At 42.4% G+C, this 123651-nt stretch overlaps 4 protein-coding genes across 8 annotated transcripts; 3 read left to right on the forward strand and 1 right to left on the reverse strand.

The window, feature by feature from the left end:
• Positions 1 to 30778: 30778 nt before the first annotated feature.
• ednraa (endothelin receptor type Aa) lies at positions 30779 to 41429 on the forward strand. Its single transcript, XM_041933146.1, has 8 exons — positions 30779 to 31002; positions 31916 to 32443; positions 34182 to 34309; positions 36153 to 36351; positions 37602 to 37754; positions 37909 to 38042; positions 38208 to 38316; positions 39336 to 41429. The coding sequence occupies exons 2-8, from the start codon at positions 31961 to 31963 to the stop codon at positions 39471 to 39473; spliced, it is 1344 nt and encodes a 447-aa protein (XP_041789080.1). The 5' UTR covers positions 30779 to 31002; positions 31916 to 31960; the 3' UTR covers positions 39474 to 41429.
• A 5195-nt stretch (positions 41430 to 46624) lies between these two features.
• tmem184c (transmembrane protein 184C) lies at positions 46625 to 60112 on the forward strand. Its single transcript, XM_041965396.1, has 10 exons — positions 46625 to 47219; positions 47878 to 48008; positions 48097 to 48133; positions 48261 to 48466; positions 49346 to 49420; positions 49529 to 49622; positions 49761 to 49873; positions 50057 to 50156; positions 58171 to 58342; positions 58455 to 60112. Exons 1-10 carry the CDS (start codon positions 47103 to 47105, stop codon positions 58763 to 58765), a joined length of 1356 nt encoding a protein of 451 aa, XP_041821330.1. The 5' UTR covers positions 46625 to 47102; the 3' UTR covers positions 58766 to 60112.
• Positions 60113 to 60167: 55 nt separating this feature from the next.
• Positions 60168 to 71466, reverse strand: prmt9 (protein arginine methyltransferase 9). Of its 2 annotated transcripts, XM_041965378.1 has the most exons (13): positions 71170 to 71466; positions 70546 to 70745; positions 70231 to 70379; positions 69860 to 70096; positions 69511 to 69678; positions 69221 to 69323; positions 68790 to 68899; positions 68486 to 68678; positions 66927 to 67110; positions 63961 to 64651; positions 63725 to 63878; positions 61370 to 61492; positions 60168 to 60849 (listed from the first exon to the last, which is right to left on the reverse strand). In XM_041965378.1, exons 2-13 carry the CDS (start codon positions 70741 to 70743, stop codon positions 60607 to 60609), a joined length of 2553 nt encoding a protein of 850 aa, XP_041821312.1. In that variant the 5' UTR covers positions 70744 to 70745; positions 71170 to 71466; the 3' UTR covers positions 60168 to 60606. The 2 variants fall into 2 exon arrangements, with proteins under 2 accessions (XP_041821312.1, XP_041821320.1); XM_041965386.1 differs by lacking the exons at positions 70231 to 70379; positions 70546 to 70745; positions 71170 to 71466 and having other exon boundaries at positions 69882 to 70014.
• A 1365-nt stretch (positions 71467 to 72831) lies between these two features.
• arhgap10 (Rho GTPase activating protein 10) lies at positions 72832 to 121557 on the forward strand. 4 transcript variants are annotated; one of them, XM_041933554.1, is made up of 24 exons: positions 72832 to 73407; positions 85724 to 85819; positions 86066 to 86127; positions 87608 to 87679; positions 88352 to 88453; positions 90001 to 90111; positions 90859 to 90963; positions 92177 to 92306; positions 92628 to 92734; positions 92885 to 92979; positions 93646 to 93727; positions 93923 to 93965; positions 94076 to 94144; positions 94547 to 94621; positions 97512 to 97596; positions 100913 to 100971; positions 102322 to 102427; positions 104388 to 104547; positions 106959 to 107100; positions 110073 to 110238; positions 116360 to 116461; positions 117155 to 117247; positions 117857 to 117948; positions 120049 to 121557. In XM_041933554.1, the coding sequence occupies exons 1-24, from the start codon at positions 73254 to 73256 to the stop codon at positions 120135 to 120137; spliced, it is 2397 nt and encodes a 798-aa protein (XP_041789488.1). In that variant the 5' UTR covers positions 72832 to 73253; the 3' UTR covers positions 120138 to 121557. The 4 variants fall into 4 exon arrangements, 3 of the variants coding, with proteins under 3 accessions (XP_041789488.1, XP_041789490.1, XP_041789491.1); XM_041933556.1 differs by lacking the exon at positions 117155 to 117247; XR_006006730.1 differs by lacking the exons at positions 110073 to 110238; positions 120049 to 121557 and having other exon boundaries at positions 117857 to 117879.
• The last annotated feature ends 2094 nt before the right edge of the window (positions 121558 to 123651 follow it).

The raw sequence follows: 123651 nt of genomic DNA on the forward strand, positions 1-123651 counted from the left end.
CAGAAGCTAAGAGAGAACTGTAATACACTCTGTCAATAGTTTGGACGTTTCAACTGAAACACTGGCTCTAGATCAGTCTACCAGGGTCAAATGTAAATAGATTTATAGTTCAAAGTGATCATCAAAAAAAGATCAATGTTTTTAAGGTCGTTCTTATATCTAGGACTACAGTTGTCATTAGGGCACCATTAATTATTCAGCACACCCCAAGGTATACACGGAATGTCTTGAGCAAAACTACAGCACAGAGGCAGGACAATACCATTCCCCAGCAGCCACAATGAAGGACTGCATTTCATTTGCCAGAGCTGTTCTAATTTGGACAACCATCAATCACTGTTTTGAGGACAAAACAGTTCCCCAGTTTGTCCACTGACATGCTGTCCTTTTTTTGTTTTGGTCTTCTCAGTTATAAGCAGTAATAATCCAAATAGAGGTAAACAGACTTCAGCAACTCAAACTGACCTCCAGTACTCAGGAGACAATCTCTAATCAATATTGCAACTCTGGGTGCCTTTAGAGATGCCTTGAGGGTCTAATAGGCGTTATGATTAGCATCCATGAGAAAACTGCAGCACAACGAGAAAGGACATACATTACGATGGCACTGCTCATAAAGCAGATCAGAACTCTGCATGATATAGCTACAATACCAAGAAGCATTGCAGCAATACTGACATGCATGTTCTCCAAGCATCATTTACTCCAAAACTCCATCTCCTTTCAAATCTAACGTTATTAGTTGAAACATCAGGCTTTTTTGTCTGCATCATTCTTGACCTTTCTATTATACAAGTTTTGTGCAATGGATCGTAGTGTAATTGAGCAGAGCCACCTCATTACCAAAACCATGCAAATATACCAGTAATGTTTAAATTTAATCAAAATCATACAACAATGTTTATCTATTAAAATAACACAAGCCATTTACATAATTTGGATTTTACAGAGTAACAGCTATGTACTTTATTTGGCATGACAACTACTTGTGTGTTACAGGAGAAATGTAATATCCACTTTTTAAAGTCAGTGAAAAATGTTTGAACTAACTCAAATCAAGTGAATCTTGTTTTTGCTGACTTCCAGTGGAACCGATACAGGAGTATGCATAGGGTGTGGTGACTACAATGTTAGGTGTGGTTACAGGTTAAATGGAGCACAATTCTGACTACAACAATGTAGTCAGGTGCATCAGATGTGACAGTGTCAACCAGAAGAGATTAATTTAATGGCTTGGTTAGTAATAAGTAATGATTAAATCTTTATTAATCCTGTGCAAACTTGTGTGCCCTAGAAATGGTGTACTTCCAAGTTTATTGCAACAAGTCTGTGTCTTGGGGGTTGGATTGTTTGGACAGATAATTCTACATCCGGAGTCATTTTTCTTATCACTACATCTTCTAAACATGATTTAATTAGTATGCAACTGAACTCTTTTGGGGAATCACAGAGGGGACATTCCAGAGGTAGCGAATCCCTGGTGTAAATCTCAGCAGACAAAGCAAAGCAAAATAATCTCAATTAAAAAATTAGATAAAAAGTCAGAGCTTGAAAGCTAATTAGCTCCCACAGAAATGCCTTTAGTGGATGGCTCATCCTGATTTTTTTGTTGATATAGCAACAATGTTCTCAATGCAGAAAACAAACACCTTCAACTACATAACACCTCAATTTATGTAGCAACTAAAGTCTGATGTCCATAAATTACTCCATATCATGGCACAACACACCTTGTTTCTATCCTCTCTTTCTAGCTGTCCATCATTATTTCTAAAAACAGGAGGGCAAGCTGCACTGTCCACTGATACTCAGAACCAAGGCACAGTGATGTGCAGCATGACTTCCTGTCACTCAACAGAATAAAGACTTTAGCTACTAAAGATAAACATAAGCCCAAACTGTCCAATTAATTCACTGAACAATTTATATTGCAATTCAGTTCATGTGTTTACAACTCTTTGTATCTTTGTAACAAGTCAGTGTGAATTTTTCTTTTTCTTTTCTGTCATCTGGACCAAGGGAACCAAACTACATGTCTGAAAGCAACACAAGGTAAACAGATCTGTTTTGTTTGGTAAGTAAATTTTGGGGAGACAATGTAATTACAGGTTAAGCATGTGTTGGCAAGAGAGACAGAAATGAGTAAAAATGATTGAAGCTTGTCATTCTTAGTGTATGTGAGAAGAGAGCCCAGCAATGAAACACAGCCCTTAACAAAGCTGGACAGTGTGTTTTGAGTTTCACCGAGTATGGGCAGCTCCATCAATATTTAGCTTCACCTCACCACCTCACCTCTTCTACAGATAAAAGCAAGTGGAGGCCAGAGTACAAGGAGACGCCACCTCTCCCAGTGATGCTAATTATCCCTGTTTGCTATCTGGGTAGCTCGCAGGCATTCTGATTGGATTTACTTGACAAAATAAATAAATTATTATCATAAAAGTGTAATGCCACTTCTCTGACCTTTACCCATACTCAGGCCATGTTAGGTATAGTGCAGCAAACATCGTTAGTATCTTTTGTTCGTATGTTAGATATTTTCTCACTCTTAAACCATTCTTGACACCTGCCAGGGAAAAGCTTGTGTGTGTTCTTCACTCAGATCCTGCCCGTTGCTTCTTGTTACCCTTTCTGACTTTGATAATAGTTGACAGTGGTAAGCTAAGATAAATGTATAAGACACGTTTTATATAGCAGAGCAGAGCTTGTCTGGGAGCTTGTGAGTACTTTCGCCCCACAGTGCTGTGTGTAAGATAGAGCACAATGTAGTTGGTAGTACTTAAAAAACTAAAACTAAACAAGCCAAACATTTTTTGGCCATTTTGGAGCAGCAGAAATGAGCTACAGATAAAATGCTGACATGTTATTATTGTGTTGATATGCTGCACTTGTTAGCAAACAGTGGTGTATTTACATATCCTGCAAATACAGAGCAGCATTCAGCTGGAGATGTGACCTGATGCATGTAAATCTCCTTTTAGCTCTGTTTTGGTCTCCACCAACTCCTGAGGAAAATATCTGACTCTTTAGCTGCTAAATACTTCAGTGTGTTGACCAGTTGGTCGCTAACTATGTTTATCTGCTGTTTGGTGCTGGGCTGATAGCGCAGAGTGGGCTTTTAAAGCTTTTTCCCTGAAAACAGCTGTATCTTTCGAGTATCAAACAGTCACGCCCTGTAGTTTTGACAGCTGGCTGTAAAAAGCCTGTTCTCATGGACTCAGAACACAACGGTGTTGATGGCATCGAACCAAAATGAAAATCTGTTACAGCCTTTTTGATTACAAGCCAAAAATGTTGGTAGGGATATTTCAGTTTTTGGTAGAAATGCATCCATATCATGGCCCCATAATCGAAACACATGCCTCAAACACACAACACACCATAGGCCTCTTTCACAACAGAGATTTTGACATGTCATAGTAAAACAGAAGCAGTGGTGTTACTAATAATATTAACCATGGCTGTGTTCTGTTCACGTGTCACAGTAAGACATGACAGTGTGACAGTCAGCCAACATGCACAACACCAGAAAAGCTGAAAGCCGAGGCAGCTGAATGCAACTCAAGCCACAATTAATTTCATCATTTACAGCTTTGACAAGTCAAAGTGTCTTCCGTGACAAAAGGCCTATTGCAAGCCAATGTGAAACATATTAGGACTCACAGGTTGGTGGAGTTGTAGGTAGCTCGAGCAATGGGATGATGGCAGAAAAGACGACAAATGGCAGGGGACATCCATTCCTCCCAGGGTCCAAGGAGAGCTTCTTGGTCTTCTGTCCAATTAACATAAATGTCTGCTTTAGTCAGTTAAATCAACTACACTTATGCAACACACCCCTGAAGTCCTGCACTGACATCACCATGTAGTGGAATACCTTATATTAAAAGGACAAAACCTCTCCACCACATCGCTATACTTTCAGGTTTGTCCCACATCATGAAGCCAGTCAGTCTCTTCAGCTTCTCTAGCAAACATGCTACATCATTTGACCATACTGTTGCTTGAGGTTAAGACAATGACCTAAAATACCCTGCAATTAAACATTAGCTAGTTTAGTTAGCTGTTAGTTTAAGCAGTTTTCTATCTCACTGCTTTGCCTTTTGAAATGCCTTTTTTCAGAAAATGTTGAAGTTATGTTGGTAGTATAAAGGTCACCATCATTACAGGCCTAACCATTGATGTAAAAAGCTTCAGTACTTTGTGTGCTCCCAATTTTTTGAAACAAACAAATAATGGTTCTCTTACACCACCCCGACCATTTCAACTCATTACATCCAAAGATGGAGTAATATAAAATATAGTAATGTTATCTATGTGTAAGTGGCTGCCATTACATTACACCATTACCAACTCTTCAGTATGCTAGCATGACCGCGCACTTTCCGAGGCAGCGACGTAAACTTCAGGACCTTCAGTAGCAGTTAGCTTGCTACTTCTATGTAAGTCGTCTCTCTGAAGCATTAATGAATACATTAATTAGCACACACACCACCATACCTGTGACACAGGACCCGTTGTTATGTCGCTAGCAAATTTAAAGCTACGGTATCAACTGAAACTGCTAACGCTATTAGCATTTGGCTTTCAAACCATATCGTTTTCGCACGCGCGTATTTACCCTTCAAGCATCGTCATGAGCGTCTTAACCGAAGCCATGGAAACGTTTTATCTCAGCCGACACAAACAAATCTCTGTGGTCACCTGTTCGCGCCGACGTTCAGGCTTTCCAAACCCCGCCCCTTCAACGTTCAACTTCGAAGACAGGTGATCTTCTTCTTCTTCCTCTTCTTCTTCTTCTTCTTCTTCTTCTTCTTCGGACTTTGCTTCTTCTTCTTTTCTTCTTCTTCTTCTTCTTCTTCTTCCATGTAGGTTAATCTAACTTTTAAAAATAAATTGTACAGATACAAAACGCAGTAATATATATGGACTGATGAGGTCTTCACCTCATTTACTAAATATGGCCAGGTACAATTATCACACTATTGTGCCCAATCATCATTCATTCAATTTAGTTCAATTCATGGAAACTACCATTTTAATGATATTAGTAAAAATTGATTAAATAAAAACCTGTAGCATGTTATTGTACATTTAACAGACTCACCCCACCAACAACAACAAAACGTTTTCTGTGATTTTTCACAGAGTTGAAATAATGTTTTAATTTCACTTTATTAATACTAATGCAATACACACCCATACCAGAATAATTACCTTAGCTCCAAAATTCCTACTTTTCTTGTGAGGATAATTAACTGAAAAATGTAAAACAAATGGTTACTATTGCCACGACTGGATTAAAATCTTATTAGTGTGTAAAAAATACTTGTAATACAACAGAAAATCATTACAAAATAAAGTCTAATTGTGGTTACATTCTTTTGCTAATGTTTATCTAATATTTAGCCTCCACAAAGAATTCTTCTGTTTATTTATTATCATACTATTAAACTTGTTTAAAATGTTTTTTTAATTTTTACTGTACCACTCTCAGGACAGGTGGAAATGGTCACACAGTATGTGTAGTCAGATACTACTAAAAAGGTTTGTTTAGAACAAAAGTCCAGTTGATGTGAAACAGGTGTTTTGAAATTGAGTTGAGTCAAGATTATAAACTCTTAGGATTAGCTGCACACTCGATCCACTGTAATGCTCCATGAGATGGGATGGTCAATAAATGCAACGCTTTGGCAGGAACAGGAGAAAGTTGCCTCAGTGACTGGGACTGTGCTGTTTGCCAAGACCACAGGACAGCCCCGAGAAGCCTTTTTTCGCCTCGACTGCCTGTCTGTCACTCTCTTTCTTTCTGGCTCAGAGGCTCACTTTATTGTCTCTGTCAGTTGTGAGCCGGTGGTTTGCCTCCACTCACTGTCACCCCTCTGTCAGGCCCTGACCGATAAAGCCAGCACCAGCGCCAATCTCCCTTCTTCAGCTCCGTTGGCTGTTCCTGGACTCCATTCCACCACTAATTAGCTCTTCAGAGATTTCTCTTCATGGAAGCAGGGGGTCGGTGGTGGGGTGTTGAGGGCTTGAGGGGCGGGGTGGGGTAAGGAGAGAAGAGGCAGGAGGATGTATGCGGAGGAGTAAGTCTTATTGGATATCATGGCTCCAATGACAGTGCACTGATTCTTGTACTGACAGACCTATGAAGTCCAAAGCAAAGAGATAGATAGATAGATAGATAGATAGATAGATAGATAGATAGATAGATAGATAGATAGATAGATAGATAGATAGATAGATAGATAGATAGATAGATAGATAGATAGATAGATAGATATAGCACAACCTGCAAAATGTCTTAAGGCTATGGTCAAATAGGTGGCAATAAGGTGCAGAGCTGTCTCACTAATGTCTTGTCTCTGGTGGGCCTACATGACCACTGCAGGTCTTCAGGTGATTAACATGTTGGCAGGGGTTCCTACATGAAAAGACCCCTGTTTCTTTGTCTTCTGGTGTGTAAATATTGTGCTAGCGGAATATGAAAGTAGTGCAACTATAAGGTACAAAAACATAGGGAAAAAAGATCAAGAGAGGGTCTCACATCAAGGAGGACCCTGAGGATGTCTTTGTTGTCAACTTCAGAAGGGGGAAGAGAGGAGCAGAGGAGGAAACTGGCAGAAGGGGGAAAGATGCCAGAGAGAGCTCAAAGGATTCGGTCTGGGCAAGGTGATCGGTATTCCTCGGCAGTCTGCCTTCTGGCTCAGATCAGTGGGAGTAAGCTGGCAGCCAAGCCAGAGGGCATAACAGCACAAACACACCTTCAGCACTACACTGCTAGAGGCTTGGCTTCACAATCTGGAGGGGCGGGAGTTGGAGGGAGAGACCGAGGGAAGAGCAGAAGAAAATAAATACGCTGTAATTATCTTCAAATCATCAACCCCTGACATCCATTGTAAATATGTGCATGTGCGTACGTGCACATATTCCAGCTAAAGCCATAATGCGTCGCCTGCTGTTGTGTCAAAACAGTACGTTATGAGGTGAGATTCAGCTGTGGGTAATGTGTGGTGAAGGCACTGAGGTCACCAGTCAAGCAGACTCCTCCTCAGGCCAGCGATGCCGTATCTGCTCACATCATCACCTCTCTCTTGGATGAAATCCAAAAACCCTCAGTGTGTGATGCGTTGAGAGACTGTACCCCTATTCAAGGACTTCCTACCACCATGCTGGGACACAAGCCTGACACACTCCTTGCATTAGACACCTACATGGCCCTTGCTGATGTTCTGTTACAGCTCTGACTAAAGGTCTAACCAGGTACCTGATGGGTGGGCAGAACTGGGCAGGGCACTCCAATGAAGTGCTCACACACACACACGCACAGAGTGTTGTGACAGGTACCAGATGTCCTGGCAAAGGCCAGCTGTCTCCACGGACCACCGCTTCCCACACACACACACACTCGGCCACATGCTCGCACACACACGTGCACACACATTGCATTTAGCCATAATGTGGTGCATGTCCCACAGCCCCTGTGGTCTGATATACACAAAGAGGATTGTCCACTCTGCTACACTAATAACCTGCTGCACACATTTAGCTTCACAACCAAACAAAAACAAATATCTCCCCGTACTTCGAAGGTTCTCGCCACCCGATGATTAAAAAATGAAAAACAATATCCCCCCACAAGTAGATTGAAATTTTTCACTCCTTGAAATCATAAGTAACATCCTGACGAAAACACAACAACAAAGCTTTCTCTTGGCAATTCAGCGCTGATGCAATCACGTTAACACCAGAGTCAGTTCTGATTATTCTTAAGCTGCTGCGAACACTGTCACCTCTTCACGGCCTCAGATGTCTGCAAACTGTTAAACTGACATGTTCATCCACTGTATTTGGCCACAATGTTGGAAGTTTTCTTTTTATGTTCTTCTACTCTCTGAAATGTGTCCCCAGTACATTTCACATCATGTGTTCACATGGCACAGATGACCAAAGAGCTTGTCAATAATATAGCAACATCCTTCAACGACTGCTCATGACTATAAAAAAATCAAAAAAGGTACAAAACACATGAAATAATTTTTGAACAAACTGCTGTAAAACATAAAGAAACTGTTTAATTTCTTTTAATCCTTGCCTTAAGTATACTCTGGTTTTATGTCGCTACAGCCTAAAAAGGTCAGCAAGCCAGTAAGTGCTTGTATCTTCTGCTGCATTCAAAATGAGATTTATATGACTACTTAAAGATGAGATGCTACATCTCAAGGGACTGTCCTCTCAATAAATTCAATCATCCAGAGGAGTGTTAATAGTACATCTTAAGCAACATTATGTCAGTATTCTTTAGATCCTGCTAAAGTCTGTGCAGAAGCAAAAGCACTATTTCCATTTCAAGATATTTGATTTCATATAGTGTTGTTGGATTTGCATCTAGCCAGTACATTATCCTGGCAAGCATGAAAAACATTGATTATTTTGAATAACAAATGAAAGGTTCATTATATTCGATGAGAATACAATCAATACAAAAAGAGGTCTTTCATATAAATATATAGATTAAATGTATCTGTGCAGACTTTTAACTTAGGATATGGATTCTGGCCTTAACTAACTAACTTTTTTTTTAGTAAATATTAAATTCCAAAGTTATTTCTAAATCCCCTCTTTCACTATTTATTCCAAATATAATTACGTTCTCAAAGTTAGACCTTGAGTCTCTGTTAGGACTGATGTGTCGAGAAACTAATTTAAGAGATATGAATACATTTTTGATGCGCTAAATCCAATAAACCCTTAATGATGAATAATCTTCATTATTATTCTATATCTTAGATAATGTAGTGTTGTAATTGATCAATATGATGCCATCTTGAACCTTCAGTAATGTCCGTGGAGATTTTCAAGAACATCACTCTTCAAGGCTGCGGTGAAGAAGAAGCTACGGCATCAGCCGATGTTGTCTCCAGTCAAATTGCCATTCTGCTTGTGCTTTTTCAAACTCATGAACGGATCATAAGCAAGCCCCCTGCTTTAGATGGAAAAGAGAAAAAGTCCTTGCTGTTTTAAGGTTTTAAAGTGGAATCTTAATGTGTGTTTTTCCTCTTCTGAACAACCCTTATATTTCCTGCTGCACAAGGTCAACACATTCACATGGCCAGAGATGGAATTAAATAAATAACTGCAAGAAACAATTAGCAATGCATCAATAGTCGGATCAATAGTGATGTTGGTAATTATCACTTTTGGGATACGGGAGATGGTCTTTCCTTATTGATGCTCTCTAATTCGCGGGTATAACCTCAGGGCCTGCAGAATAAATCAAAACACATCAAGGTAAACCACATTCCCAATTCCTTTATGACAGATGTGAATAAATATTGCCCCGTTACTTAAAATATTAAAACCTGAACTTAGCTTGCATGAACACGGTGGTCATCATGAACCGTCTTCTATTTCGACTGCAGCTTTGATTAGGTCTTTATGCTTCAAACAGTGAGGGCTGATTAATACTCATTAAAGGTGGAGAGAACATGTGAAATGGATTCAACAAATGCAATTTATTAACTAAAAAATCTATCTTGAAATAATCTGATATTTGAGGAACTACAAAACAAAATGTCATTTTTTATTGTAATATCTCTGTTAAAGTAGCAAATATCCACAACCTTTAATATGTGCCTTATGTTTTTTATGTGCAGTTGAATCAATATCTCTCATATCAAATAACACTTGTATATTTTACTAATTGGATACAGCAAATCGTTTGTTTGTAATTTAATCCATATTTATTTAATGTCCCCTTATTTTATTTTTTCCTGCTCAGGCGTGATGTCAAATGAAATGTGACGCTTTATTAAATTTGAGCCAATTTATTTTAGGCTGAATGAAAAAGCAGATGCCAAATTAAGTGTGACTCAGCCATCCTCTTGAGCCAATTACAGTCTATCACATTAACCCCAGAAGAAAAGTGGACACTGCGCTGCACCAGAACAAAAAGCCACACTCCCGGAGCATTTAACCAATCACTTATGCCACGTCTAACTATTACTGTGTTTCACAGAACTGAGCGTCAATTGAAATGTAGCCCTGGAAAGACTTGGAAAACTCAAGTCTCGTGAAATTCTCCATTTGGAAGCAAAGAGTTCACAAAGTTCCTGCAGGGCTTAGATAACAAAAGGAAACACCTGAAGTAACGTGCATGACTTCTGTTTAGAGATTAATGGGTTTATTAACGTAAAGTACAACACTGCCAAACATTATGTCTGTTTGTCTTTTGAAAATGTGAGTGTACTCAGCCAACATGTCACACACTGATTACACTGAGCATCATGTATAAAAGGGCTAAAAGGAACGATTTCCACTGTTGGTTAATCAGCTGATTATTTTATCAATTAATCAATTTATTATTTCATCAATAAAATATTCAAAACAACCATCATGCTTGCATCTTTAAATTCGTACTCTTGTTTGACGATTTTTTGCTTCACAAACGATATAAACAATTAATTGATTACCAAAATAGCTGCTGATTTTCAGTTTATTCCTAATTTGCTTCAAATTAGTGATAAATGTCGTCTCCATTGTGTCATCAGCTGTAGTCTTCAAAGTACACAATGTGATCGACATAGTACACGTTTACTTTAAAATAATAACAACTGACAAAATGGACTTTAAAGGTGCTGAAAATGTTGGAGTTGTTCATATATGATGGAGATGTTCCATCACATGTCCCTTCACTCCACTTTGCTTCTGCTGACATTCCTGGTTCTCCATACAGCATGCTCTCCTTTCCCTCCATCATTCCCCTGTGTTGCTATGTAAGATGCTGGTGCAATCCCTGACCGTCAGCTCTCCCAGGAGAGACCTTGCTACCATTTATTCTCAGTTAAACCGGAATAAGTTGGCTCAGGTTTTCAGCTTTAGGCCTAATTTTAGTTTTGTCCTAGCTTACCTCTGAGCTCTCACAACAACCAGACTCTCTCCAGACACACAGGAGAACGTTGTAAGCCTGTGCACCATCTGAGCCTGGGCCCCTCAGGCCCCTGCTGTATCAATAATGCAGACATGACCACAGTGATTGGAGGAGACAACTGGTGTTTAGAAGGAGCAAACCCAAAAGAGAGCTCTGTCTCTACACAAGTTAGCTCTGCTCTCTGTTTGCCGCTGATTTAGACGTACAACTGCTGGAATGATTGCTTGGCTTTGTGCAGGAGCTTTGCCGCCATGGATGTGCTACTGCTTGTATGAGCATGGGCATGCGTGTGCACGTGCACACGCACACACACACACACGGCTAAGTACATGCACACACTCAGTCACCCAGGTGAGGGAAGGCCCACACAACACCCAGCCTTGTTGATGGTTCCATTGATTTTTGAAGGCCTCACTCCTTCTTCCTCTTTTTCTTTGATTATTAATTCACAGAAGCAAAAGAGAACTGCCCGGTGCTTTTAAATCTTAACTGCTCACTGAAGTACCATCTGTGGGAAAGATGTGCCCTACAGTGGGCGCACGTATGTGTTTGACACAGGCAATTAATAACAAAGGGGCCATTTCATACCTTTCTGTTTTTATATATATATCGTTGTTACAGGGAGCACTGCATTAATGCTTCCCCAGGCGGGATATACTGTCATACAGCATCCAAAAAAACAAAATAAATCAACAAAAAACAAAATAACCAAATAAAAACCATCATTAACCAGAGGATACACATTGAGTAAAATGCTGTCTATAGGATACATTGCCAGGAAAAATGACTTCCTCAACAGTTTGAAATTTCCCAATTATCTAAGTCCAGCATGATGATGAAATCAAAGTGTAAGTGCCGGCCAAAGGCTCAGAAGTGCTGGGTGTTGGGAAATAGTCAAGATGACTAACTGGGAATTCTGATTTTCTCTGGCTGAAGCGTTTTTCAGGTTTTTTTTAAATAAAAATATCAAGAGAATAATGTGATATTGTTTTTAGATTTTTTTCAATGTATAGAAATGACTTTATTCAGAAAGACAGGGTGAAAAATAAATGCATGCAAAGATGGAAGACACTCAGGTGTTTTTCTGCTGATGTACAAACAATTCCTGTTTTTCCTTTTATGATCAAGTGTCCAGTTTGTCATTTCTAAGATTATTCACTAGAGGGAGCAAATGCAAAGCTCTTCAGTCTTCTCACACTCGCAAGACAAAAGTGGACAAAACAAACTGCAGCTTGTTTATTCATTGATTTCTTATCCATTTCATCTAAAAATAAAAGACTGTACACAGCAAATAAAGCAGAAATTACATTTCAAATTGTATATTATAGAAAGGTGGCTTACACACTTCTTATTACTGTTCTTTGGACAAATTGTTCATGCTGAGAGACCGTGACACTTTGAAAACTTTTCATTTTGGATGAAGAACATTCACAAGTGGCAGGGGGGCATAACAGGGTTTTCTCCAAAGCAAAGCCACTGAATGTTTGTGCCCGAAGATGCTGCGGTTCAATACTGCATGCTGGGATCTTTTTGATCAGTTCACTTCGCCGTGTTTGTTTGTCCGATGTTGTGATGCCGCTGATTAGTGAAGACGGATTAATGAATCATAAAAAGCCACGTTAGAAGTGTCTTCTCTGAGGGACACATCCATTCGTCTGCGGAGAAACTCCTAATACATTTTTCACTTTTCACTGCATAATTAGACATATTGATGAATATTAACAATTAAGTCTTTCAAATGTCTTATTTTATCTGACGCCAGATAAAGACCGTTGCTCTTAGTGAATTAAATCCTGAGAAGCTCCTTGCTGAAACATCTAAGATTCACCCAGAAGGCTGTGCTCTGCCTGCTCCATGCTAGTTGCTCTGTGCTCCCTATGCGCACCCCCCATGCCTGCATCCCTCAACTAGCACCCACCCTTCCACCCTTCCACTCTTCCTTTTTTCCTTTTTCCCCCTCCATGATTTTTTTCCCCCCTTTTTGCTTGTTTGATATATTTCTTTCCACCCCACCACCACCGTATTCAAAGACTTATACAATATACATGCTCCATCTGGTCAAACTCGGTGAACTTAAATATACCTGTCAAGTGCAACTTTAAAGTTTCCCTCGCAACCTCTACTAAGTCTCGCCCAATCCACCAAGGCTTTAATTAAAAAGCAGCCCCAGTTCCAGGATGTGCTTCTAAATGAGGGAGTTTGTGCTGGCAGACGAGGAGCTGGGGTCTTGCAGTGGGACCCGGCTTGTGGCTTTCATCACTTCCACTCCACAGCTCTGAAGTTCCGGAGAGGCATCTGTCTGACTTGAATTGGAAAGATGGAGAGATGCACAGTGAGAGAAATTTAGACAGAGGAGAAATTGAAGGAGCAAGACAGGGAAGGAGGGGGCGTAGGAGAATATCATGTGGGGGCTGATACCCTCCTTTTGTTCTGACTGTGCAGAAGGAAAGTGTTATGTTAAAGGTAGACTTTTTTCTGCATTAATGCAGGACTTTTGCATTCAAATTGGGATGATTGCGTGTTAGTATGAAAGCTAATTTGGTAGAATTTTATTTTATTTTTCATAAATAGTTCTAGAATTCCTATTAAAGGTTAAATTTTAATGTTTTTGATATTTAAAAAAACACTGAAGTGCAATTGATGAGGTTTATTTTTTAAAGCACAAAAAAAAACACTGAAATGATCAGGTATGTAATGTTGAATTAGATTCAAAGCATTTATGCTGCCTTTGTAGGCATTTCTGTATGTCTGCAAACATCTAACTGAAAAGTGTTGACTCCAGCTGTAAAGCAGTCTAATAAACATGCATCATCTGTGTATAAAATTGGAAATATTTTGAATTTTTCAAGCAAAGTCAAGCAAACAAAAGCAAAAAAAAAAGTCCATGGAAACAACTTGAGCCATCAGTGTTTTTCTCATCATAGCTGCAAAGATTTGGAACAACGTTTCTGGACATTCCTGAAAACCGAGCAACTGTGACATCTAGTGGTCATCTCTTCAAATTACAGTATTACTGGGAATACTATTAGTATTACAGGCTGTTCCCTTAAACAGCCTGAGAAATTTGAAAGCTTAAAATAATGAAAATTGCAAGATATGAAGCATACAATAATATAAAATATGACACTTAATACAACATTTAATTTCACAAGAAAAACAACTAAGTATTTGTTGTTTTGTGCAGGTGTGCAAGTAAAATGAGAAAATGTGCAGTCTATTCTATTTTCATCAGAACTGTGCAAAACGAAAAATGTTTACAGAAAGTTTGTATGCATGTGGTGATCAGGCCTCACGCATCTTATGTTTAGACCAGTGGTTCCTAAACTAGGGTTCAGGACATAAGGGGTCACAAAGTATATCTAAGGGGTTACAAGATGATTAAGACATGAAGCTGGAGAAGCACATATCTATCTAAATAATACCTTTAACAAGGGGTCACAGTTTGACTTCACTTCATTTAGAAGCTCAAAAGCCAAAAAGGTCAAGATCCAGCAGTTTAGCCATTTATATTTTATTATCATTCTAATTTAGGAGTAGTGCTACATGTTCAAAGCACTATCACATCTCTAATTCTCTCATTTGTTTTATTGCTGTTTACAGAAACTGTCCTTTTATATTTTAGAAATCAAAAGGGCCCAAGCATCATCCAGAGTCTGACGATTCTAGGCAGAGAGCCAAAGCCCACTGAACCCTGAGAAAGGTTAGAAATTTCTCATGCATGTCTCAAGCTGGTCTCCAAGCAGGCTTTTTGCTCAAAGTCTGTGCTTCGGTAATTTATTGCCAATATGTAACAGCAGAGCTTTTCCAGAGACTATAAGCAGCAACTATAAGTTCAAAGCACTGCAGCACAGCACAGGCTGGTCTGAAAGGATTAAAGTGTGGCCACACAGCTTTCATCAGTCACTTTAATAAACATGACGATAGACATGATTATAAATACAGTTTGGATGTTTTTGTCCTTTAACACACGGACAACTGGTAGAAGAGTACATATGTGTCGCCCCTGCAGTGTCATCAGACATCAGCTGTTGGTCTCTGATGAAGGGCATCAAAGGAAGGCTTCAAATATCAGATGGGTTAGACAGTCATATGGACACACAGAGGTAGTCAGTGCCGTTACATGGCCGGTCCCAGTGCTAACACTATGTGAATGGAGGCATTTTGTCGCTTTGTTGCAGGTTTAGGAGGGACACAAACACATGGAGCGTCCTGCTGCTACATGATATGCTTCAGATTTGACCCTGTGATTCCCTCCTCTCAAAGGGAGCTTAGTGGCAGAAGGAAATTTGTTTCAGATGGCACAGTTCACCCTGCAGGGGATTTTCCACTTTAGCTCTTTTTATGTAACGTTATGTTCGCAGGCAGTGACATAACCAGCTTCATTGGAATTAATTATGTGAAATTATTTGTTCCCAACAAAGCTAATAAATCATCAGCTTTGAGTGAAAACAAATGCTGTGTTCTGTATGTTTGATTTCCTTTAAAAAAAGTTCATCAGCCACTGTAAATAACAAAGTAAATAATTACAACCAAATAAAATATTTTAAGTGGCAGAGAAGGTCAAAGCAGAAAATCCTCCTCACAGTCACCATTTTTCCAGCAGCCACTTTCACAGGATGTTCTGTGAGATCTGCTGGATTCGGCTTTGAAAGCAGCTCTGTTTGCAGAGCAGGGCCTTGTATATTTGGGTTTACTTGCATCGAGTCGCACCAGTGTTTAGCATTCTGTCCCCATCTGATCTTTGATTCCTAATCCCCTTTTCTGTGACCAAACTCAGCCGTGCCAGCCGCCCGCCAAGGAACCATTCCAGCCTTCGAGCCTTTACCAATTAAGTGCTACCATATGGAAGGCAGAGGGTACGACTGAAGCTGCCACATGTTTGCCATTATGCGCCACAGAAGCAATCACAAAAGCATCAAGGCATTAAGGTTTTAGCCTTATTAGCGTTTTGTTAACGAGTGTGAAAAAGCTAAACTATGAGAAAACAAAACATTTAACGTTTGTGAAAGTGGCTCATCGGTACCTTTTATTAGCGATCGCTACATTTTTCGCAGCTTAGCGCTGATTTTCGGGGTAAAATTGCTGAGACCTTCACATACCTATGGATGGACGTGATTAGTGGTCTGTCGGCTGACATTGCTTGGACAAAATGCTGCCGTCTGCACTCTTCAACCTGTGTCAGTCACACTGCAGCGGTCTGTTTTCATTTTTATAAACTGAGGTTTGCTGAATGTAAATAAAACAGTCACTGGAATCACTGTTTCTCATCAGACTGGTCAGTGTGGACTCTTTCAACCACGTCTGTGCTGCTAAGTTTGTTTGCTAAGTTTTGTTTTCTTCTTATGCCCCCTACTTTTTTTTTTGTTCCTTGTTTCAATGTTTGGAGTTTTGTATGGGGGGGCTTCTTGATGAAAGGGATCATTTGAACCAAAGTGTAGTGCAGGGACTGCTTTGGAAGCCAAAGTGTCCCAGTTGCTTTTTGTTGTAAGTATCAAGTGTCTTCACTGGTCTTTGCTGCACAATACAACTTTTAATATGATGTGATGATTTATCATGGCCAACACTCGTAATTACTATAATTTGCAGCATTTATTTTTCTTTTGTTTCGACAGGGTGTAAAACCTTGGTTCTTGTGTGTACCGTTAGCGAGAGACAACCCTCGTGTGTACCTCTATTTTATTTCATTAATATAGAACATAACACACCTATTAGCCTCTCTGTGTCATAGTGAGCTACTTCCACAATTTCTTTGCAGAGTGGAGGCCGTAAAGAGAACAAACAGAGGGAGCACAAGACTCGTAAAGAGACGACATTTTAACCAGATCAAAACCAGCTCTGGCCTCATCTGCACCCCCTCTTTCTGAAAAGCATTTCTCTGTCCTGTAAATACACACCGCCGGCCCGCCACACACACCAAAACACACTCACCCACACCTTCTTTCTGTTTGTTTCCCTCTGCACTCCCTCATAGATTCACTCTTCACTTCTTCTGTTCTCATCAGTCAAATATTTCAGTGGGCTGCTTGCAAGCTAGAGGACACATGAAAGAAATAAACGACATGTGGTGCAAACTGATGCAGCGGTCCACGCGGACAATCAAGCCAAGTAAGGGAAGCCAAAACATGCCCACACATACACACACACACACACACACACACACACATGCACACACACAATGTTTTCCTAGTGTAATTAAATCATCCCATGCTCGGCCTATGGGGTCTCCCTGGAGGATTTCGAGGCCCACACCGACAGTCCCTGCAGGTCACAGGGGTTGCTGTTTTCATTGGCCATGTTTCATGAGACTGCATGTGTTCTCTCTGGGAATTGGTTCCTTTGGAAAAAAAGGCGCAACAGTGGATTCTGGACATCAGAACAATTGTTCATCTCATTCCTGCGCCCGAACACCACAAGCAACGCAGGTCTTTGATTGAAGAGGCTCCCAGTGGGTGGCCTCACATCCACAGTATGCCGGAGGTCATCTCAGGTCTTCTCATGTTTGCTCTCTTTATGTTTTATTAAGGAACAATGACAATGTTCACACGATGCAGTGAGTTTTGGATAAGAGGACGTCTTGAATTTATCTCCCTCTTAGTCCTTGTGTATGTCACAGGAGGGAAGGAGGCTGAGGTACAGAAGATATCCCTTTTTATTATAGTGTAAGACAAACTGAGGGTCCAAGTGAATGAAGGAAAATGTAAGATTTTTTTGGTCTTTGCTCCCACATCAGTATTGTTGTAGTGCAGCTTCCAGCCACCTGTGGCAGACCTGAGCACAATGCTGCTAAGTGACACTCCAGTCTACGAGCAAGGAAGAAAATATGGCCCATTTTACATTTTTCAACAGTTGTACTGGCTTCTATTGAAATCGCCTGTTTTTCATAAATAGGATCCCTGTAAGTCACCGAGAAGTTCATCTTACCTCTGATGAGGAAAATGGCTTTTTGTTTGATCTGTGAATCATGCAAGCTCTGTGAGTAGTGAGCCTCATACAGCTCTGGTGAGATACATGCTCCTCAGGTGACAACTTCAGTCACCTGACAATCAAAGGAAAGATTAAAGCATAGATGGCAGAAATATGGGCAAGGCGTGTGACACTAACTGACGGGGTGGTAAGATTCAACATTCAACATTCAGGCCGCGTACCTGATGTCAGTGGAACGTATAGCTAAGTACCTTTAGCATATGCAACGGCTGAGAAATAATGTGACCAAGAGACAACAAGTAAACTGGAAATAATGGAGGGCCAGGAATTGAGCCTTGAGGAACACCCCAAGGAAGTGTTAATGGAGAGGAAGGTGTTTGTCAATATTACAGATAAACTTTTATTGTAAAGGACCAAAACCTGTCAGGAGCTGCTGTATTTCTGAAAAGCAAACTCATTTATATGCAGTAAATAAGTGAATCAGGTGTGATCAACTGTGTCAAAAGCATAATAAGAAATCAAAGAATCACCAGAGTGAGCAGGGGGGAATATATCATTTATAATATAAATCTTAATAAGGGCCGTTTTGGTGCAAAGTATGTTTTGTAAACCAGAGTGGACTGCTATTTATTAATTAAGACTGATTAATTTACTATAATGTCTTTAAAACAAGCAGCTTACAAATATGTCTGTGCAAAGTTCAGATTCTCAGTAGATCTCTTTAGCAGGGCGTTAAAGTTTGCATGTTGCTTGTTTCTTGAGTTACAGTGGATGTAGATAATCACACAATTAGAACTTAAACCATAATCCTACACAAACTTTTTAAAAGTGCTAACATTATTCATAAAAAGTTAAGCTTCTTTAAGTAAAGATGCGAGAGTTGCCTGAACAAACTCCACTGTTATCGGTTGTGTGAAATGCTCTGAAAATGGACTCGAACAAGAGTGGAACTCCCGCTGATGTGGACCTTCCAGTCCATCCTCAGGTTAGACATATTGATGACAAACCCGTCTGAGCAGAGAGCCAGCAGGCTTGGGTCATTAGCCCGGCCGCTGTGGCTATGACACCAGATGGAAGTGGAGGTTTGGCTGTAGGCTGTACTGTGATCCAAGACTTCTAAACATGTAATCCACTCTGCTCTGAGGGTCCCTAACCGCAGGAAGCCTCTCATGCTGCTCCACTGATCTCTACCTCCTGGCCTCAGTGCGCCATAACATGCTCCACCGGTTTCACCAATAAATAAATAAATATATGACATCATGTTTTATATGGCAATAAAGGTGTGGCGCACTGACTTCCAAAGCATTGATCCAGCTTGGCCTCTCGTTGTTTATGATGTCTGTGTTGTTTGTTCAGTATGAAAGACTGGAGTCAGTGTATGGATTTTTTGATGTTGTTAGTTCAACAGGAATAGGTATAATCGAATTGTCTTCAGCGTGACTGTGTAACATGAGAGATTTATGAGGTTAACAGTATCTTTGAGGAGTATGATTTCAATTGTAAACCAGACCAATAGAGAACAATTAGCTCCAAAGGGCAGTTATTATGTGGCTGCTTTGTCCAAGTACTCTCAACATAATGACTAGTTGTCACAGAGTTGTTTCAATACATGTATGAAGCTTTAAAAAAAATCCTTCAATTAGTACTTCAAGAATTCAGTGTCGCTGGCAACGACATACTTCTCATAATGTGTAATTGATACAGAACAAAGAGAGCAATTATGAAGATAAACAAAACAAAATGTTTGCACTGATTTGCAATATTATCCAATTATTAAACATGAATGGGTCTGTTTTCACACACACACACACTCACACACTATGATTAACAAGAGTGCTTTGCCAAATCATCTCTTCTCTACAGTAATCCGGTACCCTGAGTCACAAATGAAATGATCTCTTATGATACTAATAATGAGTCAGCCAATGTGGTTTGCACACATATTTCACATATTCATATCAGATTGTGTTTATGCATGTTGACATGTTTAAGTGTCTTGTGTTCAATTGTCGAGTGGACTCCATATTTCTCGTGGCTGCAACACAAATGCTCTGTCTGGGACAAAAAAGCTGGAGTTCAAGTTCTCCAAGAATCATAAATGCTGTATTGATAAAGGTACAGTGGTGTTGTGTTTAGGATCATTGAGGGATTTGATGTAAGATTATGTGTTTGTGTCTGTGTGTGGAGATTTAAATGAAAGACAAGGAAAGCTTCAGAACTGACTGTCAGGTCTTGCACTGATTCTTGTATTTCCTCTTCTTTAATGATTCTTTTTATTATTGTTCGCTTCTGGAGTCCTTCAGGATCATGTTTTGCACATAAAATTGTGAGATATTTCCCCCTTTTTAGATTAAAGCAAAAAAAAACAAAAAAAAAAACCAACCCTGAACAATGCCTTCAATGTTGTTGTTCTGAGCTTTGGCAGATACAATATATTGCATGCATGCGCTAAGTTAACTACAGCTGGGGGATTAATAAAACGGTCCTGTCTTTGCAAAGCATGTATGAAATTAACAGACATTTTTGAAAGCCTTTAACGTTTCTGATAATCGCGCTCAGCAGTCTTCTTGCAGAACATTCAGTGTAAACAAACACAGGAAATGATAATGGTGATGATGTCAGAACATGTTTGCAATGCGTGCTTGTGTAATTCATGTGTGAAAAACAACAAAAAAAAGCAGTTCTCAAACTCGCCACAGTCAGATTATTGTGAAATTACTCTGGACCTCATTTAGCTTGTTGTTTTAAAACATTTTATTTTATTTTTTTTTGTCACAGTTTCTCCCAAAATATGCTTTGCTTTCACACATAAGAACATGGTGTAGGCTGTATACGCTCGTCCATCGTCAGTCTTTATCAACCCAGCGACCTCAGCAAACATCTCCCAGACAAACACACCCAGCAAAGAGAACATATAAAAGCCCAGAGTCTGCAGTTAATAACCCGTATCTCCAAATTTACAGCCAGTAACTTGGTAGCCCTGCCCTGGCATGCCTGGCACTGCCCATTTCCTCAGCTTTGATCATAAAACGCAGGAAACACCAGCCAGTGCCGGAGTGTTACTCTTTCTACACTGAGACTGATTGCATGATTGATAAGTGAAGAAGTGGGGGGCCAACCCTTGAAAATTCTGCTTCCAGGGCATGAAAACGGACAGAGTGTAGAAAGCCCAGTATGTTGCATGTGTTTCATTATTACCAGCTGTGACCAGTCTGTCAATGAGTACATTTTTACAATAAACAACGTCTTATAAAAGGTTCGTGATTTGCCACTAATGAGTTAATAAATCAGTTTTTAAGATCAATCATGATTGTAAGTTGTTACAGTGCATACAAAGAAGACCTCTTGGGTTGCCAGGTTGTGAGTCTTCATTGCATTTTTAGGTAGTTCTAGGCTGCATTTATCAATAGTTTTTTATAAACTATGGATGAAATGACTGTGTAATGTGAGACGGGTTGCACAAAGTGATGAACCCACAGAAAATTTCTCCCACAGAGTTCCTTTTTCTACTAGACAGTGTTTTTAGGGTTTTTTACCTCACTGTTTTGGCTTTCCAGCCTGCAGCCTTATTGTTTTGGCCCGCTCTCATCAGTGTCATTTCCAGGCGCTGCAGGCAGCTGTTTTCAGGGAAACAGCTCTGATAAACCCACTGCGCGCTACGAGCCCACCACCAAGCTGCAGACACACAGCATCAGCGAGTAGCTGGTGAACATTAGCAGCTAAAGCGCAAAGCAGAGCTGAAATCAAGTGAATACTGGGTTTACATTCACTGGCATTGAGGCCATAAAATCTATTAATATTGTTTTAAATGCACATCATCCAATCAAAAAACATTTCTTAATGACTTATTACCATTTACAGCTGCAGTTTTGAGGGTTTATTGTAACGTAGTAAACATACAACCCGTTATAAATGATGTCATAGCACTTTTACTGGACTTTATAAGTTATTGGAAACTGGAAAAACCCACCACCTCCTCCAAGTCATAAATATTGATTTGATTTAAGGTGAGTGAAACCTGACACTTTGCAGGCAATGAGGCTTTCACTCAAATCTGCGCTCACAACCTGGCAATGCAAAAGTTTGATTTATGCATTATAACCACTAATTGCAAATCTGTAAGGCATTATAAATGATTAATAGCGAAAACCATTAACTCGATCATCATAGAGACGATGCAACCATTGAAGTATTATCAATATATAAACAATTTTCTCATATTTTCCCGTCAGCATGTTAAAATGATCTTTTCAGCTTCACTTAGAAACGAGCTTTCTGTTTTAATTGTCCACACAGGTGGGCCTCTATGTGTCCTCTGACCTCAGGGCCGAATGAGGGGCCCATTATACAAGTCAAAGGTCAGTTTAGTGCTTCAGGCTAGTTGATCTGAGTGGTGCTTAGATATGCACATCCCATGAATCACAGCAATCACAGCTAATCCGTGCAAACATCCATGTATTTCAACATGCAAGACCATTAGAGGGATTATTGTTCTTTGGCGTTAGAGATTTTGTGTCAGTGTTTTTTGAAGTCTAATGAAACTGGTTTTAATAAAACTGTAACTGTCACTTTGTTTAATTCGTTGTGTGCAGCTGGTTACTACTCAATGTCATTTCTCTTAACGCAGGCCTTTTATTAATCATAAGAATAAAACACATTACAGGATGTTCTGTGCTCACACAAACCACAAACGAGACGCATCACGTACGATATCTCAGCCCGTCATCAGAGACGTAATCACGGCCAGATGGTGTCGTCTCCCCCCTCTAACCTTTGACAGGCCTTTCTCTTTGTCTCTTGCTCATAACCGCAAGGGAGAGCGATAAGGTTCGGGGAGTTGCTGCCCAGCCTGCTGGAGGAGAAAATCTCAGCAGTATGAAGGGCCACATGAGGGCAGGAAATCCCACAGGTCCGTTAATCAACAGCAAGGATAAACAAAATAAAAAGGTAATGTATCATGCATGAAGGCGCAATGAGACAGCCACAGTCTGCGACACTGCAGATGTTTGACAGCGTGATGACACGAGATGTCAATAAACATCTAGAAACGCCGATTATGATCACAGAAAGTCTGTGTATTCATTTTTCATCATGAAAATGATGCTGGATATGGTTTATTTGTGCTATAGGTCATAAAGAATGAGGATAATGTTAACAAATCCCATGAGAGGACCCAAACCAACAACATCTGAGTGCATCAGTCAGTGCTGTTTGATTTCTCTTCCGTGTCTTTGGCACTCAAACCCACTGATGAGATAAATCTTCAAAAACAGGCCATATGTTTTTGTTTTTTTTTTAAAAAGGGTCAGTTATTTAACAGCTGGGCCTTGTAGTTTTTAGCAAACGTTAATCAAACAGGAGCAAATAATACATTTTTGGGGACTATTTTAATCCCTAGTTCCACAAAGTGTTGAACCTCGCTCCATCCTCACTATGAACCACTGAGCCTTTCCAGGATGCTCCTTTCATACCCAATCATGATACTATCACCTGTTACCAATCAACCTGTTTACCTGTGGAATGATCCAAACAGGTGTTTTTGGAGCGTTCCACATCTTTCGCAGTCTTTTGACGCTCCTGTCCTAACTTGTTTGAAACGTGTTGCTTCATCAGATTCAGAGTAAGTCGATATTTTCATTTAATTATCACATTCTGTTTTATCATTCTTATACACGTGAGGATGAACAGCAGCAGCAAGGTGTACGTAGTATCATGTCACATAAATTACAGTGTGCTGTGTTTTTTTTTAACGTTTTTGGACAAAAGAGGAGCTGTATGGTGCAGAGCGGTGTTGATTACGCCGTTCTGGTCTTTTCACGGGGTTTGTTAACAATTAAAAACATGTCATATATAGCCAACCTTATATTTTTTAATCTCTAAATGTACCATATGTGTTATGTGAGTAGAAATGAAGTAAAATCTTGTAAATTGCAAAACATTTTCAATGTGCTTCTTTTGCCAACATGTAAGTCCACAAACATGCAGTACAGCTTCCAACTGAGTGTCTGAATGCTCTGACAGGTGCAAGCAATGAGTGTGTGCATGTGTTAAAAATAACCCTAATTGTTATGAATCCTGTGTAACACAAAAATAGAAGTTTAATTGCCTTTGTGTATGGCAGGATCATGGCAGTATTCCTAGCAGTTACTTTTAGCTCATCATTATATGCCACTGGCTGGTTTTAGGTGAAGTATCGCAGTGAACTCCAGCAGTGCCAGTTCTGCTTCACAAGTTGAGTAATGTGGCATTTAATGTTAATCCCATGTAGTGGTGAGGCTCTATCTTTTAAGTTAAAATGTTTGGCACCCGATCGCAACCTTTAGTTTTACACACAAATCCCAGTTCATTAGCTTTTATAAATGTGAAGAAAAAGCATTGCATTCAGTAGTTTCATAAGGCAGTCTAAGAGAGAGGAATACAAATGGGCCTAATGCCCATACATCAAAGCAGAAAAAACACTGCTAGCAATCAAGTGAAATAAGTGGAGGGATTAAGTGTTCTGCAGGGAGGAGGAGGGGGGACGCAGGAGGTTGGTCCAATCAAAATAGCAACTGGATATGATGGTCAGTTAGCAGCAGATTGGGAGGAAAGCGTGCAGATCATTGGCGGACGGGAAGCCTCCTCTCGACAGGCCGCCGTCACATGCTGCACACATGTCAACTTAGCAGCCAGTGATGAGCAAGAAAGGATTTCTTGACTCTCTCAGCCACCTGCAGCTAAAAACTGGTCCGTTTCATCCAACGTTCATGCTTAATCTCCACAATGCTTTCTTTTCTGCCAAGATTCTTTCCTAGAAAGCCGATCTTACCGAGCAGATCAATGCAGTTCTATGGCGAAATGCATTAAAATTGCTGATATCAGATCAGGTAACGAGCTGGAACTGAGGAACATCTGGAAGTTCAACAAGGAAACCCCATCAGTCTCGCTTGACTGGGGTTTGTTATCCTCAGTTTTGGCCACTCGGCCTTCACAGCTGTGTTTACAAGTAGCATGCCACGTTCAAATTGTCCACAGATGTTTTTTTTTTAAACGCAACCTACCTGAAGCAAAAGGCTGCAAAGTGTTGATCACAGCTTCAGTGGCAGTTTATATTTTGGTGAGACTCACAACATCATCACAGCATCTTTACACGCACTCGAGGTTTATACAGGAGATACACACAAATATCCATGTTTAAAAAATACCAGAGCACAAGACGCCCAGAATCTGATTTCCACCCGAAACAGTCTGACGGACGTGGAGTTATAATTATGTCCCAGACGCTTTGAGCGCGCACTCATGGGCTTTCTGATAGGGCAAAGCAAAGTGCGATGGGCTCGGACTCTTGCGGTTATCAGCGCGTTTAGGGTCTGTCTGACAAGAGCCAGATTGTAAGCAGGAATGCGTCCAGGCCGTAAGCGCCATGTCAAAGACCTCACTATCAGCTGGCCTGTCGTCTGAGAGCTCCGTGTTTAGCATGTGAACGAGAGCTGGGTCTGCACAGCACAGCAACAATCTGGAAAATTAATAGCAATTGATCATATTTCCATTAAGGACCACAGAGATGGTTTGGTTTCACTTTAAAGTTATTAATTGATACCACTGCGTAGCTGCTGTGCACCATCACACACTATCATCGCTTTAATGAACATTTTACTTCCCACAGTGTAACTCAATTGTTTCTATGGTCTGAATGCTATCATTAGCCTGGTCGCAATTAATTAAAAGAACACTTTCAGTTTACTCTTTGGGAAACATGCTGGCTCTCTTGTGTGTCAGCTGAGAGACTGGTCCTGGTTGCATGTAGCCTCGCATGGTGCAGCCAGTGAATGCAGCGGGAAACAGCTAGCTTAAACTACAGCCACAGTAGCAACAAATAGCTCTGATAATGCTAATGCAACCACAGTGACGAGTGTATGTTTCCACAAAAGTGATGCACAATACAGAACATGCAACAAGACAGCTCTGAAGACAGAGCTAGGGTAACAGTTTCCCCCAGCTTCCAGTGTTTGTGCTAAGCTAATGGGCTAAACACTGAACACACATAGGTGACACTGATATGTACCTTCTCATATACTTCATTGTAAGGCACCACACAGTTGTGAATATGCTGAGAGTCTGGCAGAATAACAGAAATGAAAAGTTGCTGGGATTATTTTTTAACAATCAATGTATTAAGGAAACATTAACATTAAGTGTTTCTGCAAAACGTTCGCTGTTTTTTCATTGAACCTGAGTTTAACACATACGAAACTCAGATGTGAAATATTGAATAGACTGTGTGTGAAAGCACAGCTGGCCTCTAATTTGAGGGCAGCAGCCTAAATGTGAACATTAATCAAGAGAATGGAAAAGATTTTGAAATGTGACACTCAGCTAACAGAAAACAGCTGGCGATGGTGGACATGGACAGCTCCGGCTATGATTGGAAATAATTGTGACTTGGGTGAGCTGCGCAACGAGCTGTAATCTACACATGTCATGAACTTTTATCGCATCTTAACATTATGTTGGACTTCAGATCCAAGAGCCTCAAGCTACATCAAATTACCAAATTATAGTATTAGGCTACCTTTACACACACACACACACACACTCCTGGACATTGTCGTCTCCTAGCAATAATGTAATTGCTGCCCCAAAGAGACTCCAGAGAGTCTAAATGGCATTGTTTTCCAACAACAGTAGTAGCAAAAATCCTATCTCTCAATTTTTAATTGATTAATTAATTTCTTATATGTGAGCAACCTCCAGGCTCAGTAATTGCCTAACTTTCTTCTTTTGTATATTTCATGCTGTACCACCATTACAGTTAAAAAGAATTAAATAAAGGTCCAGTGTGCATTATTGTAAGGGATCTATTGGCAGAAATGAAATATAATATTCATGATTATGCTCTCTTTAGGGTATAATTACCTGAAAATGAGAATTGCTGTACAAACCAAACACTGACTCCAGACAGCACCTTTCGCGTTTTTAGTGGCCAACATAGGGGAGTGTGAGACAAGGGGTATTGAGTAGAATGCAGTCTGCAACCTCACCACTAGATGGCACTAAATCATGCACACTGGCCCTTTAAAGTTGGCCGTGTTGCTAATGCTGTTTGCTTGCAGCACTCTGCACACGGCGCAGAAAGAGCCTTTCAAACTTTGGCATTTTGCAAAAACAGGCACCATGCTGCTACAAATGTTCCTTGTATTGGGCACGATGATGTTCATTCCCCCACTCGTGCACAGCCTCACCTCCTCCCTGATTGCTGATGCCGGTAAGACTGAGTCATCCCTTGGAAGTGGTGACTTTGGGAATTGAAAGGTTGGAATGCAGCAAGGATTTCACATGTTTGCATGCGAAACAGGTAAAGATGTCAACCTGTTACTCTGCCTTTTCAGGTGGGGAATCGAGTGAAATAACTCACAAAAGACGTCAAATTCACTTCACGTGTCGAACATTGTGCTGCTGATTCCAGTTTACGATCGAAAATCTCTTTTGTCACTTTAAAAAAACTCCATAAGCGCAGCCTCTCCTTCAACTCTGAGGAAGTCTAGCACAGCAATTTGTGCATCGCTAGAAATTGACCTTCTGCTGTAACTCAAGCAAAACTTTCTGTCTCTCTCTAATGAGATGGGAAAGAACAGGAAAAAGCATAACTGCCAACAATTTTGTTGTCATGCCTCATGTTTTATGGCTCATGGTCTTGGAGGAAAACACAGTTCCAAAGGTAATCAGCCGAGAGCTTCAAGTGTCCCGAATTAGCTGTTTGTGCAGACTTATCGCGGTGAAGCTGTACGAAAGATAACCTCCTGTCAGTTACCGTTAACCGTACACCTCCACGTAGCTTAAAGCCGTCGCTGAAGAAAGTTGCAGGAACTTTGCAGCAGCCAGTCTGGTCTCGAGAACACTCTCCGCGGGCTCTTTTCATCAGATATCATCATCACCGCTCTGACAAAGCGTCCCTCCTTCTAATTAAGATCTCTGTTAATATTATATTGATTAATTTCAGATGAAGTCAAGTGCTGGCACTGATCAGGCTACTCTGAACGTTCCTTCATCAGGATTCACATTTTCCCTCTCTCCCATGCTGTAACTTTTTGTTTGTGTGAACCATATGTCCCAAGTTAATAAAGCCAGGCGTTGTGCTGAACCCTCTTCACTCTGTCACTGCTTGTCACTGAAGAATTGGCCTCAAACTTATTCTCCCTCTCCCTCGCTCTCTCCCTGTATCTCTCTCTGTTCTTTCTGTTTTCGCGCAAGTGTCCCAGTTAAGAAATTGCTTACATCCCACTCAGTCTGGGGCTGGATTGAAATTTCCCATAGGGTATGTACCAATATGCAGAGAGCACACTTCGACAGATGCCATCAGAGAACAAGCATATGAATTACCAGGCAGCCTGCCATCTTTGAGTTCAGACAGAATGGCATTAATACCTGATTACGATCCAAACAACAACACAACAACAACATGAAAGCCAAAGCAACTGGGAGCAGGTAAAGGTTTCATCATTTATATATTAATGGATTTACTAACAAAGACTCTACTACCCCCTCAAAAGTTAAAATGTCATAGAGGCTGCCAACAATCAAGGGACTTTGGAAAGAAAAAAAAAATAGGGGTAAGAAATCAGATGCCGTCAGCAAATCACGTTCCAATAAATTAAATATTCGCCACTGCTGACCATAACTAATTCAGAAGCCATGATAAATTCATGACTACAATTAAAGAAAACACGATCCCTTTAATTTTAAATGGCTGTAAATATTGGCATTACCCAATTAAGTCACATTTAACTGTAGGAAAAGTACCTGCGAATGAACCAAAAACACTCAACCTGGATGTTCTGAGAGGAAGCACAAAGTTTTAATTTTAGCTTTTCATCCAGAGTTACAGAATCTGTAAAATTATTTCTATTTTGCACAACGTTTCAAAGTCTTGAACTCTTATTGAAGCATTATGGCAAGAAAGCAAAATAATTCCTTCTGGTTCATGTAATTATGATTATATGGTTCAAGCTCTATGTTGCCTACGATGAGAAGTAATTTGTTTTTGTAAAACATGGCTCAGAGGGGAAAAAGATTCAAGATTCAAGATTTTTTTCAAGATTTCTTTGAATCTTGAAAAAATAAATGAAATGTCAGAAATGTGAAAAAAAATGTCCTCACCTGTCTGACCTTGAGCAAGTCGCCTGTGTGTTAAACCCTAACCAACCTCCCATAACAACCTGTGATATGGATCAGTTTTCTGACGGTCATATTTACAATTGATGCAGTCCTGATGGCGGGGCAGCGCGAGAAAGTGCTCACACTGCATGTTCATATGTGTTGGAAAGGTTGACAAATTGCATGTTTAGTCATTTAATCCGGATGATTGACCAAAGAAAGACACCTTTTAACAAAAAGCAGAGCATGATGCTTCACATCTGACAGGAACAAACATCTCAGCAGTTAAAGAAACAAAGGACCGCAGAGATGCCTCACAAGATATCCAGCAAGCGCCCTTTGACACTGGTGGTCTCACGGAAACAGCCAATCAGAGTGCGTCTGTATATTTGTGTGTATGTTCTATGTGTGCACGTGCAGGTACGTTCCCATCTCACCCAGATTTCTCTTTCTTTCATCATATAGTGTTTCAGTTTCTGATTTTTGCAACATCTGGTGCGTTAATCTGCTCTGTACGACTTGCTAATGATATCCGTTTGCGATAATTTGACATAGATAGTCAGAATTTGTCCTCATGGAGATCTAGAAATCACTGAACGCGATCTAGAAATGGCGTTTAAGATACTTTTGTAATTTGAAATAAGCTAAAATTTCAGTTTAACTTAGCTGACATTTTGACATAAAAAAAAAAATAAAATCACCTACTGGCTGTCAGTGGACCATGTCTAGTTATTTTCTTGTTTGTTTAATGTACCCAGTGCAGGATTGGACGTTTTTAACAAATACGCCAGCAGCATATGAATTTTTTAATTGAGCGGTTTTCCCCTTTAAGCAGTTGCTGTCTCAGCTCTTTGGTGGTGGGAGAGACAGATTGTGGTGGCTTTGATAGCCCTCTTCCTGCTCTCAGCACACATCATGATAAATGGTCCATTTTGGAATCCATAATGGACACTGATGCAGAAGCACTCCTCTCCCTCCTGACACCGAACGGTCTTCTTCTCCTGTTCAGGCATGCACTCGTCCCACGGAGAGCCCTCTGCTTGGGATGTGTTGTTTGTTTGTTTGTTTTGTTTGTGTTTTTGCGTGCGAGGACACAGATTGAGTGGATTTAAATGGTTTTGACATTTTGTAATTTAGATGTTTGGTAATTGAAGGGAATGCTCATCTGGACTCAGCCTCCATATAATTCACCACACAGCAGCTACCCACATTTTATAGCTAATGTAAGCCTTTATTACAACATCCCATTTGAAGCTCACGTTTAGAAGATAAGAAGGTGGGCTGTGGTTGGGCCACCCACACAGTGGTTAGCCAGTAAAAGTAAAGGCAGGCTGACGGTTGGCTCCCACTTCCCGTCTCAGTTTCTTCCTCCCAAATTAAGGAAATGCAACATCACAACATGGACACCGACTTCCTTGAACCTTCCTCGCTCCCGTCTAATCTCTGCCGCCTCCCGTGCGAGGAAGCAGTTGCGTGTAATGTATACAAGATATAATGTGAGGCAGAGGGGGATTGAAAGAGAAGGTAGGAGGGATTTAAAGAAAGGGGCAGATTGGAAGGGCGGTGGGCTCCCAGATGCCCCTGCCCCTTAGTGTGTGTGTGTGTGTGTGTGTGCCTTGGAGATGACTGTCAGCAGGCGGTGCCTCTGAGAGAGAGAGGAGAGGGGGGTGATGTTTCCAAAGGGGGGCCCAGTCTGTTACCAAAGGGAGGTGGAGATTTACTATCCCACCCAGTCAAAGTGTCTCACTGGTGCTCTGACACACACACACACACACACACACACACACACACACACACAAACACACACTCAGACATACTGCAAACTCTCCACAGGAAACTCTGAGCCATAATGCGAAGGCACCTCAGAGCAGACGGGTGCATCGCTCAAACCAAGTGGGATACGGCGCGGCTTTGATAGTGCGTTAATTACTCATGTGATGTGATACAGATGTCTGGGGGCTTCAGCCGAAAGTTTGCCTGACGGTTTCCAAGGGGGCCAGGCAGACATTTTAGAAGAGGTAGGTGAAAACCAAACGTATTTATTATTTATGGATGGATCAGTTTGCGTGCTGTCACAGATCCCAGCAGTGTCATGCTGATGCTAAACTGTGATGCTACTTGAAGGGCTGGCTGCTAAATAGTTCTTTGTGTACTTGGTGACAGCTGGGACTTTGAGCAGGAAGAACTCAGGGCTATAAGAGTTGCCTGTGCTGTGACATGATGAAAAGGGCTTCACTATCGATCTGACAGCTTGAAACTTTATCCGCGGAGTTTTGTGGAATGAATTACTCTGATTTTGTCCAAAAGTCTGTTGTTTGTTCTGTGAAGATGCAGTAAATGTAAAGATGTCTACAGTATAAAATCACTATAGTAAACTAGGTAAGAAAAAAAAAGGATTCAGAAGGAAATCCAAGGTTTTATCTTCTGATTTTTATCTTTAATCAGCCCTGCAGCTTCTTCCACATTAAAAAAAAAAAGCTCTTTGTTTTGGAGCCACATGTTTAAGCTTTTCTAAATTAGAAACAGAGGGAGAGTGCAAAACTGAGGAAATCATCCAGTTGCAAACCCACGCAAGGCGAAGCCTCGCCGCGTAGCTGCAACATTATTGACACAAAGACATAACCGACAGCTCTTTCTTCCGGGAACGACTGAGAGCAAACGAGATGCCCAATGCGCTCTGCTGATGCCTCATCCATAACCGTCTGACTGTAACCAGTCCTGGCATCTCCCATCTGTGCCCCCCTGGCAAAACCTTTTTGAAGTCTAGAAGAAGTTGTTTAACTTCTTCACAGCCTTTGAAAGGACAGTCATGCTGCTTAACTCTCTCGGAGCTGACGTATAATACTCCACTTTGGTTACACTTTGAATGGAGTTTGCTGTCTGAAAACTAACCAGATTTTCCTCTTGTCGTTTGTTGTCTTTTCTCACCAGCGGTACACTGGGACAGTCTTTCAATCAGCGAAATCAAAGCGCCGAATGTGTTCCATAATGGGCACCCCAGCTGCGCATATGTTGGTGCTAATGGCCTGTATGGCAGCCAGAGGAATGTGCCAGATAAACAGAGCCGAAGCAGAGGAGCACTCTGTCCCAGGCCTCCTCGTCCACTCCACCCTCCAGCCTCCAGGTTTCTACAGCACCGTCGGTCCCAGTATGGGGCCTGGCCTCCACCTGGCGAGCCCAGGTCCACAAGCTGTGGGATATCCAAATGCCAGTGTTGTAAAGAGGCCAGTCCCGCCTCCGATGTGCACTGTAACTACCTCCATCAAGACCTATTTTAAGTACATCAACACCATAATTTCCACTTTAGTGTTTGTGGTCGGTCTGGTCGGCAACGCCACCCTGCTGAGGATCATATACCACCACAAGTGCATGAGGAACGGGCCAAACGCCCTCATTGCCAGTCTGGCTCTGGGGGACCTTATCTACATCATCATTGATATACCCATCAATGTATACAAGGTACATTCCTCCCTCTGTTGGCGCATGTTTAATTCAAGTTTCTCGTTACGTTCAAAGCCAAGCTCCTGAGTGACGGGTCCCTGCGTTGATATGATGAAACGCAGCAACAACGGAGGTGATACGCAGAGATAAAGTGGAATATTACAGACGGGAAGAAGGAGGGGAGGGGGTGTAAGGGAGTGTGCAAATAGACGGGAAAGTGCAATCAGTCGGACGTCGCTATCTTCCTCGTGTGGGCAGATTAGTGATGAGAGGAGCAGGGCTATGGCTGCCTTAGATAAACATGGGAATCAGGCTGTTGTCACACATGCCCGTGGCCTTGTATTGACCTGGGACGTAAGTCACTGACTCTTATCTAGAGGTTTTGTTTTTTTCCCCAAAAAGTGCCAGAGGTGATGAATCACTTTGAGTTTTGAACTCAAATAAATATGAGGGTAAAAAGCAGCAGTGTAAATATGAAGCTGAGTTTTCATGCCTCTCAGCCGGTCGTAATCGTAAAAAGTTTCAGATTATTCTATGTTTATGTTAATAAACACTGATGTAAACAAACCTTAAACAGCATCAGAGCACATTAAAAACCTACATTTAGCAGTCGTGTAATGATAATCAGTGTTTACGAAAGAGCTGCTTATCAGTCTGAGAGCGATCGCTGCTTTCAGTTTTCTGCTTTTGGTTTTCTTTTTTTTTTATTTACTTCCTGACTACATTGTGGCCTTTGAATATGAAGCATTTAATGACGATAGATTATTCTTTGGGCTCCTTTCTTGGCTTGATTCACGCCAGTAAATAGTGTCATGCTTTGTATAATAATCGAGAATGATGGCGAACTGGAGTGATCCGTCAACCTGAGCTTCCCAGTGCATTATGGGAGGCCGTTTCACAAGTGAAAAATGGGAAAGCCACCTGGTTAGAATTAACTTGGGACTTTGAGGGCACGGCGACTTTGTTGTCCGAGCGGCACATGTGCAAAAAAAACCCCCAGAAATCTCAGCGGGGGGAGCAGCTTATGCACAAACAAAGAGAGAGCCACGTCTACAATGTCGAAACCACGTCGAAGCCCCTTGTTCGCTTCCTCAGAGCTGTGACGGAGTTTCCAAAAATAATCAACTACTTATACGCTAAAAACAGTGACGCGGGCCCCTTTCCTCTCTGCAGCCCCTCTGGCAAACCTTAAACGCACAAGGAAACAATAGAGGGCCAGGAAGCACCGTGAAGTTCTTCCTTTAGCTTCAGCTTTGAGAAACTTGTTTAATGTAGGTGATACCGTCCTGAAGGAAAAGCGCCAAGACGGCTGTGATGGAAACAAAGGTCTCAACTCACACGGCCTTGACTTGTCTTCCCAGAGGAAGCAATACCATAAGAGGTTGTGGAAGTGGCTCCGAGGACGGCAGCGTGAGCTATTATTAAAGTTTGGCTGCGGGTTTTGAGAGGTTGCACATTTGCGGAAGACGTGCAAAGTTTGATCAGCTGATGAGCTCCATACTGTCCATGTCAGATTAAACAGGCTGTGACGTGAAGGTGACGCTGGCGGGGCTTTGATGTGCCTCATCCTGCAGGAAAAAATGCCCTGCGTAGATTTTAACGATGGTCAGCATGAATTCGCTCCCTAACGACAAATTATTTATTTTCTACAGCGATTTAATGACAACTTATATTCATGTGCATGTGGTGAGTAAAAAGATGTTCTTGTGATTTACTTCCTGTCTGTGACAGCTGCTGTTTGTGCTGTTTCCTGCAGCTCCTGGCGTCACGCTGGCCCTTTGACGACAGTGCAGTTGGCCTCTGTCTGTGCAAGCTGGTGCCCTTCCTGCAGAAAGCCTCTGTGGGCATCACTGTTCTGAACCTGTGCGCCCTCAGCGTGGACAGGTCAGTGCTTTCACACGCCGCGCTGCTTTCTCAAGTCAAGAGGTCTTTAATATAAATGATTAAGTTAAAACAGAAGTCCTGCTCTGTGTGAACTAAAATACACACAGTTCTTATGCAGCACTTACAGGTTTTGTGCAAACAGCATGCTTATGATGTGGTGCTGATTAAATATGAGCGTTATAGCAGGTTTCAGGGAATTAATGAATCCTCCAAAACTTCTTGCACATCTGTTCCTCATTCTCAAAAAGAAGGTTTTATTTGTGTTTTTATCATTCCATAGAAGCAGATGAGAAGTGGCAGCTCTCTGCCACAGTTACATAACCCTGTGAAACCAGCACCATGTTAGTACACATCCTGAAGCCTGAGAGGGGCGCAGGGAAACGGCCGGGAAAGCTGATACTGTTCCACAAAATTAGAGGAGGCAGTCAAATCATTGGAAAGAACATTAACGCCAGTTTTTATTTAGTTTCAAAGACATATTAATATTTGGATTCGATTCCAGCTTAATGACATGAAGATCTGGTTAGCTGAGTTAATGATCTTTTTCAGGAAAATACTCAGTCGATACCGATTCTCACTGGGACGTTATTTATCTCTCTGCTCCTCTAATCGTTGCCTCCTTTATGAGATGCTCTTTACTTCTTCAGTGGAATTAGCTGGAGTCATTTGTTTCATGTGCAACATTAAGTGTATGATAAACGCACTGTAAACTCTGTGTTTGATGTCAGTATCACAAACTCGATCTTGATGCACGTAACCTGACGAGTGCTTCTTTAGTAGTGCCTTGATAGGAATTCCCTGATGAATAAATGATGATCATGAAGTGCTGGAGCTCGGTGTCATCTCACTTTTTGCACTAGACACAACTCCAGAGATAAGAGGCCTGCCTGCCTGCCCTGAATGGGCTCCAAGGTTCAGCGAGGCAGACATATTTAATGACCTCTATTATGAGGAAAAAAAAGGCTGCAGTGCCGTACAGTCGTGTTGAAGAGCAGATGCTCTCCATTCGTTTCCAGGAAACGTGTATGTCTTTGTGTGTGTGTGTGTGTGTGTGTGTGTGCGTGCGTGTGTGTGTGTGTGTGTGCATGTATCATGAAAGTACTTGAGACTCTTTTGTACCATTTCAATGTTGGAGGAAGAGAAAAAGGTGGATACATTACCACTTAGTAAAATATAAATGCCGCCATGTTGTTCAACAGAGAAATTCAAATGTGTCATGAAAAATATATTGTTTTTGCCATAAAATCTTGATGCAGGATTTTACTAAAACATTTCGACAAGTGGTTTCCATTAATGAAACAAACAAGCAAACAAGTATTCAGTGCATGGGAAACACAAGCCAACAGACAGACCTCTCTGCCAACATGGGCCAGTCTGTTTGGAGGCTTCACAAAAATATAAATATTAGATATTTAAAATAAACAATTGATCATCTCGCCTCGTTAATTCTTAACATTTTGATATTCTTTGCTGACTGAGCGGTTTGTTGTGCTTGGTGTGCTGCCATGCATAAAGAAAATGTTGTTAGCTTTCAGGAGAGACAAAGAAAATGATGACTTCACTGATTTCTGTTTAATGGTGGCGCAGCGACTGAAAGCAACTGAACCGCTGCAGCCACACTTCAATTAATAAATAGGCTTTTTTTCCACGTCACGGTTATTGCATTACATTTTATACCTTCTAATTTAAATTGTATTATTTGTATCCCAGGAGTGCTTAATCATTATCACTGCTGCTGCAGTAGCTCACTATCCTCTAATCCCATTGAATGTAATCTAATCATTTTAATATGTCTTTTCCATCTGTTCTGTCTGGACCGTGACTCTGCGCCTGCCCCTCGCAGGTACAGAGCCGTAGCATCCTGGAGCAGAGTTCAGGGAGTGGGCATCCCTCCGCTGACCGTCATTGAGATCTTGTCTATCTGGATGCTGTCGCTCCTCCTGGCGGTACCGGAGGCCATCGGTTTCGACATGGTCAGCTTCAACTACAGGAACGAAACCTTCCGCACCTGCATGCTTTACCCCAAGAATAGCTTCATGCTGGTACGCCGTCATCCTTCTCTTATCATTAGCGGATAAGAACATTACTGTTAAGTGCTTTCGTGTCCCAGTGTTTTGGCCATGATGTGCCGTGGGGTAGATTGTGTCAAGGTACTCATATGGGAGGGTGGTTGAACTTTCCACTAAAGAGACAAAACATTCCTGGACTAATGAGATAGGAAACCCACCTGCATGAGGACAACTTAAAGTGAAAGTGCATGTTCAGTGGAATACTTCCATCCCTTTAAGAGCGTCTCCTGTTTGTTTGGAGTTAATGAGTGTTTTTAATGGCCAGCTGATGAGCTATTTCTGCTCTAGTGGAATATATTTTTAGAGCAACAGTAAAATCAATCAACAACATTTCCTGCAGCAATAAATGATTTAAAAGATAATTAGAAGACCGACCCACTGATTCCCATCTCCAAGTTCACCTTTCAAGCCAGGTGGTGAGTATTTGGTACTAAAAGGATGTTGAGTGTTGTATCACTTTAAGAAGGAACCTGGTCAACTCACTCTCTCCAAGTGATCGTGGCCTTTTTCACATCCTTAGAGCACATAATTGATTGCAGGCCAAGTGCAATTACCAAGGCTTGAAATCTGGGGCCTCAAGCTGAGCCACATGTGTGCATTTATTCCATATGCTGAGAACTGGAGTAATCTCTCTCAGATATCAGCAATACAATGCTGAGGCCTGAGCAAACAAACCAAACAACTTCATTTCAGAGCACATTTTGTCCTTGAAAAGATTTTCTCACCAAATCTTGTTTTTGTAGGAATGGAGCACGCAAGTTTTGTTTGTTTTTTCTTTTAGATTTTCACTGAAATTGTGCAACAAGGTTTGCATTTTAAGCATTTTAGTTTGAGGATTTGGAAATTGTGGTGTCTTTGAAGAGCATACTTAAAATGTCTTTTAGAACCACAGAGAGCCAGATGGCTCAGAAGTGGTTTGTTTTCAGACATTAGACAGAGCCGACATGTAGCACTCACATGGACTGCAGCGGCACTGGAGAACAGGGGTACTCTGGTGGTGGTTTTAGGTCTTGGTCAGGTTCACTTCACAAAAGCATATAGTGTTGGATATCTCAGACCATACCTGTTCATGCCAGGTGGAGCTAAATATCTCATTAACCTTTAAGGCTCACATTAAGAGCCGTTGCCAAACACTTGAACAACGAGTACTTTGCAGGTTCTGAATTAAAGTTTTTAATATTTAAGTGTAACTTCCTGTTCTACGTGTGCTTGTTTTCCTGCAGTTCTACAGGGATGCAAAGGACTGGTGGCTGTTTGGCTTCTACTTTGTCGTGCCGCTGGCCTGCACAGCCTTCTTCTACACCCTGATGACCTGCGAGATGCTCAGTCACAGGAATGGCAGCCTTCGGATTGCCCTCAGCGAGCACCTCAAGCAGGTTGGACAAGATCTCTACAATCACACTAATATTTGTACTGTGGCTTTTTCATCTGGTGCAACTTTTTAAGGGGGCATGAATCCACGTCGGCTCAGTCGACAGTGTTTATCACATGGTTTTATACGTCTGACCCTCCATCCCACTCTCTCTCCAGAGGAGGGAGGTGGCCAAAGCCGTCTTCTGCCTCGTCCTCATCTTTGCCCTCTGCTGGTTCCCGCTGCACCTCAGCCGGATCCTGAAGCGGACGGTGTACTCCCAGAATGATAGCATGCGCTGTGAGCTGCTCAAGTGAGTTATAACAGCCCTCTTGCACAATTCCAGAAAGGCTGACAGCAACGAGGCTGATTCTGCCAGATGTGTGCTGTTGAAATGCATTCAAAAGGGTGTACATGGCCTCTGTGGTGCTCAATAAAGTAATGATAATCAGCCTCTTCTTCTGTTCTCTATTTTCAGCTTCCTGTTGGTCCTGGACTATCTTAGCATCAACCTTGCAACAATCAACTCCTGCATAAACCCCATTATCCTCTACTTTGTCAGCAAGAAGTTTAAAAACTGCTTCAAGGTATAGCTCTGTCGTACAACAGATATTAATGCATGTAACACACTCGAGCTCTCACTCGTTATCTCTCTCCCACACACAGAAACACACACGCACTTCATATTTAGTCTGGCCAGTAAAGCAAACAGTGAACTCGGGCCTTTGTCCGTGACACAGAGGCTGTGACGGCGATGACATTCCATGAGCAACATGTAAAAGCAGCCCAGTGATTTATGTATTCGCTTTGTATGTCTGAGGTCACACACACTGCGAACGTCTGTCAAACGGTCTGAGCTGGAGATAAACCATGCCTCAAGTTAGCACGTTAGCAGAGGAGCGGGAGGAGGCGGGGGTGCGAGCAAGAGAAGAGCAGCATGTGTGGAAAAACGTTTTACTTGGTTAAAAGTTACTGTGTTAAAGTCCCAGTCTGACATTGTGGGAAATACACTCAGATAATACACTTAAACACAGTTAGACATGTGTGGCATGTTCACACTTTATTTACTGGGGTGGCCCAGGTGGGGGCACTGATTTATGCAGGTGTGGCATGAAGTATGTGCACACACACACACACACACACACACACACACACACACAGAGAGAGAGAGAGAGAGAGAAAGAGGTCAGAATATTATTCATTTACCGTTTATTAATATGCTCATATTTACTGACATTACAGTATCTTACTGTTTCTTACATTCTTGTGTTTCATTTGATCTTACAAAAAGTGCATTTCAATCACAACAAAACTGAGCAGCACCACACGAAACAATATAAAGCTTCCATACTGAATTCTTGAAGTCCTCAAAAAGGAATTGTATCTCTAAATGTCTAAAAGTAAGACCCACACAAAGGAAAACAACGCCCATTCAGAAATACTCATCAGTTCATGGTTTGAAGTTCCCTCGTCTCACTAGGCTCTAGCATAATAGGGTGGCCAATCAGATTTCAGGGTAGGCCAGCACCAAACAGTAGAAATGTATATGTTGAACTACTCCTTTTCATTTTTCTCCCTTTTTGTCTCTCTTCACATGATCTTGTAGTCGTGTCTGTGCTGCTGGTGTTACTCTAGCAGCCAGCTGAGCAGCATCGGGCCCATGAATGGCACCAGCATCCAGTGTAAAAGCCCCGAGCCCAACAACCTCCACACCGACCGCAGCGTCAGGAAATACAGCGACTGATCTCCGGCCGGAGGAATATTTTCACGCCCTTCCATATACCCAGCAGCTTTTAAACCGCAACCATCGCTCAGCCTGACACGTACACATCACAAAGTACTTTTACAGTAAAATGCACACACTCGAGACCACTGAAGCAACATATGAGCCTGGCGGAGATGGATCAGGAACTGGAGCTAAAAGGAGCAAACAATGGATTTGGATTTGGTGTGCAGCGCTCTGAAGTTCCTCTCAGCGGGTGAAACTTCCTAAAACAAACTTCTTGTATTCCCACACCCACGGACAGTGACGCTGAAGCGTGAGAGAAGAAGGGGGAGAGCTGGAGGAGGAGGAGGAGGAGGAGGACTTTAACAGGATGCAGCTGAACAGTGACTATGAATTACTCTCAATCAGTAGCCGAGCGTGCTATTCCTGTAAAGGGCAACACTACTGGGAAGGATGCACAAAGCTACAGGAAGGAGAAAGCAGGCTGCGTGCTGTCAGAGGGAATGATGGGAGATGAGTGTACGCCGTCCCCAGGAGTTCACAACTCACTGACGGTGGAAAACAGGAAAGCACGTTACCGACTCGAGCAACAACTCATTTCCCGTTAAACATGCGGGAGGCTGCACAGTGTATTTTACTCACACTCATTATACGTTGAGCTGCTTTCTGATATAATTAGAAAGAATGTTTTGAAGTTCATTTGCTTCATGTTTGACCGCTTGACAATAACTTTTCTGTAATTCATCGGGATGAGGGGGAAAATAGGACCATTTCTGCTTCAAATATGAAAGATTTCACAACAGAATCACATCCAGTGCCAGGTTTTAGAGCCGATACGGTGTTTTCATAGCATGTGTCAAGCAAACGATAAATATGAAGTAAAGCATTTTACAGGTCTGATATCACCACAGACCAAAGATGGACAGGAACAAGCTTTTTTTCTAAACACTGTGAATTTTACCAAATATAACCAACAATTATTGTGACTTTTATGCTTGTATAACCTATAGAATATATACGTATATATGTATACATGTACATACTTCCCACTTTTATAAAGTGCTATACTGCAGTAACAATAAGTATTTTACTCGGACTACATTACCTGTGTAATGACAGAGGCAAATGAGTTTTTAATGGTGGTTCCAACTGAAGGAATAGTTTGACATTTTGACATTTTCGCTCATGAGAAGACTGATACCACTCTCATGTCTTTATGATTAATATTTAGCCACAGCCAGAGATGATTAGCTTATCTTAAAGACTGAAAACAGCTAATTGTCTTTATCTGAAGGTGACAGAATCCACCTGTCAGCAACTCTGAAACTCACTAATTAACATGTTATATGTTGTTTGTTTAATCCATAAGAAAAACAGATTGTTAAAGTGACAATTTGTGGTTTGTGGTGGTTGCTACAGCCACCAGCTAACAGGCTATGGGAAAACTGGCCAAAATCATAAAATATAGCACATTAATTCTTGACTTTAGAGGTGCTGGCAGGCGGATTTTCTTACCTTTAGACAGAGCCGAGCTAGCTGTGTCCAGTCTTAATGCTATGCTATGCTAACTAGCTGCTGGCTGTTGCTTTATATTTAACAGACACTAGAGAGGTATTGATTCGAGCAAAACTATTCAAACTATTCTTTTTCTGTGGAAATCATATTCAGCTACCAAACGACTACACTTCCTTATGCTATTTGATACCTGAGTGTGTTTGAATGTGTGTAAGCATGTGTGTGTGTGTGTGTGTGTGCTGTGTGCACAATGACTTGCACTTCTTCAGCTGGAGTGTTTTGCACACTTGTGTACAGAAAACAGGCGACGTCTGCACAGTATCATTTTACCACTATTCACAAAGGTGAGTCATAATATTCTGTAAGAAAACGGAAATCATGTGTTTGCTGCCATTGATGTAACACGTTAACGTCACGTTAACGCCGCCGCTTCCACCAATAAATCGATTTCCTTCTTCACTGTAAGAGTCGCGGAGGTTTATTTCGCCATCATGCTAATACTGGTTTCTCTGGGAAGTCAAAGGGGCCCCTTCTGTTTTTCATCTGCGTCTGTGAGAAAGAGGCGTCTGGGAGTGATTTGAAGCACGCTGTGACCTGCTTGGCAGCTGAGGCCCTCAGGGTTGCTAATGTCAGCGGAGAGGATGTGAACAGCTCGGACGGTGGGAATTTGATACATATAACTCACTTCTCATCTGTGTTGCCAAAAGAGGGTCAAGGAAAGCAAAGTTTTACCATCATTTATCCATCGTTTAGTCATGTGTTAGCTTTAATGTGGCAGGATTATGTATACTTTGCTTACTGACAATGTCACGATGGTCATAAATTATATGAATTTGCCGAAAACGGAGCAGCATTAATGCAAGCTGCACTTGATTTAATGCAGCACAAACACATTTGAACTGTTTCTTTACCATAACAAACATTATTTTTGTGTATATCCATTATATAAAGCACTAGTTGCTTTAAGACTGAGTCTGTGGCAGCTTCTTACAATTAAGTGTCGATTTTGCTGTGACCACAAGTCTTATTAACCCGGGATTACGCTCTATGTACCCCTCAAAAAGAGACAATTACCAGAGCCATGCAATCCAATACACAAAGCTGAAAACCGCCCAAAATCAACAGAAGACTGTAGCAGCCGTGGCTTTATCAGACGCTGGCCTGTTATTTGTTTCAGCGGCTTGTGATAAGTCTCAGCCAGGTCATAAACTTTATGAAACTGGTTCATATTCCTCAAGTGAAATCATCTCACGGTCAGGTTCCAGTAAGGCTGAAGAAACAGAGAACTGCTCGGAGCTTTTGTTGCTAAGATGTGACGTTTCACCGGTCAGTGAAGCGCAGAATAAAAACAATGCAAAAAAAAAAAATGTTATTCAGATGAAACATACTGGAGCAAATTCATGCTTTTCTGGGAAGTGAGAGAGAGAAATCGGATGGCGTGAGGGACGGCGAGGGAAAGTGAAACCGAGCTCTGTGGAATTTGGTGGGAAACTTGTTTCCTGCCAGCAGTGGATTGAATAAAGCTCAAAAACAAATAATAAAAGAGCTCGAAGGTCCAAAGGGCTTCTCCATGCAAGGGTCATTCAAATGTGGTTGTTCAAACATTAAATCTGTTCAGCGCTCATCAGTGTTGATGGGATAGCTGCTCTACACGGCATCCTCTATCAGGAAGTAAAAGAAAGCTTGATTTCAACTGAAGCCTTTACTTTCAAATAGATAATTTTGAATATGCGAGAACTCGTGCTTATTTTCTTTCCTCTAGGTGTTTTTTAACATATGCTTTTCAGTCTTTGTTTCAAATGCACCGTAGATATTACAGCTACAAGCTCTTTGCAGAACTGTTTCCTGTTTCAAATTAAAGGATTACATAACAAATAAAACATATTATATTTCCTCTTTTTATCGCTAAAATGCTTACCGCCTGCTCGCAACATGAATGAGTAATTACAGAACCCATTTTAGCTGTTAATGCAGTTAATTGAAGAAATCAGTTGAGTAAATTAAAATGAAATAATTTGCTGCTACAACACAGAGATATCTTACAGTTTTTTCAGTCTAGATTTGGATTCATGGTCTTCGAGGAAGTGAAATGTGTCTCAGATTTCCATCCAACATGCAGTATCAAGCATTCCGCCCACACCAATAAAATGGCTCAGTGTAGTTCAGTGAACTGCAGCTCGTTTGAGTTTACAGTCACATGATAAGCTATCAGAGTTTCTGGAACATTTTAAATATGAGTGAGCTTGATGTTACTGAGGCTGGAATTACCAGCCAGGCAAAGTGGACAACTGACCCCGGACCCCGGCTCTCCAGGTTTGCTCTGTTCTTGCTGGTTTGTGCTAAATTTACTGAAACTTTATTTGGAAATGTGCAGCACAATATTATCTGACTTGATAAGGACCTGCTCTCTGTGAAAAATCAGATTTCAAGACCGTCAGCGTTTCAGTTTTGTGCTTATAGTGTCATTTCCCGCCACTCAGGCTGTGGCTAAAGCAATCTACAATCTTCAATTTACTTTATTATAAGCATGCTGAATAATAAAGTAAATTATTTACAACAAATAAATCGGAAGGAATGCAAACAAATAGGCGGATGGAATCTCTAATATCAATAGTTTAGGGAGTGAATTAGGGGGGTAAGCAGCATGAGTGTTCAGGCCTTCAGGTCCAGACACTGCAGGAAGAGAGCAGCAAACAACCCGAGCAGGACATCACAGTATGTTGCATGCTCCTAAATTGATCATTTGTTTAATCAAATTACCAGACAGCATTGCTAAGTCCCAGGTAGTGTTTCAGCATAGAAAGACTGCACATCATGCACAGAGAGTGGGAGACAGGGGGGCTAGAAAGGGCCCAGCAGCTCCTTTTTGCCCTGGAGCCCTTAACCCAGCAGGTTAATGCGGCCATGAGTGTCACCCAGTGTGACTCAGTGAAGTACTGTACTGCAAGGACGAGGCTGACGGCGTTCTAAATATCCATTATCGTCAAAAAATCCCACAAAAAGACCAAAACCACGTCTCTGACAGGTCACAAATATGCACTCACATTAAAAAAGGCTAAATAATTTGCATTTGGTATTAACATTAGTCAAACAGGAGTCATTAATGTATATGTTGGAGACTATTTTAATGCTCACACTAACATTTTTTATACTCTTATATAATGCATATAACCCTCTACAGTTGTTTTTATTTTCTATCTCTTCATCAATGATTGATTTTATTAGTATCTTTTTATTGTCTATCTGTTCTACTTGTTCCGTTCCTACCTCTCCTTTTCATTCTGCTCTTGTAACAAGAGAATTTGAAAGCATGGGATCAATAATGTCTTATCTAATCTTAAAGTCAAGCTACAGCTCTTGTTTTTTAAACAGCCACTGATCACCCTGTAGGATGCTGAAGAGCTTCTTCGCATCCATTCAGGAACAGATGAACTGAAGCGAACACCCTCAGTGAGCCGGAACATTTCCTGACATGGAGGCCTATGGCAGACGTATTAAGATAAATAAGTAATTGTTGAACAATTGCAGACTTGTGTATTCCTCTGACAAAGGAGGTGCACTTTGGCTGACACATTATATCTCAGGAATCAGACAGTATGTCTCCTCCTTTGTTGTGCATTGATTGTTATTATTCCTCAGACCCATCCATTGTGCCTATCCCTTCTATGTGTTTCCTGCAAGGCGCATAGTACACAAGTTACTTCACCCTATAGTTAAGGCTGTGTTTCAGTGGGACACAACGGACGCCACATCCTTTATGCTAAAATATGTCTTGGGTCTGATCAAACACAGCATATGTTTATCTACCCTGCCCTTACATGGCTGTACCCTGTGTGCCGCTTTGCATGGCAATCCCTCCAAGCTATCCGCCATGGCACTCGCTCGCACGACTTGTGGCAAAGACTATTTCTAATTCATAAAAGCCAAAAGGATCGATTCAAAATTCATGAACAATCTGTCCTGCTACAACCAGTGATTTCTGTGACTGTGGGGCAGTGGAGACATGGTGCAACAGAAAGGAAAGTTCTGCCTCCCCTCATTTCACAGGCAGACACACAGACACAAATATAGTCAAACATGTGCAGATGCACGTGTACACAAGAGCAAAAGGTAGGAAGGTTCCGATGGGTTTGTTTAAATACTTTCTTAATGCAGGATTTAGATCAAACAAAGCATAAAAACCTTAAAAACAGAACAATTACTAATGGAGTTCTGCATTCAGGGGATAAACGCTTTTCTAAAGGAAGTGAACACAGCCAGTAAATCTGACACTTGACCACATTCACAATTTCATGCAAAACATCATTGAATTTAATTAACACAACAATTAGAAAAACAAAATAAATTTACTAATGTACATTATTAAAATCTATTTTTTTATAATGATATAAATGAATGTCACAAATGAAAATCACAACAACAATATCATTTACTAATATACTGAATTGATATGGCCCTTCCTGATTTTGGATATGGTGCAAACCTTTTTGTCTTATTGGCCTTTCTTACTCAAGACATTTAAAAATGTCACAGAAGGAAAAACACAGGTTTAGATAATGAAATGATCGAAGGTTTCAGGGTCCTGGTGTGTGCACGTTGGCTCACAGTCACGCTGATTTGGCTCACTGGGACATTTGAAAAGAACTAAGCCATCATTAATGTTATAAGTAACACTTGTGCCTTTCCTACTATAACCAGTCAAGGTGTCTGCTGTAGAGAAGGTCTGTGTGGATGCAGCTTTACTGACTTCAGACTCATTCTTTAATTGATTGCATTGTACCTCCGCAAATTATACTCATTGTCATATGTGGCTGATAGCATATTACATTTATTGTATGTTTCAACTGGGCAAATGTATATTATACAGATACTGAGTAGGCCCACTGACACAAAGTACATGCTGTGCACACTTTCAGCCCATAACTGTTCATCTTAGTCTTTGAATTTGCAGGACTCCATTCGAGGAACAAAAGTAAATGTACAAGACAAGCAGTATTATAATGTGCATTTGTCTGGTATCTTGTATTTTAGTCAGAATTGCTAATAATAAATTAATGAATTAATTAATAAAAAAATGTACAAATCTCTTGTAAAAATGGAAACACGAATGGACAATAACTACTTTGGGTGGTTTTAAAGTACAGAGCAGTAGTATGCAGGCTCATTTAGGCATCAGACATAATAAATAGCTTTATATTTTATCAAAAGGAAAAATCTTTTTCTTGCATTTTTTCAGGCAGAGATTCCTTTATATGCCTGTAACTTCACTAGAAGTGGGAGTAAAACGATTTATTTGCAAATGGAATTTTTATGTAACCAGTGACCTAACAACTGCATAAATATCCCAGAAAAGGTCACATTTTCACGTGGTCTGGATGGCGTAAATGTGACCAATAGAACAGTTTAGGAAAGCACATGATGGAAAGAACCGCTGGCACAGTGAGATTCAGCACTGGTATCCTGGTAATTGTTAATTCACATTGCCATCTACTGGCGAAAGCACAGATCACCTGGTCAATGAGAATGCAGAGCAACCAAACTAGTCACAAGAACGTCAGGATGGTTAAGAAAATCCTTTTTATCGATTGGCCAATCGCCTCAACACCACCAATCAGAGTCTAGGACGTAGGCGGGACATCTTGAGGCAACAACAGGAAGTACAGCAATGACTTTTTTGGAAACTTTTACCAACGCAGACCTACTAAAAAACACTTTTAAGAGTTAGTTCATCTAAATATTCGATTGATGTATTAGTCGGGAGTTTTAAAATATTGCGTTAGACATTGAGATACTTTCAACGGTTCAGACCAGACCATCTTGCTTTGTTTGTTTACATGGTAAAACAGATGACAAGCTAATGTTAGCAACCTAGCTGGTTAAATCGAGTCATATGAGCTGGTAATTATCCAGCAGCTTTGTCCTCTTTAATGAAACTTAACGTAAGTGAAAGAGCCAGCGTACATGTACAGTACTGAAGGGTTGTCTTATGTCGCAGTGAGCCGTTGGAAGTGTAACAATGCGAAGCTAACGTTAAACGTGTCGAGCGTTGGCAGCTTTTGTTAGACGACTGGAAGTGTTAAGTCGCTGAACCTGCGGCCGGTTTTAAAGGCCTTGCAGCGTCTTCATGTCAACATGCCTTGTTCCTGTGGGAACTGGAGGAGATGGATTCGGCCGCTGGTCGTCGTGCTGTATATACTGTTGCTGTTAGTCGTCCTGCCCTTGTGCATCTGGGAACTGCAGAAGTCAGAGGTCAGTTCGGACAGCTGATTGATCTGATTGACATGCTGCTTAATTATGATTCAGAGAGCCTGTTGGTTTAACACTGTGGTGAACTGCACTCCAGTATTGTATTCACAATCCAGTGTTTAGGTACTTGTACTTTACTTAGACACGTTAAATTCATGCTATATGAATCCTCCTCAACGTTTAAGAGGGAAATATTGAACTTGAATATTGAAAAAATTGACCATGTTGATTTCAGTTATAAACAGTTTGAAATGATCTTAATGCTCTGACAAAATTTGTGTCACATGTTTTAAGAAAATAAGGCGTCCGGAAGTTCGTTGATCAACTGTAAAATACTATTCAAACATGAATGTGTCCATAATAATAGTCGTAGAAGATAAAATCTTTGTAACCATTCTCCATTAAGAGTGCTGTTACTTTTGATTCTTACTTTTGAGTAGATATTTCTCATGACCCTTCTGTACTTTTCCTTTAAATGAGGGACTTTTAAAATGAAGTATTTACAAAATTGTGTTGCTGTTTTACTTAAATAAGGGATGTAAATACTGCTTCCACCCTGACCTAATTTTGATAGTAGATAAAAATGCTGGTTTCCCACACTTAAATGCACAGATGAGCGTAATGTTAACTGTGTTGACCGGTTCTTCCCTCGTAATGACAGGTTGGCACTCATAATAAAGCATGGTTCATTGCTGGGATATTTGTCTTCATGACCATACCCATATCATTATGGGGCATCCTGCAGCACCTGGTTCACTACACTCAGCCAGAGCTCCAGAAACCTATCATCAGGTAAAGATGTCAACAAACATGTCATCCATGAACAATGATCTGAAACTGTTTTTAAGTGCTTGTGTTTTTATTGTGTGTGTGTTTTTAGGATATTATGGATGGTCCCAATCTACAGCTTGGACAGTGTGAGTTGTGTATTATACGACCAAAGCCATTGTGCTACACATACTGTAAAGCATGTAAAATAAAAATAATGCCTTTACACTTTTTGAAAATTATGCATCCTCGCTTTCCTCTCTTTTTGTCTTGCAGTGGCTTGCTTTAAAATACCCCAGTATAGCCATTTATGTGGACACATGCAGAGAGTGCTACGAGGCCTATGTCATCTACAACTTCATGACCTTCCTGCTCAACTACCTGGAAAATCAGTATCCCAGCCTGGTGATGATGCTGGAGGTGCAGGAGCAGCAGAAACACCTGCCCCCTCTTTGCTGCTGCCCGCCCTGGCCAATGGGAGAGTAAGTTTCCTTTACAACACTTTTACAATAAGGACTTGTATACATGCAATCCACGTGGGATCGGCCGTACTATGTGGCAGCCGGCACACTGTACAGCTGTACAAATGCTTAGTTTGAATCTAACACCAGTCAATTTAATGTAAAACTATCATTGCCCTCCATGCTTTGACCCAAACATGTCAGCTTAACTGACCATACACATAGTGCCTTCATATCACCATCTTCTTGAATTGCCCTCAATTCGAGATCTAACTGACTTTTCATTATGGGTTTATCTGTTCTATCTATTGTCAGTGTTCTGAATTCAAACAGTGTCTCTTTGATATTTCATTCAGTTAGGTGTTTACAGTTTTGAAGTAAAGAAACAAAAAAATAAAAGGTTAAAAGTTTGTTTCTTGAAGTTGCACTTAGTTTGAGTTTGTCTCAGTGTTTTTAATTTAAATAGCAAACAGATCAGTGACAGTCAGCAGCTTCAAATTAGCCTCAGTCAGGCAACATTCATAATTGGTTTACACGATCATTTCTTGTTTACGTGACTTGTTGTCCTTCAGAACTGAAGCAGAACAAATCGACATGTGCCTGAAGCTCAGCAGCATCAGCCTCATTGATTAACTTTGCCCTGTTTAGATTTTTAACCCTTGAGAGGATCGTTGCGTTGCGCATGTGGATACCACAGACCACGATCGAATGTGGTTGAGGAAAATTCGGACGCTCATTTTTGTTTGAGTCATTGCACTTGAATCGAGGATCTGCTCACCATGTTTCTTATGAATTGAAATATGGTTGTATTTTAAATTCAACAGATGTTGCTGTTATCAGCAAACTAGATATTTTAGAGGCAATTAAATTCTAATTCAAATCTTGAAATTTCCTCTGCAGGGTTTTACTACTGAGATGCAAATTGGGAGTGTTGCAGTACACAGTTGTAAGACCCGTCACAACAGTGATTGCCTTGTGAGTAGACTCTGCTCCTCAAGCACTTAATTTTATTCATGTCAATCAAAGCTTTCTGGTAACTGTTTGTGTTGCTGTCCGTCGTGGCTGTTTGCTTCTTCTTCCCAGGATCTGTCAGCTGTGTAAAGTGTACGATGAAGGCAATTTTAGCTCAACAAACGCATGGACGTACCTGGTCATCTTCAACAATATGTCTCAGCTGGTAATACTGCTGTGTTTTTTAACGAGTCTAAATGTAATTTGCTTCAGGTATCTCACATTAGGGCCTGGGAGCATGTTAGGAGATAGGATGGACATAAATTTTTAACCAGGTTTCTCTCTCTGTCTTCTCTCGATCTAGTTTGCCATGTACTGCCTGGTGCTGTTCTACAGGGCTCTGAGAGAGGAACTGAGTCCAATCAAACCAGTGGGCAAATTCCTCTGTGTCAAAATGGTGGTTTTCGTCTCTTTCTGGTAATTCTCAGTGTGTTTAAACTTAATGACACGAGCTGGACATTTCTGAACACATACTTTGCCTGAGCTGTTTGCACCTTGCTTGTATACACTGTATATGTTGGTGAAGCATGCTTCCAGTCTCTTGATTTACGTAGGCAGTGGCATCAGATTGAAGGCTGAGAATGATTATTTTGGTTCTAGGCAAGCTGTGTTCATTGCTTTGCTGGTGAAAGTGGGCATTATCTCCGAGAAACGCACGTGGGACTGGCAAAGTGTGGAGGCTGTAGCTACTGGCCTGCAGGTAAGCTGACGTGTATGTAGTTAAGAATTATTAATGTGTGACGATAACTTAATGTGCTGAGTTTGAGCTCAGAGTTAATATCTGGTATATGTAACCATATGGCCTCCACTTGTTATGTTTGTTGTAGGAAGTGTCTGATACAACTTGACTTTTTGTCAGTGTGAAACACCAACAGAACTCCCCAAACTGCCCTGTTTCATCACATCACATAAGACTGTGTTGATGTTGTTTGCCAAATAATCTGTTGTTTTTTTCTTGTCATTTATGCACAACATATCCTATACATCGCTCATATCCTAACATTTTGTGCAATATTGCATATTTCCTTTACATTCTGTGCAGTATTACATTTTTTTTTACTGTTTTGTATGTTTTATTTTTCTGTGCAATAGTAATTATTATTATTTTTAATCTGAAGGCAGCATACATAGTTTTTTCCAGTTATTGGGGCAATACATATTTTGTATATTTTTTTTCTACATATTTTTTTCTTTCATATAGTCAAAAAAATTTTACTTGTATAATATGTACATATATAAATATATAGTCTACTTTCTAAATTTTGTATTTCGTTTTTTTGAATTTTTGTTCTCTGTTGCTATTTTTCTTCCCACTGCTATTACATGCTGCTGTAATGCCCAAATTTCCCCGGCTGGGGATAAAAAACTTTTAACCTATCTTATTATGCTGCCCTCACAACTGCGTTCCTGTGCAGAGCTAGACAGCTAGCTAACAGTGAAGAGATTGCACGCTGGAAATTCCTTTTCTCCCTTTTATTTTGTCTTCTTCTTTCTCATTCATTTACACTCTTTGTCTTACACTCTTTACATTCCAATAGCGCTCTCTCTCATTTACTGTAAAACTGCAATAAAACAAGAAAATAAAACATACATGAATTTCACATAAGAAATCCGAATACGTAACACAACGCATTGTAATCTATTTATAGCCCTCACGGAACGAGACCTAGCGTAGCTAGGGCAATCTGACTAGCAGAACATATCAGGACATTAAACATCACGTTTTGGGACATCTAGACCAAAATTACGGGTACAAACAAGCAGATGTAAGTGCTATCTTGCTTACAAAATGAATCTAACACAAAACAATACTTACAGACAAATATTGTCCAAGGCTCAAGTGTGGATAGGAAACGAAATGTGAGCACTGAAAGTCTGTCCCGTTCATGAAGTCAGATACAATAAAACTTAACAGGAAGTGGATAATTGGCGCAAGAAGGCGCAATAACGAAAATGACCACTAGATGGCGGTATTCACCATCAAAATTACGACAACTCAGTCAGGGCTTCTTACAGAAGGCAGAACACTCCCCGCTTGGCGTATAACTATTATGCCACTACAAACTACTTAAACACAAAATGCACTTAAGTTTCAAAAGGATATGGTGTTCAGCTTTCTTCAGAAAGCAGAAGGACGATCTCTGAGATGGGTCTCAGAAGAACTTTCACGGTTCCATCACGGACGATCTTCACTTCCACCTTGCGGATCCTCTTGTCTCCGCTCGGCAGCGTGTTGACGATCAATCCCACAGGCCATTCATTCCTGTGGGCTTGACTGTCCTTGAGTAGGACGACGTCGCCCATCTTGACGCTCGGCCTCTCGGCGGTCCACTTTCGGCGGCCCTGCAGCGTGGATAAGTAGTCTCTCCTCCATCTCTTCCAGAAGGTGTTTGCAAGGCACTGTACATGTTTCCACTGCTTTCCATGCAATTCCGCCATCTGGAAGTTTCCAGAGGGCGCAGAGATGGTACTCATCTTCTGGGTCAGGAGCATAGCTGGGGTAAGAACTGTGGGCGCATCTGGGTCGGATGACACAGGTACAAGGGGTCTCGCATTCATTATAGCCATGACTTCGGCCATAAGAGTGCTCAACACTTCGTATGTCAGGCGAGTGTGTGTTGTCTGGAGCAGCATGGCATCCAGGATGCGCCTAGCAACGCCGATGAGTCTTTCCCAAGCCCCCCCCATGTGTGAAGAATGGGGCGGGTTAAAGATCCAGGAGCACCCCCTGCCCTGGAGGTAAGTTGAGACTGGGGAGTCTTCTGTGTCGATGCCCAGCTCTTTACAGGCCCCAACAAAATTGGTCCCTCTGTCGGAACGGAGAAGCTTGGCTGGGCCGCGGATGGCAAAAAACCTTCTCAAGGCATTGATGAAGCTGTCGGTGGTCATGGACTCTATGAGCTCAAAGTGGACAGCCCTGGTCGACATGCATGTGAATATCACTGCCCAGCGCTTGCTGTCCGCACTTCCTCCTCTTGTCCGCCGCGTCATGATGGTCCATGGTCCGAAGACATCCAGGCCTACGTGGGTGAAGGGAGGCTCTGGAGTGAGCCTGTCGGGAGGCAGGTCGGCCATCTTCTGTTCCTCCAGGCGCCTGCGTAGCTTGCGGCAGATCACACACCTATGGATGACAGCAGACACCAGACGCTTACCTCCGACGATCCAGTATCCGGCTGCTCTCACGGCACCCTCTGTTATGTGGCGCCCCTGGTGTACTACTTGTTCGTGGTAGTACCTCACCAGCAGTGTAGCGATGTGGTGAGTGTGTGGGATAATCAGAGGATGCTTCTCTTCCCTTGGCAGGTCCGGGGCAGATGAGATGCGACCTCCGACCCGCAGCAGGCCACTTTCGTCAGTCACTGGGTTGAGCTTCTTGAGGGGACTTTGTTTGGGAAGCTCGCTGCCCTCTCTGAGGCAGTCTAGTTCGGTTTCGTAGGTGTCATGCTGGACAGCACGGATGATGACACTCTCTGCATGGGATAGCTCGCTTGTGGTGAGTGTGTCTCTGAACGAGGCCCACCTGTTACGTGCCGAGCTGGCTGGGTTCCCTTTGAAGGATGCGGCAACATGGATGAGCCTGGCTGTGGCTTTGCAGAGGTTCCTCCACTTAGAAAATCTTTCGAAGCGCTGAGACCCAAGACCAGCATCCAGGGCTCTGGTGGCCAGAACCGCAACCTCGGGCCGGATCTCTGCGTCTGCTTCGGGTTCGACGAGGGTGAAGACGTTGGGTTCTGAAGTCTCCTCTGTGTTCTCACGTGTGAGGAAGCTGGGACCAGTGAGCCAACTGCTTTGCTGCAGCTCTCCTGCCGGCATGAACCTGGTGGCATGGTCCGCAGGATTTAGGTCTGTTGGGGTGTAGGACCACTGGTCTGGATGGGTGGACTGCCTGATGCGGGTCACCCTGTTGGCTACGTAGACGTAGAATCTTCTCGACGAATTGTGGATGTAGCCAAGCACGATCCTACTGTCGGTGAAGAACCTGACAGCATCCACATCAATGTCCATCTCGTCTCTGATCAGCTCGTACATCTGTACAGCTAGCACGGCTGCACAGAGCTCGAGACGGGGAATGGTATGGGCAGGACGAGGCGCCAGCCTGGACTTCCCCATGACGAAGCCCACATGCGGTTTGGTGTCAGAGGTGACTGCTCTCAGGTATGCGACGGCGCCTATGGCTACTGTGGAGGCATCAGAAAAGATGCAGAGTTCTCGCCTCTGAGTGGAGGTCAGTAGCACGGGGATGTAGCACCTTTTTATGTGCAGGTCTTCCAGAACTTTTAGCGAGTCTCTCCACGCGTTCCACTTAGTCTCTTTCTCTGGGTCGAGTGGAGTGTCCCACCCCTGGTCTGTAGACAGCTCTCTCACTAATGCCTTTCCTTGCATTACAACAGGAGCGACAAACCCCAGGGGGTCGTAAAGGCTGTTGACCGTGGACAAGATACCTCTGCGGGTGTACGGCTTCTCTTCCTCCGACACCAAGAAGGTAAAGCTGTCCGTTTCCAGGTTCCAGGAGAGGCCAAGGCTTCTCTGGAGAGGGAGAGGATCGATGCCGAGTTCCAGATCTTTCAGGTCTTTGGAACGGTCTTGTTCAGGTAAGGCTTCCATCACCTGTTCGCTGTTTGATGCCACCTTATGCAGCCTCAGGTTCGACTCTGCGAGCATGTCTTTGGTTCTTGTGATGAGGTCTATCGCTTGCTCGGGTGTGGCGACAGAGGTCAGCCCGTCATCGACATAGAACTGGCGCTCCACGAACTGTCTTGCGTCGGAGCCGTATTGTGCTTCACCTCTCTCGGCGGCTCGCCTCATGCAGTAGATGGCGATAGCTGGGGATGGGGTGTTCCCAAATACATGGACTTTCATCCGGTATTCCACCACGGGCTTGCTTAAGTCGTTGTCCTCATACCAGAGGTAGCGGAGGTAGTCTCTATGATCACTTCTGACCACAAAGCAATAAAACATTTGTTGCACATCTGCTGTGATGGCGATCGGGTCTTTTCTAAATCGAAGGAGCACTCCTAACAGCGTGTTGTTTAAGTCAGGGCCGCTGAGGAGTACATTGTTCAGGCTGGTCCCTTCACACTCTGCGCTAGAGTCGAACACAATTCTGATTTGACCCGGCTTCTTCGGGTGGTACACACCGAACGTGGGGAGGTACCAGTGTTCTTTACCTGGCTCCAGGGGTGGCGCACGCTCGGCCTGGTCGTTGTCCAGCATTCTCTGCATGAACTCGGTGTAGTGGTTTTTCATTTCTGGCTTTTTCTCCAGTGTCTTCCTGAGTGAGGCTAGGCGATTCTCCGCCTGTGCCCGGTTGCTGGGGAGGAGACGCCGTGGCAACCGGAACGGTAGGGGCGCTACCCAGCTGTGATCGTCATCCTGGTAGACCTCCTTCTCCATGATGGTCAGGAACGCTTTGTCGTCCATTGACAGCGCTGGTTTATTGTCGTCTCTCGAGCTCTCGAAGACGGTGTGCCTCAGCTCATCTGTGCTCGCTGCCTGGTCCAGGTCATCCGTCAGCTGGGTGGAGGAGAGGCATTGGTGACGGTGTGGCTTGCCACTGTAGTCTTCCTTCACCTGGATGTTGTGTGGACAGGGACGGAGAAAAGATGCACGGCCATTGGGTAACACACTTGCCTTGAACACGTTGACTTCAGCTGGTTTGTGGACAGCATCCAGACAGGCCTCGCCCACGATGACCCAGCCCAGGTCGAGTCGTTGCGCATAAGGAGCGTTGTGTGGCCCGTTGATCTGCTCCCGTACCTTGTGGACTCTCAGGATGTCTCTTCCTAAGAGCAGGAGGATGGGTGCGCTGGGGTCCACAGCAGGAATCTTGTGCGCAACTGGCTGGAGGTGTGGGTGGTTGAATGCCACATCTGGCGATGGGATTTCCGATCGATCATCGGGCACCATGTCGCACTCGATCAGCGTGGGGAGTGGGAGTTGCAGTTCTCCATCCATGGACTCGAGCACGAAGTTGCTGGCTCGCCTGCCGAAGGTCTCTGTAGTCCCCGAGCAGGTCTTTAGTGTGTACGGTGCTGAGCTGGCATTTACCCCGAAGAGGTTGAAGAACTCTGCCTTCGCGAGAGACTTGTTACTCTGTTCGTCCAGCACTGCATACATCTTGACTGCATTTTCTTTTTTCCCTGCAGGAAATGCTTTGATCAGGCAGATCTTGGCGCATGAGCGTGGGGTGTCTGCATTGCCACATACCTCAGTGCAGAAACTGGACACGGTCGCCGGTGTGTCCTTGGTCGGCTCCCCGCTTTCCTCTTTGTGAGCTTGGTTATTCTCTGCAGGTGGAGGAGGACCAGGGTGTAGAGCTGCTATATGTTTTTCACTACTGCACTCGGTGCATTTGATGGGCACCTTGCAGTCTTTTGCAACATGCTGAGTTGACCCACAACACTTGTAGCATATGTGGTTGTCTTGCAAATATGCCTTACGTTCATCAATAGTCTTTAGTCTAAAAGCCTTACACTTTTTCAGTGGGTGTGGCTTCTTATGCAGTGGGCACTCCCGATCTGGTTCGCTGGTGCTTCGTCCTGTGGAACGAGGAGGACTGTCACTGGGCTTGGATGAAGCGTCAGTCTTGTGTACTGTGACTGTAGCTTTCTGGCTTGGCTTTATAGCCTTGTCTGGTTTGGACGGTGTGGAGGTGGTGAAGACGAAGCTGGGGTCGTTACGCACTTTGGCCTGTTGGCGGACGAACTCTGAAAAGAGCGGGAAAGGAGGGAAAGTTACCCCGTGATCTTCTTTGAACCTGGACCCCTTGGCGATCCATTTCTCTTGAAGGCTGTAGGGTAACTTTTCCGCGATGGGGTTCACCCCCCGGGCTGTGTCTAGGTAGGCGAGGCCGGGGAGGTAACCATCTGCCTTCGCACACTCCAGTTCGAGCAGGATGTCACCCAGTTCCCGGAGCTTGGCGCTGTCTTTGTTAGTCAGCTTGGGGAAATCTTCCAGCTTTTTAAGTAATGCGTGTTCGATAACCTCCGGTGTGCCATAACATTCTTCTAGGCGTTGCCACACCATGCTGAGGCCGGCGCCGGGATTGAGGACGTGCACTGAGCGTATTCTTTTTGCATGTTCCGCTGATTCGGCTCCAAGCCATTTAACTAATAAGTCCAGCTCCTCTCTATGGGAGAGGTTTAAATCTTGAGTGGCAGTCACAAAAGATGCTTTCCATGACCAGTAATGTTCAGGGCGGTCATCAAACTTGAGGAGGCCAGAGCTGACGAGCTCTCGCCGCATGAGGTACCTGGCGAGGTCTTGTGCTGGTTGTGGCTCCAGTGGAGTCGCTCTCTGAGTGTTGGTGGGCGGCTGCAAGTTGTTGGGGTATGCCCTCGGTGAAGGCCTGACGCTAGGCTCTTCTCTTTTAATGTTTGTAGCATTCAGCATTGGATATTGGTGAACAGCTGGCCTGGGCCCGGCATCACTGTGTCCAAATGCTCTTTGAAGCTCCACTGGTGGATGTTGCAGTGGCTGTGGTTGTCTGTGAAACAGCTGTGCATGTTGCTGGACATAATTACCGACTCGTTCAGCTGCATTGAGGGGCTTTTCAGTGACGACTGGCCCGCAGAGCTTCTCCCCGCTTTCACTCTCCTCTTCCTCCTCGTAGGCAGCTGCTTCAGCTTCGCGGACAGCAGCGTTCTTTTGGCAGCTGAGGAGATGGAGACTGGCTTCGAGTTCAGCTCTTTGCCTCAATGCGTTAGCTTCAAGCTCGGCTTTCTGTCTCATCATACTGGCTTCTTTTTCAGCAAAACCTAGTTGTGTCTGTGCAGCCTTTAATTTGGCCCGTGCTCTAGCAGCGGCTGTTGATGTTGATCTCCTGCTGGAGCACAGCGAGGAGTGATGGGATTTTTCTGAGCGGGCCTCTGGTGTTTTGAAAGGCTCTTGGTGTTCAGTTGACTGGGGAACATTGTTGGTTGGCTCTGCATCAGCTCCACCTTGTGTCTGTTCGCCCTCCTCACGTTCTGGGATGACTGAATGATGACTCATGGTTTCTTTTCTTCAATAATCTTGTTACTTGAGCCCGCTGCGCTGATGTCTTTTTACTATGCTGCCCTCACAACTGCGTTCCTGTGCAGAGCTAGACAGCTAGCTAACAGTGAAGAGATTGCACGCTGGAAATTCCTTTTCTCCCTTTTATTTTGTCTTCTTCTTTCTCATTCATTTACACTCTTTGTCTTACACTCTTTACATTCCAATAGCGCTCTCTCTCATTTACTGTAAAACTGCAATAAAACAAGAAAATAAAACATACATGAATTTCACATAAGAAATCCGAATACGTAACACAACGCATTGTAATCTATTTATAGCCCTCACGGAACGAGACCTAGCGTAGCTAGGGCAATCTGACTAGCAGAACATATCAGGACATTAAACATCACGTTTTGGGACATCTAGACCAAAATTACGGGTACAAACAAGCAGATGTAAGTGCTATCTTGCTTACAAAATGAATCTAACACAAAACAATACTTACAGACAAATATTGTCCAAGGCTCAAGTGTGGATAGGAAACGAAATGTGAGCACTGAAAGTCTGTCCCGTTCATGAAGTCAGATACAATAAAACTTAACAGGAAGTGGATAATTGGCGCAAGAAGGCGCAATAACGAAAATGACCACTAGATGGCGGTATTCACCATCAAAATTACGACAACTCAGTCAGGGCTTCTTACAGAAGGCAGAACACTTATCTTATATTTCACGCAGGATTTCATCATCTGTGTGGAGATGTTTCTGGCAGCCATCGCCCATCACTTCAGCTTCACCTACAAGCCTTACATCCAGGAGGCTGAGGAGGGATCCTGCTTTGACTCGTTCATGGCAATGTGGGACATCTCTGATGTCAGAGCAGACATTTCTGAACAAGTCCGCAATGTCGGTAGGTGTCTCCTGGCTGCTGTGGTACTTGCACAGTTACGTAATGTGAGCGTCTCTGGCATATTCGTCAACACAGATACAATGGTAAAGATGTTTTTTGTCCTCACTGACAGGGAGAACAGTTATGGGTCGACCGAGGAAGTCCTACTTCGGCGAGGCGGAGAATGATGGAGAGCGATCTGGTCTGCTCTCTTCAGGCTCCCAAGATGCCATCACAGAAGCGGCATCCAACCCCGTGTCACCCAAAGGTCAGTACCAGGGCCTGGGCAGAACCCTCACACCGCACTCTTTGTCAGCCCCCGCTGGGCTCAGCTCTGCCGCGTGGGATGAAGGATATGAGGCTCAACCTGAAGAAGCCCAGGAGGAAGAGCGGACCAACCAAACCAAAGAACCAACAGAAGCAGACCTCATAGTGATCACCTAACCTGTCACCAACAGACTCTCACAGACGTGGTTGGGCAGGACCAAAATACAGCCTTGCCAGTGTTCTTTCAGACATTACTGTACAGACGCAACATTAAACGAAACTGTTGTTTAAAAGGGCACATCAACCAATAGTAGAAGTTTGTGAAACCAGATGGACCTCTGTGACAGCTCCAAGAATGTTCAGTCAAGTAATGGCACTAAATCATTTGGATGGATAACATGCACGTTGTGCAGTCTCCTGTACACGGGAGTCATTTGGCTCAGTCGGCTCTGTCAGAATGGATTTGCGTTCGTGGTAATTGGGAAAGACTTTCAGTCATTTTTAACGTGCATCACAAAGAGCACGCGTCTCCTCAAAGAACAAAGTCTCTGCTGGCGTCCTTCTTGAGATGAGACGCCACAGGAAGCCTCCCGAGGTCAGAGCCAATCACGCGTGTGTATCATTAATTACACATACAAACTATCACACTTTTTTTTTTTTTTTTTTTTTGGTGTCGTCTCAGTCATATCATGATCTCAGATGTGACAGAAGAATCTGCTACACTAAAAGCACATTAGATGTCCAGAATAGTCTATTTTTTTTGTCCGAGACTGCAGAAGATGCATATTCCCGTGGGAGGGGATGAAAAGAGCAGAAGCATCAGATTTTATGGATGCACATTTAAGAGTAGTTTAGAGATAGACTGGCTGAAAGATGTGTCCAGGCCGACAGTATGGCATCACTGCAGAATCAATATTAATATGATTTCCTAAGGGTTTGAGTATATACTATGAGTACAGTCCAAGTATTGAAACAACACACTTAATTCCGTCTGAAACTTTACAATCAGCACGTTCTAGTTCATACAGCTCGCTGTAGTGTTTAATAGGAATTTATTCACTCGTCCTCTCAGATGCCTTCTTGTATGTGCCATGGAACTAGTCTATCCAATATATCAATTTATATTCCAGGGTCAGTTATTCTTTGATTATGCGAGCTCTCATCTTATCTGATCAGATGCTCACCATCGTTCTTAGCCTTCAAGCTGGAATAACTTTGCAGGTGCTGCGCCTAAGCCATTCACTTCCCCCGTTAGATTCTCCGAGCTCTTTCGTTGTCGTGACTTCCGAGGATTCGTGCAGGGATATTGACATGTTTAATGTGCAGTGCAGGAAAGCGGTTTGTGTCAGAAAATGTAGAAATGTATCAGATCAACAGTATAATCTGCATCGTGTCCAGCTAAAGAATGCTGCATTGCCTTACAGGATTTTATTTTTCTAAATCATATCCGAGCTGATTTAAATGTTCCACATCTTAATTTAAGTCCATCCCTGACAGTCTCTTCAATAAATCAGATTAACTGCATTTAAACTGATTTCTTTCTTTTGTTGCTTTCATGAAGAAGAAAACTCACTTTGTTTTATTGTTGCAATGTTTTTATTGATACCGACAAACATCTTTACAAAAACATCTGCGCCCATAATCAAGGGACAACTATAATATTTATATCATACAAACATTTTAAGTACAAACTTTAACTGTCCTATGATCTTATAGCACAATTTAGAAATAAAAACGTAACTTGAAGGGTAAGTCTTTCTGATCATGACTACCCGGCGTCCTACTGGTACTACCGGGTTTGGTTCACACAGTCTTCTTCTGAATCTCACAGCAGAGATCCAATGTGTCTGGAAAAACTTGGTATTTATGAAAAATGACACTGAGGAAGGTAAACCTTTAAATGATACCAGAGAGGGGTGGAATGCACTGTATTTAATGCATTTCCCTTTGTGGCCACAGCTTCTTTGATAGAAGCACAACATACATAGCGAGTAACTGAAAAACTACAGTGTTGGCGATTATTGCTCCATTTGCCCGGCGGCATTCTCTAAAAGGGCTGATATGGAGATGGTGCTTTTGTGAAGCTTCACAGTGAGGCGGACCCAGTCTCCAGCTCGTACCTCCAGGGGCTGCTGCAGCACAACGGCTGCCTGCTTCCAGTGAGAGTTCGGGCTGAGGGTGCTGACACTGATCTCCTGGTCCAGATAGATGTGGTACCAGAAGGGAATTGCGGTTATTCTGCCTGCAGACGTAGCCTGGACCTGGGAAGCAGGGATTATGCTTAATGGTACATAAGAACAGTCAGGTATACTGTGCTCTGAGTCAGTTACCTATATATATATATATATATATATATATATATATATGTTTTGCTTCTGTTTAATGACACACAAACTTTAAATTCTGGTTCCTTTTAGTTGTATCATGACCAATAAGTTATTTCCTTTTGCATTTAATATTTATGGTCTTTGCACCTCATGCTTGATCTCTGGATGAATGTTAAAAGCACCTTCTGGAGTGTCTGAAAATATTTTAATGTTCCAAAAGTTTTTCAAGCTGTTTAAAAGTTTTATCTCTGAAAGTTCAAACTGTGGTTTTGTGCTGAATTCAAAGAGGACGTGGAGTAAAGTTAGAAGTTTGTCCAGGCGAGATGTGCGCTGTGTGTCTTAGTGAGTGTGACTCAGTTCTTGGGTTTTAGTGCAATACGTTAATGTACCAGGAAGTAGCTCAGGGATTTTTGAGAGTCAATGCATGAATCCAGGTTTCAGGTTCTAGTCTTACCTTTACTTGTCTGTCAATGTAGTTTGCGTTGGCATTCATTAGGTCAAGAACAAAGAGCTCCACCGACTCACTGAGGTGTTTGCACTCCAGTGTGGAAAAGTCCAGAAACACATGGACCGGTACCTAAAGCACATAAAAGACAAACACGATGTTAGTGAGTCGTTTGCAGCAGAAAAAGGAAAGGACCATGTGGTGATTATCAACCAGAAGGTCACTCAGAGAGCGCAGACATTCACCAAGGCCGGTCGTCCACTTTTCAAATCTGCAAGGTCACAGCTGATATTACTGCACGTTCTCTTAAAGTTCGAACATTTTTCCTTAATATTTCTGCATATAGCAATGTAACACAAAGCAGGTGCTCCTGATGCACAGGTTGGCAACCACTGTCTGCAAGACCGGGAACGGATTTCTCCAATAAAATCAAGACAAACTGCTCTGACTTTATAATTGTGGCTGTATGATTTTGTGTGTCAGAAAAAAAAAAGAGAAACACTGCTGCAGGATATCAGACATGATAAGCAGACTCACAGCTGTCACTGTCACTCTCTCACAGACCACGATTCATCCACATTCAGGTTTAATTCGTAGTGTCACTGGATCATCACTCAATCACTGATTGATGCTCAAACTCTTGAAAAGTCAGCGGGCAGGCCGCGGCTGCAGGGCTGCAGACAGCAGGAGAAACCGAAGTGGCAGCGCAGAAAGTGTCACTGTTTCCTTTACCGCAGAACAAAAGAATCTTTCCTCCTCCCTGTCACAGTTGTGTAGACCTCGGAGCCTGCTGTTTGATGTGCTTGATGTAATGTGTACTGATGGATTCAGGTAGGAATGTCTTGGGCCAAGCTGTGTGTTGTGTCTTGTGTGACAGTTGTGCTAGAAAGTGCCCTCCGCTGAGGGCTTCAAAGACAACATCTGTTAAAACAAACGACCGTCCCGTGTGGGGCCTGCGGAATTAGAGCACAAACACGACGCTGGGAGAAAAAAAAAAAAAAGGATAATTTCCAGACCAAATAAAGAAAAAGAATTCAAAGGGATTTCGCAGCTTCTTTAATGCAGCTGGGAAACGCACATCAAAGAGGAGAGCGCAACAGAAAACACAGTCCTGGACCTCAGCACTCCGAGTGAAAAACCGTGTTCAACAAAAGACAACCCAGACGCGGCAGGAAACAAAACAACTGCATGCACAGTCTGATTAACTTGGGCAAGTAAAATCTGTCCTGAGATTTGTTTTTGCAGCTTTATAGTATTGCACTATATGTCAGTCATATTTAACAAAACCCAAAAGTAACAGATTTGCTCCTAATGGGCGAACTTTGAATGTGATGCAAGCTTGCTAACCCGGCGTACTGTATGTGAAAACTGTCAATATTGACTGTTGCATCAGGAACATGAGACAGAATACAAGATACAAGATTTTGCAACTTGTGTTGCGACGACTGCAGAAATTTCTGCTTGACAACATGGCTCGGTCATTACTCTGATAGAATTCAAAACCACTATTTAGTAAGAACACATTCAAAAGTTTTACCTCATGAACAAACAGAAGTTAATATCATCAGCTTCCTGTTCATATTCTACACCTGACGTCCTTTAAGACACACACTGTGGCCTCCACACTGAAAACATATCCTTGAATCTGTTATATTAATATTTACTCCCGGTTCAGGAAAGTCAACAAGAATATAAATGGATTTATAGCGCAGACATAGAAACACCTGAACCCCACTGAGGCTGGATTTGAACACAGAATACGATATATCAGCCAATATTCGTTTTTTAACATTAACACTTATATATTTTTGTTTTTTAACATTTGCTCAATAAATAACTGCAAACGGGATGCATACTGACATTTTACACGACAGTAAAAATACACGTCAGTTCTGGCTGAAATTTGTCACTGCTTATATTGTCACATACACTGAAAACCAGTATGTCTGTGATAAGCCACCATTGAGTCATGCCATTATCACCTGACTGTCACCTGGTAACTTGTAAGACCAAAGTTAGTGCTGATTAGTTAGTCAGGCTATTCTTAATGACATGCCGGCTATAAAACAGTGCGGTTTAGTAATGGTCATGCCTCACACTGTTGTTTGATTAGATGCTTCTTTGAATAAGTAACTAACTGAACTGCAGCATCACATCTGATGCCACATTTCCTGCAACGTAGGTTCCTTCACCTCTTCCCTGAGAAGAGGCCAAATCTTTTTCCAAGTCCAAGATTTAAAAAAGACAGAAAAATACAAAACCCTGCAGAAACCGTTAGCTCCTCGAGTCAAGATCTTTGCATGCAAAGTAAACACCGTAAATAAGTTAGCCGTGATACGTGCTAGCTTGTGTCGGTAAACTTACGGTGAACTGGTTGATGAAGGGAGCGATATTGAATCCCAGTGTTGGCTCCTGACCCTGAACAGCACTCTCCAGCAGCAGCGTGTCGGACTCCACCAGCACACCGTGCACCACAATCTTTTCTGGGAAAATGCGTCCTCCTTCCTCCAGCAGACACCTCATAGAGATCAGAGATATATTTTGCCATGAAACGTCAAAAGCACACTTCTGCATGCCCGTCTCTGGCTGCTTCCCCTTACCTGGCAAGAGAAGCCTTCTCCATCAACTTCTGTCTAATGAGACCACAAGTCTCCACACAGTCCAGAATGATGGCACTCCACAGCTTCTCTCTGGACGGCCTTTGCAGCATCCCCTGCTCATCCTCCACGTGGTTGAGCCAGAACTCCAGATGCTGTTCTGGGATGTTACTGGAGCGAGCCAGCCTCTTTAGGACTTCCTGTTGCTTGTGCTTTTCCACAGAGCTGTACGCTTTTACATGACCGTGGCTGGCGGCGATGAGGGAGAGCAGAGAGAAGCCCTCTGACACGTCGAGGACATAGAGCAGGTCGCTACAGTCTGCCGAGTCTGACTGAACACCTGATCCTCGCTCCTGGTTTTGCCATTTGACCTTCAGCTGGGAGATGAGCTTGGCCAGCGCGCTGCAAAAGTTCTGATGGTAATCATGGTTGTTCAGGAGCGCCATCTCTGAGCATTCCAGCATGCTGAAGTCTTTAGTCTGATGCTGGTCAGTCTGAAGACACGCCAGCGCACTGCACAGTTCTGCCTCTGGGTTTGGATTTGACATGGGGTTTCCGGGGTGCTGCGGATCCAACCGCTTGTCTAGGTGGATTTCATGGCCACCTCTCAGCACAGCGACACTGCAGAGCCTCAGGTAGGCATCTCTGCAGGAGACTTCAACAATCAGCTCGTCTTGAGGTTTCAGGAGAAAACCTGGAAAGAAACACAGAAAGAAACCAGAGTGTGGTAGATGGCATTGGATGTCAGGTAGGAGTTATAATTTGGTTGGCATATTTTTTTAATCAGACAGTTCCTGATTTAAATCACAATTTTGCGAGCCTTTCTCACCACATGTAGACTTTGGGCATAAGGCTCTAGGTAGGTAGTGGTAGTGGACCTGTGTGTTGTCACCTGTGTGGAAGAACCTTAAGCTGGCAACCTACACGCTGATCTATGCCTAACCTGGTCGCCAACGCTACGAACGTAAACAAGCTAGCAGCTGCTACCTTCTCTTTTGCAGGGACTCGGCCATTTTAATACCAGGGCTTCCTTCCCACATGCAAATGTCCCACCAAAACAAGTCCCCCCTCAAAACTAGTTTGCAAGGGCACTGTTGCTACATCCTGGGCATTGCGCCTCCAAAGACAACTGCTATTGGCTCAAAGCAACAGCGTTTTTTCCCCCCCTGTCCTAGAGTGATAGCGGGTGCAGCCAGACTGTTCTCTGTTCTCTGGCTGTGGAGACTACAAACTATAATTTTACCAGTTTTAGACAGTTTTATGTAGGTCATGTTCAAAGTTCTACATCTGCTTGTGCTGAAACGTTTGAAAAAAAAAGGGTTCTGTAGAGAAACATCTTTATATTTCACTAAGTTAAGTGTCAAAAAAAGTCTGCTCTGGTTTTGATACTAAGGCATCATCAGGTATCTTATCAGCACTAGTGACAAAACATTTTAATGATGACCTGCGTGACTTCAGGCTTTATGTACAACTGCTGCAAAACAGAGAAACACCTGAGATGGGAACAAAAAGAAAAAATATGTGCAGGTAAAATTAACGCTCTATAAATGCTAAGCTAACAGGGGTCTAAGGGTAGAGGGTGTCAAATGCTGCACACATTGTTTTTGGGATGTATATGTAAACAAAATAGTCTTGACATTGAATTTTAAAACGGTGAAGAAGGGGTAGAAAGAGGCAGAGAGGTGCAGAGAGGGAAAGGGAGAGCGAGCCCAACGGAGAAATGAGATTCAGGGGACCGGGTGCACAGAGGGAGGGGGAGAGGCTCAGAAAGGATTCCTACAGGAATAACATCTGTTCATGTCTTCGTGTCGGCGCGCGGCTCGTCAGAGGCATTTGGGAAAAATGCATATTTATCGCCTATAAGAATTTCATGAACACTAAAGAGTGTCACAGGCGATCACGGCGCACACGTCACAGCGGCCGGGAAACGGATGTCGGTGATCACCGGGAAAGGTGGCGGCTCCCCCGACGCTGCCTTCGCCAATTAGCGGGGCAGCGAGATGCTGTTGGGCCCCGTCTGAAAAGACGATGCGCTGCGATGCCAACTGGAACATGTCACCTCATGTCGGTGCCTGTTAGGTTCACTGTGGCCTGGCACAATGGGAGAGGAGAGAATACGGAGTGCTCCGAGAGGCACGCGCTTTAAACTTTATCTTGCTTAACAAATATCAAATTTACTTTGGTGTTACAGCTTTATTTCAAGCCTTGAAGACCATAAAAGTGGTGTTATATTTATTTGGTACAGTGGTGTATTCCATTAATAGGCCTTATAAATGCACTGGATTTTTTTACACTGGCATATTGTGGACTTGAGTGGTGATAATGAAGTATCAGGTTTTCAAGACTTTCAGGGAGCTTTTTGTGGCATTACAGGGAGGTGAAGTACAAACAGTCAGGAATTTTTCTCAAAAATTAACTGACAGTTGTAATAAAGTAGCAGTGATGATTATAGGCTGAAATATGTCCTGCAAGCATTATTGAACACAGTTAAACATTTTTGAATGATAAACCAAAGATATTTTTAAAATCTCATTTCTTTTCTTGAACACAAATTGAACTCAAACTGAAAATTCTTTCTTTTACTCTTTTCATCTAATCATTTCTCTCACTTTCTCTCTGTTATTTTCCACCATATTTGTGAAACAGTGTAAGAACTGAATTGAGGAAAGATTTTTGCACAAATGCATCCGATAAAAATATTTGAAACATAAAACGTGTTAAATACTGTGTGTAGTCTTCAACATACACTGCCCTCTTCTGGTGTAACATGGAAATGCATGATAAATAGAGGAGCTGAGCAGAAAATAAAGGAAGCTTGATTACAGCTTTGTAAACATGCTGAAGCCTTGAAACAACCCTGGATGCACTGTTGCAGATGGACCAAGCTGATTTATCTGAGACTTAAAACCAGTAAAAATGAGCGTGAAATATGTTGCCAAACGTCCTCCATGGTGTCCCACGTTACGTACCCTTGGTGCTGTGGACAGGGTAGATGGCTTGCTCCCAGCAGGTGTCCTCCTGCGGCCCAGTGGACAGACTGCTCTCCTCATCCAGGTGGAGCTGGAACCACACAGCCAGGGCGTCCAGCTCCCCCTCCTGAGTGACCGGCAGGTAGATCCTCTGAGCCTCCCTGGAGCTCAGCCCCTCCAGTTCCTGCAGGTGACCAATACAAAACGGTTCAAGATTATTGGTTAAAATGGCAAAAATCATCACAAGTTTGGCTGTAAACATAGGTGAAAAATAGGGAAATAAGATTTAATGTTAAAAAAGGGGGCTCTGAATGTTATCTGCCTCTGACAGCTTGGGTGTTACTGGTCTTGTAGCTTCAAGTCAAAAGCTGAGAAGAGTTATGTAAAGATATAGGAATACATTTCATACTCTGCATAAATATACTGTCAGTTTCATAAATCACAAGTCTAATTCTAAACCAGACAGGCTACCGACTTTATTTTCATGCAGCCCAGTAACACTGATATGATATTAATTCTGTCCCGTCTGGCTGCTGGCAAGCAACAAGACTCTCTGCTGCAACAGCATGAGATGTAATAGAGCAAACATCGTCTAGGTGATTATAAATGCACCTTACTGGAGCCGTCTCTTTTGTGCCACTTTGCCAGTGCACTGGGGCTACTTTAAAATAGTCCAAAATCAGCAAAAAATAAATGGCAATACTCATTGCAGAGACTCTGAAGGCCTCCTGATGTTCTAAAGGTGGTAATGCAAACAGGATTTCAGTGATATAACATCTCAACCTCTTAAATAGAAAATTGCAAGATGAATGTGTTGTAAAAGTATTTTTCAGTCCTGCTTATTTCTACGTTATTGAGATTGAGACACAAACTCACAGCTGATTTCACAAGCCATTTTTTATCTGTTTGAATCTAATGCGGTGCACAGAGAACTACATAACTAACTGAATTACAATGCAGTGCTCCTAACTTTAAATATCACTCTGCTAAAGTGAATTTGACTCTCTCTCTCTCACACACACACACACACACACACACACACACACACACACACACAGATTCTAGACACAGTATCACACAAGTCCCTGGTGCATGTGTGTGGATAAATATTCTCAGTGATAAATACTGACAAATTATCCTACAGGTTCTGTCTGGCAGACAAATGCCGTCTCTCCAGTCTGCCAAGTGTGCACTGGGAGCTAATAAATCAGGCAACAATCCCTGCAGGCCCATACTGTAGCTACATAATAAGTGGCCGCTGATGTACAATATTTTAGCCTGCGAGGCAGCCAATATGTTTCATGGGAACAATAGACATATGGTCAGGTGAATTAATTATTTTTCTCAGAGCTGCATTAATCTGCTTGACTCAAGGCAACAAATACGCGTTGCACGATGGGATTTCTCCCATGGCTGCATGTCAGGCACAAAGAACATGCAAAAGTTAAGTTAAGCACATTAATTTGACAGTAGCTGGATTCATTCAATTATCACATCACTGGATGATATGCTGTGTGTTGAGCTGATGACACGCTGTTGTCTTTCCTGCTCCTGCTCACCTGCACGTTGTTGAAATCTATGTTGAGGGCTGTGAATGGCTCCGTGAGGGGTTTATACCCCCCCGGCAGTCTGCTCAGCCTCTCTGTGGTGTACGGCTCCATGGATTCATCCGGCTCAGGGCTGCAGCTCACCGGGCTGCGGAGCTCCCCGGCTGCAGCCATGGACAGGCTGCCCACCTCTGACACGCAAAGCCTGGGTGAAAAACAAAGCGGTGTCATGGTGCTGCTTCTAAAGAACACCTTCTTCTGTGTGTCTCTCTCTCACAGCCTATCGACAGGAATTCAGATGGACTCCGGGGCCTACCGGTGATGCCTGCGGATCTCGAGGCACTCGACAGCCATACCAAACACTGTGGCTCCGGCGGGGATGACTCGTCCTGTCGCAGACTGCTCCTGGAATTCATTCTCGCCTCTCTTTAGGACAAGAAACACGTGATTTTAATAAAAGCTACACACTACAGCTGTGAAATGTCACAACTTGGGTACCATGGACGTTGCCCAATGAGATCTGCACTTTGCTGGACATTTTAAAAGCAACTTCCAGGGGAAACGCTTCAATTCATTTATTTTTCTACTTTGTGAGTTGACAGGGAGCGCCATGAAGGCCAACATTAGTCAGGATTTTCAACCCTGTATGTCAGTGCAAATGGCAATAATTTCTGGGTGCATCAGACTCTGGCACATTGAGAAAAAGTTCAGTTTCCTGTTTGTGTTTAATAATGCAAGGTACTGTACCTGTGGAGGTAGCAGCAGGTGGTGCCAGGCATGAATGAGACTCTCTATGATGCCCTCTCCAAACAATCCTGCATCCACCGTCTCTGTCACCACCAAGGAAACCCTGAGAAAAACAAAGCATTGAATGGAAAAACATGAGAAACACTACTTAGCTCTTAAACATGAGCATGAATTTCGTACCAGCACAAAAAAAAGATAAAAGATACTGCGCTTGTAGGATGAACTTAAAATAGTTTTGGTATAAATACTGTAATTTATTATATGGATTGTAGTTTCACTTCAGATTGTACCTGTGTGGGATGTCCTTCGGCACTTCCATCTCCAGAGATTTCATATGGAGGATCCTGATGCTACCATCCATTCCGTTAGCGGTCACCACCTCACAGGCCAATTCATACATGGTCTTCGACAGTTCACAGGCATACACCTCAGCGGCCCCTGCCTTCTTAGCACACATACTTAACAGACAGAAGCAGGAAATCAGAATAATGATACCCACACATGAAAACACAGGTCCTGCTCTAGCTGTAGCCAAAAGAATAAACAGAGTGTGTGTTTGGGTCGTAACGTACAATTAAAAAGAGCTCTCCATCACTCACAGAATAAAAAGTTTCCAAAATCTCAATGAAAATATCTCACCCAAGGATCCCAGTGCCAGTACCTATGTCAAGTACAGTGCTGCAGCCGCTCTGAACAGCCTTCTGAATGGCTTGCTGGTACTTCCGGTTCCTCCCATGGTCGTTGAGCATTAAGAAATGCCAGCGCTCCACCAGCCAGTTGGCCACACGGTAGAAGTTCTCCCTGGCTTCTGGATAGTCTGGTCTCAGCTTCAACGCTTTGTGGAAATGACCTGCAGCTTCATCTCTAAAGCCCATTCTGGATGTGAAGAGGAGCCACAACATAGTAAAAAAAAACATCTTGAGCAGATAATTCGTCTAAATAATGTAACGCTACATTATGCACTGTAATTACAGGAGTGGTGATGCATTGTAGGAAGATGAGGGTAATACCTGAACAGGTGTTCACCCATGCTGTTCAGGATAACCTCATCAGCAGGAAACAGTTCCAGCGCTTGTTCATAACAGTCGAAGAGGTCCTGAATGCGGCCCACAGAGTCCAGCTCCTCTGTCCATTTGAAGAGAGTGAACCTGAAGGACTCCTAAAAGGGAGACATCACAACATTTAGCCCCAAAGTTAAACACCTTTCTACTCTGCGGCAGTAAACGCAGACTGCTGCGGGTACGATTGTGGCTGGTTACGTGTGCACAATGTTTGGCTGTGAACGTAGGCAGACAGGTTTTCAGAGGAGGGTAAACAGTCATTACCCTTGCAAAGTCCTTAAACACAGGCGCGAGGTTGAGGACAAGAAGGTAGTGCACAAACGCAGTCCCATAATCTTGGCTGAACAGGCACTGCTGGGCACTTTCTAGGGAACTGGAGACCAGCTCGTTCCTGGCAGGGTCCTCTCTGCGTCGCCTTCGAGCCCTCCTGCCATGCTTTGGCCGTGCGCTGGCATTAGGCATCCCTTGCAGGAAAAGAAGAGTGGAGAGTCTATCAAGAAGTGATAATGTCTGATGATACCATACAGACTGATGCCACTTTTAATTGGACAAAAAGGTTCCCCACATGACTCTGTACTGTAGGTTCACAGGCTACGGAAGCCGATTTCTGGCAAAAAACACATTTTTTTTTTTTAATTGTGAGAATAGTAAATTTCTGTATTTCGTAACATAAGATAAGAAATGGATCATTTTTTGACTTCTAGTTTTGACTTACCAACGCATCTAGGCTAAACGGTCTTCCACGGATGCGAAAAGTTTGATTAATGACAACATAAATAAGAAATATTTGATAGGTAAGCAACTGTTTATTATAAAAGAGCGTTAAGAAAGGCATTTTAAACAAAATGCTAAGTACTTTCCAGCCATCACTAATTAATGTTGACTTACTGTATGTTGTTTTAGATCACAGGCGGCGGTATGAGACGCTCACTACTGTTTGGTTAAGGTAGCGTTGCTAATCTTGCCATCACGCGAAACGGGAGTCGTTAGCATCGTTGGGAGCAAACCTTCGTCTAGCGGCAGGCTAACGTTAGCTCACATGATAAAAGCTTATCTGACAGTCGCTACGACAAGCTAGCTGCATGTCAGAAAATCACCCTATCCGCTTATATTCACGCTGTAACGGCTGAGTGTTGATTAAAACCGTAAATCACATATCTGCTACGGATCATGCATCGTCTACCGTTAAACAAGAAACGCGTCCGCGCGCTAAACAGCTCGGGAAGAAACATGCAAAGGGACAAGGTTCCGCGAGTGCAATTTTAACTAAGTTTCTGATATATGAAGTTACGAGCAGAGCGTATTATCTGAAGAAAAGTTGACGAATAATGATTTCCGTATTTGTTTACAAATTACGCTACAGTAAATGTTTACGCCTCAGATTTGCCAGTGGACGGAATCAATCACAGGCGAGTCTTGAAGCACAATCAAAGACTACAAAGGATAAAGATAGTTACGATCCCTACGTTTTTAAAACGTGCATACATATTTTTTCCTATATGCTTGTAACTGCGTCCTGTGTTTTGCATGTGGCATTCTAGTTGGTTAAACCCTTAAGTATAATTATTTGCTCACGCTTCTTCACTTTAAAATCAAATGCCATCGTTATTGCCTCTATTCCAGAGTGTTTTTGATGCATGTAAAGGAAGTGGCTGATAGTAGCTCCACCTTCTAGTGATAGCCACTGTTTGTGATTGACAATTGGAGTAGTCTGCCCTCAGATTAGAATTTTTTTCCCTTCTGCTCCTCCAGCACTGTTTAGTTTCAGTGACTATTGACGTTGAGGTTTTTAGATGTTCACCAGCTTTTCACTCTCTGTTTATTGTTGTGGCCTGCGTCACATTGAAGGAATTATAGGTATAACCTAGATGTCTAAAAACTTAGCCAAGTTTAGTTTTAACATGGCAACAAGTACATTTACTCAATTACTGTACTTAAAAACAATTGAAATGATATTTGTATGTATCTAACAGTTTCTACTTCTACTTCACACATTACAGAGTGAGCACTTGTCTGTCCACTACATTTATGCAACATCTGTAATAGCAACTTTCCAAATCAATATTTTACAAATATAACATATAATGAGATTATATACATTATTGTATATTGTTGTTGATTCAGTAATCCAGCACTGTATAAAGTAGTTTAAATTAGCACTACTTCTACTAGCTACAACTGTAAAATACTACTTACACATTAATCAAGTAATATAATATATAATGATACAGCACTCTCACGGTCCATTTTTTTCCTTTTAATTTTATATACTTAACATCACATTTTCTACCAATCGTCTACTGCTTAAAATTTACTTGAGTAATATTTTGAATAAAATACTCTTAAACTTTTCAATACACTTTTTTTCAGTCTGTTGGTTAGTTTTACGTAAGTAAAAGGTTTGAATATTTTTTCGCCACTGCTGTTATCTGTTGAACCTGCGAACAACCAAATCAGTACTCACCGGGCGGCAAAGCGAAAGCGGAAGTGGATTACGATGACGCCTCTTGCAGAAGCTAGCTACTCTTTGGCAGAAGTTTGCTACACGCACACAGATGTCAGTGGAGTTTCTCAATCTGTCACTTTGCTAGGTGGAGAGCGTTTGATGGACGAAGGAAAAGTGGGATATAGCAGCTATGACTGTCTGACAACTCCCGTGAGCGGACGCCCGATGAGTACTTCACCTGATAGCGTCTTGTTATCACCTTTTAACTGTTTTACCGGTTAGCTACTCTTTTCGTTATCTGACAACTGTGGAACAACACCCATGCGCCCGTGTCAGAAGTCACCATGCTAACCGCCGTTAGCTGCTGCTACTTGACGTAGCTATGCTTTCTCTGCTACACTTGAGACTGCCAGCGGAAAGAGCGGTAATTTGATTGTATCGGCTATTTTTTTAAGCTACAAAGTGCGCGTCTTTTCGACTAGTTTTCCCCGTTCTGTAAAACGAAGCTATCAATCTTGTGACAGAAATGGGATTACACCCGCTGGAATTCAGTGAATGCTATCTGGACAGCCCCAGCTTCAGGGAGAAAATAAAGGCACACGAAGCCGAGCTGGACAAAACTAACAGGTTTATCAAAGAGCTGTACAAAGATGGGAAGAACCTCATCAACGCGACGAAGCGTAAGTTGATTTTAACGTTTTAAACTTTTAAAGTGTTTGGGCTCACTTGCCTTGGGAGGAGGCGTTGATGTGTTCACTGTTCCTCGGATTTTCAGGGATTTTCCACCCCTCCATTTGGTCATGTTATGAGTGGGAAAAGCAGCTTGCTGGAGAGTAGCAGATTAACTAATTACCACATATTATGAGTGACGGCTTTGTCTTCCTAATCTGCTGTTGTCATTCAGTTTAATGAGGCTTGTATTTGAGAATGCAAGGCCCTGGCTTCTTGTGATAACTCCCTGCCTTGTTTGCTCTCAGTCACACACCTCAGATGGGCTGACATTATTAGATTGTTATCTGTTTGAACTCTACTCTTGTGCGCTTGGCTTGGCTGACACACATGCACTGCTTTCAGTTTGTCTTGCCGGAAAGCCCCTCACCCTTTTTCATATAATGTTTTAGACTTGCATTACATGAAAATGCAGTGAAGTATTTCCTGCTGCTGGTTCTTAAGCAACCAACTGAAAATAACAAATCATTTCAATCCTGTGTGATTGTCATTTTTGACACTAATATACCTTAATTAAACATGTCATTACTAGACGTGCTCCATTATGTTTTCAATGCTGTAAGTTAGTTGGAGTGCTCCAGCTTGTTAAATGTGAATATTTTCTGCTTTCTTCACTCCTCTGTGACAGTAAACTGAACATTTTGAGTTTGAGGATGTCATCTTGGGCTTCGGGAAACACTGATCAGCGTTTTTTTTTTTTCACCATTTTCTGACATTTTATAGGCCAGACAGCTATTAATCGAGAAGATGATGCAGCCTCAGTTCTTTACACTACAGGTGATGCTGTTGTTTGACCTCTCCAGACTTTTTCCCTTCTCTGTGCACCCCAGAAGTTGATGAAGTTGTCCCAGGAATCCCTGCTCTCCTTAAACAAATGATTATCGTCATTTACAATGCCGCTGCGAGGGCGTGATGATGTTGTGTCATTGCGAGGGTTATTCAAATGATTGATTTTGAGCAAATTGTAGTGAAAAGATGCGTATCTTAAAATTTGTTTTACTAACTTTACGAGTTCAGTTTGATGAAATAATGACACTGTGGTGGTGATTGCACCAGTATTTCTCTGCTCTGAGGACATTGCTGCTTTCTGGAATTAATTGAAATCACTGTCAGTCTTTATAAACCTCTTGAAATAGCAGGTGCTTCATGATTTGGTGGAAAGTATACACTTGACACAGGGTCAGAAAGTCCTAAAGTATGCAGAGGTATTCAGACGAAGTGGTATTTAGGTGCTTCATATCTGTCAAGGCAGCTTCTGCACAGTGTTGCACCATCACCAGCAAACCTGTACTGTTGACACCAGGTATGGTCGAGATAGATTCAAACTGTTCATGCATCTCACAAGAAAAGTAATTTTTCCTTCTGTAGATTCAGTTTTGCTTGCTTGCTTGCTTAGCGTGACCTAATGCTTCACGCTGTCCTCCCTGCACTGCACATTACTGCTGTGCTAAGCTGTTATTTGCATGCTTGTGGTCTATTGTACCTGTCAGCTTGAGTTAGTTTGGCCATTCTTCTCTGACCTCTGTCATCATCCTGGTGAATATTTCCCCCAAACAGCCACTGCATCACACATTGCATGCGCTTTAGGTCTATTCATTTGTGTGAAGATCTCAGGAGGGCAGTTGTTTTTAAGCTAAGTGATCGTACCTTGTGTTCAGCATTGCTTAAATAACACATATTTCCGTTTGTATCGTTCAAGTAAACAGTAATTGAGCATCTTGACCTTGTCTTCATGGTTTCTATGCTTCATGTACCTGCTGTGACTTACAGTTGGGCGTCTACATGTCACATTCTTCAGCCTCAGTCTTCGTAGCCACGTGGAGTTAGCTTCCACGGAGCGCAGTGGTGAACTCTGATATTCAGTGTTTCACACAGATGAGTTGAAACCGATGCTGTTGCACGGTATCCCGTTGCAAGAGGACACGACATGTCTTGTATTTCATGCCTTATACGACTGTAGCTAAACCATTAGTCGCTTTTTTTTTAATGTTCACTCTTAAGTGTGTCCAGCATAGTCACACATATCAAATATCAAGTATGTTCACCCTCATTAGGTCTGTGGAAGCCTCTTGCTTATGAGAATATGACCGGGAACAGGGAGCCCTGCTCTGTGACGACTTCAAGGTCGGTTGAAGTTTGAGGAAGGAAACGATGGACGTGATTTTATGTGCTGACATTAATGAAATGCTCTCAGCCTCTGCTCTGACCGTATTTTGAACATGTGGCGTGTTCCCTCTCCCAATGTCAAATGACTGTTTTTGTCATTCTTTTATCACTGTAATCATGAGGTGTTTACTCACCTTGCTAAAAGCAGTCATAGCCGCTTCAACATTGTCCAACAGCCACAGCAAAGTATTAAAGTGATAATGTCAATGGCCTGGCTGTTTTCTGTGTTATCCAGAGAGGAAAACAATGCGCTGCTATTTACAAAGGGTGTTTCCGACTGTGATATTAAATTTAGGCGAGGCTAATTATTCCAAATTGGGCTGAGTAACTGTTAGCTGTCTTTGAATGATGTCACTTGCGCTACAGGTAGAGCTGAAACTAGAACTGAAATTGAAACTGAAATTAGTCGATCGCTAGAAAATTAATTGGCATCAATTTTAGCGAGCAAGTAAATTTTTAAGGAAATAAATGGCAGTTCCAGCCTCTAAAATGTGCACATTTCCTGCTTTTTCTTACTTATATGATGATAGCTTCATATTTGGGTGTTTTTGTTGATCAAACAAAAACACACATTCATCTTGGAACGTGTGACAAAAGCATTCGTCAGAATAATCGATAATCAGAGCGGTTGCTAGTTGCGGCCTTAGTTACTTAACAGGTATGTGGTCCCACATGTTGTGCTGGCAGTGACCAGAACAAATGAAATCTGGCACCTTTCACCTTGTGAGCACAATTTCCATTATGTTGTTTTGATCACAATTTAACAAGCGCTAATTTCCAGTGCAGGACTTTCAACCTGATAATTTCCTGTAATGTGGAATGACGTAACAGTGTCTGATTCTTCTCGTCATAGAGATCACACGACACATCCCTGCGGTTTCTCCCGTATCTGTTTGTGGTCTGCAGCTTTGAAGTAGGTCGAGTAGCCTCCCTGGATGAACTTGAGAGCTCAGACAAAGGTTTTTGATCAGTGGAGCAGATTTGGTGGGGCTATCCTCTATAATCTGTTTATATGATCGTCACCGCCAGTTTCAGTGTGAGATCTAACGTTCAGCAGTGTAGTAATAGTTGTAGTTGATCTAGCTTCATGCAGTAAGCAGATTGACAGATTGAGTCTTACACCAAATGCTGTGGCCTCACAATGATCTGTTGTTTAGACAATCCAAAAGACAGTTGTTGATGTCCAAATCCCAGGCCCTCCTCAGCCTTTCAGTGACTCCGTCCACCCGCACGGCTGGGAGGATGTCCCACTACGGAAAGACCTTGGTTCTGAGAGGAAACTTTAGAGCGGGGCGCTGGGCCAGAGAGCCATGACATGGAAGTGCCCACTAGAGGAGCAACATGCACATGTGCTTCTGTTTCAGGGAGTTTCCTCCACAGGAACTGTGTCCTGTCTGTACCCTCTCAGCCACCCCTCACTCCTTAGCTAACACACTGATGTAGCTTGTAGCAGAAAATATGAGGAGCTTGTTATCTCGACAGTCCTGATCACCCAGCTGTATTTGTTTCATAGTGTTTCTTGCATGTTCTGTCATTGGGCCGAGTTGCAGAGGGGTCAATCATACTCATTTCACACAGCTGGACTTCCTCTAATGAAGTGACCAACTGGCTATTAAAACAAAACGATATTTTTCCTCACTTTCAGTTCCTGTTTGAAGACCCAGCATGTGAAGGTCTTTTTTCCCCATTGGCAGACAGGTTTAAGAGTAGCCTGCCATGGTGTGCCTTGGCTCACTGCTGCTCTCTGTAATCACATTACTGATTCTGCCAAAGACCCGCATCACAATCTTTCATTAAAATCGCATTAGCACAAGACGTGAAGTCATGTGGGAGGAACGCTTTTTCATCTCTCGAGAGAACACGGCCGACTATAAAAGTGATAGTGCACTGCTTGATGGCACAGCTATGCTCCTTTTTTGGTGCAAGCTGCAAATATGGAAAACTATTTGAAGCACCTTTGACTGTGTGATGTACTCTGACTTTCTGGACATGACAGAATTCACCGATCCTGATACATCATTGATCAGCCACTCGCTCATTATTGACAGGATGCTGTTCAGCGCAGCCTCGCCCTGCTGATTTGTTTTGAGGATCAGGAAGTCATGAATGAAGTAATGCGTGCTTTGTGGGCAGGGAGCTCGGGTGGAAGAGAGGTTGTGGGAGGGGATGGGTGGGCAGGCTCTGCTGAGGGCAAAGGTGGGAGTCGAGTGTGGAGCGGGGATTCAGGCTGGAAAAGATGGGAGAGTGGAACAGGAAGGACTGTGGAAAGGCGCAGCATGTGAACGCCGGCTGCTCTTTGAGGACCTTCACCAGGCAAGCTCTGACCTAAGTGGCACATCTGATGAGACTGTCGAAATCATAACAAACAACACTCCATCAGGCGCCAATGAATCCACTGTGGACATCTTCAGCAGCTGAACTTTGACATATACATACCATTTCTGGCTTGTTTTTTTGGAAAACTTTTGCAGCAGCGGCCAGAACGTGCAATGTTAAGTTTCCTGCTTTAAGACATGCTGTAGTGGAAAACAAGCTGAGGTAATTCACGTTAATTATCTTAGCTACATTCAATTTTGCAATATAAAAATAACTATTTCATACTGAAACTCTGAAAGCATGACTCTAATTAAGGAGACAATGTTGGAAGAGACAGACAGGCATGCAATTTTGTGTATAACTTCTAAAGCCGTTTGTCTCAGCAGCCTGAGGTTGTAAGCATAGAAAAGCAAACGTACCTCAGGAGGATTGACAGTAAAAGTGGCAAGTAAGAGTGGCAAGCCAGTCCTCGTTGGAAAACTTGTTTCCTGCAGTTGTCTCAAAAGCCACAATGCAAATGAAAGCATTTATGTGATTTTTAAGGGCACAGTTATGTACATTCCTGCAGCAACAAAGGAGTTAACTCCATTTTGGGGCGTACCTACCTTTATTTTGAAGCAAGACGCTTGGTCAAAATGTGTTAACATGCAGATTTTAATGAGAGCCCCAGTGCCTTTCTTTGCATAGTCTTTAATGTGCTACGTAAGTGCAAGTACACAGTAATACAGTAATAGTATTTGTTCAACAACATTGTTAAAGCCACCACACTGCACAACAAATTCTCCTATTAGTCATATTAAGTAAAATACCAAACATTTGCTTTTATCAGCTCTATAGGTGACGTTTGCTGCTCTTCTCTGCTTCATGTCAAAAAGATTTATAAAAAAATTGGATTAAACAGTTATTAAAATATGAATTCCTATCAGTCGTAGTCATGAAAATGCACATTCAAGGCATTATTTGTTGAAAAACACCTGTTTCAACTGTTCCACGATATTAGAGCAGTTCATTATTGACCTTGATCTGCTAGCTTTTAAAATGAACTGAATTAAGGTTATTTTGTGACAGCCTCTGTTTTGGTCTGTGTGATAACCACAGCCCCTGTGGTCCAGCGCCCTCCCCATTGTGTCCTCTTTTGTTTTTCTCCCCACCTCTTCTGAACAGGGGCACCAACGTTAATGTCACAGAGCTGGGCATGTTTTCATATTTTTTCCTGTTTCAGAACAATCTGGCCTGCAATATCAGATAGACACGAGGTGGGGTCTGTATGACTCGTCTGACTGGCTCTCTGCAGAGAAACTGGCCAAGTTTGACAGTTCCCAGGTTTGCTCTGAAATGCCTTTCTTTAAAAGGCAAAAAGCAGGAGAAGCCTTTGCCTTGGACTCTCGTGTGCCCTAGTGTGTGTGAGGTATTTCTATCTTGTGATGGCTCTTTCCTCGAGGACAGCAGCTATCATTTCAATCTGTTACGCAGACCTCTCATCTGACACTTTTGTTTATTGCTCCACTGATTGTATCCAGTTGATCTATGCTGTTTTAACTTCAACTGATGTAGCACAGGGACACAAACGCCGCTGCCGTTTCTTCCTTCTCTCAATGTTGCCTGACGTCAATTCAAAGCCGGAACTTCATGTAACCGGATAACGTTCATTCTTCACGTTTTATGTAATGAAGTCCGCGCAGCCTGGCTTCATATATTCTCATATTAACTGTCCACCCCGCAGTGAGTTAAACATGCATGCACTCCATGTAATCAGATTGTAGATGGGTGTGATTTGTGCACCGTGCTCACATGTGGCTCCAATAAAGAGCCTGCGAATCTATCCATTGACATCACTGTTCTTGGAGTGCACACTAATTGCCCGCAGTGACCTGAGCCTTGCTGCTGTCTTTGCTTAGATAAAGGATACCCTTACTAGTCAAGTGCTACAGTAAAATGTACAAGACCCAAAGTCCCTTAAGGTGTGTATATATATGTGAATAATAAAAAAGGCAAACTTGAAACAAAGTATGTCAATTATGAAAGCAATGAGTCACTGGACACATCCAACAACCCTGTTAAACTCCTGCATTTATTGTAAAAATTGTAGGATACTTGTCACACCTTGAAGAATGCTTGAATGGTTTTGGATTTTTACTATCACAATACCACCAGCTCTTCGTAATCTTTTACAATACTATTATACGAGACTGCCCTGACCTTATGTCAGACACAATGCAGTGTGTTGAGGCTTTGTTAAGGTGTGTCAAGGTTCAGTCGAATGTTGTCCAAACATGTTTTTACTATCTGCGGGAGGAGCTGAACTTTCCACTCTACATTCATGTTTATTTTGGGTCAATTTGAGCACTGCAGTTGACCAGCAGTGACTCCATACAGGTCACTAATTACCCATCAGGCTCATCAGGCTGAGAATTAACCCGTTACAGAACTTCACATACGACTACTACTGCTAATAACAACAACGGATTAGAAAGAGGTACTTTTTATTTCTAACATAAACACATGCTGTAGCTGAAGCTCCATGCTTGTCTGGCACGCAGGTGGAAAATATGCAAAAGTAAAAAAAAAAAAGTGTTGCTAGCAAAACCAAACAAAAGCCGAGCCAAAAGCACTAGAAGAGACACGAGTGGTAGAGACGTGAGCATAAAATGAAACAATATACGACCTCTAAAATTGCTTTTCTATAAAAGGTTTAAAGCAGGGATTTAAAAGACGACAGACTCGTCTTCCCCTCGTTCCTCTGGCAGACTGCTTCAAAGCATAGAGGGATGCAGACTGCAGAAAACTGGTCCCTCTTACTTTCAAGCCTGGATATGAGGATCATTAGAAGGACAATCAAAGACTATTGAGTTGCAGCAATTACAGTAAAAGCTATATTTTCAAAGTGATGTCACTAAGACGGGGTAGTGAAGACAGCGAGAGGCCCAGGATCTTTGGGTAAAGCCAGAATGGAAAAGTATCTGGCAGAGGAAGAAACATTGCCGACGATTAGTTTCAGAGATTTCAGTGACAGCAGTAGTAACTGATTTTTTTTCTTGCCTCTTAGGGGAAATGGAACGACATGTAAGCACATATTTGACATTGTTGTCACATGAGGTTGTTATGGTGGCAAACAGTTGCCTAGTTACACTTGAGCAACACTGAGCGACATTAGTGTTGATTTGTGGTCGTGTTTGTGGCCACCCAACAAATGCAAGTGTGATATTCACCCTCCTTTTATCTCTGTTTTGGTCTCCGGCTGCTCCTGATAAAACCTGTGGCTTTTTATCTTTTAAATGTATGTCCACCTGTGTTGTCTGTCTGCCATCTGGTGCCGGGCATGTAGCATACTGTACCTTAGGGTTGGGCGATATATTTCCCAACAGGCCGCTGTCTGCAGACATGTCAGATATGAGACGATGCTTATTTTTGATTTTCAAATATTTCTCTCTGTTCAAGTGAGTAATATAACATTTCGGTTTTCCTCAGAAACCGTTAGATGCTGCTTTCTGCTCATACATGCTGTTGTTAAATCCACTAAAGTGCTATTTTTCATTGTTTGTTTGTTTTTTTACCTGTGGGCATTTATTTAATTCATGCATTTTATTATATTTAAAATATGTGCACTGCAGACAGAGTGCTGATATGCTTAAGCAAAGGAAGACAATGCAGACAGTAACAGTAGTCTTTAAATAAATTTTTGTTTAAGTTCGGCAATTCCGGTTCATTTTTTTATTACTTTTGTACTTTACTTTAACAACAACATGGTATCAGCATTATATCAGCCATTGGCCACCTTGCTCTCTAAATATTGTCATTGAATTCAAATTCAAAATAATGTATTGAAAGATGCTAATATGCTCTGTAGAGCTGAGGGGAGCTCTAGACCCCTCTCACATTATGTTTGACCCATTGTTAAAAAAAAATATTCATCAGTGCAGCTTTAAAGAAACAGGTAGCAGTATTATGTCGCTCAATCCAGAATGCCATTATCAGAAGTGTCAAAAGAAGCTGTGTTAGCAGGGATGAAGAGGTTTTTTATTTGCATGTGGTGAGCTACTAAATTAGGTTCATACAAGATTTGATGTGATATATTTATTTGAATTTGCTTTTAGAGGCCTTTTATGAGGAATTTTCTATGCTGACAAAGCTAAGCAGTTTTCATGCTTTCATACTTGTCAACAAAAGTAAACAGGAGAAAGACATGAAGAGAAAAGGCCAGTTCATGGTGAGACGGCCCTTCATTGGTGCTGAGTGTATATCTCACCACTCAAGACCTTTCCCTGACAATAGCCTTATTACGTATTTGACAAATGGACGATCAAAGCTTGAGCGTTGGTGAAGTATGATTGCAGCGGTGCAGTCAGCACTAAAGGCCTGCATCCAGTCATGCGTGCATAGATAAGGCCTACCAGTTTAATTCTAGCAGAGGAATAAGATGCTAAATCCAATTAAACCTGTGCTTCTTATGTCTCCATCCTGCTTACTGGAATAATACAATCAAAGTGTTTTTTATAGACCATGCCAATATAGGATTGTTTTTGTTGTCTGCAGTGATTCCATGTTCTGCAAGTTAAGGACCATAGCCCAAACCAGAGTGACCAGAGTCACCTTTTACGAACTTGCACACCCTGGTCTGGATTTTCAATGTCTCTGTGGTTTAGATTCCTTCTTGATTTTACAGTTGCTTTAAAGAAAATTGCTATGTTCAGTGTTTGCTCCCAAAATAATGACCTGACAGGCTTATATCTGCCACACCTTTATTTTGAAAATAAAGCCCGTAGCCCGTACTTAAATGCTCCCTCATAGCGGTTCATCAGGTTGTGTTGACACCAGTGAGATGTCACCTCTGTGGCAGGAACAGTTTGGCCTGAAAGTGAAAAGCTTTTAGAGAATTAATCGTGCAGAAGTAGTATAAGCAGTGTCTGACCCAAGTTTAAGTTTTCTACTCTAAACTATTGTCTAATAAATTCTTGCAGTAACTCGCGTCTGATTATAAGATGGCAATACTAAGGCATCCCATAATACTCCTCCCTCCCATCCCGTCTGACCTCACAGGAATACTGCCGTTAAGGAGGAGCCTGAGCCAGAGGATTTGACACTCTGCTGCTATTGTTTGTCAGAGTCTCGTCATGTTGCTTGGGCAGTGGCCTATTTTTTGTTTACCCTGTCTCTTTGGTATCTGGGGACGGGGCAAACGTAGACCCTCTCCAGCCTTGATTAATGATCCAAGTGTTAGGTCTGCTCAGTGTCTTGCAGGAGTTCATGAGCCAAGAAATGAGCTCTTCTGAGCCATAAACAAGCCATGAATCCGTTTGTTTTGCTTACTGCCGTTAGAACGTATTTTCTGTATTTGCTGTGCGGTGGATTAAACAGGATTTCTGATTTGTAAATTTAGCAGTGAGGCAGCTTGCTTTTTGCGTGCTTATACACCTTTCTTTTGCATTTCTTTTAAACTTTCTCAAAGACAAGTATTACCTCATCCACAAGGAAAGAGGGAACATTTCCTCCAAGTGCTATATAAAGACCTGCTTAAAGAACAAACAATTGTAAATACTCTGATACACAAGCTGTCCCATTGTCTGGTTTGTCTCTTTGCTTCCTGTAGTGCGATGACTTAGACAAATTAGCCCAAGGAATCGACCACAGGTGTTTGGTTTGTCCATATTTCATTGTGTGCTTTGGAATTGTACAGATTTGAGATGGAGCTCAAGGGCAACCAGCAGTGGATTTCAGATTGTTTGAAATAAACAGCTGAGGCAGAAGTGATGCCCTTTGTGCCAGCCTCTGGCAGACATTGTCCAACACCTCTCACATGTTTGGGCTTTGGGCCCTGCTGCAGATTTAATCCATAGCATGTGTACACACACTGCTCAGAGAACCTGGAGCGCGTTAAGATGCATGATAGCCAGGAATAGAAACTAAGAAGGCACAGCAGATAGCTCAAATACATGAATGGATGTGTGGATTGTTGTTCTTGATATTTTTTGCAAAGGTCTTGGTAATAGTTTAGTCAGCAATAACAAAACCTATTTTGGTGGTCATTGATGGCCGTGTGGGCAGAAGAACATCCCCACTTTTAATCCAGTTTGTAAGTAACACAGCCCTTCAATTGGGATTGCAGCCAATAAGTAAGTATTTATAAGTAATTAAGTAAATAAATTCGTATTGAAATTCTAGTCTGATAGTAGCTAATGTTCATTGTAGACATGCCAGTTGCACTTAGCATATGTATGTTAAGCATATTAGGTAACTATTGAATCTTAATATGCTGATAATTAGCCTGAAACATTTAGCATGTTATCATGCTGTAAGGATTTTATCAGCTGCAACAATGAAAGAACAAATATATATTTACTTATGAGTGTATCCTCTTTTTTTGAAGCCACCGCGTTGGCCCTGGAAAATTGTGATGAATATTTGTCAGTATTATTATTTTTAATCATTTTGAGAATATCATCAGCTCTGCATTCCAGCTGGTTGTCGAGTGCCCTTGTTCCAGCTACAGATGCTCAGCAGTGTCAGAGCTCTATTCAGTGGTGTTGCTCAGTAGATTGTTCCCCATAGGGTCTCAGCTATCTGCCAAATCTAATGACAGTGCTCCTCAGTATACTGCTCCAAGCTCCAGTCTTAAAATACCCTTGCTGCATTCTGTCATGCTTCCCGAGGGGACTGCTGTGGCTCAGAGATCCCAACTCAGGGAATCTCTCCACTGTTTGGAAGTAGATTTGGTTTGCTGTGTTAACTGATGTGCTGGGATCTATAGAGGGGGGGCTGGACTTAAACAACAGCATTTATCCACCTCTCAAAATCTTAAATTGTTTTAATGGGGGATCCAGGAGCATTTATGCAGGGTCATAGAGGGTTTAAATGAGCGAGTGCACTTCCCAGAGAGTAGTCACCCATGTGATGGATCGCCTGAGGTTCAGCTAGCCAGAGGTTAGGGCTGGCATTTACATCCATATAGTCCAGCGTTTATTAAAGAGGTTAAAAGCAGCAAGATTAAAGGGATGTCAATAGATTTCTTTTGCCAGGCTGTCCTGTAGGTTTAGGCTTCATGACAACTTGAAACAACATGAGGGGCTTTCAGGAGAGATCTACTGATTATGTTGCTTAACGTTTCCTTTTGATCAATGAGAGATTTGAGCCGTTTTTAAAGTATTAGCATGAGCAATACATTGTAATATGAGATTTACTGATACTAGGTTTGCAATGTCATTGCATTTTTATGTCATCAGTGCTATAGATGTACATTTACACACTGTACATTGCATGCTACATATATCAGCCAATAAGAATAGACATTACAAAAGCCCAAACATGCTAATGTAATGCTAGTTTTATTTGAGAAGGGACTTGAATAAGACTGACATTGCATTACTTTACTGTAATTCACCTGAAAATTAAACAGATTATATCTTGCCTACACTGAACAACCCCGTACTATCAGCTGATATCTGGGACTATCCCACATTTAATTTGTACATTGATAGCATCATACTGTTTCTTTTGTCTTTATTCGTGTGTTTGCTCTCCAGTCACTTGTGCTAACCTGTGGTACCTGACGTCCTGGTACATGAGGGTTAGATGTGCAACAGGATGTAGCAGACATAGACAGACAGGATGTTTGCAAAGTGGTTAACTCAGTGTGATGCATCAGACCTACTTTTTATGATGTATTATACCAGAATCTGTCTAAATGTTGTTTTTCAGTCAAACTTGTTCACTTGGTAGATTTTGACAACATATAGTATTATTATTTTAAACATTCTGCCTCGTTTTGAATGCGTCTTGTTTTTCTTTCAGAGCTTGGCATGGCGCAGCGAAAGTTTGCCCAGTGCCTGGGAGAGTTTCAGTTTGAGTACATCGGAGATGCAAAGACAGATGATGAAAAATGTATTGGTAAGTATGGGTTTGCCTCCTCGCATGATGGGAACTAACCACTAGCTTTGTGATCGCCACCCAGACGTGCACTGTAAATGTTTGTTTTCAGTTCTTTTGCTAGCAGCACATAAAGAGCAGGTTTCCGTGTGCGCCTGTGGTGGGAGCAGCTAATAATCAAAATGCATTTAGACTGCGTGTGCTTATGAGCAAGAGTGAGGCAGAGTGGTTGCAGTCATGACTGTGTTCAATTTTTTTTTTCTTCAGATGAGTCTTTGCAAGAGTTCTCCTCATTCCTGAGGAACCTCGAAGACCAAAGAGAGCTGATGGTGAGAACAACCAGTCAGAACCTGCATGACAGCCAAGGAAAATACCTATGTGTGTGTGTGTGTGTGTGTGTGCGCGCGTGCGCGTGTGCGTGTGTGTGTGTGTGTGCGCGCGTGTGCGTGTGTGCGTGCGCGCGTGCGACTGGTGTATTCCACTTGAATTACTTAACTTTGTATGCCTGCACTGTGTGCATTTCCAACCAGCCCCTACCACTGCCCATATTTGGTACTTGCATCTATTAATGTCTGACTCTGTCATTCACCAGAGATCCAGACAGGCACTCGTAATATAATTTCCTCCAACATACAGACATACAGTGCAGTACAGACACCACATCCTGTCGGCAGAGCGAACCAGTTCGCTAAGGGTGGATAAGTATTGATAGTGTTCAGACAGTTCATCCTGTTGTGCCTGTCTAAGGGTCACTGTCACGACACCTGTCTGGGAGTGGCTGCAGAGAGGACAGGAGTGCATATCTACATTATTACACCCAAGCTTTAAATACCAAGACAGATTCATGTAACCTACTTCTGGCAACCATGTCCACGTAACAATACAGACAATTACGACATCCCACCGTAAAACTAGCTTCTGCATCAGGCAGTGTTGTTAAAGTTGGTCATTTATAAACCACAAAAATCCCATATCTGATATGATTGTAATTACAGCAACAGAGTTACAACTTCTTAAAGCCTCATTTTAATGGTGACAGTAGGCTGTCAACTGCTTCCCACAAGTGTCACATGATGTGCTATGCTGTGGTTTATTTGTGGCCTCAGTAAATGTTGTGTAATAGATACACTTGTCAAACCTCCTCATTTGAAGACTTTTTTAAATTTAAGTGGTAGGCTCGATGGCCAGTGATAGTTTAAAGAAAACACCTTCCAAAAGAAATGCATCTAAAACATTCCTCGTCTTTGGACAGGGATGCACAATTTAGTGCTTGCGGCATTCTATAAACAGCCATTGTCTTGTAATGTCTGTCTGTAGTGTTTGAGGTTAGGGAGTGGGCCCATCATCAGTAGCTGGCTGAGATGACTGTTTTAGCACCAGGCTCAGGCCGTAATGATAAACACGGCGCTCGGCACAGCGCTGCTCAGCAGAGTGAGATGACATCACAGCGCATATTAAGGAAAAGTAGGACGGGCATGCAAGCACAGACATGTCCTGCAGCCAGCAGAGCAGAAGCACTGGAGGAATGAGGAAAGACAGATTAACTTTATTAATACATTATCGGAGGACAACTATACTTTTAGAATAATAGTTATGTAATTGCGGTTATGTAATGTAGTACATTGAGGCCAGTAGGGCATCAATCAAAAGGCAGCACCCCTAGAGGCCGGGAAACTGTACACAGCTGCCAGTCTTCACTGGAGTCAGAAAACACTTTAGACTGGAAAAAAAGTTGTTGTCATATGAAATATTAATGGGCTTTGTCATGGAGCTGAGTAATATGGAGTCTTTGTTATGGCTTCTGTCTAGATGAGAAACATCACTGAAACCTTAATGAAACCCTTGGAGAAATTCAGGAAAGAGCAGCTTGGTACCGTGAGGGTAATGTATGACGGTTTATTTCCTCTTCCCCATGTGTTTTGTAGCTCTCAGTAGATGTACAGTTGGATGCTAATTGCATATGAATTGTACAACCACGATTCCAAAAAGGTTGGGAGGCTGTGTGAAACATGAGTAAAAAAGAGACAAACTGCTCACAGACGACGGTTTCAGAAAGTGTTCCTGAGCTCATATAGTAACATCCTTTATCCAATCATGTGTTCACAAAGTGGTGAACCTCGCTCCATCCTCGCTTGTGAACGACTGAGCCTTTCCAGGATGATTCATACCCAATCATGATGCTATCACCTGTTACCAATCAACCAATGAACATGTGTTTTTGGAGCATTCCACAACTTTCCCAGTCTTTTGTTGCTCCTGTCACAACTTGTTTGAAATGTGTTGCTGCATCAAACTCAGAATAAGCAGATATTTACAAAAATCAATGATGCTTATGAGGTCAAACATTAAATATTGTCTTTGTGCTGTTTCTAATTGAGTCAAAAGGGATTAGCAAATGATCACTTTCTCTTTTGTTCATGTTTTACGCAGCATTCCAGCTTTCTGCAGTCAGGGTTGTGCTACACACATGGCTTTGATTCCTTTGTCCCCAACAATAATATAGTATTCTGCTCTCCTCGTGTGCTTCCACTTCTTCCTCTGTACCTTCCTAAGGCGGAAAGAAAGAAGTATGAGAAAGAAACAGAGAAGTACTACAGCTCCCTGGAAAAGCTTCTGAATATGTCAGCAAAGAAGAAAGAGCCACAGCTACAAGAGGTATTTATCCTCTCCCGAACTCTCCGACAGACACGTAACATGCAGAAGAGCAATTCATAATGGCAGCAAAACGGATGGGACGGGTATTTTGTTTAGTTTGAGAATCCCTGTTTTTGGTTTTTTGTCTTCGGTGCCTCGGGGAAGAGCCTCGCTGCAAAGCCTGTTGGACCGTGTGAATTTCCACTGACGTGCCTCGCAGTAACAGTTTTCCTGGCTTGTTTGGAAAGGAAATGTGTACTGACTTGTGCTGTACGACCAAGGTCAAACCTGGTTGCCGTGCTATAGTTTGGGAAACAATCCACGCTACAGTACCACAACACGAACATTTCAAATTGTGCAGAATTAAGCAACCTCGCACCAAACAATGTCCTCTTGTCTTCCCGATGCCATGTAGCCATGTAAGGCTTACCCATATGTTGTATACACCAACCAGAGAGGGCACTTGAAACTGTTGACATTATGACTGCAGGCTGTTCTGTTCTCTGTGGCACAAGGTTCTGTGGTACCAACACTGATTCCTATCAGACTTGAATAAATAGACCCTGTGATTTGTTCACAACCGCTGCAGTCATGATCTTCATCAACACTGTGTTAGTTGTTCATGAACTCAATGAACAGTAGTGTATGTGATGAAGAGCAAAATGTGAGCTTTGATGTTGCTCATTTTAACTTGAATAGAAAATTACTTAGCAATAGTTGACATTAAGCAGGTGAAGGTTTCAGCCAGTAATCCTACTGTTGTCAGAAGGCACAGTATATCACGTATTACACTTGTAGATGTTTTGCAAATGTGTATTTAAAGCTACATTTTGCTTGCTAGTACATACTGTATATCTTTTGTGTACACTGTGATTCTGGGAGGGCACAGTGGTGGCGCTGTTGCCTCTCAGCAAGAAGGAAAAAGTGTCTGTCTGTCTGTCTGTCTGTCTGTCTGTCTGTCTCTGTGTGTGTGTGTGTGTGCGTGTGCATGTGTGTGTGTGAGTAAATACGCCCCCTGGACGCTCTGGTTCCCTCCCACAGTCCAAAGACACATGCACGTTACTGTAGATTAACTGGCAACTTTAAATTGCCCACAGGTGTAAGTTGGAGTGTGATATCTGTCTGTACATGTCAAGTTAACCCTGGTACATCAAAGAAGTCCATGTTCAGTGTACCCAGTGAGCTGTGATAGGTTCCAGCCTGCCCCCAACACTGTATAGGACAAGTAGGTATAGACAGTGGATGGGTGGATATTTTGTAATTTTACCACTGTTGGTACACACACTTAGATTTTGTTTAAAGTTTGCTGTGCATGTGTAGCTTTTCTTCATCTGAATAGAGATTGTGTTTGTTGGCAGAGTATGCAGCCCACGTATAGATGAACTTGATATGCGTGCCATCAGCATTTGATAGAGCACTAACCAGCTCCAGTATCCCCTTTGTAAGAATGCCATACCAAGAAAAACCTCAAATTGCACTGCATCACAAAGATCATAATGTTTCTTCTTCGCTTCCAAGCATTTGTCTGTCCCTATAATCATCGCGGTGTGTGTTCTCCACCTCCACAGGCAGACATCCAGGTGGAAACCATGAGGCAGCACTTTCAGGAGGAGTCACTGGACTATGTGTGCAAGCTGCAGGAGATCCAAGAGAGGAAGAAGTTTGAATGTGTGGAGCCGGTGAGTGGCTAACCCTGCTTGCATGCAGGGTTTCCCGTTGCCGGGAAGATTTTAATGTCCTGGACAAATGGGAGAAATTCTGGTCAAATATTATCTGTGTTTATGAAGTCTGTTTTCTTTTTTTGTGTGTATGCAAGTGACTAATGGGAACAAAAATTTGTGAAATTGGTTATAGATGCAATGTAATCCCTCCAGGCGCTTGTGCACCATCTGTACATCCACTAAGTGCTTATTTTTGCCACTGGCAGGCTCAGATTGTTATTTTAAGGATCTGGCAACATTAAAGAAAGGATCCCTACAGAGATCGACCTTTTGTTTAACCAGAAACCGTTAGAGCTCTCGCCAAAGCCACCAGACTCCATTTACAGAAGCAGTGATTTTACAGTAAAACACATTATCCAAACTCAACAGAAGCAAAATAAAGTTCACCAAAACCGTCTTTCCACTGTTCCAACAATCCCCACCACGTCTGGTTGGACTCTCTATTATTTTATTTTGCATTTAAATATGTTTGACTTAAACAGACTTGAACCCCTGATACCACATCAGCACCGGTCTTACTCATGTTTCACATCAATAAAAGCGAAGGGCAATATAGGATGTGTCACACGGGGTTATGTTTCTTTGAAAATGGCTAAACAATACCATCACATTCAGACATGTTGTGACACAATAATGTTTTGTCGCTTGCTGACTCTTGAAATTAGCATCTCTTATCTGTTTCTTCCTTTGTTGTGATCATTTCAGATGCTGGCCTTCTTTCAGACAGTCTTCACCTTTTATCACCAGGGCTTCGAGCTCGCCAAGGACTTCGACCATTATAAAAGAGCACTGCAGATCAATATTCAGAATGTAAGAAATATGAATGTTTTAGTGTCATAGTTCTAATTTGGATAAGGATGATTCTAACAGTTTCTTGTGTACTGTTTTCTGTGTTCTGGTTCCATGAATAGAATAAGTTGTACTATGTTCCAGAGTGAAATTAAAGAAATTTTGACCACTGAAGGGCAGAAGGCATGAACAGAAACAGAGCATCATGGGCCATTGGAGTCCTCTTTGTCAAGTCCAATATTAACTGGTGCTTTTGTCTTAATTTGACCACTAACTCCAGAGAAAAATATCTGTTAACTTGCTAACACTTGCTAACTTCGTACCTGCCATCAGTTTGGTTTCTCCTACTCTGCAGTGCCATTGAACTCTTATCCCTGTTTAATTATTAGTTTTACGTTGCTACTTAAATATTACCGTATTTTCCGCACTATCAGGCGCACCTAAAAGCCTTTAATTTTCTCCAAAACCGACAATGCGCCTTATAATCCAATGCGCCTTTAATATGGATCAGTATTGGTTAATTATGTCTATCGTAGTCAGGGGGCGTGGCTGAAGTAACAGCAGTAAAAGTGTAAAGGGCGTTCCACTCTCTGCGTGCCGTCATCCTTTTATTGGCGCATGCAGTCAGCTGTCAACCTGAATAATAAAATGACTATTTCACAGAACAATGAAAAAATATGAATATATGCTAAATAATAGGCAATTAAAATATTAATCAAACGTGGTTAATGTGATTTCTGCTCCTGAACCTCAGCGCACAGCGTCTGCACATCAGCGCTGTGCGCCGTCACCTGCATCTTTACGCAGGATAAGCTGTCATCTGTGAGCGCGCAGTGTTTATTTCAAAATGAACAAACTAAAATAAAATTTTCAATATTTTCAATAAATGCTCATTAATTATTTTCAAGAGCCGCGTCAGAGGGATGAAAGAGCCGTCGTAGCTGTGGGTTGCCGACCCCTGATCTAGTGGATGCATAACGCAACCCCTGGGTACTTTCTATGCGCCTTATAATGTGGTGCGCCCTATATATGAAAAAAAATTTAAAATAGGCCATTCATTGAAGGTGCGCCTTATAGTGCGGAAGATACGGTAAGCTGATTTCATGGAGATAAAAGGAAAGGAAGCTCTTAAGTTTTGATTTTCAGTGGCCTCTCATTAGGAGGGTCTTCCTACCTAATCACTGAACATCAGGACGTGACTTCCTGGAGTGTTTGCTTCCTCTGCCCCTCCCAGACACGGAGTCGATTTGAGGGTACGCGGTCAGAGGTGTACGAGCTGATGAAGAGGATCAGGGAGACGCCTCAAGAATACAGACAGACCAGCCCTATCAGCTGTGAAGGCTACCTCTACGTTCAGGAAAAACGTGAGACACTTGTATAGCTCAAATGTATTTAATGGAGGGTGTCATGTTCACCCATTCATAACACACCTGAGCAATGTTGTGGCAGGAATGTTTACGCAGTCTAGTAATTCTCTTTCAACCCTGTTGTGAACAAAAAATTAAAGCTCAAATGATTTTTTTAACCAGCAGCAGCGTGATGCACCTGCAAAATATATCTGAATTTGAGGCAAAGTGAACAATTTTTATTTCTGACACATAGCCATTGTCTTTCCTGACACTGCTGCAAGTATTGATCCAAGCAGTGTTGAATGTCTGTGTCACGTGTGGGCCTTGTTTCTCCAGGGCCGCCTCCCTTTGGTTCAAGCTGGGTCAAACGCTACTGCACATTTGTCAAAGAGCAGAAGATCCTGCACATGGTGACATTCGACCACAGATCTGGTGGGAAGATTGTGAGTAGTCATAGAACAGATGGAGCAGTGGTTTATTAGTCAGACATTTTTTAACGATGTCTCAACCACGTTCACGACGCAGTCTTTCACTTTTCAGAATGACGGAATGGTTATAACTGTGGGTAATTTTGTTTTTTTTTTTATTTTCAGGGTGAGATGGAGTCCGTCACGCTCAAATCCTGCCTCCGCAAAACGACAGACATGTTGGACAGGAGGTTCTGCTTAGAACTCGACATAACAGATCGGTACATCATCACCTGAGCAACACTGACTCTCAGATACACTGCAATGAGATACGTGTAGTTGGAGGCTGATGCGAAATATTCTCACGTGCCTTTTCCATAGCAGCACAGAGATTATCTACTGGGATGTTCCACATTAACAGTTTACAGATCTTAGCTCCACACTGATTACGGTTTAGCTTGTTGCTCTATGTGTTTTGGATTGCAGAGGGCAGAGCAGCAGGATTTGTCTTGGAGGGCTGCCCTCACACACTCAGCTGGGAGGATTTGTCACACCCTGCTGTGCCCTCTCGTAATAGATATCTCATTTTGTCACACAACTTAACTCTGCCCTGCCCCTTTTCTGTAGTATTAATAGAAGAGCAATACCCCAGATTTAGTTATTTAGTAATTCGAGTCCACACATCCATTCTGATTGGGACGAGTAACTTGATATCCATCTGGCCCCACGTGATTGTAGGTCTCATACACCAGCTGGGGCGACTCACAGGGCTCATATTTGTTGGGTACTGCAAATCCAAGGTTCAAGTGCATGTGGCAGAGGATGTTTTTTTTTCTTCTTCTTCCCAAGAATTTCTAAGCACATTTGATGTTTTATATTGATTCAGATGTTGCCTTACTGCGCTGTAGCTCTAAGCCTAATGCAGATGTGGTGTGGCTCTATCCCAGGCCAGGGACGGTGCTAACAGTGCAGGCTCTGTCAGAGGATGACCACAAGTTCTGGATGCAGGCCATGGGTGGGAAGGAACCTGTGAGTCAGCCGCCTGCCTACACAATGTCATCATCTACCACTCACACTTTGCTCATGTAGCCCCACTGTATTCTGTTTAGCTGCCATCTTATATTTTAGTTTAATATTCTTCCTTATACCTGCACTTTACTGTACTTGCTAAACTTTTTGTGGTGTTTTATGGTTTCTGATAGTTAGTTTTTTTTTCTTTAACAGATTGGACACTATCTTGGGAGGACTTATTCTAAAGAAAGAGGAAGTAAGTAATGCAGCTGTACCAGACTTTGTATCTGTAAACAAATATCGTTAAGGGTTATGAGTGCCATGCTTCACCTCATATGAAGGTATGTTTGTTTTTTCCGCCTGCAGTTGATGCCCAGCTGGATGATGTGGGTTTGGGTTTTGTGAAGAACTCCATCAGCGCCATAGAGACGAGAGGTGAGCTTCAGATGTAAATAAGGGGAAAGCTCAGTAGAGGGAATTACAGCCTGATTTTTTGGGGGGGCAGTTAAACATGCCATTGGTGGAAAGTAACAGGTAAACATGGATGCAATATCTTTATCTGTACACAAGGGGGCAGGCTTGCTCCAATATTCAAACCAAAGGCTGTCTGGTAGGTTGTGCAGGCAGCTTGTGCTGCAGATAATACGAATGCCTTTCATTGCATAGCACTTAAGTTCTTATATATTTCCTGCAAATTGCAATGACACATTCATGCATCCGCTGTATAGTTTCCACATACAGGGTTGTTGGTTCTTTTCTCTGTAAGGCACTTTGCAACTTAAGTTTAAAAAAGCTGTGTTATACAACTGAAGTTTCATTTTTGTTATCACTTATCAGGTATTAATGACCAAGGTCTGTACAGAGTTGTCGGGGTGAGCTCCAAGGTCCAGAAGCTCCTCTCATTAATGATTGGTAAGTTAAAGGCTATTCCTTTCTGTGCTCTGGAAATGTATTTGCATGTTGCTGGTAAGAGCTGGAAAGCAAAATTTTTAATTTATATGCTACTGCACTATCTCTGTGATACCAGGTTGCCCCTAGTTAGTTGAATGTGCTGATGTAATGGATGTGTCTGTCAGGGTGATATTAAAAAGATAGTGAATGACAATCAGCCGTGACTCAGCCCGTCAGAGCCATGTGCCTCTGAAGTGCAACAAGTGCCTGGGTGTATGTTTGCCTCCTGTCCATTTAGTTTTCTACCCCCCAGACAACCAGACAGGGCCCCTCCTATCCACGTCTTGCACGTTTTGCCTCATTAACACACCACTAAGACGGCCTCTCAGGTGCTCGTGCCTGGCGTGGTCTCTCACTCGCCTTTCTCCGTTTCCTTTATGCCTCTCACTTGTCTTCAGTCCCTTCTCACTCAACTCCTTTTCTGTAGAACTTGTCCTCTGTCCTTTCCACTGCTCCCTGTCTGCTCTCTGGTTTCCTGCCGTCTCCAGCAGACACCAGCTCACTTTCAGCTCTGTGTTCAGAATGACAACAAACTCAGGCAGCAGCCAGCCCGTCTCAAGCTTCCTCTCCAAAACCGTCCAGCCTCCCAACCTGCCGACTCATGCTGTAGACTTCATTAACACTCAGCTGCAACACTCTTAGAAGTCTCTTTAAAGAGTGAATATAGTAAAAGAAGCGTTCGTCTGTGGTCTTGACATTCCACATATTCTTATGAATGAGGGCGAAATACAGATATTACTTGCACTTTACAAATGTCCTCACTGATAAACCATATTGAGTACATGAAATATTTTCATGAAGCTTCCTAGAACGTGACTTCTATACAGTATGACGGAGGTAGTACTACTTCTACACAAACCAACACATTCACAAATATTTCATGCATACAGCAGTTCACAGTGAGTGGGTGAAGCGAGCTTTAAACCCTGAAGAAAGACTTCGGATCCTCCCACTCCTCCTCCTTTTCATCTCTCACCCACCGACATGGCAAGGGTCCAATCAGAGAGGACAGAGTGATAGAAAACGAGTCTCCCATTATATTACAGCACAAACAAAAAGAGCGGCACCTATTGAATGTCAGGCAACAATATAACAGGAAGAAGGCTGTAGAAGTGAGCCTCATTCTGTCTCTGACCTGTCTGTTGTACAGTGTGAGGCAGGGAAGTGTATAGTGTCGCTGAGTTAGACTTCTTAGTTCTATAGATATAACTGCAGAGTGGGGCAAATTTGAGGAATGCTGTGAGACGTTTCCAAAGAACTACTCAATACATTCCACATTTCCACAATGCGAGGCAGATATGATCATTAATGTATTGAACGCTGGATGATGGTGGCCATGTAGATGCTGAGAGGGTTTATGCTGCTTCTTACTCGTGTAAAATAATATCAGTTCAAAACAATGTCTTGAAAAAACTCGACAAACAATGACTTTAGAGGGTTAGTTCACTTAAATTACAAGAACCCAGGGTGCCACTCGTGCTGTGGCTGGTGGGCTCACCTTTTCGAGTGCATGAAGTGGGTGTGAACGGCGGACACAGACGCCCCAGTCCCACATCAGAAAGGTCTCAGGGGAGGGGGTTTCTGAAAAAAAAGTTGGTCATAATTGGAACATGCAATACAGAAAGCAGCCAGTTACACCTGGTTGCAAGGAGACCCCTTCTTAAAGGGGTCACAAGCCAAAAATGTTGGGAACCACTGCAGCAGCTGGCACATTCGCTCAGCCTCTCTTCCTTTAACCAGTTGGCATCCACCCAGCATCTTCTCCTTTTTAAATGTTGGTACCATTCAACACGACTACAGCACACATATTTTGGTTAAGTTTATCTTGGAGTTTCTTTCACACAGTTGGACAGTCCGCCTAAATGTGCGATGGACAGACCTTTCTTTTGGGATGGATTTGGATGGCAAAAGCTTTTTTTTTCTGCATCTGTCAATGGGAGCAACATTTTCAATTTTAGCTACTATGCTGAAGTCTCCACACACAGCACGATGATGTCCTCAGGGGCTTAATTTAGATAACTAATGTAAAATAACAAAGAATTATACCTTTGAACCTGCTGCTGTTTTGTGGTTAGCAGCTTTATACTTAACGCTGCTGCCAAAATTGTGTTTTTGTATCCTTGACCTAGCCAAGTCCCGGCCTGTCTGAGCCTGTGCAGACCCCATCAGTCTCAACATACATGCTTGCAGAGGCACAGCTTTGGCTACAAACATTCCACAAAAGCATTTGCTTACAGAAGTTGATATTGGACAGGCTCTTTTGTGGACAGAGCAAGCAGAGAAACGCGCCGTTGTCCTCGCTGCAGTGCTTAGATGGAATAAAAAAAAAAAAAACATTTCCCAATAATGTAGACCACCCACCCACCCACCAAGCTAAAAGCTGAATGGTGACCTGAGCCCTGTACAGTACATATGTCTAACTCGCAACACTTCATTGACACATTGCACCTCCAAGTCCTCTGTAATACATCAGAGGTTACTTTAGGTGTGACTAAAGCCCCCTGAATTTTCAGCACAACACAGCCCTGGAGTCCCTGTGGAGCCAATGAAGTAGTAAGGGATTAATTAAACTTGTAATGAGTCTAGAACCAGCAGCCCTCTACAGAAGCTGTAACTTCCTTCCGTATCCACCGGGGCTAGACTCGACCCCCCAAGGCTAGCGCCACTGCTTTTATCCTCACATGGCTAATTATAAGTTACATATTTATATTGCATATTTGGACTTTCTAGGCTGCACACAAAAATCACCGCTGCTTAACGTGAAAAACAATAGTTAGTTGGTGCTTTGTGTTGTCGCTTCAGCCAGCGGATTTCCTAATAAGAACATGTTTCGTGATTGTGATCCACTCAGATGAGAAGAGCAACGAAGTGGATCTGTCCACCAGCGAGGACTGGGACGTTAAGACAATAACAAGTGCACTGAAGCTTTATCTGAGGTAAGGATCAGTGAGACGAAGGACACACACACACATACACGTAAAGCACCTAGAGCTGCAGAAAAGAGTTGATTAATCAACTGAGAGAGAGTTAATGGGATGCTAAATTGATAATGGATTAATTTCTTTCTTTCTTTCTTAAGTTATTTCTCAAGCATTAATGCCAAAATTCAGTGTTTCCTGCTTTTCAAATGTTTAGATTAGAATCTTCACTTTTTCATATAATTATAAACTGTCAGAAGTTATATCTTATTAATCTTAAATGTTTCTGACATTTTATAGACAAAGCAATTAAATGGTAAAAAAAACCCACGTCAATTGCTACCCATTAAGCACAGATAATTAAAAAGAAGAAAAGTTCATTTGCTGATCAGTTCTTAAACCTGAGTTGAGATCAGTTTAACTCTCAGTCACAACAAACCTCGTCCTCCTCATTTGGTTGGCCGTCAACATTTTTAGCAATGTGACTCATTTTCAGACGCAGGGTAAGTTAAGTTTCATTATTTGACGTCCTTGTATCGATGCCTTCAGGCAGATAATGTGACACAGTGTGACTTGACTAGCACAGAGACAGCTGTGCTTGGTGCAGGATCGATCATCTTACAAGCTACAAAACTGTACTTTTCAGAGTTGTTATGTCTCTAACCAAATCTACTCCTGACCTGCGACAACCCCAGTGGTTAATGGCACATTTTCACATACATATACATATTTATCTCCTTTGACGAGTATGATAGAGCCTCTGTTCACTTGAATATGAAGCATTTCATCCATTGTCGACCGTGTCTTTTTTAAAATCACTGCAGAGTTGATTATGCAAAGTGCCTTGGTATAATTAACTCCTTGCGAGGTCACATTGCTTGCTGTATGCCTGTTCCACATTCACCAACTCCTTCCAGGTTGACAGATAGTGTGGGTGAAGTTCAAAGATTAAAAATGTGGTTTGTTTGCAAGAAGCTGAGACGGTTTCATTTAAATGCCAATTTGTTTTTGTAAACGTGCAGTTAGCACCAAATTGACTTGGCTTTGCTCATTTAAATCAAAGCTAAGTTGTGTTCTCCACTCACACCGGCAAAAAATTGTGCTGAATGATTAGCTGTCTTGATTTATCTGCTCTTTAACTTGCAGAATAAAATCGTGTTCATTCATATTCATTTATTGCGCTGTAAGATGTTATCATAGCGACGATTTAAATGCCAAATTGAAAAAGAAAATATTAATTATGATCCAAATATTGTCAGTAATTGTAGCAGATTCATTGACTGAAAGTCCCATAAAGAATAACAATAACAAATCTACTGATATCCTGTTAAATTTGCTCTTATTTCCACTGCTGTTAACTGTTTTCATTGGTGTTCCCATGAAATCGTTAATAATGGTTTTCCATGAGATTTTAAGTGACAGAGCTTGACTATCATCCATCAACAAGTATTTGTGATCAGAGGTCCGTTTCACAAAGCAGGTTTACTGAAAACTCCGAGTATGTTAACCCTGAAATGAGGGAAACTCTGAGTTTTCCGTTTCACATAGGAAGGTAAGTCAAACCAGAGAAAGAGGGGTAACTCAAGCCTGTTTCACAGACAGGGGTAAGTTAAACTCCGAGTCAGTTACCGCAGTAACTGACTCTATGAACCTAACCTGGTCGGGACCAGGTTTTACTCAAGGAACCTCGAGTTTCTCTGTGTCTCCGCCCTCTTTCAACCGCACACCGCATTCATTTCCTCATTCATTCAGTCGGCAGACGAGTTTTGGCATAGTTCTGCCGTCTGTTATTTAAAAAAATCATTAAAAATATCAGTCAGTGAGAAGTCCATTAGGCACAGTAGGTGGTGACTTTTTTCGTTAACATGGCATGTTAACGTCTTTTGATCATGATCCCGTGGATGAAGGTGCAGCGATACTGCGCAGAGAATTAAATATTCGTCGGTAGATAGTTATCAGACCACGATGTTCTTGCTTTTCCAGACAGTTATCGGTTCTAGGCCACCACCCGTTCTTCGTGCATCTGCCTTCTTTCTGTTGGCTGAGTAAAAGTCTGTGTTAGTTTAAATATAGGCTTAATTATTTAACATAACGTGATATAGATGAGAACACTTTTTTCATTTTTAAATTTTATTTCATTCGTTAACAAAAAACAAAACATTATATGAACACAATATAACCAATTTTACAATGAAAGGGAGCCATTTAATATTTACTTTACAATGTAAAACATGATCAAAATGAGGTAGCTACCTCCATGAGATCATGCAGAGGTCTTACCTGTTTCAACCATGTTTTTATATTTCATTTTAAGCTGCTGCCAAGTGCGCTTCTCCCCCGCGGGATTGCACCTAAATGGAATAAATTAATAGGCAACCATTCAAGCAGTTTTGCCCTGTAATATTATTGTGATTTCAAAGGACTACATTTATACTCACGCATTGACCCGAGCAGCAATGTTCTCCCACGCCGTCTCCCTCTGCTTCGCAGCTGCAGCGGTGTTGGACTTCCGTCTAAAAACGTGTTCATATTCGCTGTATGAGCGCATTAAAATGTCTAATTCCAGTGGCGTGAAGTACGCAGCCTTCCGCTTCCCCGTTGCCATGGTGAATCCTTAAATCGGGGTTCCATTGATGCTGTCTTTTTAAAGTTGCGGTGCACGCGCTTAACTCGAGGTGAACCTACTCTGAGTTAATCAAACTAACTCAAATCTGCTGTTGTGGAATCGAAAACTCAGAGTTTCCTATCTCAGAGTAGATCAACTCAGAGTTCAGGGTTACACTCAGAGTTTGTTGAACCTGCTTTGTGAAACGGACCCCAGGATGTAAAAAAGGGGTTAATATTGTGTTGTGATGGCCAATTTTAAGCTTTGACGCCTGTAAAAGAAGCAGTTTGACATGATGAGCTGTGAGTCGTGGGACTCTCTCACTCACAGCTTCACTGTAACATTTACTCATTTCTAACCCCAGTTTAAGCTAACATAACATATCCATGTTGGTATGCTGTAATAAACCATGCCGAGTGTTGCTCTGACTTGCCTTTTGCTTTGTGTCTGGCCTGCTGGAATAAAGCAGGGTCAGTCTCCTCAGTTTCCTCTGGGGCTAAGTACCTTTGGCCACTGGCCAGCTGCAGTGTGAAAGTACCTTCAGATGAACTTGGTTATCTCAATGCGTGCGCCATCTAATTCCATCCCCTGGCCTGGCCACATTAATCATTGCTGTGTGCAGACCCTATAAAACAGTGTGCAGGCTATTTCTGTCCCCCCTTGCTCACTTCAACTCTCTCCATCCAACCCCCCCCGCCCTTCCCTCTTTGTCTCACTCTCTGTTTGAAGGAGCCTTCCTGAGCCGTTGATGACCTATGGACTTTACAAAGAGTTTATTAGCCCCGCGAGTAAGTTTGAGCACCTCTCATACCACTTAATTTGAATACAGACCATAAGCAAAGAACAGCGTACACATGTGTTGTATCAATCTGAGAAGGATGCTTACTCAGTTTTGGCCTTTACTGTATGTGTTCTTATGTGGTGTGACTGTCTGTACTCTCATGTGTGTGGCAGTAAGTCCCACCATTTGAGGACACTCTTAGAAATGTGAATATATTTGCCATTGACTTCCAGTGAATGCAGCTGACCCACTCTGGTCAGCCAAAATCCGCCTTTCAGATGTCTTTTTTGCTTATGACGTGCATTTTTAACACTTCTGTCTGTGTTACAACACCGTGTTTCTTTTTCTAATTTCTGTCTGTTTTAATTTGCTGCTAAAAATATGTGGCCAAATAACCCATGAAAAGTTAAAGCGGAAAGGTTTGAAATGACACATATGCTGTGATTTGCATGCCCTCAAATGGTCCAGTGAGTGACCTTGAACAGCAAAAAGACACTTTTTTTTTTCCCTCTCTCCACCCACGTAGCATCATTTATGTATGAAATGTTTTTAAAGCAAGCCAAACTTGAATGTTATTACAACAAGTGCTATAATTGGATCAGGTTGACATTTTTATCAGGCGCTCGCAATGCCCTCATAACGAGGGGGAAAAAATGGATTAGCAAAGAATATTTTTTTGATGGATGACAGCATCCATAAGAAGCTTTTTCCATGTTTAAATCCTTGTCGTTCCCATAGTAATGATATTTTGTGTGTCTGTGAGTGTGTGTGTGTGTGTGTGTTTGTTTGTGTGTGGGCGGTCAGATGCCCATGTGTGAGGAAATGTTTAAGAGATGATCTTGGGGGTTTTAACACAACCCTTTTTTACGGTAGCGACAGTAACGTAAAGCTATCTCCTTCGCCAGCACAGTGGTCCCTGCTGCCAAATTCTGGGAGGCTTCAGACCATATATCACTATCACACCTCTTCCTCTCTTACTTAAATGGGAATGCATCATCCTCTAACCCTCACGCTTGAGGGTGATAGCCTCTGATCATTGTGTCCTTAAAGGTCCACTAGCTTTTGCTCAATTTTTGACTGCCCAATATCCAAATAATTTATCAGGATTTAATAAATAGAGGTTTTTAGGTTTTTACTTCTTCCACTAAATGCCTCTTATTTTGGTGTTTCTGCACCTTAAACTCCAGATTGTGCACAGCTCAGATCAACAGTGTATATAGTGTATCATCATCGCTTTAAATTTGCTAATGTGGTAGAGTATTCGATCGCAGCTGCGTTGGCGCTTTGCCACCTGAGGAGCACAGAGAAAATCCGTGTAGTTTAATGCGAGTGCATGGCTGCTTCTGTGTTTGAACAGAGGGCGGTAGTCCAGAGTCTCGCATCCAAGCCGTCCACTGCCTGGTCCACAAACTACCGGAGAGGAATCGACAAGTCCTCGGGCTGCTTATGAAGCATCTGGCCAAGTGAGTGTTCATAGTTCCTCGGTCATAGTTCACCCAATCTCCACCCCCTCTCTCTCTCAGTTCTCTCCTCCTGCTCTTCCTGTCTGTCTCCTCATTCTCACTCCACATGCTTTTTCTCTCTATCTCCCTCACTCCCACTCTCTTCACTCCCCCTTCCCTGCTGTCACTCCATCTCCTCTCTGTCTACTCAGTGGCTGCTGGGTAAGAAAATTGATGCTGCTAGCATAACATTTTTTATGCCTTTTTCTTGGGTCATTTTGGTGCACATTTAAAGTTGTTGAGGGAGGATTGTGTGGCCTACCGTACCTGTTCAGCATGCCGTTGTGCAGCCCACCGGTGAAATGAAATGAAATGGACCTCTCAAATTAAGCCCTCTCTGGAGATTACTCTATACACCCCTGGATGGACCACTATTGTGCATCACTCCATTTGTGAGATTAGATAGGAAGAAAGATTTAAGAAATAATGTTAGCTAACATTACAAGGTTTTACCTCAGCAAGCTTTTTATAAACTAAATATGAGCAAATTGAAGATAAGTAAATAATCCCTCTTCCCTGAGGCAGTGAAAGTCTGGTGGATCTTATTTCATAGAAACCCGCTGCAGAATCAGGCTCTGGTAAAAAGGCAGCGCTATTGAAATTGAATTTGGATTATCCAGCGTGAAATTCTCCAGACTGGAGAGACTCGAATATTTTTCTGAAGTTGGCGTGTGTGCATGTCCTGCAGGGGAAGGAAGCAAAGCCAGAATTTCACACTGCTATCTGAAATGGTTTCAGAGATGTTATAAATGTGAGTTGTCACCAGTGTTTTTGTCTTCAAAGGCATCCTTTGAAGCTATTTAAACTGTCTCTCTGCAGATGCACTGCATATCATCATATTTTGAGTGTGAAATCTCTTCACCTGTCCGTGTAACTTTCTCTTCAGCTGAAGGTTTTTTCCTTCACTTTTCTTGACCTCCTCTAAGATAAAGTTTCATCCACTGAAGGTGTTCCGATTTCAGAGCTGATCCAGAAGACAATTAATCAAACGTGTTGTTTCTCAATGTCAAGTGTCATCACCCTGTTGTTGAAATAGATCCTGCCAGAAGTATTCAGAGTTGTTGTTGGAAGTGCTGAGGAATGCTGTGTAAGTGCCATGTGTGTACCTTTAAAAAGTCTGCATGCACAAAGTCTCTCATTTTAGGAAACTGTGCAGGCCAAACTGTACATGCAGGATAAGTTAACGTCTGGATCTAAGAGTTACTGGCTAGGATTCACTACAGCTTACTGTTGTTGGCAAAAATGTGAAATTTTAATGTGTCACTTCAACTGGAAATGCAGTGGCTGCTTTACGTGGATTCACAGTTTTCAGTGCCTCTGTGATGTGTGTAATCAAGAAAACTTTCTGTTCTAAATGTGAAAAACTAAGAAGTAATACACAGAAAGAAAGAGGTCAAGAGACGGCTCAAAGTTATCAATTGAGATCGCAAACATCTCTTTGTTTTTCGTTACTTATTGCTTGTTTTTGTGAAATTATGCATTACAGCAGAGGTGGGCTGCCTTGCCCAAAACAAAGACCTCCTAAAACTATTACAGCTTTATAAAATAAAAACATTAACCTTTCGAAAAACCCTTTACTTTCGAAATGGATCACAAGACGAGATCTGACTTACCAACTCTTCTAAACAGATAAACAGCTTGGGAATGTACTGTACTATATGTGAAGGGTGTGTTTCAGGCAATAGCCAAGCCACAGTTGGCTTCATTTTCTTGTTTACTCATACGGCTTTTAAATTCATTTTCAGATTTTTTTGTAAATAGGAATACATTACAGTTGCAGTACATTGGTGCCTTGTTAAATCTTAGGCAGTCTTATTCTGTCCAGTCTTATTCTGCCCTAATAAAAACCCTTTAATACCACTGACAATGTGTGAGTAAGTTGCAGTAAAACACGTATAACGTGAGTTGTTGTCTTCCTCAGTGTTGCGGCTCACAGTAAACAGAATCTGATGACCGTGGCCAACCTGGGCGTGGTGTTTGGCCCCACATTAATGAGGCCGCAGGAGGAGACTGTCGCTGCCATCATGGATCTTAAGTTCCAGAACATTGTGGTGGAGATCCTCATCGAACACCACGAAAAGGTAACGCTCAAAACTGGCATTTGCCAGACGCGCAGCGCAGTATCGACTCTCCTGTCACAAAGCAACAGACTTGAAACTGAGCGCTCCCTGAAAGCTGGATGTGTCTACTAATAGCACCATATCTTTCAGTGGAAGTAATTACCACCATATCTGTAAGAAAAGAGGAAGAGTCTTTTTATTGCATTCTGTTCTATTTTCTCCCCAAATGTCTGTTTTTGATTGTTCAAATCTCTGCTGCACCAACTGTACTTGCATGATCCCAACTGTCAGTGCAGTATTTTGTGTATAATTGTGTTTCCGCTTGCCATCCAGAACTGTATTTACTAAAAGCTAGGCACCCCATGCAAGACAGGGCACAATGATAGCATAAAAAAAAATGTGAATGAGGTGACATGACATCTCTAAGCTGAACACAGCACCTTTGTGTTTACCAACCTGGGTGGCGTGTAATTACTTGATACTGAAGGATAATAAATGTGCAAGCGAAGCAAAAGATCTAATGTTTGTAAATCCTGGCTCCTTGGCACTGAGAGCTTTCTTACTATTGTTTTGAAGTTTTGTATTTTGCTCTTAAGTTTCGATTTGGCAGTTTCTGTTGGCACATGCTGTACTGTACCTGACAGAATTTCATTTGGGCAGAGTAAGAATCTCAACGAGGGTGGATGTGTTGCTCTTCTCCTCTGTAGATCCAGTTTGTTGAGTTTGTTTAAACTTAACAAACAAGACTAAAAATCTTGCCTAATCCACCTTTGGCAGCTTGTTTGTGCAAATGCTGGAGCAAAGAAAATTCATCACATTAAATAATGGGTGCTTTGTGCTTTTTGGATATATGCATATTGGATCTATAATGGGCAGGAATAAAGTTCTCAGATAATAAAACATGCACCAACTTAACCCCTGCACCCAATTATTAATGTACAGAGGTGCCAGACAGCAGTTTAATATCCAGAATTTTTTAATCTGGCCAATAGGGGGAGCCCCAAGTGCTGGATTAAAAATTTCCAGTAGTTTGATTACTCTGTAGATTATCCTATACATTTTAATGTATACATGAGGTCCTTTGGCTGCCTAAATAAATTTATTGTGGCTATGAGTTTTTTCATAACGTGTAGTTCATGGGATCATGTAATCTCCCCAGAATGTCATTAATCAGTGTCAATCCTCAAAGGGGGATAATTGTCCGTGTCAAAAGAGAAAAAGGTTTGAGATTAGTTTTCTAATCTGCGTGGAGCAGCTCTGCACTCTGCGTGGAATCAGATGAAACCAGGAGCTTTTAGTGACTTTATTTTTCCTCCAGCTTCATTAAATGGAAGATGATGTGTGTTGTGACTAATGTCTCCACCCAAGCTCACAAATCTAAAATGGGGTGTGAGCGAGCGCTGGGGCCTGGTGAAAACCAACAGGGTATACAAATGTGCTAAGACAACATCAGCAGCACAATGTATACTGCGAGTCTCTGAGACTACCCTGAGGTATCCAACACCGTCCAGGTGATAAAGGATGTAGTGTTAGAATGCAGCAGGAGCATTTTGGAAAGTACAGCGTGTTAGAGCAGGGGAAAAGTTGAGCAGACAGACAGACAGGCATTAACTTCCCTCGCAGCTGAGTCCCACTCTAGACTGTTGATACCCCCAGATACCAACAGTAGACTCTGTTTTACATTCACCTCCATCTGCAGAGAGAGGCGAGAGGGAGCGAGGGAGGCAGCAGCAACGCTCAGCCATATCAGATTTCTCACTTTTTCTATCTGCCTTTCTCCTACAAACTTTCTCTCTCATGCCCCCTCCTCTGTGTCTGCCTCTCCCGTTCACACTCCGTCTCACTTTTTCTGCCACTTTCTCTCTCTCTCTCTCCTCCCTTCCCCACCTCCCTCCCCTCCTCGTCTGTGATCCTTTTCGGAGGCTCTGCTGAGACTTCCTCTCCTCTGCAGCCCTATTCTCTTTTAACTCCACATCTGAAGTTTATATGTAAACACGGGCCGGTGTAAACAGGCTGCGCCAGTTGGCCGGCCCTCCTCGAGTCCAAGCCCTGTTTATTTTACTCTCCACTCGTTCAGAGAGCGGGTCAGTGTCTCTGAGGAGAAATGTCACCTTAGCTTAGGCCCAGATTTCTGGACGGGATGTGATTGCGTTACATGTGGAGCTGCTCTTGTTTATTTTGGCACAAGCAAAATCTTCTCACATGCAGTTTTTAGGGTCCAATCAATGAGCTGCTCAGCTTTCCCTCGGAGCACATGCCGTGGCTGCAAATGGCCTTTTCCATTCATCTACCACTATAGAAAGCCTTTCAAAACCCGTTCACTAAGTGGGGTCAGTTGAGGACACGCTACTGCTGCTGCTGCTCAGCACTCTCTGAGTATCTGCACTCTGACTTTTTGTCTTGGTAGAGACTCATTCACATTGTGTATTCAGATCTTTGCAGATGCTCCAGAGTCGTGCCCTCTTTCACCTGCTGCCCCAGTATTCTCTGCTCCCACAAGGCAGTCCAAGAAGCTGAGTCGACAGAATAGGCCCCTGGCTGTCTACAATCCACAAGCCCTGGATATTCAGACTGGTAAGAGATGTACACATGTGCACCTGGATATTTTCATATTTGTCAATGTATTAAAAGAACTGAGTATACATTGCAAGATCATATAGAATTAAATGAGTATATAAACTGTAGAAGTTAGATTAATCATCCCTTTTTAGATATGAACTACCTTATTGATCCAGAAAGAATGCAAATACATTCACACATTCATGGAGCCCAACAGGTATCAGGGGTAAATTTTGCACTAATTAAAAATTTGTGCTCCAAAGTTAATAGCCTGTTTGCGCAAAGTAGTAAAATCTGCTCTTCAAATCTGAGTGTGCACAAGTGAACCCAGCACACACCATCTGTTACCCTGTAAAATGTGTTTAAGACATGTCAAAGATAGATTCAGATTATCTGAATGTGTGTTAGTCTGATAATTGGCATGAATTGCCTTTTTTTTTTTTTTTGCCTCATTATTTTCACCCTGACGTTGTGCTCCTGTTAGCCAATATTTGTTGGTAGTCAGTCAGTGGCGAGTGACACATCCATCCCACAGATGTCATTTTCAGTCAGTGGCAGTTGCTAGGAGCAGTTAGCGAAAACTTTTCTCACAAAGATGAAAGAAATGTGTGGATTTAAGAGTTGTTATTTCTGCAAGTCGCTTTACAAGAGCCTTTCGTCATCCACGCTGCTCATGGATGTAGCGACGTAGCTGGAGAATTATGACGCTAGCTAGCTAGCTACCAAGCTAAAAGTACATTAATTTATCTCAGTCGTAGCCGAATCCACCCAAATTTAGGGCAATTGAAGGGTTGGAGTTGCCCTTTTCTGTACACGTTGTTAATTTTTTTGATCAAAGATAAGAAACTTTTGTGCGCTAATTATCACTTCATTAGGAACACTTCATTTTTAGCGATGAGAGTCGGCTAAATAACAGCAACACCTGTCTGTATGATGCAGTACAGTTCAACAACATCAAATTCTGCAGCGTAGAGTTGAATCACCACTCTCTAAAATGATTTCAGCAAGAAATCAAATGTAGATGAAGCTAGATATACCTAATAAACTGGTAACTGAGTGTATTTTACCCCTGATTCCCGCTGGGCTCTGAGTTCACTCTCTCACTTTTGGGCTGCCTGTCCTCTCGTAATCACTAAAAATCACGGCAGCTTCTACAGACGACACACTGAACTCGGTAATGCTGTGGAGAGATTTGCCTCGATGACTTTGTGTGCCCTTGTTTACTTTAAAATGCTTAAAATTCGCTCCAGCTTCCTCTGATACTTGATGAAACGGGAGGCAATGATAGGGGCCCTCTCCTGTGCATCAGGTGAGCTGATCACCTGACCTGATGACCCAAACAATCTAATTCCAGAAATTTCTGATCCAGGGCCAGCCAAATCCCTTCCCCTCCACTATACAAAAGGAATCTAAATCTGCTTACCAGATTGCCTCTCTTTAACTCCCTTGCGTCAGCTTTTACCATGGGGGTATTTTAATATCAGGGATGAACGGCGTAATCCATTTTTAACCTTTGTGTCTATTATATGAGTCCCGCATAATGGTTTTAAAGTAAGTTGTCTCAGTATTCGGTGGGTAAAAGCAAATTTAAGGACAACGAAGAGAGACCAGTGGTTATATATGCATGTGAGTCTGTGTCTAATATCCCTGCAGAGCATGTACAGGGAAGTGCATTATTCAGTATTTCTCCTGTATTTTAGTTGATAATTTCAGATTAGTTATATATTTGCTATTGATTTATTTAGTCCTGCGATAACTGATTTTTTTATTTATTTATTTTGGCGGTGAGGGAGGCGGCTGAAATAAGCTGTGAAGATAACATTGACGTAAGTTAATATGAACATGCTAGCAAACAGTTGCGCAGGTATAGAGCATCATTATCATTATTGGAGTTGTTTCTGAAGCTAAACAACGAGCTAAAACAAAGCTCATTAAGATCGAGGGAAGCTGCAGATTCGGGTGATAATCCTCTGTAGGTTCTAATATGAGTGACATCTTTCTTTTGTGACCTTTCACATCATCACATTGTCATTTGATACATTATTATTCGAGAAATATTGATTATAGCTGCCTTCAATTTAAAGATTGAGCTGAATATTTATTTTTCCCAAACGCAAAGCAGCAGAGGTATGCTAGTGAATGATGCTGAAGGGTGCTTCACTTTTTAAAGACAAAAATCCAGATGCTAGCAGATGTAAATTTTCCAGCAAGAGCTGCGAAGTCCCTAAAATACATAAAACCAAGAAATTTGTAAGTGCCTGATAGTGCCGAAGACTATGTACTTCCTGTTGTCATTCTTATTGGTTAAGGAAGTTTGGTGATCTCACATAAGTCCCAGCATAGCACCACCTGTATTCAGTGTGAGCTGAGGTCTATTTATTCATAACTGATAACACCTGTGTGGATGCCTTGAGATTAGTGGCTTTCATGTAGAACAGTACATAACATAATTAGTGCTATGGTTGTATGCACGGTCAATGTAGACTATAAAAATGCTGTAGTAATTAAGCTATCTGCAGCAGCGCTAATTCATTTCAATCTTAATTAAACACAGGCTTTTGCTTTAAGTGCTTTGATATGTGTTTGCAGAGGAAAAGAGAAGAAATGCTCCAAACAAACTACTTTAACATTAACAGTTGCGTCTGTGCTTCTCCAATCTCCCAAAAGCAGGCTCTTTACTTGACAGTAAAATTGAAATAAAAGCGCTCGGATCTCCCCAGTGTTTCTCAGGTTCCTGTCTATGACTGCAGAAATGCATTATTATGAACAACACAAACTTGGTTGTAAGTCTCGCCTGTTTTGACAGCGGTTTGATTTATAAAGTCCCCTGTTGATGCAGCATTGCCGTATGTATTGATGAATTATTCAGCTGTTTTATCAGGCCAGCTATCATCAGTAAGCTGGAATAGGCTGAATCTTTTACAGTAGCATAAAATTAATGAAAAGATGTAAGTAATTATAACAAACACTGCTTTCTTTCATCTAAGTGTCAGCAGTGGGAGATAGTTCCAGCTTAACTACAGATGAGACATCAATGGGCAGCAATGAGTCTGTGTCGTCCCAGTCATCGTCAGCCTCGGCCTCAGAGACGCCTACAGAGAGGAGTGACCATGCCCCACTTAGCGCCAGCCTCAGCTCGGGCAGCAACTCCAAGTGAGTGGTTCAGTACGCTTAAGTCCCAAATCAATATGCCACTGTGCAGCAGTGAAAATGCAGTTACTGCTTATGAAGCAAGTAGATCCACAGCAAACAAAGTCATAAATGAGTCCACCTTCAAATCCGGACTCGCTTTCACTCTGTTTAAGTAAAATAAGTGAATATTTTGATCGGTATTTTTGCATCTACAGTTAAAGCCGCTCAGAGTCTTTTCTCTGGTGCATCAAACACATGATACCACATTCCCTCGCGTTTGATTTGAGCGTGTTGTAATTAACTGCTCTCTGCTTCCAAAACACGGTTGTGAGCCTGATAATCAGAGTGAGTGCCGTTTCGTTTCGCTTCCTTCATTCGTCTCTATGAATCGCTGAACATATCGGAGATGTGGGTGGCAATTCATACGCTTTGTGACTCTGAGCGAGAGCACTTGCTCACAACACAGGCGAACCATAAGTGTGATGTAAAGCCATTTTTTGTCGTAGGGATGATTTTTTTCATGTGGTTGCATTCTTTAGTGGTGTTATTCTCATTATGTTAATATGAGTATTATTAGCATTCTTACAGGTGTTGTTGGGGGGAGAAAGGGCTTTGAAAATGTCGTTCCTCCAGTCAAAATCACAGTAAGACTAGGTTTATCTGCAATATTTGAATTTTTAAATTGTCTGTTTTGTTTATTTTGTGTGTTATATTTTTCTCTCAAGTTGTATTGACCATCCTAATTTTCCCAAACTCCAGACCTGAACTGCCAGCTATGTATCAAATCGCAGCAGCAATAAAACGATGAGTAAATCCTTCCTATGCAGCACACTCCAGCAAGAGCCTGAAAATAGTGGCTCTTAAATCTCGTTCCCTGTTCCCCAGGACATTATTAAATTCGAACTGCGTCTTTATCTCATTGTAGATCGACCGGTTGAATACATTTTTAGCAGTTACATTTTAGTGCGCTGCGTGGTTGTGGCACAGCTCCGCCTTTTTCTGCTCTGGGAAAAAAGAGTATTTAGCAAGCAGAGACCACGTCCTTATTATTAACGATCAATACGTTTCTGCACATCGTGAATTCAGAATCATAGAAGAATATGCATCTCACTTCCAACATGAATCATTTTTGGTAACCTGTGAAGGGCATTAGTCTTTGTTTTTGACGTTCTGCGTGCTAAATGATTTGGGAGTTAATCGTAAATGAAGCAATATATGGATCTACAGTGAAATTGAATTTTAAGTGTCTGCCTTGATGTTTATGCTGTTAGTCAAATGTCAGCTGTTTGTCTCTGTCTCTCGTACTGTTGGATGGAAAAATGCTTCACTAGTTGATGCTTTGCTTCTCTCTGGCTTTTCCTTTCTGTCCTCGCTCTCTCTGCTAAGTCCTTGGTCCTTTTTGTTGTTTCCAGCCCATGACTTGTCTTGAATGCTGATGTGAGAGATGAATTATTGGGTTATGCTGCAGATGTTAGACTCTCTGCTGTGTCATGTCTACAGATTCACCTTGAAATAGACTTTTTTTTTTTCTCATTCACTGTCCCCTTCTCCTTCTCCATCAGCTGAAAAGAGCTGTAAAATAAAAACAAATCCACGGCAGAGGACGAGGTGATACTTCTCTTGCATTGACCTCTGTGGGTGTGTGCCCACCTGTGTGTATGTGTGTGTGTGTGTGTGTGTGTGTGTGTGTGTGTGTGTGTGTGTGTGTGTGTGTGTGTGTGTGTAGGCATGTTTGTATCAAGCATTTTCTCTAAGTTGCAGGATTAGACAGACACGGCTGTATATTACTTACGTAACCAACTCCTTTTTTTTTTTCCATGGCGCTATTTTTTTTTTTTTTTGTGCTTTCCCACATATGTGGCATCATGTTGGAGGACGGAAGGAGCAACCAGGAGGAGGTCGTAAATCTCAGCTCTTATTTGTTTGGGAGACAGGTGGCCGAGCGTTGGCCGTGTAAATCGTATTGACATTGGGGAGATATTCATCTTGTTTACCCTTATAGCCGCAGCCCCTGTCCCTTTATGAAGACTTGCGCCATATGTCACAGGGTGTCGCCCTGGCTTTGTTCACTCATAAATCTTAGCATGTGAGATGGTGGAGACCTGTTAGCACAGCACCTCTCTGGCCTGGAACCCAGGGATTCGGCTTCAGTCCTAGCCAAAACGAGCAGTAGGGAAGGCAATTGCTAGATTACTTCCAGCCACTCTCAGAAATGTTTATCTGCACTCTGGTGTGCTCAAAAGTGCACCTGGAAACCAGCATATTAGTCTGTTTTCTGTATGGAAGCTGCAGCAAAATCTGCCCGGTCATCCATGAATGCATCCTGACTCACCATATCATGCAATGACTCTTTGTGGACTGTGCCGTGATTTATCATCTCCGTCATTTCGGATGTCTTGCCTCATTTCTCCTCTCCTCCCGAAATTCAGTCACAGCTTCTCCCGGTAGCACCGTTGCCCCAAGTCCATGCCGTTGAGGTTACTTTTCTTTGGCCACTTTTCCTCCTCCTCCCCTCCCCTACCCTCCATACCTCTCTCTGGCAGACAGCTGTGGATCATAAAATGGTGGATCAGAGGTTATTTCCTGCCCACCCAAACTGGCGGTGGCTGGGCGGGCAGCTTGGCTGTAGGTTTGATCCCACTTTCTACTGGAAACACCGCAAAATCCCACCGCTGCCCTTCTTCCTTTAGTAGAAAGACAGTTGATAGCCCCGCTCATCCCTGTGTAAGTTCCACGCCAGGATCAACGAGGCCTGGATGCTGCAGGGTGAAATTCCTGCAGTAATGAGAAGCAGCAGACCGCTTCTGTTGATGAATTTCTCGCTGCTACTAACCTGGCAGCGTGTGATAATGCGATAACCCTGATGGTAAAAACAAAAGACTCCCAGTTGGATTTCGCTTTTGAATTCAGTGTTCGCCATGCTGTTTGTTACTTTTGTTATCATAATGCTTTTTTATGTGTTATCGGTGCGTCTCCTGCAAATTACGCTATTCATGCCTGAGAAAATTCCTCACAACTTCAAACTTGGTATTCTTAAAATCTTATGAATATTACCAACGTCTGGAGAGGGATTTTCATGTGAGCTTCATACAGTGCAGTTTCACAAGAGGCCCCATTTACTGTATTTAATCATGTTTACAGAAGAAGCTTAGCTAGGCCTGTGATGGGTAAAAACAACGGATGAGCAATTCAAAGCATGATGCTATTTTTGAAGAGAAATGGCAAACGATTTCCCTCGGTTTGGCTTAGCTATAATTGTGAAAGCAATTTTGGGATGAATCCATTTACCTCTGGTACATTTAACAAGTTTCTAGGGCAGCCATGTGGCATTGACTGATCTTCCCTAACTGTTTATTCTATAATTATTTAGATATCTATTTATTTTAAAGATCTTCACAGATCTGTGTAATCCTCTTCCAGCTGAAATACACAGTTAGATATGTTAACTTTTCTTAAATATGTGTGTGTGTGCATGCGTTTCTCTTTTTAGTTGAAATGCATGCGGGGGGGTTTGTGCGTATCCGAGTGGGTTCACCTGCAGGTGGGTGAAGTGTTGGTGCTCCTCTGCTCTCCCTTCTCTTGGCTGTGACCCAGGCAGACAGTGGTTGTGCCTGGGACCAGGTTAATGAGTGGATTTGCTGCACTGCAGCGCACTATCCCCCCATGCTGATGTGGAGCAGCTGAGCACCACAGTGGCCCCACACTGCTGCAGAGCTATAAATCACCCGCAGTCAGGCCAGGCCCGAACGGAACAGCCACCGCTGGGGATGGACAAGCGCACCGAGAGGGAGGCAGGGGATGAGATGGAGGGAGGAAGCGATGCAGAGGGGGGGGAATGAAAGCTTGAGTCCAGTACTGTGTGCACACCTCCACCTATGGCCACATAAGATCCCCCACCATGTTCCCCCGTAAATCCACCTCGCTCTCTCTCTTACATCAGTGCCAACGTAACCACTATTCACAACATCCTCTCAACCTCCAGCCCCTCCCCAGCTGCTCCCTCTAATTGCCTTTATTAACGTCTCTATGGGAGCGGCAGCTAGGAGCAATTTGCTCATTATGTACTGTATTAGCACTGGCCCTGGGGCAGGCATGGAACACAGAGGGATGCCTGGCTTAGACTAGTGCTCTCCACTGCTCCACTCTGCCTTTACCAGGACCCCTACCTCCATCCTGTAGGTCGACCACAGACTCGTCAGCCCTGACACCAGCCAGTGTAAAGCACAGCTACGACTGTAAGAGATAAAGGTCATGGTCGAAGTGTTGGAGTGTTATCGTTTGACTATATACTGTCCATTTCTGTAGGCGGTGAATGTACATGTATGGGTAATCTCTATAAAGGGATATCTGCATACGAAAGCAGAACCTGTGGGCAGGGGACAAGATTTTGGTATTGGAAGTTGTCTGACAGTAGTGTTGGCCAATCAGATTTGAGCAGGCTTTGATTGAATGCAGGTAAACAGTCACGAAACGTTGCCCGAAATGCAATCTCGGAACCCATTGGCTATCGTCTGACTGCCATTTAGGGTTTTATTAACTTTTTCTTAAATGCTTCTTTGTTCATATGCAGATATCTGTTTAGAAAATTTAGCCGAAATGTCGCCTTCGCGTCTCAAGTTGCTAATCGGACTGTAAGCAATGAACGGTGCAGGAACAGGAAGTTTTGGCCCAGATATCCGTAAACTCGATGTATCGAGATCTGATGAGTGTCAACACCAGCATATGAGTTGCTTGCATGGTTTCATACCTACATCATCAAACAGTTCAGTGACCCTTCGTGCTGTGTTTGTTTCCACTTTTCTGTTTGTTTATCACCCGTCTGTACGTTGTCACATGCACTAATGACGGGAATGCTCTTTTGCCCCTCAGGACCATTTTTAATTTACTCAATTTGAAGTGACTTTCTTCTGCAGTCAGAAGTATTGTTGTATTGACGAGGTTCATTCTGTTGATGTCAGTGGTGGTTGCACACAGGTTTTAATTCCAATTTTACTTTTGGCTTTTCTCTTCAGAGAACAGCAAACAGCTGGCCAATGTATGAATATTCCTTCAGAATTCAAATATTATGTTTAATTCATGACTGTTTGCGTCTTTTATTCTGAATCCTCTTCCTTGGGCTCTGTACAGATGCCGTCAATCCTGAGTTTAGACTGAGGGTCTGTTGTCAGTCTGGCCTTTTACTTTAGGCAAGTTGACAGGTTGGGGTAAAGAATCAGTCCAGGTCAGATTTTCACCTCTTAATCTTACAATAATGTTGCTAGTTGGTTTGAGTAATGACCACAAGAAGTTTCAGAACTGTGATACAGAAGGTCAAATACATTCCTTTGTATGACTTTAAATTTCAGACCTTGAGGTAAATATATCAGAGATGCTCTTGATGCTTACCTCTCAGGTTAATATGGACTTCTGTCGAGAGTGAGTCATTTTGAAGAGGCTTTTTGGCAGATGGAGTGGAATGGATTATTTGATTTATGAAAGCCCTTGTTGTCATTGTTATTGTGGTAAATGTACGGCATGCACTCAATGAGAATTCAAAGTGTGACTCCTGTATGTAGCTGCTGAACAGTAGAATGCAATAAGCTGTAATATCTATCCTTTCTTTGTCAAGTCTGAACTGAACTTTATCATATTAATCATGTTTTATCATTCCTGAGCTGCATGTTAATATTTGAACACTAATGACTTTGTGGGACCCAAGTTTGCAACGATTGTGGAATTATTTGACTCATGACATGAGTGTCACAGAAGTGGCAGAACATCTGGATGCAGCTGGTTAAAAACGTGTTTGTGGATGGTGTCGAAATCTGCCGCAGATAAAGCTACACCCCGTTGTAATTTTTTGATTTGAATTCCCATCCTCCCGACGCTGTGGATCGGTGTAGAAATGTATTCTCACCTTGTCTCCATAACAACAGGTTGCTGATTTAAGCTGTTTCCAACACTTACAGTAGTTGCTACCAACACCGAACAGTTTAACAAAGGATGAAGACACGGCACGGGTCCAACATGTTTTAACACGCGGCTACGTATTCTTATTACCTTCTTTGTAGGAGAAAAAGCTACACTGTGGTCAATTATGCCATATTTCAGTCAGTCAGATCACAGGATCTATGTGGACTCAGGTTTTGCTTTTGATCTGCAGGGCATCCACAGCAGGAGCCTCCTGGTCCACTTCTGGAGCGCCAGGGCAGAGCCAAACTGCTGCCATCACAGCTGCTCCTGAAAAAGAAAAGCCAGAGGAGAGGTAAGGCAGAGTTCCCTCTCGTTTGGATTCTGTAATCACCTTTGTTTCTGTTTCGTTAAGTCACTTTCACACTCTCGTACTGCTTAAATGTCACACTCTGGGATTCTTTTCACTCTCTGTTTTCACTCACTTGCTCCATTACTCGCTTGCTCGTCTTATCTCACTTGCTCACTCGACAGAATCCCTCACTCGTACAACATCTACTTGCAGTCTTGCGCGTCAATATTTTCCCTGACTTCCTCATATATTCACCCGCCCTTAATTTGGTTTACCTTTTGAGGCGCCTTAGTGCAACACAGCTATTGGCTGCAGCAGGGGCAGCAGCCTTCTCCCCTTTCTGTCAAAGCCCCGATACAAACACACTGTGTGCAGAGTGCCCATCGCGCTCATCTACTGCTCTGCCTCCTTGAGAATAAATGATGAATTCATTTTCAGTGCTTTCAGATGCCACAGAGGCAATTGCAAACATCTCAGGCATTCTCTGGGCAATCCATTAATGTTATTTTCGTATACATACAAATCCTCATTTTTCCCAAATGCGGTTCCACGAGAGCGCATTCTTCCAAAATTCTGAATTCAACAACTCAGCTGAACATTGTTGTATTGACAACTCTGTGACCACAAACTTTTTTTTTTTCCCAGTTTGTATATCTTCTTTCTCCTCTCTCATCCTACATTGTTCCTGCTCTGCAGAAAGAATATGAAATATTTATCAGGGCATCGTGTGTTGAAGGCACAACTTCTACATGGTAATGTTGCTGGCATTCCAGATAACGGTTTGCAATGGTGAGCAAAACAACCTTTCTGTGGAAACAGTTTTTATGTTTTCGGGAACGCAGATGCATAAATGCGGCTTTTTACTAACCTTTGCAGAGCGATGAATATGGTTTCTTTCATGGCGCTCTTTTTACATCAAACTGATTTAAAATGCGACTTCTAAGCTCACAAATGTGAATTTAAAAGCCGAAGCACAGTGGAGAGAGATTTCTATTCTCTGTTTGTGTGCAAGCCTACTTTAGAATCCCCCCGCCACTTTTTAATTATCTCACTATAGATGGTTGTCTGCTGCGCGGACCTGATGTGTGCCTGCCTTTTCGGTCGTACAAAAACCTGCTACAAACAGCGCTGCATCTCTTTGTGTCTGTGCACGCACACGGGTGCATGTGGGTGTGTTTTGACTCGCTCGCTAGTCTGTCTAGACCGGAGATAGGGCAAGGCAAGAGTGTGTAGCGGCCCGGCTGCTCTCTCAGTGCTTTTGCTGATTTTCCCGGCCTGGCCCATTTCTGCTGTTTCAGGCTAGTGAGTGAATGAACAAGCAGGCCCCGGGCCCAGATAGAACTGTGCGGTAATCCTCCCCAAAGCTCCGCCAGCTCACTGATTGCCTTCATTTTTCAGTGTCACCAGCAGGAAAGCCAAGGCAGTGTACCCATGTGAGGCTGAGCACGACTCTGAGCTCTCCTTCCAGGTCGGCGCAATATTCAACGCCGGTAAGTGTTATCGCCTACACCAGTCGCTCACTCAGAACCAGCCCCGACATATTGGATTTAGAGGAAAACCGAACACCCAATCTGATCTTCAATCGAACAGAGAGATGAGACGAGGAGAGGGAGAACGGGGAGGGAGGGGGAGAGACACAGATTTGCTCTTCAGCGTGTCTGGAAGAGGCTCGACTGAGCTTTAATCACACTCAGAGGAAATGAGGATTTTGTAGTTGCTATTTTTTGTCAAAACCCTCTTTTGTGAGGCAGACACTATAGAGATACTATAGTCTTTACAGGGAAACGCGCTGATGGCTTTGATAAGACGTCACAATGCGTTGCAGTATGCGGTCAGTCTTTCTTCTTTAAAGGTGAGATCACATCTTCATCGGCTGTGTAGTCACTGCTGCGCTGCAGATTTAACCGTCTCCCATCAAAGATATAATTATCTCAAGTTATGATCCGAACATCAAAATCCGGCAGCTGCCATTAATAAATATGGATTGAATTACCGAAACCTCACCTTAATCATATTTCTATGTGCTGTCTGTACAGTATTTCCTGTTTTGATGCCTGCACAATAAATTCATCAGTGTTTCATTGTTGAGTTCATGTCAGAATAAATGCCTGCAATGGCACAATTAAATTTAACACGAGCTGCTTTTCCAACTCCTAAATATGGATGCAAATTATGTGAACAATAATAAACACAAAATGAATGAAGTATCTCATTTTCACAAACTAAATTGAATTATGTTCAAGCCCACTCTCTTATTCCTAAATTTCAGTTAGGGCTTCACTATTTTGTTTAGTGAAATTATTGCTGAATGATGATGTGTGTTTCTTTTGGATCTCACCTTCAGTCTCCAGTTACCTCGATACAGAGTTTGGGGAGTTTTATTGTAGCTTTGCTTTCATTCAACACTTAATCAGGCTTTAAATAAAGTGATTGACACGCTGCATAAATGTTACAAGATGAGGTTTTTGTTAACGAAACATCGACAGTGTCTTGAGCACTCCTGACATGTCGCAGATTTCGCTGCACCGTTCAGTTATTTCTAAATCTGTTTGTGACTTTCATCTGTGTGCAAAAGTGTGCAAAAGATCAAGAGATCTGAATCCTTGAACCAGCCACTGTGCATACAGTTTGTCTAAAGACGGATTCAGCATATGTTGTTTGCTCACCCTTTAACACCCCTGGCTTATTTGCTCGCTTAAAGGCCCAGTCTGTGTAGACTTAAGGTGTGTTCACAGACCTGATTGAAAGATAGAGAGTTTAAAAAATCCTCAAAATGCCAGTAAAAGGAAACCCATGGCAGCAGGAATCCAGTTTGTTTTTGTACTCCGCATGTGATAGAGGAGGTGGGAGTCTTGTTCTGTTGTATTTAAGTTTTATTCTAATGAAGACAAACCAGTATAACCAGCTTAAACAACATGAGAAAACACCTCCGATGCAGAATGAGTTGTGCGCTGCCTTGTATGAAAAGCTGTCAGGCAATTTTTGGAGTAAAAGCAGGTTCAAATCCTGTGCTTTGAATGGCGATGGCGGGTCAACTCTTTTCTCTACACCTGTACGACAGACGGGGTTTTTGTAATAGACGCACAAGAGCGCCGCCGGACTTGTAAACAGATTTCTTTGTGTTGTGAGGCAGGCTGAGACACGTTCCAATTGAAAAATGCACTACGATGTGCTGAATTAGGTTATACCTCCGCTTGGGCCTCACTGACAATTTATCCATGCAATCGTTGCCTCGCAAATGCTCTCAGAAATTTTAAATTGGCTCACTTTGTAGACAAATCAAGAATCCGGGGAGGATTTTTGAGAAGGCACGCCACAAAAACTGTTCAGCGCTCTGACACATCTGTCACGCTAAACGGTTTGTGAGCGCTCCTGAGATTCAGCTTGTGGTGAAACTCGAGAAGAACCGGATCCAAAGAGTGACTGGAGATGTACAGTAGAGATACAATGAATGGAAGTGGAGTTTACCGGCATCATCATTACTGTATCCTCCTCTGACTCTGACACATGCACATACTCACTCTATCCCCCACCCTCACCCTCGCTGTGCTGTTGTCCCCGCCCCACTGACGCCATGTCCTCTCCTGCAGTGACCCAGTCCAGAGAGCCGGGCTGGCTGGAGGGGGAGCTGGAGGGAAAGAGGGGCCTCATTCCTGAAAACTATGTGGAGATGCTGTAGCCCCAGATGGAAATATTTATGGACAAGTTGTCACCTCCACCAGGAGCGATCTGCAGAGATGCATGTGCCTCAACTCTGACTTTACAGCCTTGTTTATCCAAATCCCTGAATTCTCTCAAGCAAGTGACAATGTGGTGTTATTGGTGGACTGTTTTTTTTTTTGGCTTGTAGGCCTTTGTGATGCATGTGCAGGCGTGTTTGAATTAACTTTGGTCGAGAGCCCACCTGAATTTCAGCGGCGTAGTTACAAAATGGGTTTGCACTTAAAATATTCTGCTGTACACAAAGACGCTGTAGCTTCTCAACAACCAGGTAGCTTTGTTAGCAGCACCAGAGAATGAGCGTGGGTCTGTTAAAGGCCTCGCTCTCTCCCCCAGTTATACATGGTATCCATGAGCTCCCCAAGTCAACGAGCGATCCTCGGGAACTGCGAGGATCGAGGAATGTCAGAACTCAAGTCACTGTAATCAGTTTTTTTTATGACGTTTTGCACCAAATCCAGCAGCTTTAGACCCTCTTGGCAATGTTTGTTTTCAGCTTTTGAAAGATTAGAGATACTGTACCACCCGTGCCTTAACCATCAGAACCGCCAGCGTAGATGTACGTACGGGTATGTATGACAACGAATTGGAGTGTTACTGCTTTTGCTGTTAAAGTTTTTGCATTTTACTGTCATTTTTAAGAATATTTGGATATTCAGAATGAGGCACATCACTATTGTAATTGTGTTTTATTTAATTGGCACCTTGATTGCATGACTTTTGAATTTTCAGCACACTCTGTACTGTTTTGTTCTTGGTGCACTCCTTCACGGAAACACAGTGAAGCGCCTCTTTGATGCCTGACAGACCTCTCGTGTTAAACACTAACATCAGACGGAGTCAGCAGAGGTTCATTTAAATAGGTAATGATTCAAACCAAGTGTTTTTCCCGTCAAGTGAGCTCTTTTGTTTGTTTTTAAAAGCTTGTTTTGAACGTTGCTCAGTTTCCTCTGAGCAGAGAAATGACACGCTCCCACAAAGTTGAGATTTTACGTTATCATGATTTTATCTTCAACTTCAGTGGAATAAGTAATTAGAAAAGAAAGTTTTATTGCCAATTAGACCTTGAAATGCAGTATTTCAAAGTTTTATATCTGTTCGGTGTATATTAAAAGAGTTATTACTGCCAAGTATGTTTTACATGTCTCCGTTAAGTGATGGACAGGTTTTAAGTTTTTGTTTGGTTTGGTTTTAGTGTGTTCACATTACAATTCATTTCATGTTCAACAAGACACTTTTCATTTGTCTGAGAGCTTTGGTTCAGCAATAATTTAAGACGTTGATTTATGATGTTTGTAAAGGGCCTTAACTTCTTCTTTTTATACCTTTGGGTATCCTCTTGATCAATGTTAAACAAATAAAGATTGTTCTTTACTGTATTATGTATTCTTGCCGTTAAATAAATGTGATAAATGATCATTTAAATTTAACTTAGGTTGTTTTTTTTTTTTAATAATCAGGAAAACTTCATCATCTCAGGCACTGATTTCATACATCTTCAGCCAACTTATTTTAAAACCCTTATTCCAAAAAAGTTGGGCCGCTGTATACAACTTAAATAAAACAATGTGATCATTTACTAATCCGTTTATACTCAACTGAAAACAGTACAAAGAGAATATCTTTCACGTTTGACCTCATCAGCTTCATTGATTTTTGTAAATATCTGCTTATTCTGAATCTGATGCAGCAACACGTTTCAAACAAGTCGGGACAGGAGCAACAAAAGACCGGGAAAGATGTGGAACGCTCCAAAAACACCTGTTTGGATTCCACAGGTAAACAGGTTGATTGGTAACAGGTGAGAGTATCATGATTGGGTATGAAAGGAGCATCCTGGAAAGGCTCAGTGGTTCACAGCGAGGGTGGAGCGAGGTGATCACATGACTGGATAAAGGAGATTAAAACATGGGCTCAGGAACACTTTGTTAACACAGTTAGTTTGGAAATGATTGTTTCTGTTTTTATCTGTGTTTTAGAACAGGGGCTTTACAGGAAGACATTTATTTTCCAAAATAAGAGCATGCACCCATAAAATGACAGAAAACACTGCAGCCACTTTAATGGCCACATTTTGTTGATGTTTAAATGTACATTAAGGGAAGTGTGTCTAGTTTTGTGAAATCTGTTGCTGTGTGTAGTTTTTTCATGACTCATCTATTGTGTCACTGAAACGGCCCACAGTTTCCCACAGAGTGTGAGAATAAAGTGAAACGAGGATTCGTTCTGCAGCCAGAACTGTTACGCTGAGTCCACAAAGTGTAATGTAACCCTTCCTCTTTATGTTGACCTGCACGGGTCCATCTGACAAAAAGCTACTTCCAAAATAACTTTCCAACAGGGGGATTAAAAGGAGATCGTAATCTTTCACAGAAGAAAACACACTAATCCACCTCTATGCACCTCCTCCCTGATCCATTAACATCAGAGCTTCACACATGTTCATTCTTAGACTACATCTGTGTAATTAACACACCAAATGGCCTCCAGACCCGGTGCTTTAGCTTCAGTTACATAATTACCATCAGTCCAGCGCCACACTTGGACCCCCAGTCAGTGGGCTGATGCACTGTTTACAAGTATAAACACACACACACACACACACACACAGAGGTTGGAGCTTTCAGTGCGACACATACGTCCACCAGCTCCCCGAAGCCACCGCAGACGCCATGATTACATAATGAAATGAGGCAGAGCTAATGAGATGGGCAAAATATTCCCCCGCTATCACCCCCACCCACCCCCGGGGCCCTTCATCATCATCATCATCATCTTCTCCTTCTTCTTCTTCTTCCCTCTGCCAGAATACTGCTGAATCATTGAGACATCCAGCCTGCCTGCCTCTCACTCTGCTTTGGACTGTCTGTCAGAAAGCTCCACCTGTCTCCCCTCTGCCTACCTGTCTGTGCCTCAGCAGCATTTTAAACTCTCCCCCTCGCCTCCCTCCTTTTCCTCCTCTGCTCCTCACTCAGTGCTCCTTCTTCTTTTCAGTGCTCTAATAGTGATTTTTTATTAATCAAATCAGTCAATCTTTTCTCCCTAAACTTGTGGAATACGATGCGAAGAACAGCAGTCGTAGAATCTGACTGATTTCTGATTTGTGTGTCCCTGCATGCGTTATGCAGCAGCGTCTATCAGTCTGGGAGGACGTATACATCAGTGTGACCGTGTCCATTTGCACTGGATGTCTGTGTGTTTGAGTAAAAATCCAGATGGACGTTTTCATTTCTCATTTCCCAGAGTCCTGGCTGTGTGCCAGCTGTGCCCTGCCTCCCATGACGCAGTGTCCTTCAGCCCCATAACATAGTCCCACACGGTGACTCAGCCAGCCGACAGCAGTTTACCTCTAACTATGAGCCAATGACACCACAAATGTGCGTGAATTTAACAAACGTGCGCGTCTGTAAGTAACACTAACTCAATGCATTCCTCTGCCTGCATGTAAACCTTGTGAAATACAACCACAATGA

The sequence above is a fragment of the Chelmon rostratus genome, chromosome 3 (genome assembly GCF_017976325.1).
Source record: "Chelmon rostratus isolate fCheRos1 chromosome 3, fCheRos1.pri, whole genome shotgun sequence".
Classification (NCBI taxonomy): domain Eukaryota; kingdom Metazoa; phylum Chordata; class Actinopteri; order Chaetodontiformes; family Chaetodontidae; genus Chelmon; species Chelmon rostratus.

Bases quoted from the DNA above. Each gene is read 5' to 3' on its own strand.
- ednraa (XM_041933146.1), top strand. From the start codon at position 31,961: ATGTGTTCCATAATGGGCACCCCAGCTGCGCATATGTTGGTGCTAATG. The intron at 36,352-37,601 runs GTACGCCGTCAT...GTTTTCCTGCAG, and splicing joins CCAAGAATAGCTTCATGCTG to TTCTACAGGGATGCAAAGGA. The intron at 37,755-37,908 runs GTTGGACAAGAT...CTCTCTCTCCAG, and splicing joins TCAGCGAGCACCTCAAGCAG to AGGAGGGAGGTGGCCAAAGC.
- tmem184c (XM_041965396.1), top strand. From the start codon at position 47,103: ATGCCTTGTTCCTGTGGGAACTGGAGGAGATGGATTCGGCCGCTGGTC. The intron at 48,134-48,260 runs GTGAGTTGTGTA...TTTGTCTTGCAG, and splicing joins CAATCTACAGCTTGGACAGT to TGGCTTGCTTTAAAATACCC. The intron at 50,157-58,170 runs GTAAGCTGACGT...TATTTCACGCAG, and splicing joins CTGTAGCTACTGGCCTGCAG to GATTTCATCATCTGTGTGGA.
- prmt9 (XM_041965378.1), bottom strand. From the start codon at position 70,743: ATGCCTAATGCCAGCGCACGGCCAAAGCATGGCAGGAGGGCTCGAAGG. The intron at 68,900-69,220 runs GTACAGTACCTT...CTTGTCCTAAAG, and splicing joins ACCTGCTGCTACCTCCACAG to AGAGGCGAGAATGAATTCCA. The intron at 64,652-66,926 runs GTACGTAACGTG...GTTTCTTTCCAG, and splicing joins CCCTGTCCACAGCACCAAGG to GTTTTCTCCTGAAACCTCAA.
- arhgap10 (XM_041933554.1), top strand. From the start codon at position 73,254: ATGGGATTACACCCGCTGGAATTCAGTGAATGCTATCTGGACAGCCCC. The intron at 88,454-90,000 runs GTATTTATCCTC...CCACCTCCACAG, and splicing joins AAGAGCCACAGCTACAAGAG to GCAGACATCCAGGTGGAAAC. The intron at 100,972-102,321 runs GTAAGTTTGAGC...GTGTTTGAACAG, and splicing joins AGAGTTTATTAGCCCCGCGA to AGGGCGGTAGTCCAGAGTCT.